This window comes from Talpa occidentalis, unplaced genomic scaffold (assembly GCF_014898055.3).
Source record: "Talpa occidentalis isolate TD23 unplaced genomic scaffold, MPIMG_talOcc4v2.1 talOcc4.2, whole genome shotgun sequence".
In the NCBI taxonomy this organism is placed as follows: domain Eukaryota; kingdom Metazoa; phylum Chordata; class Mammalia; order Eulipotyphla; family Talpidae; genus Talpa; species Talpa occidentalis.
The window spans coordinates 58,206,697-58,350,875 of NW_023602073.1; the positions used below are offsets into that span (position 1 = coordinate 58,206,697).

The 144,179-nt window shown below is 38.0% G+C and overlaps 2 protein-coding genes across 7 annotated transcripts in view; one reads left to right on the forward strand and one right to left on the reverse strand.

Annotated features, from left to right (window-relative positions):
• Positions 1-8,947: 8,947 nt before the first annotated feature.
• Positions 8,948-90,379, reverse strand: SLC26A8 (solute carrier family 26 member 8). Of its 5 annotated transcripts, none has more exons than XM_037519583.2 (20): positions 90,170-90,203; positions 81,650-81,836; positions 76,352-76,491; positions 65,441-65,557; positions 63,783-63,964; positions 54,471-54,635; positions 53,711-53,860; positions 48,692-48,774; positions 36,574-36,721; positions 34,766-34,879; positions 27,988-28,065; positions 25,957-26,052; positions 24,459-24,565; positions 24,311-24,380; positions 23,792-23,884; positions 23,553-23,681; positions 19,585-19,956; positions 15,711-15,765; positions 15,428-15,612; positions 8,949-10,367 (listed from the first exon to the last, which is right to left on the reverse strand). In XM_037519583.2, exons 2-20 carry the CDS (start codon positions 81,832-81,834, stop codon positions 9,975-9,977), a joined length of 2,862 nt encoding a protein of 953 aa, XP_037375480.1. In that variant the 5' UTR covers positions 81,835-81,836; positions 90,170-90,203; the 3' UTR covers positions 8,949-9,974. The 5 variants fall into 5 exon arrangements, with proteins under 5 accessions (XP_037375481.1, XP_037375482.1, XP_037375480.1 ...); XM_037519581.2 differs by lacking the exon at positions 90,170-90,203 and adding an exon at positions 90,233-90,378 and having other exon boundaries at positions 8,950-10,367; XM_037519582.2 differs by lacking the exon at positions 90,170-90,203 and adding an exon at positions 83,996-84,050 and having other exon boundaries at positions 8,950-10,367.
• A 3,929-nt stretch (positions 90,380-94,308) lies between these two features.
• MAPK14 (mitogen-activated protein kinase 14) overlaps positions 94,309-144,179 on the forward strand; it is a 76,748-nt gene continuing 26,877 nt past the window's right edge. Inside the window, exons 1-3 of one of the 2 annotated variants that reach the window (XM_037519590.2) lie at positions 94,309-94,798; positions 129,231-129,360; positions 135,563-135,621. In XM_037519590.2, coding sequence (XP_037375487.1) covers positions 94,683-94,798; positions 129,231-129,360; positions 135,563-135,621 — 305 coding nt within the window. In that variant the 5' untranslated portion in view covers positions 94,309-94,682. The remainder of the gene's footprint in view (positions 94,799-129,230; positions 129,361-135,562; positions 135,622-144,179) is intronic. The other variant, XM_037519591.2, reaches the window with a different exon arrangement.

Sequence of the window (144,179 nt, forward strand, 5' to 3'; positions counted from 1 at the left end):
CCTAGTATTTGTCTTTCTCCTGCTGACTTGCTTCACTTAGCATAATCTACTCAGTTCCATCCATGTTGTTGCAAATGACAGGAGCTCATCTTTTTTTTATATAGCTGAGTAGTATTCTGATGTGTTTCTATACACATCTCCTTGGTCACTGCTCTGTCAATGTGCGTTTAGGATGTTTTCATAATTTGGCTATTGTATATAGTGTTGCAATGGACACAGGAGTGCATATGTTCCTTTGAATTAGTGATTTGGTATTCTTCAAGTAGATGCCTAAAAGTGGAATTGCTGGATCATTTGGTATATCACTTTTAACATTTTGAGGAACCTCCATGCTGTTTTCCATAAGGATTGGATCAATCTACATTCCCACCAACAGTGTATGAGGGTTCCTTTCTCTCAATACCCTCATAATTTGTTGTTTCTGTTTTTTTGACATGGTCCATGCTCACAGGTGTGAAGTAGTATCTCATTGTAGTTTTGATTTGCATTCCTTTGACAATGAGTAATGTTATACATTTTTCATGTGCCTGTTGACTATCTGTATGTCTTCTTTGAAGAAGTGTCTATTTAATTCTTTTGCCCATTTTTTGATTGGGTTCTTTGTTTCATTTTTGTTGAGTGGTGTAAGTTCTTTATAGAGCTTGGATATTAGTTCCTTGTTAGATCTATGATGTACAGATATGTTCTCCCATGCATTAGGGTGTCTTTTTCATTTTAATTATAGTTTCATTCACTGTACAGAAACATTTTAGCTCAATGTAGTCCCATTCATTTATTTTGCTTTTGTTTTCTTTGCCACTGAAGTTGAGGCCCCAAAGATATCCTGAAGTCAGTGTTGTGGAGGGTTTTGCCTGTTTTCTTCTATGTGTTTTACGATTTCCAGTCTTTAATTCATCTTGAGTTAATTTTTGTGTATGGTTGAGAGTGTTCTAGTTTCTTTCTTTCTTTTTTTTTTGCACAGTACTGTCCAGTTTTTCCAGCACCATTTGCTGAAAAAACTTTCCTTTCTCCATGCATACTCTTGGCTCCTTTGTCATAGATTAATTGTTCATATAAAAGTGGATTTATTTTTGGGTACTCAATTCTATTCCATTGATCTGTCTATTTTTATTCCAATACTATACTCTCTTTATTTTTATAGCCTTGTAGTATATTTAAAGTCTGGGAGTATGATGCCTTCATTCCTTTCATTTTTGCCAAGATTGCTTTGGCTATATGGGGGTCTTCTGTGGTTGCATATAAGTTTCAATAGTGTTTGATCGATTTCTTTGAGGAATCTGCTGAAGCTTTTTTAGGGATTCCATCAAATCTATATATTGCTTTGGGTAAGATGGATATTTTACAATGTTAATTCTTTCAAGTCATGATCATGGAATATCTTTCCATTTCCTTATATCTTCTTCTATTTCTTTTAACAATGTCTTATAATTTTCATTGCATAGGTCTTTCACTTCCTCTGGTTTATTTCTAGGAATTTAATTCTTTTGCATCCTACTGTAAATTGGATTATTGTCTTGATTTCTTTCTGTTCTATTTTGTTATTGGCATATAAGAATGCAGCAAAATTTTGTACGTGCCCTGCCACTTTACTGCACTGATTGGATGATTCTAAGATTTTTAGTGAAGTCTTTAGGGTTTTCTATGTATATTATCATGTCATCTGCAAACAGTGATAGATTTATTTTCCAGTTGGATTTTTTTTATATCTTTCTCTTGCCTTATTACTTTAGCTAAGTCTTCCAATACTGTGTTGAACAGTAATGGTGAGCGTGGATATCCTTGTCATATACCTGATCTTAGAAGAAAAATTTTCTGTTTCTCACCATTGAGTATGATGGTAGCTGTGGGTTTGTCATATATGACCTTTATTATGTTAAAGTATATTCCTTCTATCCCTAGTTTACTAAGAGTTTTTCTCATAAGTGAATGTTGAATCTTGTTAAATGCCTTCTTGCCATCTAATGATCTGATCACGTGATTCTCATCTTTCTTTTTGTTTATATGTGAATTACATTAATTTGCCTATGTTAGATCATCCATTGCATTCCTGGAATAAAATCTTACCTGGTCATGATATATGATTGCTTTAATGTATTGTTGAATTCAGTTTGCTAAGGTTTTGTTGAGGATTTTGCATCTGATATTGGTCTGTGGGGTTTTTTTGTGAGTTTTGTTTGTGTGTGTGTGTGTGTGTGACGTCCTTGTCTGCTGTCAGTATCAGAGTAATGTTGGCCTTATAAAATGTGTCTGGCAGCATTCCCTCTTCTTCAACTTTTTGGGTAGAGTTTGAGAAACATAGGTATTAGTTCCTCTTTGAAGATTTGGTAGAACTCACTAATAAAATCATCTGATCCTAGGATTTTGATTTTTTGGGGAGACTTTTCATTACTGCTCCAATTTCTTTATTGTAATCTTGCCACTGAAACTTTCTATTTCTTCCTGACTCAGGCTTGGAGGGTTGTATGCATCTAAGAATTTTTCCATTTCTTCCAGATTTTCCAATTTGCTGGTAAAGTAGTATCTTGTGATCCTCTGTATTTTTTAGATATCTGTAGTACCTTCTCCTCTTTCATTTCTGATTCTATTTATTAGAGTTTTCTCCTCTTTATCTTAGTGAGTCTAGTTAGAGATTTGTTTATTGTGTTTGTTTTTTCTTTTTTTTTTTTTAAAGATTTATTTATTGATGCATACTAGAGCTGGGGTACAGGCCAGAGGTGTGTGCACGTGTGTGTGAGAGGATTCACCAGAGACAGAGTGAGGAACAGAACAGACAGATTGACTGAAGTTCACTGCTGAGGGGAGCAGCAGGCAAGGCGAGAGAGGCCTGCTGTGCCATGTGGGTTGCTCCCTGGCTGGCCGGGGATCGAACTTGTACTGCAGAGGCTGCAGATTGCTTCATAGTGTGGTGCTTAACCCCTTGTGTCACCAAGGTGGCCCTATTGTGTTTATTTTTTCAAAGAACCAGCTTTTGGTTTCATCGATCTGTTGAATTGTCTCTGTCTTCCATTTCATTTATTTCTGCTCTAGTTTTTATTATTTTCTTCCTTCTATTGGTTTTGGTCTCATTTCTTTTTCTAGTTCCTTAAAATATTTATTTGAGCTCTTTCTTGTGTCTTGAAGACCTGTATTGTTATGTATTTCCCTCTTAATACTGTTTTTGCTGCATCCCATAGGTTCTTGTAGGTCATGTCTTCATTTTCATTTGTCTCTGGATATTTTTAAATTTCTTGTTTGATGACCCAATAGTCATACAGTAGTGTGTTATTCGTATATCAGAGGTTTTACCTGCTTTCTTTTTGTGGTAGATTTCTAGTTTAATGACATTGTGACCAAAGAAGATACTTGCTATTTCAATCTTTATGAAAATTTATTGATACATGTTTTGTGACCCAACATGTGCTCTAATCTGGAAAATGCTCCATGTGCACTTGAGAAGAATGTGTACTCAGTTTTTGGTTTTTTTGAGTGTGCTATAAATGTCTAACAGGCCCATCTGTTCATCAGGCCCATTGTTTCTTTATTTCCTGTCTGATTGATCTGTCCATTGACCTAAGTAGATCATTGAAGTCTCCTACAACTATTGTGTTGTAGCCAATGACTGATTTTAGGTTTGTCAATACTTGTTTTATGATTTTGGTGTTCCTTCACTTGGTGCATATATATTCATGAGTGGTATATCTTCTTGATGCTTTGATCCTTTAATCATTATGTATTATCCATCCCATGTAAAGGAACCATGCCTCAGTACCTTTTTTTAACTGGAAATTTATCTGCTATCAATATGATTTTACCTGCCTCCCTGTTTTTTTTACGTCCTATTTGCTCATAGGATTGTTTCCCAGGCATTTACTTTAAACCTATGTATTGGAGACAACAGAAAGTTGAGTTTTGTTTTCTAACCCAACCACACATTCTCTCCCTTTTGATTGGTGAGTTCATTCCACGTACATTTAGAGTGATTATTGATATATGTGTATTTGCTACTGCCATTTTGTCTTGAGTTTTTTGGTTTTATCTATTTCCTCATTTAATTTTTTGTGAATTTTCTTTGGTTTGGTTTAGATATGAGTGCTTCTTTCTGCATTTCTTGTAAGGGAGTCCAAGTGTTTGCAAACTCCTTCAAGTTTTATCTGTGAAGGTTTTTGTTTCTCCCTTGCATCTTAAGAAGAGTCTTGCAGGATATGGTATTCTTAGCTGGCAGGTTTTATCTTTGAGTATTTTGAATACATCATTCCATTCTTTCTTTGCCTGTAAGGTTTCTGCTGAGAAGTCTGAAGTAAGCCTAATGAGAATACCTTTATACATTACCTGCTTTTTCCTACAGCTACCTTCAATATTCTTTATCTTTAGTGCTTGCTAGTTTCAATATTATGTGTCTTAATGTAAGTTTTGCTATATTTAGGTAACCAGGTGTTCTTTTAGTTTCATTGACTGGTGTATTTAATTCTTTCCCCAGGTGTGGGTAGTTTTCCTCTATTATTTCCTTGAATAGACTCTCTATTCCGTCATTCTCTCTTCCCTTGCTGGGATACATATTATTCTTTCCCCCCTTGTTTATTTATTTATTAATTTTTAACTGAGGGAATATTGGTGTTGGGCGCCCACCACCAACTCACCCACATTTCACCACCATAGATGATTGTGCTTTCTTCCCTCTTTGATCTTTGCCCTTACCCACTCCTTCCCCCCTTGGTGTTTCACTTCTGTAGTCAGTTCTCAAGGCTTAGTTTTTCAGCTTGTCTTTATCTGAATCTTAGTTCAGTTACTTTATATTTCACTTTATATTAGTGACACCATCTGGTATCTATTTTTCTTCTTCTCACTTATTTCACATAGCATTATATTTTTAAGCTCCATCCATGTTGCTTCAAATGGCATGAGTTTATCTTTTTTGATTGTAGAGTAGTATTTCGTTGTGTATATGTACCACATCTTCTTGATCCACTTATCTGTTTTGGGCCACTAAAATTGTTTCCACAGTTTAGTTATAATAAATAACATTTGAATAAACATGGTAGTGCAAGCTTTCTTTAAAATTAGTGTTTTTGATTTTTTTTTTGGGGGGGATAGATACGTAGGACTGAAATTACTGGGTCAAATGTCAGATATGTGTTTAATGTTTTGAGACACCTCTGTACTGCTTTCCATAAGGGCTGGGCCAGTTTGCATTCCCACTGGCAGTGTAGCAGGGTTGCCTTTATTCTACTTGTTTCTGTTTTATTTTCAATATGGGCCATTTTCACATGTGTGAGATAGTATCTCATTGTGGTCTTAACTTACATTTCTCTAATAATAAGTGATTGTGAACATTTTTTAATGTGCTTGCTGGCTGTTTGGAGATGTGTTCTTTGGAGACATGTCTGTTTAAATCTTTTGCCCATATTTTGATTGGGTTAGTTTTATTTTTGTAGTTTTATGAGTTGGTTTTTTTTTTGGTATATCTTTGATATCAGTCTTTTGTCAGATGTATGGTGTGCAAATATTTTCTTCCATTCAGTAGGGTGACATTTCATTTTAGTTATGGTTTCTTTCACTATACATCAGCTTTTTAGTTTGCTATAGTCCCAGCTGTTTATGTTCTCTTTTATTATCCTGGCTGTTGGGGACAAATTCCTAAAGGCATCGCTAGAGTTTGTGTCATGAAAAGTTCTGCCTATTTTTTTTCTATGTGTCTTATGATTTCAGGTTACATCCAAGTCTTTGACCAATTTTTAGTTGACTTTGTTGTATAGTGTGAGATCATGGTCATTCTTTTGCATGCAGCTGTCCAGTCCCACCACCACTTATTGAAGAGGCTCTCCTTGTTTCAGTGTTTTTGACTTCTTTGTCATAGATTAGCTGTCCGTATATATATGGATACCCATTAACATTATGTTGGCTTTCTTAATGGTGTTAGATATTTCTCAAATTGCCTTTTCGTTTTTTAAAATATATAGTTTCTCTCTCTACTTCCATTGGACACTTATTGTATTACTATCTTTGAGAGCACTGATTTGATCCTCCATTTGATCTATTCAACGTTCACAGCTTTCTCTAGAGTTCTTGGTTGATTGAGCTCTTGACTTCCTGAATTTCTCATTTTCTTAAAGTTTCAATTTCTACTTTCTGTTCATTTTGTTTGAGTTGATTAATTTTTCTCAATTTGTTGTATCTCTGATTAGTTTTTCTTATTCCTCTTGTATTTTTTTTGACTTGCTTTCCTAGGTTCTTTTGTACTAATTTGACTTACTTTTCTGAGTTTCTTCTATGTCTTTGATTTTATTATAGCTGCTCTGAACTCTTTATTTGAATAGGGAGATTGCGCTTCCATCTTTCTGTGTTATTATTCTAGAGAGTCGTTCTCCCCTTGTGATGTCATACTCTCTTGAGGTCCCATATTTCCAGGTGTTTTTTTTGTCTGCTCATTTTGCTACTTGAGGTCTTCCTATTTTATTTTTTTAAAATATCATTAGAATTTTATTTATGCATTGGCTGGTTTCTGTATATACTAAAATCTGTTTTGTAGTGGTTGAGTATGCAGGATGGGTAGGAAATTGGAGGGATCCAGATGTTAGTGTGGATGAATTAGGTTGGGACTGGCTTGTGTTTGTGGCACCCCAATAACTTTCCTCTCTGGGGTTTGATATGAGAGACTCAGCAGTCCCTGTGCTCTCGGTATGCCTCACAAAGTATCAGTCCCAGGATGTGGGAAGGGGGAGTATAGAACAGAACACCTACTCTTAATATTATCTCCACCATGGACCAGCCTGTATAGAACACTCCTGATCCTCCATAAAGTTTTCCTCTCTTTCAAGTGAGTGTGCCTCCACATAATAAGAGGAGTGTTTCTCCTCTCCAGAACCCCTGGTTGAGCTGACAATCCTTCCACAAGTATCCCCCATTCCAGACCACGACTCCCAGTTTCCTCTTCACTTTCTTCCTCTTTGATGTGGTGTGAATCTCCTCAGTGTCAAGCCTGAAGACTGTCTTCATCTCTACTGACCAAGAGATAATCAATCCCACTCTTATCCAGGAGACTGTCAAACAAGTCCCTCTGATTCACTGCTCCAAGAGTAGCAGCCCGTGGGGACCAGGCCTTCCTCTTGGGCCTGTCATATTTTCTTCCCTCGGCAGAGGCCTTACCTTTTAATTCCATCACCTTGTGGGGTAGGATTTCAACATCTGAATTTTGGGAGTGACCAAACATACAGCTCCTGGCACCCCAACATTCATGTCTATCTCACATGTCATCAATTCAGATGATATAAGACTATCAAAATATAATCTAAATCAGATTGTGAGACTCAAGCATGGTTCATTGCATTTTGTGATACTGAACATATTAGAAACAGCTACCTTGGGTCATCTATGTTGACCAATTTCTCTTCCAAACCTTTTTCTGCAGTTCTATTGATTCAACTTAGTTCATCACATATAAAAATCATGCCTTAACCCCCAAGGATTAAAAAAAATCAGTAATGAAAAAATTGTGTTAAGACATACTTTCAGGTCCAGTCTATACTAGTTTTTCAGTGTTTAGAATTTTTCTTCCATTTCTCATTAGGGTGATAAAACCTGCAATTATAACCATGCTATGAAAAGTAAGCTAACTTGCAGAATTTTGTAGTTTTCACATCTTAGAATTTTAGGTGATCTGAATTTTGGAAAATGACCCAGTCTTTGAATTATTACTTACTAATTTTTTCTTTTTCTTTTTCTTAAAAGATATATTTGTTTTTATTCATACAGGAGCTGGGGTACAGGCTAGAGGTGTAGGGGTTGAGAGGATTCACCAGAGACAGAGTGGGGAGCAGAACAGGCAGATTGACTGAAATACACTGCTGAGGGGAGCAGTGGGCAAGTCAGGAGAGGTCTGCTGCACCATGTGGGTTGCTCCCTGGCCGGCCTGGGGATTGACCTTGTGCTGCAGACAGGTGTGGACAGCTTCATAGTTTGCGTCTTAACCCTTTGCGCCACCAGGGAGGCTCTGTTACTTACTTATTTTTTCTTTAATGTTGTGCTACTTACAGTTGAGACTATTTTTCTTTATGGAAGTTTATAGCATATTTCTTTGAAGATAGACAATAAATCAAACATCTTTCTGAGATCATATATCAAAGGCAATATTTAGTTATGTTGTAGTTGAAGCAGGGAAGGACCCAAGTCTAATCTTTAGCACTTGCTGCTTTAAGTGTCAAACACTATTCTGTGTTTAAAGACATTCTTATGATGGAAATGTGGACTAGAATAGAGTTAGAGCAAGAGGAGGTAGCTCACAAAAATGGAACTTTCCATGCACTTCCTAGTTTCCTGTTTTAAATGTGAAATATTTCCTTGGCTTTGACACATGTCTGTTCCTGTCCCTACCAACCTGAAAATTCATTCCTGGTTTTACCCAGTTTCTGGTTGAACCCTTGTAACATGGTACTTGCCCTTAGACTTCATGTGGCTGTGTCCCTGAGTTCCCAGAGTCTACACTCACCCATGGTCACCACTTTTGTTCCTACATTTGGTTCTGCCCTCCCTGTAGTCATTGGAACTTTCTTTAGGCCTAATGCCTACTCATCCTTCAGATGCCAGATATTATGTCATAGCTGAAGAATTTTGTTGATGCCCAAGATAAGTTCAGGTCATCCTGATATATGCCCTCAGAGTTTCCTGAATTTATCTTCAAGCTACTTGTCAAATTTTCAAATTATTTTTTTCTGTTCTTATATCTTTGGCACCTGTGACAGTGCCTGGCACATGGCAGGAGTTCAATAAATGTGTTGAGTGAATAAATGGTGACTTGGTGACTTTGTGACTGGGCCCCCACCTCTTTTAGGGTATAATTATTATATATGACCACTTGAGTTAATTGTAAAACTCTTACCTGAGTCTCAGCTTATGCATGTGTAAAGTAGGAATAATATTGCTTTAACTACCCCACAGTTTGAGGTACCATGTATGTGGTAGATACTTAGTAAATTTGTAGAATGAGTGAATGCCCATTCTATCTCTGTGATGAAAAACCTATATTTTAACAAGACTTTCTTCTAACAGGCAAGAGATATTGAGTACCCAAGCAAGAGGAGTACTGTTTATTGAGTGGGAAATATACCTTTGCCTGGGTATATACATTTCCCTTTTGTTGCAGTTTAATACAAGATTTTTAAAAATGGGGGTAAGTGAAATTTTTTGAATGGATTTGGACCAAGCTAGTTATGATTGACTTCCAACTCCTAAGGGATATGTGTCTGTCACAGATTTTAGCTAGGTTTGGTCCATCAAGAATACAAATTCTAGGCTGTCTGTATTTTAGAAACCTGTAAGAAAAAGTCATGGTGAATGTGAATCTGAAGACCAAGGCTAGATCCTGACCTTGGCGTGATGGTAAAAGTACTTTCAGCTTAACAATTCCTTGTTCTACAGGTCTCACAGGCTGGCCAATTTTCCCCAGTTTGCACCATCATTGAATGAAGATAACTTGCATGTAAAATACAAATGTTCTCCGTCTTTTTTCTTCTTCTTCCTCATCTTTTTCCCACCATGTCCATCCATTTTGGAATTTCTTCCACCTGACATTTCCTTGGACATATGGAATACATAGAAGGGAGAAGGTGCAGGAAGGGTCCAAATATAAGAGAGCTATATATTTTATTTGAGCCTAGAGCTATATATTTTATTTGAGCCTCATCTCTTTGTAAGACGGGGAACAGAGATGAGAGGAGTAAGTTAGAGGTGGCCTGGTAAAACCCCCAGAGGTGTAGGATTTGTGAAGAAGGAAATACCTCATTAGAAAATCTGCTAAATGAGGTGAGCCTGCAAAGGAAATTCAGAGACAATTCTTGGTATTTAGTATTTTCATGTGGGAGTGAGATTGCAGGGCTGAGCAAGGAAAAAGTTGGCAGGTGGAGCCTAAAGCAAGTACTGCTAGTTTGTCATTAGTCTAAGTCTCCTGACCAAGTGACCCCAGTGGGGTGGGGAGGATTTGCCAAGGGAATCTAACCTCTCATTCATATTACATCCAAGAAATCTTCAGAGTCATTGCGCATGGGTGGATATGAATTCACCTTTTGACGCCTCTTGTCCACTGACCATGTCCTAGGATAAGTTGGGGATCTGGAAGGCATTGATTGAAACTGAGATCTGTGTTGTTTCTGAGGATAAGTATAAGACCTGGGCCTGATCTCAGATTCAGGCTCATGCTCAGGCTTGGATTCAGATTCAGGGTCCATCTCATTAAACTGGTCTATTTCAGAATCTTGTTCTGACTCCAACCTGGTATCCAGCTCCATGTCTAGGTCTGACTTCTGCTGTGTTACTGAGTCCATGAGTGTGAAGTCTGGATTTATATTTGAGGACATTTCTAGAGGACTGTTGTCCATGTGATGTCTTAAGTCTTCTACCTGAAATACATACAATTAAATTGGTTAAAAATTCCAATTAAATTTAACTTTTTGAACAGTCAAGTAATATCAGAATATAGTAGGACTTAAGGTACCAGAAATCATAGATTCCTAGAATACGAGAAAACATTTCTGGCCTAAAGTTGCTTTTCATCTTTGTACCCTTTGGTTCCTCAGTTACCTGCTATTCTTCATGCTCAATCAATGCAAAACTTCTAATTTCTCTGGATTTTCTATGTAGACTGTATTTCATGGACAACCATTTAAACTGCAATAGTCTTGGCAGCATTCTGAAACATCTCGTCCTCTTGATCTAATCTTTCCACCCCCAGTGCAACCCTTGGCAGGGCATGTAAGGACCTTAATGACCTGAACTCTTTCAATCTTTATCTTTTTCTGTTGATCCCACCTTTTACTCTAGCCATACAGTTCACCAAAGATGCTTGATTATTGACCTCTGCTTATACTGCTCCCTGTGCCTACTTGGCTTTCTACTGTTCCAACCATATCTCACTCATACCTCTATCATGCTACCAGCAATGCATTGCTTTATTTATTTGTAAATACATATCCCTTATTAGATTCTCAGCTGCTTAAGGTAAGGCAGTGCCTAGTATCATGATATCCTCAGAACCACGCAGTAAGCCTGAGATACAGCAGATGTCCAGCAGATTTCATCAATCAGCCTTGCTGCAGTATTTTATAAAATTAACAACTGGCACCTTTACTGAATATTTTCTTCTCTTTGGTCTTCCCTGGTGGTGCAAGGGGTTAGAATTCAGCCTATGAAGTTATCCGCAGCCACTGCAACACAAGTTCGACCCCTGGCCAGGGAGCTACCCACATGGCACAGCAGACCTCTCCTGACTCGCCTGCTGCTCCCCTCAGCAGTGTATTTCAGTCAATCTACCTGTTCTATTTCCCGCTCTGTCTCTGGTGAATCCTCTCACCCACCACACCTCTGGCCTGTATCCCAGTTCTGTATGCATAAATAAATAAATCTTTTTAAAAAAAGTATTTTCTTCTCTTTCACCATTAATGAACTTTCTTGCTTTTCCTCCTCCTTCCTGGTTGCTTCTTTCTGGTCTCTGCTGTCTCTTCTACTTCTTCTTCTGGACTTCTGAATGCTGGTATACCACAGGGATTGATGCCAGGACACTTCTTTTCTCCATCTATACTCTCCTCATAGGCAATTTAGTCCCATAATTTTCACTACCATTTATGTGTCAATGACTCTTTGGTTATGATCCATCCTCTAATCTGCTGGTTCATATATCCACTTCCATTCTTGACTTCTTCACTTGGATCTTTACTAGGCATCTTTAATTTAATACATCTAAAATAGAACTTGCTTCTCTTCTAGTTTTCCCTATCTTAAATACCAGGGCAAAAAAATTGAGATGTTTTTGATACCAATTCCTAATGTAAGTCCTGGTAAGAAAATTAGTAAACTGGAAAACATAGTAACTATAATGCCTACTTTAAGTCAACTGTTACTAAAACAGCCTTAATAAAGATACATAAGAAAAATTTCTTATTAAATTCAGGAGTAAGATAAGGCTTGTCACTATAACTTAAATTGTTTAGTTAATGCCATAAAATATAGTATATGGAAATAAGAATTCTAACAATTGAAAATTTGGTTTTTGTTATTTGTAGAAAATATTTGTTTTTCTACAAAACTCAAGAGAATTAACAGTGAAACTTCCTATAATTAGTAAGAGAATTTACAAACGTTATTGAATAATTTTATAAAAATCAATGACTTTCTTAGATGCTAGCAATTGTCAGAAATATATAATAAAGGGCCTCCCTGGTGGCGCAAGGGGTTAAAATGCAACCTCTAAAGCTGTCTGTAGCCACTGCAGCATGAGTTCGATCCATGGCCAGGGAGCAACCCACATGGTACAGCAGACCTCTCTTGACTCACCTGCTACTCCCCTCAGCAGTGTGTTTCAGTGAGTCTGCCTGTTCTGATCCCCACTCTGTCTCTGCTGAATCCTCTCACCCCCCACACCTCTGGCCTGTACCCCAGATCTTGTATACATAAATAAATAAATATTAAAAAAATAAAAATAAATTTATAATAACAAAGGAAATTCATTTTAAGACAAAAATGTAAAGCATAAAGTGTAAAATACCTAAGATTTGTCTATATGAAAAGTCACAGAACCTTACTATGAATGCAACAGTTAAAAAAAGACTGAATATACTGGATGGTGTCACTAATATGTGGAATATAAAGTAACTAAAGAGTCAGATAAAGGTAAACTAAGAGTCAGATAAAGACAAGCTGAAAAACCAAGCCTTGAGAGCTGACTACAGAAATGAAGCCCCCAAAGAGGTTAGGGGGTGGGGGAGGGGTAAAAACAAAGAGGGAAAGAAGCACAATTGTCTATGGTGGTAGAATATGGGTGAGTGGGTGGTGGGAATACTATGATGGTAATACCTCATTGGAGTAATCCCATTATTACCTCAATTAAAAGAAAAAAAAAAAAGACTGAATAAGTGTAGAAATAGCCCATGTCCCTGGAGAGGAAGAATGAATACTATAAATATCAATTCTCAAATTATTTATATTTTAAATGCAATTCCAATGAAAATTCCAAAAGGGTTTGTTTTTGTAAGGAGTCCTGACAAGAGATTCAAAGAGCTGGATAAATTGGTGAGGATGTCTTAGCAAATTTTGAAATAGAGCACTGATGACACAGGACCTCTGCACCAAATGTTAAAATGTATTATACAAGAGTAGTAATTAAAACAGTGTGATAATGAAGCTAAACAGAACAGTGAAATGAATAAGTAAGCTAGAAATAGATTTTAGTTTTCATAATAATATAATATTTTATGAAAATAACATCTCAAATCAGTGGGGAAAGAAGGTTTACTTAATAGAGGGGATAGCTCAAAATGGTCAACTATTTTAATTAAAAAAATAAAGATTACTCATCAACATCATACACTGAAATACATTTTAACTAGATTGAAGAGCATACTATGTAAAAATTAAAATATATAAACCTAGAAGAAAATATAGTTTTATTTACTCCCTAAATGAGATGAACCTTCTAAACAAAAAGCACATGAAAAATAACAAAAGGAAAGATTAATATAGGAGTGACTATATAATATGAAAAAACAAATGTGTCAAATATATCATAATAAACAAAATATATATACTTCCACTATAAGCAGACTACATAATTTACACCAATCCATCCATTGAGGACTAGATGAACTGTGCAAATATTTAAAAAACTTATTCTTGAAGGTTCCATAAAGCTAAGAAGATCATGAAGAACTACTAGTTCAAGATTTAGAAAAAGTAGTAATCTAGAGAGATGAATCTGGTATTTGGGGTGGCTTTTATAGAAAATATTTGCTGGTCTTGAGAAGCACATACAAGCAGAGTAGTGCTTTTGACAGTTCTAAGGTTTTAGGGCTGCCACAATTAAATTCCAGGGTTTGCCAAGAAAAAGACTATGGTAAATGCCCCCACTGACTGCAACTGGGCTTTGGATTATCTGGATGGCTTAGAAATCCTCAAGCCCTGAAATCAGATCAAAGTGACCCTGGAATGTTAGTACCTCCAGATATCTGGCAAGACAATCAAGTTCTTTCTGGAAGAAAAAGTTCATCTCAGGCCTCAAATTACTTGTATAAACATTTCCAAATACAATGTCTGGCACATACCCAAAGAATACTAGGCATACTAAACTTTGCTAGTGAAGGATGGGTGTTGAGTATGTGAGGCAGTAGCTTTCAATATGTGCTTGTGCTGGTACCCTCAGCTTAACCCGGTAACTTGTTAGCAATGCAGATTCTCAGATCCCACCTCAGACCTGCTGAATCAGTAATCAAGAGGGGCACAGCAGTTAGTGTTTTAACAGCATATTTTAGTGACTGTGATGTATACTCAAATTTGAGAGTACTGGACATTGCCAAGCATAAGCAGGAGGTCATATGGTTAGAAAAGTTAAGAGAATTCTTGCTCCAGGTGCGGAGGGATTGGATGAACTCTGAAAATTCTTCCAACTGAAAGGTTTTGTGATGCTGTGATTTTGTAAATGGAATAGATTATAGAGCAAAATAGAAAAAATATGTTCAAATCTTGCAATCAGGGAAAAAGTTGTTATGAATAAGCCAAAGCATATAACCTGTGAGTCTTCTCACCAAGGCAAGGGAAATACTTTGTAACACATTACTTCAAAAAAGAAAAAGGCCATGTTTTACAAACTTGGATATTTTTTACTTCTCCAAGTTTGTTTTTTTTTTAAACACTTATTACTCTGTAATACTTGCCTTATCACAAAAAATTAAACATATTGAGTCAAAGAATATTAAGTCAAAGAGTCAGGGGTTTAATTTAAAAAGTTTAGAAAATTGCTTACCACATAGGGCGACTTCGATGATTAAAAAAAAATGTAAAAATAAATTCTAGTCAGTAGACAATGTTTTGGTGCCCATCTGCTTTAATTTTCCCTTAGTTAGGAAGCTTTTAACCTTCGCAGATACTGATTTGAAAACATTGAAATAATGCCCAGGTCTTTACTTGGTATTCAAATGGCTAAAAATTCTGACTTATTCATCATTCTCCTTTGCATTTGGTCAGGTTGAATAAATCTCATATTACTCACAATGTAAATAATGCTAATTCATCATTGTTTTTATTCATCCTTTGGGTGGATTTTATAGGTATATCTAGAGGAGATATTTGAAGTATTTAGTACTCTATATTCAAATATGCAATATTTATATTGAAATATTTCATAATTGGCATTGCAACTGTAACCAAGCTTGCTGGAAAAAAGATCCTTGAGGCGTAGGCTGGTTTGGGTAACCCTCTCTTTAGTTAGGAATGGGTCCTGAATGTCACCCAGATGCGATGACAATGAGGAAACTTGGGATTCAGGTCCACTGCTATTTACTAAGAGGTAAGGGAGTATTTCAATACCTCAAAGTCTAGCATAACCATATTCAAAAACTCATCTCTATCTAGTCAGACGTGTCCCCACTTTACCTCCCGCCTTCCCCTCCCCCAATAGTTCATATCATCCAACCTGGTCTTTTTCTGAGTAGGTTTCCTGTATCACTGTCTCAGATTCATCCAAGCTTAACTCAGAATAGTCTGCAAACTTCCTTGACAAGGCAAACAGCACAGCATCGTGGACGGAGAGGAACATCTGGGCCTTGGTGATGCCAGCATCAAAGAAATCATTCCTCTCAAATGACCTGACCAAAGAAGCTACAAACCAAACCCAGAACACACACAGGGTTAGACACCTGAGGAGGAGAGCGTCCAGGGTGCAAACACAGCCCTCTCATAGGGTGAAGGATACTCACAGTGACACCCTGCAATGAGCACCAAAATGTTGGCGTTTTGGAAAGCATTGCACATCTGTGGGGGAGAGTAAATCAGTGTTAAAGATCTGCACATTCACCAGCAAAGGACTTCTGATTAGCTGAGTTTTAACACCCCTTTGGTCACTTGCTTGTTCTGGGGTATATATACCTTTGCATTCCAGTTCGACTTTACAAACATTTGATGGGTGACCTTCTATATGCCAGGAAATGTCTTAAGTGCTAGAAATATAAAGAGAATCAGATGGTCTCTGTGGGTGGGAAGTGAGAGGGAGGATTGCCTCTGCTCTCAAAGGGGGACGCAGTTTCCATAAAGAGATAATGTTCATGTACAGATGGCACTAAGATACACGCATTGGTGTGATGGGAACACACTGGAGAGTCTAAGGAATAATTGTGTCTTGGTATTATTGTTTAGTATTTGCATGTGACCCCCTTATATCTGGAATTCACTGAGCAGAGGAGGCAAAATGTGGCCTAGAGATAGCCAAGTGCTTAAGTAGGGAATGGAAGTCAGGAACCCTGATGTTCATATTCAGAGTTTTTCTGCAAATTTGCATTAGACTGCCGTAAAATATCAGCTATTTGGTATCTGGGTGTTAAACATCAGACACTGACTTTATGTTTATTTCAGTGAATATATATGCAATATAATTACACAGGGAAAGAAATCTTGAAGTTCATCTCAAAGCAAATCGATGCTAACTTTAATATTCTAGGATTGAGTGGATGCTAATCCTGGGCACTAAGTTAAAATGTCAGAAGAAACAAATAAAAGAGACAAGTCTGTACTTATTCCACTACCAAAAGGAAACAAGAAAGTGATTGATCATATGCTAAGTCATAAAGTCATATGGTAAGGAGCCACGATGGACAGACTCTACATGACAAGCAATGGGAGTGTGAAGTCCCATAAATCAAGAAGCTTAAACTGAGTGCTTGTTTCTAATAAGAACAATTGCTGAGATTTTTTTAAAGTAGGTTTAAATTTTCAATTTTAAAGTCAATGAAACAGACCAATTTCCCCCCAATAAGGCTGAATAGAACAATCACAAAAGGAATGAAAAGACCTGTATTTTTTTGATAATTTACATTTGTTTTATTTTATATATTTTTTACATCATTTTTCATTTTTGCACAATGTATGCATTTTCATCTTGGTTGTAGTCCCCATACAATTTCCACCCCCCTTATTTTGACCCTAATCCCTCCTCCCCTCCCCCTCAGCTGGATCAAGAAGATGTGGTACATATACACAATGGAATATTACTCAGCAATCAAAAAAGATAAACTCATGTCATTCGCAGCAACATGGATGGAGCTGAAAGGGATCATGTTCAGTGAAATAAGCCAGAAAGAAAAAGAAAAATATTGGATGGTCTCACTCATAGCAAGATCTGTATTTTTAAGGTGTAAAAGTGCTGTATGAACTCTGAAAGCTGTAAACTGAAAGTGTCTGGTACTGCTTCCACGTTGGAATAGGAGGGAAAGTGATCAAAATAGGTCAAGTATGGATGGGTTGTGCTAAGGATGGGAAGACAAGGTGCTGCCACAGAAAAAGGAAGGCAAGAGAGCAGACCGAGAAGGAGGGCGGCACAATGGTCCTATAGAACAGGGAGAAGAGTAACATAAAATCAGATACTTTAAGTTCCAATGATAGACTGGCCACATTCTAGCTATGAGCCTAGAACCCTTATTTTTTTTAAAGATTTATTTTATGCATACAAGAACTGGGGTAAAGGCCAGAGGTGTGGGGGTGGGGGGGTGAGAGGACTCACCAGAGACAGAGTGGGGAGCAGAACAGGCAGACTGACTGAAATACACTGCTGAGGGAAGCAGCAGGCGAGACAGGAGAGGTCTGCTGTGCCTTGTGGGAATCTCCCTGGCTGGCCGGGAATTGAACCGGCACTGCAGAGGCTGCGGACAGCTTCATAGTGCTGTGCTCAACCCGCTGCACCATGGGGGAGGCCCAAGTCTAGAACTCTTAGAGCAATATATGGAGGTCTCTCAGAGCTGTTGTGAAAATTAAATGAGATAGTGAATATAAATGTGCCCAACTCAGTCTGGCATATCGTAGGCATTCAACTATATAGGATTGGCCAGAGGATTCTTCTATGCAAAAATAAATAAATAAAATCTTAAAGAGGGAGAGAGAGAGAGAAAGAGAGAGAGAGAGAAAGTGAACACAGTCCAGGGAATGACTGAAGATAAAAATGCCCAAGAGAGGGCCTCCCCTGCTGGCACAGCGGTTGAGCACTGGGCTGTGAAGCTGCCTGCAGCCTCTGCAGTGCCGGTTCGATTCCCGGCCACTAGCGAGGGTCCCACATGGCGCGACAGACCTCTCCTGCCGCCTGCTGCTCCCCTCAGCAGTGTATTTCATCAGTCTGCCTGTTCTGTTTCCCACTCCAGCTCTGGTGAATTCTCTCATCCTCCCACGCTTCTGACTGAACCCAGTGCTTATATAAATAAATAAATAAATCTAAAAAAAAAAAAAAATCACTAAAAAAAAAAATTCCCAAAAGACATGATCAAGTATATTTAAGTCTGAAAATGGGGTGAGAGGAAAAGAGCTCATTGATCTCACATTAATCACATTGATCTCTTCTAAGGCTCTTATTTTAGTCAAGGAAGCCAAGACCCTTGTAATTTAGTAAGTTGCCTTTGGTTCAAGGCAGCGAGAGCAGTAAAGCCAGGACAGAGCCCAGATCCTGGACCACCATTCTCAATTCTTTGTGCTAAAAGAAATTCAGAATGAAGGGGAGTTGGACTCACTTAAGAGGAACTCCTATTCCTTCAGAATCCTTTAGGATCTGAAGAGGGAAGAGGGAAAGTTAGCTGAATGACATATCTCAAGAAAAAGGAGGATGCAGTCAGAATTTGGAAGTGAGTGTTCCAGATGTTTCAACAGGAGTAAGCAGGAGATAGAGAGCTATGAACTGAACTAAATTGGCTGAACAAAGATATAATACTTATGAAACATTAAACAATCAAACCAATATGGTTATTTGTGTATCTGAAGTATTTCTTTTGTATAAGAAGGAAAAAAATGAAAACTGTCAAAGAAACCTGAAAGTAGGAAGGAAATCAGGATTCAAGGATGCAATTTTTGAAGGGAAACCCTTCCTTGCTCTTTTTACCCAAAGATGCAAGAAATGAAAAGGGAATGGGGAAGTTTCCCCAGGTACTAGAAGAGGCAGCCTCAGGCATGGGGTGCTAATTCATCACAACCTCTTCAAACCTAAGTGCCTTTTACAATGTGTAGCTCAACTAGCTAAACGGGAGAATTTTTGGTGATTTTTTTTTTTTTTTTGTAGCATTCGATCCTATCCTTGAAAATATTTGTAGTCAGGGCCTCCGTGGTGGCACCACACTATGAAGTAATCCGCAGCCTCTGCTTGAGTTATGCTTGAGTAAGGGGCGATCCCTTGAGTTCGATCCCTGGCCGAGGCAGGGAGCAACCCACATGTCGAGGCAGACCTCTCCTGTCTCACCCACTGTTCCCCTCAGCAGTGTATTTCAGTCAGTCTGCCTGTTCTGTCCTTCGTCTGTCTCTGGTGAATCCTCTCCCCCCCGCCCCGCATCTCTGGCCTGAACCCCAGTTCTTGTATGCATAAATAAATAAATCTTAAAAAAAAGATTTGCTATGTTTAGGGAACCAACTCCAGTTCATAAATTAAAGTTGGTTCATTTTGTTTTTATTTTGCTTGACCTTAAACTGTCTTTCGTTTCCAATTTCTAGTCATCTAGGAATCACATAGAAGCTGATTCATAACTAACAGGATTCAATCGGTATGGGGTTGGGCTGGTGGGGGTGAGAGGGGATCAGAGCTATTGTTAAAGCCTTCCCAGTACTCACCTGTCTTAATATGACTGAAGCCCGTGAATCCACATAATGCACCATGGTAAAATCCAAGATGATGGTGTGGGTGGCAGATTGAACAGTTATGCTTGAGTAAGGGGCGAGTGCTGTGTCCCTGATCAAACTTTCATTTGGAGCAGAAAGTGGAATCGAGCTCTTTCCAGAGACATTATTAGGAAACCAAAGGTCCTCCACATCCTCATAGTTTTGCTCTGGAATTCTCCGGGACATGGAAGATACCGTGAATGGTATTTGTCTTTCAGACGAAGATTCGCTCATGTTTATGCTTTCCAAACGTGAGCAGCGGATCAGGTTAATGGAGGATGTATCATGGCCCAGTTTACTTTCAAATCGTTCTGTATAGACAATCTGGAACAACAGTGTTAGGGGAGGACTGTGATAAAACTCAAGCAAGGTCTGGAAATACTTGCAACTGTGCTGTTTCTATCTATTCATTCACTTTCTCTCCCTCTTAGGGATGTCCCCCCACTCTAGGTACTGTACACTGTTGACTTGGACCTCTGTCTCTTCAAGCTCTTGTCTAAGAACTACATTCATCTTTCCTTATCCTCGCCACTCAATATCCCCCCTTCCAGCTTCCCGGTGTGCATCAATGACATCATTATCCTAGTGAGCCACGCTGAAGATCACCTTTGATGGATTCCTTTCCCTCATTCCTGGGTTCTGTGTAGTCTCCAGTGCCTACCGATACTTTGAAATACTGCATCCATCAGTTTCTTTTCTCAATACCTCCATCTTTTATTGGTGCAATAGTCTTTGGTCAGACTTTCTTAAGAAAATTATTTGAACAGGGCTTTAACTCCTGTCATGTTCCTAATGGGCCTGGGGTGCCTGCCACAATTTAAGGACAGTATTAAGCATTCTGAATGCAATGGCATGCAAGAGGTGAATGCCAACTTGTCCTGCGACCCGGGAGTCTACCTGGGGCGAGGGCATGCATCCATTCAAGGGATAAACAACATATCTGAACAAGAATTGTTAGGCAAATGTAAAAAGGATAAGGATTCATCCAAATTTCTCTTTACTGCCCAGTTCAAGTCCATTGCTACACTGAACTGTCCCTGACTTTTTGAGGTCATGTCAAGCTTGCTTTACCTGAAGTGTAAGAGTTGTTACAATCTAAGCACACAATTTAGGACACAAAGATATGGTACCGGTTACTATCCTATTTGTCAATTATAAGATGCATGACTTTTTTTTGCACCATCAAGAAAAAAATTCTGTAAGTTAAAGTATAATAATGCCTTCAATTGCACAATGCATCCAAATATCATAGATGTGGAAAAATGTATGTTTTTAGGACTGATAAAATACAACCATAGCTTTATGTGTCACATTATTAGAGCGCTCGCTCCTTGGTTTGATTTAAAACTTCATGAATCTGAGATACCATCTCACACCAGTGAGAATGGCACATATTAAAAAAAATAGCAACAACAAATGTTGGCGAGGGTGTGGAGAAAAAGGAACTCTCCTGCACTGTTGGTGGGAGTGCAAACTGGTCCAACCACTATGGAGAGCTGTGTGGAGATTTCTGGACCTACTAAACATAGAGCTTCCATATGATCCAGCAATTCCACTCCTAGGTATTTACCCAAAGGACACAGAAACATCAATTCCAAAGAACACCTGCACCCCTATGTTTATAGCAGCACTGTTTACAATAGCTAAGCTTTGGAAACAACCCAAATGCCCAAAAATAGATGACTGGATCAAGAAGATGTGGTACATATATACCATGGAATATTACTCAGCATTCAAAAAAGATAAACACATGCAATTTGCAGCAACATGGATGGCGCTGGAAGGGATCATGCTCAGTGAAATAAGCCAAAAAGAAAAAGAAAAATACCGGATGGTCTCACTCATAGCAGGAATCTAGAAAACTTAAATAAGGGACCAGGAAAATGAATATAAGAAAGTGAAAATCAAAATCAACAAAAAACTATGAACCAGAGACACTTTTTGGGGGGTGGGGGGCGGGAAGGGAAGGATTGGGGTCAGAATGGGGCTTTTGCAATTGTATGGGGGAATATAAAAATAAAATTTATTATTTAAAAAAAATCTTTAAAAAAAATTAAAAAAGAAGACATAAAAAAAAAAAAAAAAACAAAACTTCATGAATCGCTTAAAAATATTCCTGTGATTTCAAGGGGTTACCGGTGGGTGGAAATGTAATGAAACAAGAGTGAATATGGAATGATAAGCCTTAAGGCAGTGGTGGGCATATATACTCATTATACTTGTCTCTATATGTGTATGTTTTTTTCCAGGGAAAAAAGCATTCTCTTAAAAGAACAACCTGGATGAATGTTATGCTAAGTAAAGTAAGCCAGTCACAAAAAAGACAAATACTGTTATGATTTTGCTTCTGTGAGATATATGGAATAGTCAAATTCATAGAACAGAAAGTAGAATAGTAGTTGCCAGGGGCTGGGAAGAGGGGGAGATGCGGAGTTGTTAATGGGTACAGAGTTCTAGTTTTGTTAGATGAAAAAGTTCTGGAGATAGGTGGTGGTGATGATTGCACAACATTGTGAACGTACTTAACACTACTGAAACGTTTACTCAAAAATGGTGAAGCTAAAAAAATAATATTTGTAGCAGGAAATAATGTGTATATTGGCAATTTTTTTTAATTACAATAAAAAAAAGGAAAATGAAGAAGGTAATAACCTAAAGCTAGAGGCCCTTTAAAGTTCTTTTCCCTTTCTTGTAGCTCTGGACATACAGAAGGTGCTGAATAAATACTAGATGATCCTATTTGACTTCAATGTGCGGCTGTCCTGTAATCATCCTCCACAGTATACAGTGCATGTGGATACAAAGCAAAAATGAGGTATGTTGTTAATTCTGTCCTCTTGGCAGGAAAGCTAACATTTTGAGGAGCTCTGCAGAACCTACTCTCTACTAGGGCATATAGGAACCAGAGTGTTTGTTGCTGCCTGTGTGAGGAAGAGGAGGAGAGGCATCTGACTGTGTGAGTAAATCTCTGTTTTGCTCTCTCTCTGCAGTCTCTCCAGGTTGTAGGTGTAGATTGGATGAAAGGTCCAAAACCAGAAATGAGCAACCTTGTTCTAAGGAAAGGGACTATTTAGACCAAGTTCAAGTTAGTTATCAGCTAAAATAACCTTGGGATGCTACAAAATCCTTATTTATGTTTACCCTTTTTCTGCCCCTCGCTCCCTCATCATTTCCTTGATCACAGGCAGACATCAGGAGACCCTGGCAGACCCTTATGAATCCCAGCCCCCTTGACTCTGCATTAGATGGACTTAGAATACAACCCTATAATGCTAAGAGAAATAAGTCAGAAGGAGAAAGAAAAATACTGGATGGTGTCACTCATATGTGGAATATAAAGTAACTAATGCTTAAAACTAACCCTTGAGAGCTGACTATAGAACTGAAGCACCAAGGGAAGGAAGGGTAAGCACAAAGAGAGAAGGAAGCACAATGGTCTGTGGTGGCTGCACTATGGTGGTAATACCTAATGTCACCCCGTGTGACATTAGGTCCTCATGTCACTTCAGTTAAAGATAAGTAAATTAGTACAAAAAAATAGAATCCAATCCCAAAGTCACTTGATTTCAGAAATCTAAAGCCTAGCAGCTAAAGGTTAGGAAAATAGGTACCACGAGGAATTACTGACAACCTCAAAAGGCAGAACATATGCTTTGCAGTCAGAAATCACAGTCATCATAGGGACTCAAAGGAATTTCCTCCCACCTACTTTCAGGTCAAGATGTCAGCCTCAAAGGGGAACCTATGTTTTCATTTCTGAGTAGAAATCTTTCATTTCTGAGTATCTCCAGTCCATCTAAATGTCAACATTCCTGAGGTGGGGGGATTGATGTTCTTTCTGTTTACTTTTTAAAAAAGCTACTAGTGCACTTCTTCATAAAATGTGGGGAGAAGTACAGAAAAGAAGAGGGATCACTAACCCTGGGCAGTGGCTCCAGTTCATCACAGTTGCAGTAACACCTCCAAATGTGGTCCCTCTGGAAGTGATGGCCTGGATTGAACAGTCTGAAAATTTCTTCTTCTTTAAGAGGCACCCTTTTCATTTCAATCTGGAAAAGTATCAGAGGAGTCTCCTTCAAATGGGGAGTGGTACAGGAGAGGCATGCTTGAGGAGAGGGAAGGAGGCAGGTGGAAGCAAGGCAGGTGAGGAAAGCGTCACCTCTTTCAGCAGCTTGTGCTTTAGGTAGTGAACATTTACAAAGGTAATGGCGTTGCAGCACTGGAAGATCTTTACCCCAGAAATGCTCGTAATCTGCAACACAAATGCAAAGTTGAGGGAAAACTTCTCAACTCTTTTATGCAGTGAGAAAAAAAAATCTTTTGAATTTGAGGAGTCTATATTCTTCTTTGTAACAAGCAAGAACCAGCAAACTCCTTCCTCCTATTTTACCCCCTGCCTTTCCTGCATTCTTATTTTTCCCTCCGTCTTCAGTTGTCTCTTTTTTGTGTGTGTTCTTCATACACAACACAATTAAATATTACACTTGACTGGCTGCAATCTATGAGGGTTTACCTAACTAAGTTACTCACTTCTACCATCATACATCACTTTCCACATCTTTGTAAATGTCCATCTGTAGTGCAGCAAGCAACAGAGGGACTTTTGTAGAAAAACTAAGTAGCAGGCTTGGTCCACCCCATCCCTGGGCAAAAGAATGGGACTTATTTAGGTTCTTACCTCCCGATAGTCCGAGATGTTTCTATAAATGTTGGTGTTAGGGATCTGACCCAGGAGGAAAATCTTAGTTCTGAAAGGAAATGCACTTGTCTTTAGGTCACAGTTACCTTACTTTGACATGGCTAATCTATTACCTGAGACAAATTACTTGTGTGACTGAACGGTAACAATGAAGAAGGCAAACATTATTGAAATGAGTAGTCCAAGATCGAGTCCCAGGAGAAGTGAAGCTAAGAATGTCACCGCCCAAATAACCTATGGAAAAGGGGGAAAAGGAAAACCATAAACACAAGCAGAATTGAAGACCTATCCCTCCATTCACCTTCACCGCCTCCCTCCAGACACCTGGGGTTTAGGGAACAAATTCCACACCCTGTGGAGTGATTTCATCACCAATGATTGGGCCCAAAGCCGTCTAGCAATTCTTTGATGCGTACCTGGTCATCTCTCTTCAATTCTCTCTTGACTATCCTCACTATGTGCAAAATAGTGCTATTTAATTTATATCTTCTTTATAGGCTTTGTTGAGGGAAGAAATACTACTTGCAAAGCAACCCAGAACACTCACCAACTGGTAATGGCTGTTTTAAGATCTACACTGATTATTGGGGATTTTTAACATCCTTTTCAAACCCCCACCCCAGTGGGTGACTTAACTTTCATTCTCATAGAGAAGATAGGTCAAAACTCCCTTAAATATTTACTTCCGGGCCTGGTGGTACAAGGGGTTAAGATGCAACCTATGAAGCAATCTGTAGCCACTGCAGCATGACTTCGATCCCCGGGCAGGGAGATACCCACTTGGTACAGCAGACCTCTCCTGACTCGCCCGCTGCTCCCCTCAGCAGTGTATTTCAGTCAGTCTGCCTGTTCTGTTCCCCCGTGAATCCTTTCATCTGGTGAATCCTTTCATCCCCCGCACCTCTGGCCTGTACCCCCGTTCTTGAATGCATAAATAAATAAATCTTTAAAAAATATTTACTTCTACCTACCACTTGTTAGACACTACACTCACTCAACTTTCCCTCATTTTCTTCAGTCCTCTTGGAAGAGCTCACTCTCCCTTCAGGACCAGAAGGTCAACCTGTGCACTAGCTTCCATCCCTTTTAGCTCCTCAGAGACCAGCTCCCAAATTCTTCTCTTTCATATTTTTCTGCCTCCACTGGGTCCTTGTCCTCTCATCACCTTATATCTCCTATCTTTTATTTCTAGCTCTTTCCTATTTATGTTCTCTAGCCTTGTGCTCCAGGCAAAAAGAGGATGCTCCGTCAGTTATTCTGCCTGGCAAGGCACCCCTTCTTTTTTTAGGACTTGTCTCTCCTATGCTGGGAAGTATTCATATTAACTGGATTAAAAGTTTTTCAAATATGCAATGTGTAACAAACTTTTTTTTCTTTTACCAGATTTGTATGTAACCACAACCACTTCATTCCCCTTCTTTGATTTGCATAGTTGGAATGAGGTCACAATATTTTTATGCCCTAACAACCATGACTCCATTTTTTAAGCAGAAATAGTGTCCTAGGCATCAAAGAGTTGCCAGTCCTGCCTGTTCTTTTGTGGCTGATCTCTCATTTGTTATCGTTCCCTCTCTCGATCCCTCCCCTCTGTCCTGCCCTACTTCAGCCGGTGCCTCTGTACTCACACAGTCATATTGACTCTGCTTCCACAGACTGGGTAGATAATAAATGGTTTCAAAGTAGGGTAGGAGGTTGCTCAGAATAATACCAGCCAGCACAGCCTGTGAAGAGAAGGGAAACCTTGCTTTGCTTTCCCTCTGGGGGTAAAATGCCCAAATTTTCACAAAGAACCACAAAAACCTAGTCAACCTCAATGGATATTTTGTATTGATAGCCCGTAACAACATCATGTCTATGCTTCCACTGACTGTCTAATCAAATACATACACTTGCCTTCATAGGAATTTTGCCAGATTTCTAGCTTAAGGCCAGGAATGTGAGGAGGGAACATATCTTTTCACAAAACATTTTGCAGAAAAAAATCTTTACTTTTCAGAATATTAAGGTAAAACATAATAGCTATGTAAAGAACAGTTAAACTTATGCCTGATTTCCATGATCCAGCAGATAACCATTGTTAACATTGGGACAGGACATGTTTTATATTTTCTTCCACAAAATTGGAACAATATTGAGTATGTTATTTTGTATCCTCTTTTTCAAAATTTGTGTTGACTCTCCCCTGCTAAGAAGCTGAGATGCTTGTGTGGATGCCCAGCCAAGTACTCCTTGCAGCAAGTCATCTACAGCCTCTCAAGGAAGGAAGGACTCATTCATAGTTTGAGACTCACAGTCCACTGTTATACTAAGTCAACTATTCCACTGATCAGGCTGTGTTTGTATCTTACCCAGAAATGTCCTAAACTAGATGCTGTAAAAATAATGTGATCTATCATGTTTAGCCAAAAGCGAGGGCTGTTCTGTTCTCACCATATTTATAACAAGGAAATGCTACCAACTTTTGCCACTTCCCTTCAGTGAATTCAGACCAATTTTTCTTTGTTTGGCATTGACAAAATTCTAATTATTTTAGCTATAAAGAGAAAATATGAGTGTTCAAATTAAGTTAGAAAGTTACCCTCCAAAAATAGACTCCACGAGTTATAGCTCCAACACACTGTAGAAACTAAATTGCCCACGTGATTTCTGCTGGAATCAGAGGATTGTTTGTGTGATAAACACATGCTTAATCCCACCCTCAACACACAGATTCCATGATTGGGTTCCAAGGCCCCTGAGTCACAAGAGCAGAGGGCAGCATCAGCCTTGAGGTGGTTCTGCTTGACTGATACCTGATATTCACCAGGTGGAATGGATGTGTTCAGAGGAGAGGATGTGGATAACTTTTGCCACTTCTCCAGCTTTAGCATATGGCTCTGTTGCTACCCCAGAAGTGACGCCTCTTCCCATCTCCCACTGCACTCTCTCAGAATGGCTAACAGGAACATGGAGGAAATTTAAGAGGAAATTATGGTCTCTGAGCAATGATCTATATCCCAACTTAGAACAAATTGATTATAGCCAAGAAATCATGCCTCTGACATCTCTAAGTGCAAGGTGATGGGTCTCATCCAAATGGAAGAAGTGGCACCCAAGTACATAGGGCATCCTAGCTGAGCACAGTTAGTTAAAACTCAACTTCCAGACCATGCCTTTCAGTATTGTGAGCTAACCAAGAGGCAGTGTGGCTGCAAGAGAGGGATTGAGTTCACGTGGATGCAAAACAAGGCCTTCTGGAAACAGTGTAGGAAACAGATGGCATGAATGTGCAATGAGCTTCCAAGCCTGGGTTGGTAATGGGCGTTCTGGCATCTGAAGTCTATTTTGGTCGTTTTAAACTGAATTCTTACTTATAAACCTTGCTGTATAGCTTTAGCAACAAAAGAAAGATTATTGAGAAAGAGAATAATAACAATAATAACCAGTGTTTCTTGAACACTTACTAGAAGCTCAACAGTATTCTCAATATTCTATACACATTATCTCCCCATCCTGTGAGGCAGATACTGTTATCTTAAAGGAAAGGGGCTAGAGGTCAGCTGAGGCAACCCCCGATTGATAAGCTGAGTTTGCAGTTCTCCTTGGAAAATGCCCCACCATGATGCAATGTGGAAAGCCAGTCTTTCTCTCTCAGTAAATTGATCAGTTCTACTTACGTTTGGCATTTCGTAGAAGAAGTGTTTCACCTTCACCATCAGGAGCAGCATCACACCTGCGCCTACCAGAGATGCAAACTGAGGAGACAGAGCCGGTTGGAGAGAGACCATCAGGAATGCACTGGTCCCTGTCTCCAGCTGAGGCTGGGGCCTTTTGCTTGGTGAGAAGCATGCCATTTTTTGTTTTTTTCTTAAAAGGAGTTTAGTGTAACCATTCAGCATAAGTGCATTTTTGTTGGGCTAATATTTTCAGCTCTTGTCAAGGTGCACACATAATGAATACTCAATAAATACTTGTTGAGTGAATACACGAATGCTTTCTGAAAAGTTCCAAATCATCTTAGGTATTTGAATCTTTATTGCTATGGCTTTGCACTATGAATCTGCTCTCCCAAAAATCTGACTTGCATTCCCTCCATATCCCTTCTTGCACAGTTCAGAATGGAATCTACTAAGATCCCTCACTGTTGGCCCTAAAATCTCAACCATCTCACTCCCATACCAGTAAATATCTCACCCCTCATGCTCCTGTTAGAGCTTGGATAGCTTTGCATTGAACATTATCACTGAACTTTCATCTTAAAAATACAATGATAATCACTTCTGATTTTCCTACTTCAGTTTTGCTCTGCTTTGTTACCATCACAAAAAGTTACAAAGATGAGTCATGGCTTGTAGCAGCTCTGGATTGTATCCCAATTGCATTGACTACCCAGTGTGACCTGGTAAGGAGTGAATCTGATTTGGCAAATACTGGGAGAAACTATGTAAAGTTCCCTTTACAGTCTCAAAGCTCTTTGGACATAGTCTTGAACTCATTCTTTCTTCTACTGATAATTTTCATTTAAGTTCCTAATAGGTAGATAAAATAATAGAAAGCAGTGTAATCTTCCACTGTGATGGGGAAAGGGATAGAGAATAAAGCTATAATAACTATATATCAAAACAATGACATATACAAACAAGAACTATAAGAGTCCCTCAAATCAAACCAGTAAATGACCCTTAGCAATGATTGTCTAATTTTCCCCTTCATTTCTTGGGTGCTGGCAGCGTAGGGAGGGGATAACTTCTTAGTGGATTTCTTCTCACCACTCACTGCTGGTATTGCCTCATAATTGCATCACTGAAAATACAGCAATGAAATCAATGTCCTGCTTCCTTCTTTCCTCATCCCAGCTGATTCACAGCTAACAGAAGCATCCTGATTTGGGAAAGGTGAGTGACGTAAAAGTAGTGTGGGAGGAACAATTCAGGAAAATGGATCACTGTAACTGAAACTTAGGAGTTCTAATGGCTAACATTTTATACACTGTACAACTGAGACAGGCAACTGAGACCATAAACTTCTCCTGCCAGTATACACACCAGCCTGCTGCTGGATCTAATTTAAGGATTGGAACTCTAGGAAAAATTAAAAACAAAACACCACTTTGATTAGCGCAAGAAAATATATCCGGATTTTCCCTTTCAACTACTACTTTCCTCCAAAATTCTTCTGATAATTTTTAAGGAAACAAAGACATACAAATGTTAAAATAAGTTATATAAAACCTAGAATAAAAGGAGTGCAAACCAGACACTGAATTCCATAAAATTTGCTGCCGTTCAGAGGGAGTTGAGAGATCTCCCAATAAATTGTGCCCCTGTGTTTTGACTGTACCCAAAGTAGTGGGGTTTAGGGTCAGAGGACCATCCTTGGTGGCACTGTGTCTTAGAAGGAGGCTTGATGAGTCTTAAGAGTCTCAGACTCAGTGCCAGGGTCTAAAAACAGCAAGCATGTAGAACTTTATATCTTATGCATATTGTGCTTTCCTGTTTTAATTTTCTATCACTTTTCCAGGCTTTTTTTAAACAAACACACATTTTTCCTTCTCTCTGGGGATTCAAGGCAATGCGAGTTCCCACAACCAGCCACTATGGACAGGCAGGCCCTCACACCCCAATCACTCCATAAATAGTGGGCTCCATCAGTAGAAATGTCAAGTACCAGTGAGGCCACTAAGGACCCGGAATAGGAATATCCAAGTGAAAGATACTGTGATGTTACATTCCAGTTTAATTCTCACAACTGAACAGCTAGTCTTCTCCCATCTAACAGATGAGAATGAGAGCCTCAGAAAGCAAAAGGAACTTGACAAAGGTCATACAGCTAGAAGGCATGGCTTTAACCCACCTATCTGACCCCAAAATCTTGGTTTTCTATTCCCTATTTCCTCTAAAAAGAAAACAACATATTTCCTTTTTTAATGATTCTTTCTTTTATAGCAGCTAATTTTTAAGCACTCCTGGGATCCTAAGGACAAGGCAAAGAGGCAGTCCCTGGAAAACAGAGAACAAAGAAGGGAACTCAATCACAGAGAACCAGAAGCACAGTGATCAAAACTGGATGTGCTGGAAGGTGGAGTGGGGGAAAGTCTGACAACAAGTTTGGGGCTCTTCACATCTCTCTGTGTCATGGGCCTGCCAATACCTTAAGCTCAGGCCAGGGCTGAAATAGCTGAGAGATTTTGCTGCAACCAGTGAAAGCAACTGGTTTTTATGCCAGATAAAAGAAAATAAAATGGCCCTTGATGACAAGAGGCTCAGCACCTAGTTTCTCTTTCCTGTACTTCTGAGGAACGTTGAAGAAGCGGGGTGTTCTCAGGCAGAGTAAATCAAAACCACAAGAAGGTAGGGGTGGAGAGAACACCCCACTGCTGTGGGAAGAAGACAGTTGACTGCAACTCAGAGGTCCTTGACAGTCCACATCAGAAACTCAGGGTGGAGGCTGGGTAGATTCAATATAGAGGGCCAGGGGTCAACAACATTCTCCGCTTGACCCAGCAATTCGCACTGGGCACATCAAGGTGTCAGGGACAGGCTTACTAGCATCACTAGGGAAATGGCTCCCTGTGAAGCATCATTCACCAGAGCAAGATGCCTATGTAGGGGAGTGAGCTGCTCGAGAAAACAGTGCAGCAGCATAAAACAGGAGAGCCAGAGGCTGCCTTGGAGGCAGGCTCTTAGTTCTATAGGAGAAAAGCAACACTGAGCTGAACTGAAGCTTATCTTCCTTCCTCCATGTATGCACTTCCTAGCCCTCCTGCAAAACTCCATGAAAGTAGAAAACCCAGAAATAAAGCCACACAAGTATCTTTGACAAACTAATCTTTGACAAAGGAGCAAAGAATATGCAATGGAATGGGGACAGTCTGTTCAATAAATGGTACTGGGAAAACTAGACTACCACAATACAAAAGAATGAAACTGGACCACTACCTCACACTATACACAAAAACCAACTCAAAATGGATAAAAGACCTGAATGTAAGACCTCCATAAAAGATATAGAAGAAAATATAGGTAAAACACTACATGACACAGGGCCTCTCTCGTGGCGCAGGGGTTGAGTGCTGGGCTGTGAAGCTGCCCGCAGCCTCTGCAGCGCTGGTTCGATCCCCAGCCACCGGTGAGGGTGCCACATGGTGCGTAGACCTCTCCTGCCACCCGCTGCTCCCCTCAGCAGTGTACTTCATCAGTCTGTCTGTTCTGTTCCCTGCTCTGTCTCTGGTGAATTCTCTCACCCTCCCACGCTTCTGACTGTACCCAGTGCTTGTGTAAATAAATAAATCAATCTTAAAAAAAAACCCAACTACATGACACACATCTCAGTAACATCTTTAAACACTTATCCCCCAAAGCAAATGAAGGAAAAGAAAAACCACTGGGATTACAACAAATTAAAAAGCTTCAGTACACCAAGGGACATTAACCAAAACAAAGAGACACCCTCAGATTGGGAGAAAAATTTTGCACTTCATACAACTGATAAGAAGCGGATCACAAAGACCTACAAAGAGATCACAGGATTCAATAAAAACAAAGTAAACAATCCAGTCAAAAAACAAATGGGCAGAAGAGCTAAATAGACACTTTTCCAAAGAGGAAATGCAAATGGCCAACAAGTATATGAAACAACAAATGTTGGCGAGGATGTGGAGAAAAAAGAATTCTCCTACACTGCTAGTGAGAATGCAAACTTGGTCCAACCACAATGGAACACTGTGTGGAGGTTCCTCAAACTACTAAAAATGGAGCTACCATATGACCCAGCAATTCCACTCTTAGGAATCTACCCAAAGAACACAAAAACATTCATTCAAAAGAATACCTGCACCCCCATGTTTGCTGCAGCACTATTTACAATAAGTAAGATATGGAAACAACACAAATGCCCAACAATAGATGGCTGGATCAAGAAAATGTGGTATATATACACACAATGGAATACTACTCAGAAATCAAAAAAGAAACTCATGCAGCAACATGGATAGAGCTGGAAGGGATTATTCTCAGTGAAATAAGCCAGAAGGAAAAAGAAAAATATCTGATGGTTTCACTTACAGGAGGACTATAGGGGAACCAAATAAGGGATCAGAAAAAAATAATAGTAAATAAACAAAATTAACAGGCAGCTTAAATCAGAGATATTCTGCAGGAGAGGGGGAGGAAGAGGGATCAAAACAGGGGTGGGAAGAGCACAAGGGACTATGGGATGGTGCACGGGTGAATTGGTGGTGGGAATTCTACAGGGACTACACCTGAGAGGAGAAAGCAAACATTGTACAAAAATGAACAATGATATAAAATATATATAAATTAATTAATTTTTTAAAATCCACAAAAGTCCCAGTTCCTCCATCATTCCTTTCCTTGCAATATTCATGGCACTGTTAATTTATATTACTTATTCTGCCCTTAATTTTCCTCACATTGTAATTTTGTTTTTTCTGTGTGCATCTTTTCTCCCTGAATTTATATTATGCTTATCTTCTGAATTAAAAGATGTTGCAAAAAGCTAAAAAAAAAAAAGTCTGAATTCACCAAAGAAGATATCCAGAAGGCCAAAAGACATATGAAAAAATGTTCATCTTAATAAAAGAGATGCAGATTAAAACCACAATGAGATATCATCTCATACTTGTGAGAATGGCACATATTAAAAAGACCCCAACAATGCTGGAGAGGATGAGGAGAAAAAGGAACCCTATTATGCCACTAGAATGTGAACTAGTGACACTCACATGGAAAACAATCTGGATTGACCTTGAGATAACTAAAAATCCCATTCTTGGGCATATATCCACAGAATATGAAACCATCAACAAAAATACCCACATATTCCATGACATCCACAGTAGCATTACTTACAATAGCTAGGAAAGGACATGGAAGCAGCCTAAATCCTCAACATACGAATGGATCAAGATGATGTGGTACATACACACCATGGAGTATTACATGGCCAGAAGAAAGGGTGAGATGCAGCCATTTTTAACAAAATGGAGGGAATTTGTGAAAATTATATGCAGCAAAATAAGTCAAAATGATAAGAGCAAATATTAGACATTCACAGAACTGACAATTTGACATTAAACACTTTCAAAAAGTAGTGGACATTAACAAACATCCTGAGGGTGGTTCCCTCCATGGTTAGGAGAGAAGAGAGAGAAAAGGGACAAGGAGTCACAAGGGATGGTGGTGGGGAAAAAAATCCCACCAATGAATGTGTATCATTTATTTTAATAAAAATAAATTTAAAGAAATGAATGTCTAGAATTACCATTTACATTTCTTAAAAATCTTTCATTTTGATTTCAAAGTTTTTGCACACTTGCATAGAACATCCTTCTTTTTTTAATATAACCCAACTTCCTTCTTTCTGCCAAATAGTAGTGGGATAGAGCTATACCTTAAAGGATAATGTGTCTGGAAGGAGCTCTATTACAACAAAATTCACTCCACATAAAACAATATGGCATGATCTTACTCTAGACTCATGCTCTTGCCCCTGCGTACTCTATTAGCTTTTATCTTATGTTTCAACTGTATCGTTCCCTATTAAAATTTAATGTCATTGTTCTGACACGTCGGCCTCTGACCATAGACTCCAACCATAATTCTGTGGCTAAAGCTTTTCTTCGACTCATTCCCTGGGCTTACGCCAGTTTCAGTTTGATAGTTCTTTGACATTTCATCATGCTACATAGCTGTGATGAGACACCTCTCATGTTGTAAAGCTATCTTTTATCTAGTCAACTCAAAACTGGAAACATTGAATTTACAAAATCTCATGCCTGCAATTAGAGTTTGCTTTTAGAGTCTTTTCTACCATCATTCTCTATTTTCCCTTTCCTTTCCACTTACAAATATATTTAGTTTACTAACTCAGAATACCTGAAGAGAGTCTGGTCTAGATATTTTTCTCTTATACAAAGGTAGACTAATCATAAATTCCTAGGCTCATCTACACAAAGATCTACTACTCTATCGTGAAAGCCTCCTGCCATACCGTTTGTGGAAACTAGAAAAATTTCTAATCCTGTTGCTAGGATGGAGAGATTTGTTTATTTCTTTCCAATCTAGGTCAAAAATACAACTGCCCATAGGAAAAAAAAGTTAGTAGGCGATGATTAGTTTACCTGAAATATTATCTTTTAGGTATGTATGTTACATGGAAAAATAGGTTTTTGTGGGCTACATTGAAGCCTCTTGCATAGAATACTTCTATAGAAAATGACTTTCCTATTCCAAAGGACAAATAGCTTTTAAGACAAAATTTAAACAAAATTAAAGCAAGCATGGAATCTAAATTCCTCCAAGAGGTCTTTTCCAAAAAAACATTAACATTAAAACAGCAACACGATTTAGCTAATATAATTCCTTTCTATGAATAGATCTATGAATAGACATAAATACCTTTATATATTAGAGATCAAATTCTACTTCAACATACCTGTTGTCTTCCTCCAGACTTATCCTGGATAATAGTCCTGATCATAGCACCAGTAAACACACAAGAATTGAAAAATGAACTGACAACATTGCAAAGGCCCATGGCTATTAAATCCTACAAAGAAACAGAAAATGGAGTAAGACCTACTATTTGTCGAAAAATGCTAATTTGAGTTTGAAACTAAGGTGCATATATTGATATTTCTTGTGTATGAAGAGAAGGCTGTTTACATCACCTCAAATAAAAATATTTTTAGAGCAAAAGGATGATAACCTGATTTTAGATTAAGTTGAATATTTTAGCTAGTGATCATAAGGAAAGCACTATTTCAAAGTGAGAAAGTGAGACTTTTGCTTATTTTTCTCTTTCACACAATCACTGGGACTTAGAGTGACAGAGAAACATGACATCATTTTTCTTCCTTCCTTCAATATTATCCTAAAAGTCAAAGTGGGATCCACTTGTTTCCATATTTCCCTTCTGAGTTCCAAGGAACTGGGCCAAACTCAGAGATTAAAGAAAAGAAAAGAGGGCCTCCCCTGGTGGCGCAGCGGTTGAGAGCTGGGCTGTGAAGCTGCCTGAAGCCTCTGTAGCACCGGTTCAATCCCCGGCCACCAGCGAGGGTCCCACATGGCGCGCAGACCTCTCCTGCCGCCTGCTGCTCCCCACAGCAGTGTACTTCGTCAGTCTGCCTGTTCTGCTCCCTGCTCTGGCTCTGGTGAATCCTCTCACCCTCCTGCGCTTCTGACTGTACCCAGTGCTTGTATAAATAAATAAATAAATCTTTAAAAAAAAAAAAATAAAGACAGGGCCTCCCCAGTGGCGCAGCGGTTGAGCGCTGGGTTGCAAAGCTGCCCGCAGCCTCTGCAGCACCGGTTCAATCCCCGGCTGCTCCCCGGCCACCAGAGGAGGGACCCACATGACGCGCAGACCTCTCCTGCCGCCCGCTGCTCCCCTCAGCAGTGTACTTTGGTCCTTCTGCCTGCTCTGCTCCCTGCTCTGGCTCTGGTGAATTCTCTCACCCTCCCGTGCTTCTGACTGTGCCCAGTGCTTGTATAAATAAATAAATAAATCTTTAAAAAAAAAGACAAAAACTATTTTTTGGAGACTAGCTTAATTATATTAGTAGTATGGTTTTGATAATCCATAGCTTTTCTTATTGTGCCTCAGTATATGTTTGGCTTCTGAGGACTTGGTGAAAGGAAGATAAAATACAGAGGAAAGGGACATTCTGCTAGCTTAATTAAAATATGATGCCATCTTTTATCCTCTTCTCTCCCTACAACATATCCTCTCTAGGGGAACAGCACTCACATTAACTAGAGTGGCTTCAACCTTCAGTTTGACACATTTCTCACAAATCCTTTGGTAGGTCCTCCTCTGGTGGCGCAGGCAGTTGAGCGCAGCGCTGTGAAGCTGTCCACAGCCTCTGCAGCGCCAGTTCAATCCCAGCTGGCCAGTCAGGGTCCCACATGGCGCGGCAGACCTCTCCTGTCTTGCCAGCTGCTCCCCTCAGCAGTGTATTTCGTCAGTCTGCCTGTTCTGTTCCCCACTCTGTCTCTGGGGAATCCTCTCACCCTCCCGCGCAACTGGCCTGTACTCCGATTCTTGTATAAATAAACAAATAAATAAATAAGTAAATAAGTAAGTAAGTAAATAAATAAATAGATCTTAAAAAAAAAAAATCCTTTGGGAACTATAGCCCAAAGTGTGGTTCAAGACTGGATCACAGAAGAATCATGTCTTCATGTTGGCGAGGCTCAGACTAGAGAACAAAGATTGAAGTAGCAGAAGATCTGTCCTCTCACCTGATTGGAATTGACATTGTAGTTATGGAAAGAGGCAATCTTCTTGCCCACAAAGATGAGCAGAGAGGAGCTCACTAGTGCCAAGGAGATGGCTTCTAAAATAATTTGACGAAAAATGCTGAAATCTGGCTTTATAGGAAACAGGAAGCTGAAATAAAATGGCAGAATTATTCCTGGATAACAGAAATCATTTACTGGCACCTTCCCTACGCCATCCTTTTCATACAGAACAGGTCTGGCTTTTTATAAAAGTAACAATAAGAGGTAAGTCACACAACTGAGGCAGCAGCCTGTCAATGTTACAAAAACAGGTTTCTGCCATATAACAATGGAACAGGACAGGCAAAACCACCGAGATTGATGAAAATTGGTTTATTTACATTGCTTGATATCACACCAAGCAACAGGCTTAAAACAAATGTTTTAAAGGTAAAAAGCTAAATGAACTACCTTCTATTCATACTCAGATCTTTCAAGACATAATTTTAGTCATCATACTTTATACACATTACTTCTAATCCCATACCTTCCCTCCTCTAGTTTTCTTTCCCAAGTTTTTAAAGTTGTGGTAAAACATATATATCATGAAACTTACCATCTTATCCACTTTAATGTACAGCTCAGTGGTATCAAATACATTCCTAATGTGCCCCCATCACCACCATCCACTGTATAACTTTTTTCATCTTGTAAAAATGACACTATAACCATTAAACATAACTCTCCATTTTCCCTCTCCCCAAACCTGGCAATCACTATTCTACTTTGTTTCTATGAATCTGACTATTACAGATATCTCATATAAGTGGAATCATATGGTATTTTTCTTTTTGTGACTGGTTTATATCACTTAGCATAATGTCCTCAAGTTTCATCCATGTTGAAGCATATATCAGATTTTTCTTCCTTTTTAAAGGCTGAATAATATTCTATTTTTTATACATTGGGTTGTTGGAGAAGTCATGACACATTTTTGCAGCAGATGGCACTAGAAGATATTCTGACAACCCATATATGTTTTCTGAACACATATATGTGTGTGTATATATATATATATATATATATATATACACCATTTATATAAATACACATCACATTTTGCTTATCCATTCACCACCAGTTGACACTTATGATCTCTTCCATGCCTCAGCTATTGTGAATAATGTTGTTATGAACAGGGGTACACAAATATGTCTTTGAGATCTTGCTCTAATAATTTCGGTATATATCTAGAAGTAGAATTGCTAGGTCACATGGTAAATACTACTGTTCATTTTCAAAGGAACTGTCATAGTGCTGGCTACAGTGGCCATGCCATTTTACATTCCCACCAAAAGTGTACAAAAGTACAGATTTCTTCATATTCTTGCCAATATTTGCTGTTTTCTCTTTTTAAAACAGCAGCCATACTAATAGGTGTGAAGAAATATCTTGTTGCAATTTTGTCTTACATTTTCCAAATTTTTTTTTTTTTTTTTACTAACACGCAAAGTTCATTAGCAACTTTCAAATATATAATGCAATATTGTTAATTATAGTTACCGTGTTGTCCATTACATCCCAGGACTAATTTGTTTTGTAATTGGAAGTTTGGGCCTTTTGATTACCTTTATTTTTTTTTTTAATTAATAAATTTTATTTTTATATTCCCCATACAATTGCAATCCCCCCATTCTGACCCCAATCCCTCCCCTCCCGCCCCCCGCCCCCAAAAAGTGTCTCTGGTTCATAGTTTTTGTTGATTTTGATTTTCACTTTCTTATAGTTATTCATTTTCCTGGTCCCTTATTTAAGTTTTCTAGATCCCTGCTATGAGTGAGACCATCCGGTATTTTTCTTTTTCTTTTTGGCTTATTTCGCTGAGCATGATCCCTTCCAGCGCCATCCATGTTGCTGCAAATTGCATGTGTTTATCTTTTTTGAATGCTGAGTAATATTCCATGGTATATATGTACCACATCTTCTTGATCCAGTCATCTATTTTTGGGCATTTGGGCTGTTTCCAAAGCTTAGCTATTGTAAACAGTGCTGCTATAAACATAGGGGTGCAGGTGTTCTTTGGAATTGATGTTTCTGTGTTCTTTGGGTAAATACCTAGGAGTGGAATTGCTGGATCCTGTGGAAACTCTATGTTTAGTAGGTCCAGAAATCTCCACACAGCTCTCCATAGTGGTTGGACCAGTTTGCACTCCCACCAACAGTGCAGAAGAGTTCCTTTTTCTCCACAACCTCGCCAACATTTGTTGTTGCTAGTTTTTTTAATATGTGCCATTCTCACTGGTGTAAGATGGTATCTCATGGTAGTTTTGATTTGCATTTCCCTGATTGCAAGTGATGTTGAACATTTTTTCATATGCCTGTTGGCCATTCGCATTTCCTCTTCAGAGAAGTTTCTTTTTAGTTCCTCTGTCCATTTTTTGACTGGATTATTTTCTTTGTTGTTGTTGAGTCTCATCAGCTCTTTGCAGATTTTTGTGATCAGTCCTTTATCATTAGTGTTGTGTGCAAAAATTTTCTCCCAGTTGGTGGGGTTTCTCTTTGTTTTTGTTATTGTCTCTTTTGCTGTGCAGAAGCTCTTTAATTTGATGTAGTCCCAGTGTTGATCTTTGCCTTCACTATCACTGCTTTGGGTGATGTGTCTGTAAAGATGTCTTTGATATGCAAATCCCGTAGTGTTTCGCCTATATTTCCTTCTATGTATTTTATGGTTTCAGGTCTTATGTCTAGTTCTTTAATCCATTTTGAGTTGATTTTTGTATATGGTGTGAGGTAGTGGTCAAGCTTCATTCTTTTGCATGTAGCGACCCAGTTTTTCCAGCACCATTTATTGAACAAACTTTCTTTGCTCCAATGCATAGTCTTTGCTCCTTTGTCAAAGATTAGTTGACCATAAATCTGTGGGTTTATTTCTGGATTTTCTATTCGATTCCATTGGTCTGTATGTCTGTTCTTGTTCCAATACCATGCAGTTTTGATGATTGTGGCTTTGTAGTAGAGTTTGAAGTCTGGGAGTGTGATGCCTCCATTCCCTTCTTTTTTTTTCAGGAGAGCTTTGGCTATTCGGGGTTTTTTGTGATTCCATATGAATTTCATCAATAATTGTTCTATTTCTTTGAAGAATGACATTGAAATTTTGATTGGAATAGCATTGAATCTGTATATTGCTTTTGGTAGGATGGCCATTTTAATAATGTTTATTCTCCCAATCCATGAGCAGGGGATGTCTTTCCATTTCTTTGTGTCTTCTTCTATTTCTTTTAACAGTGTTTTATAGTTTTCTTTGTATAGGTCCTTTACCTCTTTTGTTAGATTTATTCCCAAATATTTGATTTTTTTGTTTCAATAAGAAAAGGGTTGGTTTTTTTGATTTCTTCTTCTTCAGATTTATTGTTTGTATATAGGAAGGCTACTGACTTTTGCGTGTTGATTTTGTATCCTGCCACTTTACTGAACTGATTGATGAGTTGAATTAGTTTTTCTGTGGAGTTTTTGGGGTTCTCTATGTATATTATCATATCATCTGCAAAGAGTGATAGTTTGACTTCTTCTTTTCCTATTTGGATTCCTTGGATGTCTTTCTCCTATCTTATTGCTCTGGCTAGGACTTCCAGTATTATATTGAAAAGCAGTGGTGAAAGTGGACATCCTTGTCTTGTTCCAGATCTTAATGGAATTGCTTTCAGCTTTTCACCATTGAGAATGATACTGGCTGTTGGCTTGTCATATATGGCCTTTATGATGTTGAGGTACGTTCCTTGTATCCCAAGAATTTCAAGGGCTTTTATCATGAATGGGTGTTGCACTTTGTCGAAAGCTTTCTCAGCATCTATTGATTATCATATGGTTTTTATATTTCTTTTTGTTGATGTGTTGGATAACGTTGATTGATTTTCAGATGTTAAACCATCCTTGTGTCCCTGGAATGAATCCTACTTGGTTGTGGTGAATTACCTTATGGATACACTGTTGGATTCTGATAGCTAAAATTTTATTGAGGATTTTTGCATCAGTGTTCATTAGGGAGATTGGCCTATAGTTTTCTTTTTTTGTGTTGTCCTTGTTCGGTTTTGGTATTAGTGTAATGTTGGCTTCGTAGAACGTGTTAGGTATTATACCTTCCTTCTCAATTTTTTGGAAGAGTTTGTGAAGGATAGGTACCAATTCGTCTCTGAATGTTTGGTAGAATTCATTTGTAAATCCATCAGGTCCTGGGCTTTTGTTTTTGGGGAGGTTTTTGATTACCATTTCAATTTCGCTAATTGTAATTGGTCTGTTTAGGTGTTCTATTTCTTCTTTATCTAGCTTTGGGTGATTGTAGAGTTGTAGGAATTTGTCCATCTCCTCTAGATTGTTAAACTTGTTTCCATATAACTGTTCATAGTAGTTATTAATAATTCTTTTGATTTCTGCTGTGTCCTTTGTGATTTCTCCTCTTTCATTTATTATCCTATTTATTTGTGCTTTCTCCCTTTTTGCCCTTGTGAGCCTGGCAAGGGGTTTATCTATTTTATTTATTTTTTCGAAGAACCAGCTCTTGGTTTCATTGATCTTTTGGATTGTTTTTTTAGTTTCGATTTCATTTATTTCTGCTTTGGTTTTCATTATTTCTTTTCTTCTACTGGTTTTGGGGCTTTTTTGTTGTTCTTTTTCTAGATCTTTGAGTTTCGAGATTAGGTTGTTTCTTTGAGTTCTTTCTTGTTTCTTGATGTGAGCATCTATTGCTATATATTTTCCTCTTATTACTGCTTTTGCTGCATCCCATACATTTAGGAAATTGGTGTCCTCCTTGTCATTCAATTCAAAGAATTTTTTAATTTCTTCTTTTATCTCCTCGTTAGTCCAGTGGACTTCCAGTAGTGTGGGTTTCAATCTCCACGAGGTAGGAGAATACCTTGCCTTCTCTTTATGGTTTATTTCTAGTTTGATGCCTTCATGGTCAGAAAAGATGGTTGGTATGATTTCAATCTTGGTGTATCTGTTGATGTTTGTCTTGTGCCCCAGTATATGATCGATCCTAGAGAATGATCCGTGTGCACTTGAGAAAAATGTATACTCAGATTTTTTTGGGTTTAGTGTTCTATATATGTCTGTTAAGCCTAAGCACTCTAGATCCTTATTTAGAGCTTTAGTGTCTTTACTTATTTTTTGTCTTGTTGATCTATCCATTGTTGATAGTGGTGTGTTGAAGTCTCCCACTACGTATGTGTTTTCTCTGATGTCTGTTTTCAGAGATGCCAATAGTTGTCTGATATATTTTGGTGCTCCTTCGTTTGGTGAATATATGTTAATGAGTGTTATTTCTTCTTGAAGTATTATCCCCTTGATCATAATGTAATGACCACTGGGGTCTCTTTTTATCTTTTTAAGTTTGAAATCTGTTTTATCTGATATGAGTATAGCTGTTCCTGCCTTCTTTTTTGGTCCATTTGCTTGTAGAATTGTTTTCCATCCTTTAACTTTGAGTCTATTTTTATCTTTTGCAGCTAAATGTGTTTCCTGGAGACAGCAAAAGGTTGGGTTTTGTTTCTTAATCCAGCCTGCAACTCTGTGTCTTTTTATTGGAGAGTTTAGTCCATTTACATTTAGAGTTAGTATTGATATGTTAGCATCTGTATTTGCCATTGTGTTTGTCTTTCCTTTGATTTTATTTATTTATTCTTTTAATAACTTTCTTTGGCCTTCTTTTGTTGTTATTCGTCCCTCTGAGGTTCTGGCTTTAGGACTCCTTGTAGTATTTTTTGGAGTGGGGGTTTAGTCGCAATGAAATTCCGGAGTTTCTGTTTGTCTGGGAAGGTCCATATTCTTTCTTCAAAGAGGAAGGAGAGCTTTGCAGGATAGAGTATTCTTGGTTGGCATCTGTTTTCTTGGAGTCTGTTGACTATGTCCCTCCACTCTCTCCTTGCCCGTAGTGTTTCTTCAGAGAAGTCTGATGTCAGTCTGATTGGTTTCCCTTTGAATGTTATCTGTTTCTTCCCTCTTGTTAGTTTCATTATTTTTTCCTTGTCTTGGATTCTTGGGAGCTTTACTATTATGTGTCTTGCTGTATTTTTCCTTTCGTCATGGAAGTTTGGTGTTCTTCTTGCTTCTTGTATATCAATTTTCAGATCCTTCTTAGCGTTTGGGAAGTTCTCTTCAATTATATCCATGAATATTTTCTCTGTTCCTACATCTCTCTCCTCTCCTTCTGGGATTTCTATAACTCTTATATTTCCTTTCCTCATGGAGTCAGATAGTTCCCGAAGTCTTTCTTCGGTCTTTTTCCTTCGTACTTCTCCTTCCTTTTCTGTTTTAGTTCTTTTTATTTCTGTGTCTTCAAGAGTACTTATTCGTTCTTCCATTTCATCTATTCTGCTTTCACTGCTTTTCCCAGAGTTCTTTAGCGTCTCCATTAATTCTTTGATCTCCTGCATTTCTTTTACTTCCCTCTTTAGGGACTCAATTTCATTCTTCTGGTCATTAATTATTTTCCCCTTATCATTGTTTTCCTTTATGACTTCTGTCAGTTTGTGAATCACAGCAATTTTAAATTCTCTATCTGGAAGGCTCAGAAGTTCTTCCAAGTTACTGTCGTTGCAATCTGGTAGATGGTTTTCTTTTTGTGGTGTGCTATTTTGCTGAGGAGTTGCTGGGTTGCATGTTGTTTTTCTACTCCCTACTGCCTGTTTTCTAATTTGCCGTATTCCTTGTGACACTGTGTTGCTGGTACTGGCCGGCATCTTGGGCGACCTTCCCAGCTCACCACTGGCTCCTCTGGGGAACTTCTGCTGGGTTCACAAGTCTCCAGCAAAGACAGGTCCCTGCTCTGTCTCCTCGGTGAGCCTTCTGCTGGGTTCACACAGTCTCCAGCAAGAAGGGTCCCTGCTGCAAAATGCCGGTGCCGGCGACGCGCTCCCCTGCGCGCCCGGTCTGCCCATTTTCCAAATTATTAAGTGATGTTGAATATCTTATTATGTGCTTATTGGCTATTTATTTATTTATTTATCTTTTTTGGCCTTTTTTTTTAAAAATGAGAAATGTCTAGTCAAGTTCTTTACCCCCTTTTTGAGTGAAGTTATCTTTTGTTGTTGAGTTGTTGGAGTACTCTATATATTTTGCTTATTATAATGCCTTGTCGGATATATGTTCTGCAAATATTTTTCCTTTTTGTGAAGAAAAATAGAAGTTGCTTTTTTACTTTGTTAGTAGTGTCTTTTGATGCACAAATGTTTTCATTTTCATGAAGTCCAATTTATCTATTTTTTCCCTCTTGTTACTTGTACTTTTGGTGACATATCCAAGAAATCATTGCCAATTCCAAAACTGTAAAACTTTTGCTCTATGTTTGGTTCTAAGCATTTTATAGTTTCAGGTCTTAGATTTAGGTCTTTCATTCATTTTGAATAAATTTTTGTCTGTACTATTAGATAAGAATCCAACTTCATTTTTTTGCACGAGAATATCCAGTTTTCCTTGTTGAATAGTTTTGGCACTTTTGTCATATCACCATAAATGCAAAAGTTTATTTTGAAGATTTCCATTTACTCCATTGTCTTTAAGCAAGTACCACAGTGCTTTAGCTACCATAGGTTTATAATAAGTTTTAAAGTTAAGAAGCAAGAATCCCCCACTTTTGTTCTTTTCAGTATTGCTTTGGCTATTTGGGATTCCTTGAGATTCCATATGAATTTCAGGGTGGATTTTTAAAATTTCTGCAAAATACATCATTGAAATTTTTATAGGGGTTACATTGAATCTGTAGGCTGCTTTAGGTAGTATTGACATCTTAACTATATTAATTTTCCAATCCATGAACATGGGATGTATTTCCATTTATTTAGATCTTTAATTTCATTTATCAATGTTTTGTAGTATTTATTGTACAATATTTTTACCCCCTTGGTTAACTCCAAAACATTATATATTTTTTGATAGTATTGAAAATGGAACTATTTTCATAATTTCCTTTTCAGATTGTTCACAGTAACAGTAGAACAACTGATTTTTGTGTATGATTTTGTAGTCTATAATTTGCTGCTTAGTTTATTAGTTTTAACTAATAAACCATCATTTGGTATGGAATCTATAGGGTTTAATACATACATAAATATATATACATGTGCAAATAGAGATAATTTTATTTCTTTTGTATTAATAATTTATTTATTTTTAAAAAGATTTATTTTATTTATTTATGCATACAAGATCTAGGGTATAGGCCAGAGGTGTGTGTGGAGGGGGTGAAAGGATTCACTGGAGACAGAGTGGGGAGCAGAACAGGCAGATCTACTGAAATATACTGCTGAGGGAAGCAACGGACAAGACAGGAGAGGTTTGCTGCACCATGTGGGTTAATTCCCTGGCCAGGGATCAAACTCAGGCCACAATGGCTGGCGATAGCTTGATGGCAGTGAGATTTTAAGCCCTGTGCCACCAGGGAGGCCACTTCTATTAATAATTAATGACTTTTATTTCTTTTTTTTGTCTAATTGCTTTGACTAGAACTTCTAGTATGATGTTGAAAAGAAGTGGAGAAACTAGGCATCCTTGTCTTACTCCTGATTGTAGAGAAAAAGCTTTTATTCTTTCATCATTGAATAAGACGTTTGCTATCAGTTTTTCATATGTGGCTATATTCTGTTGAGATTGTTTCCTTCTATTCCAGCATGTTGAATGGGTTTTTTTTCCCAATCATGAAAGGGTTTTGAATTTTGTCAAATGCTTTTTCTATATCAAATGAGATAATCATGTATTTTTTCCTTCATTCTGTTTATGTGGCACATAACATTGATTTATTTTTGTTTGTTGAGCCACCCTTGAATTCTAGGAATGGCTTACTTTTTCATAATATATAATTCTTTTAATATGTTGCTGAATTTTATTTGCTAGGATATTTTGAGGTTTTATATCAATTTTCATAAATATTTTCTTTTCAGGTAATGTCTTTGTTTGACTTTGATATCAGGATAATGCTAGCTTCAAGGTGTTTTTTCTTCTTTGATTTTTTTTTGAAAGTTTGAGAAGGATTTTTACCTGCGAAACCATTAGATCCAGAGTGTTTTTTTTTTTTTTTTGGTTAAGAGATTTAAAATTAATTATTCAACCTCCTTACTGTAATAGGACCATTAAGATTTTCTGTTTCTTTTTTGGTGAATATTCATCTTCATAATGTGTTCTGGATGATTTAGTCTTGGTCTTATATTCCTAGCAAATTTTCCATTTCATCTAGGTTACCAAATTTATTGATTATAGTTGTACATAGTATTGTCTTATAACCCTTTTTATATGTGTAGAATCAGTAGTGCTGTCCCTACTTCGATTTCTGCAGTCAAATGTTCTGCTACTGAGAGATTACTCCCTATTCCCACCTCTCCCCACTTTCATTTCTGGTTTGAGTCTTTTCTCCTTTGTCTTAATCCATTTAGATAAAAATAAAGGTTCGTCAATCATGTTGATCTTTTCAGCAAACCAACTTTTGGCATCATTGATTTTCTCTATTTTTTTTTTTTATAATTTCACAATTTTATTTGACAGTTTGTCATTAGTTCTCATCCCCATTGACTGTATATTATTTTAAGTGGTTATAGGTATACAGGTAACATATACGTAGAACTTTTTTGGTGAATATTCATCCTCACAATGTGTTCTGGACAACTGCACATGAATATGATCTGAGGCATTCATCATTCCTTGGCCCATAGAAATGAACTGAGCTTGGTGTCAATACAAACATGCTGAGTTCCTTCTTCTTCATGGCAAATTTCTGGATCTCTTTGAGTGCCCAAGGGGAATGGTTCTTGAATCCCATTTTATGTAAAACGTTGATGGTCACTTGCAATCAGGAAATGCAAATCAAAACTACCATGAGATACCATCTTACACCAGTGAGAATGGCACATATTAAAAAAACTAGCAACAACAAATGTTGGTGAGGAGGTGGAGAAAAAGAAACTCTCCTGCACTGCTGGTGGGAGTGCAAACTGGTCCAACCACTATGGAAACCTGTGTGGAGATTCCTCAGCCTACTAAAGATAGAGCTTGCATATGATCCAGCAATTCCACTCCTAGGGATTTACCCAAAGGACACAGAAACACTAATTCCAAAGAGCACCTGCACCCCTATGTTTATAGCAGCACTATTTGCAATAGCTAAGCTTTGGAAACAACCCAAATGCCCAAAAACAAATGACTGGATCAAGAAGATGTGGTACATATACACAATGGAATACTACTCAGCAATCAAAAAAGATAAACACATGCAATTTGCAGCAACATGGATGGAGCTGGAAGGGATCATGCTCAGTGAAATAAGCCAGAAAGAAAAAGAAAAATGCCGGATGGTCTCACTCATAGCAGGAATCTAGAAAACCTAAATAAGGGACCAGGAGAAAAAATAACCATAAGAAAGAAAAAAATCAAAATCAACAAACAACTATGAACCAGAGACACATAATGGGGGGGGGTGGAGGAAGGAATGGGGTCAAAATAAGGGGGGTGCAATTGTATGGGGAATATAAAAATAAAATAAAAAAAATAAAATGTTGATGGTATATTCTCTGGTCACTATTTTGTTAATTGCAGTATAGCCTTTACTCTTTCCACACTTCTTTGTAGGAGCCATTCTGCCAGGAGCAGACAGGAAGGTCTCATTTTTGTTTTTTAATGTGTTTATGACTATAAATTTCTTCCTTAGCACTACTTTTATTGTGTTGCATGAGTTTTAAATACTGTTTGTTTTATTCATTTCTGTGTGTTTTCTAGTTTTCCTTTGATTTCTTCTGTGATCTATTGAATTTTTAAAAGTATGTTAATTTCTACAAATCCGTGAATTTAAAATTTTCTACTGCTACTGATTGCTAACTTTATCCCATTGTGGACAGAGAAGATACTTGATCTGATATTTATCATTTATAACCTATTGAGACTTAATTTGTGACCAAACATGTGATCTATCATCCCAAATGTCCAATGTGCACTTGAAAAGAATGTCTATGCTGCTGGTGAGTGTATTTATCTGTATATGATGGTCTATCGTCTTGGTTCAGCCTTCTATTTCTTTACTTATTTTCTGCCTCACTGTTCTATCCATCATTAAGAGTGAGGTATTGAAGTTGTCAACTATTATTGTATAACTGTCTATTTCTTCCTTCATCTTATTTGTCTTATCAAGGTAGAAGAAATTATAATTTCCTTATAAAAGCAAGAGTGATGTCCCATAGTCACTAGTATGAATTATGAAGTGAATTGCAAGCCCTTAGGAACTCCATATGCTAGCCTATTTGAAGATAGCTTTCTTTTTTTTTTTTAAATCCTCTAGTTTTTTTTTTTTTGTCACTTTGAAGATAGCTTTCTACTAGAGTAATAAATCCATGTTGCTTAAGGACACCAATTCAATATAAGTAGATGAAGACAAAGGGAAAATTCACCTCCTGAGCACTGAGCTTCAGGAGAGAGGCTAGGAAACAGAGAAATTTGTTGTCCCATCATTAAGAGTAAATAGGATAGGTGTGGAGGTTGAGAAGACCATAATGTGTTCTGGAAAAAATGCATGAGAATCTCTGGTCATCAGTCCAAACAACAGTTCACTTGGGTAAGGGGATTGGCCCCAGCATGGGAAGAGAGTCAGATGCTGACCAGAGAAGAAACAAGGGGTTGTCTTATCTTTACGTTTCATGAACCTCTGTGTTCTGAAATGAACTTGAGCTTAAGTTGTGCATTTGGGGCCTCCCTGGTGGCGCAGCGGTTGAGCGCTGGGTTGCGAAGCTGCCCACGGCCTCTGTGCCGCCGGTTCGATCCCCGGCTGCTCCCCGGCCACCGGAGGAGGGTCCCACATGGCGCGCAGACCTCTCCTGCCGCCCGCTGCTGCTCCCCTCAGCAGTGTGCCTCGGTCCTTCTGCCTGCTCTGCTCCCCGCTCTGGCTCTGGTGAATTCTCTCACCCTCCCGTGCTTCTGACTGTACCAGTGCATGTATAACAAAAACAAACAAAATAAATAAATGAATAAATACGTGCCTCTTTAAAAAAAAAAAAAAAAAAAAAAAGTTGTGCATTTGGGCTGTAGTCATAAACTGCTTGTAAGAGAACATCAATCAAATGATATGGTCAGAAAGAGAAAAGTAGACTTGAAAAGTGGAATTACCTACCTGTAAGGAATCATATCCATGACTAGCTCTGTGTTCTCTGTGGCCATGCCTACCTTGTTTGCAAGTGCAGTGAAGCCAAGAATCTGTAGGGAGTTAAAAAAAAAAGGGCATGTGATAATCTGAATATTGTGTATTGCCTCCAGGAATAGATGCACCCATAATTCATAACTCTCGCAACACAGGGAATGGCAGTCTCTATGCATGAAGGTTGGAGAGAAAGGCAGAGCTCTCAGTTCCGTGGGGCAAGAAAAGCAGAAGTCCTCCTTAATGCTTTCTGTTCCCTTAGCTTTTTAATTTTTATTCTTTAGCCTTGTAGCCAGAATGAAAGTAACTTCAGCCTTGGTCTCTCTTGGTCTCTGACATAATAATGGGAACAAATGGACGCCCTATGCTTCTCTTTCCTTGCCAACTTCAAACATCTAGACCAAATATAAATGTGTTTTGTGTTTTTAGGTAATGGCTGAATCGCAATCTCAGTTTTAAAAGTTGTTTTATTTATTTATTTATTTATTTATTTATTTATTTATACAAGCACTGGGTACAGTCAGAAGGCAGACTGACAAAGCACACTGCTGAGGGAAGCACACTGCTGAGTGGGCAGCAGGAGAGGTCTGCGCACCATATGTGGGACCCTCGCCCATGGCCCAGGATCAAACCGGTGCTGCAGAGGCTGCAGGCAGCTTCGCAACCATACCAATATAAATAAAACTGGGGAGCTGTTGAGGTATATGGAGAATCATACCACTACCTAACCCTTAATAATATGGGAAAACATTTGATAGCATAAAGGAAAATGTCATAAGCAAAGCAATTACTTGCTGTTTTTTTTTTTTATTTCTAAAACAGTAAGTCTTCCTTCCTTTTCAACTAGAGGAAAAATAAAACAACCTAGTAGCTGTTATCCATCTAAAAGACCTCACAACAAAACAAATAAACTGGACAGGAGAACTCAATACCTAGCTTTAAAAATAATTATTATACAGTTACTTTACACCAGTCTCCTTATTGACACAAAAAAATCTTTTCCCAACATCTACTCTAAGAGTTCAGTGAGACACTTAGTGGGATAGTAGCTGGTTTATCTGTGATGCTGTAATTAGACGAAGACACCTAGGAAGCCTGTAGATCAAAATGGAAGGAAGAATTTGGATCATAGCTTGAGTTAGAGATGAGTTTTGGTTTTTAGTTGTTAACGGACAAGAAGTGTAATAAATATCCAATTTTATTCCCAGTATAAACTTAATTCTTGCTCATAGAGGAAATAGAGAAAATGTGAAAATTATATGCAAACAAATTCAATAACCTAGATGAAATGAATAGATTCTTAGAATTATACAATCATGCAAGATTGAATAGGGAAGATACACAAAACCTGAACAAACAAGTCACAAGCAAGGAATTGAAAGTAATCAATACTTTCCCAAAAAACAAAAGTTTAAGCCAAGAGGGCTTCAGAAATGGGTTCGGCCAAACCTTAAAAGATGAACTAATACCTATTCTGTTCAGACTTTTCAAAAATTCAAAAAAGGAATTCTTCTAAACACATTTTATGAGCCCAATAGTACACTAATACTAAAGCCAAAGAAAACACAAAGAAAGAAAACTACAGACCAATCTTCTTAATGAACACAGATGCAAAAATCCTCAATAAAATCTTAGCAAACTGAATGCAACAATACATAAAAAGATTATACACCATGACAAGATGGGATTTATAGCAGGGACACAAGGACAGTTCAACATCTGAAAATCAATGTAATGCACCACACATCAACAAGAGGAAAGATAAAAACCATATGATCATATCAACAGATGCTGAGAAAGTATTTGTAAGATTCAGCATCCATTTATGATAAAAACCCTTGAAAAACTGGTGAGCAACGGAACTTATCTTAACATAATAAAAACCATATATGATAAACCTATAGCTAGTAAAATTCTCAATGAAGAAAAATTGAAATTCTTTCCATTAAGATCTGGTACAAGAAAAGGATGTCCACCCTCATAATTACTATTCAACATTTTGTGGTATTTGAAGTCCCAGCTAGAGGAATAAAAGGAATCTAAATTGGGGAAGAAGTAAAGTTATCATTATTTGCAGATGATATGATAACGTACAGAGAATCCCAAAGACTCCACCGAAAAACTAATCGAAACAAGAAACCAGTTCAGCAAAGTGGCAGGATACAAAACCAACACACACAATGGCATACTACTCAGCAATGAAAAGATAAACTCATGCCTTTTGTGGTAACATGGATGGAGCCAGAAGGGATTATTCTAAGCAAAGTGAGCCAGAAGGAGAAAGATAAATAGTGAATAGTTTCACTTTTATGTGGAATCTAGAGAAACCAAACAAAGGATCAAGGACAAACTATAAGACTGACACTTGAAAGTAGATTTTATATTTGAGATATTCAGGAGGGAGGGCAGGCAGGAGTGCGCAGTGAAGTGTGGTGAAGGACTGTGGGTATTTTGGTGGTGGGAAAACTACGGTACCCGCATCTGAGGGGAGAAATGTTATATTGTGAAAAAATAAATAAGGATGTTCAAAAAACAATAAAATATATATTTTTAAAAAACAAATTAAAAAACTGGTCACATTCATAGAAACAGACTATAAAAGTGGTTGCCAGGGACTCAGGGGGTGCATAAGGTGCATAAGGAAAGGCTGGCAAAACTTTTAGCTGTAAGATAAATAAGGTCTGAGGATCTAATGTAAAACATGGTGAGTAGTTGATAACGTACTGTATAATTGAAACCTGTTAAGAGAATAGAACTTAAATGTTCTCACTAATGGATGGATGGATGGATGGATAAAATGAGGTGATGGATATGTTAATCAATTAGAATCCTTTCATAATGCATATAATTGTAATATGTAATGTATACTGTAATGTATACAAATATCAAATCACCATGATGTATACTTTAAATATCTTATAATTTTATATGTCAATTATTGCTCAGTAAAACTGAAATTAGAGGAAGAGAGGGCAAACTGATGTCTATGTCACAGATGCCATCTGCTGGTGACTCCGAAGCCTTAGCTTCCTAAATGCCAGAGCAGGGTTGGTATCTAAGAAAAGGAGAAGTTGCACTCATAGCAGGAATTTAGAAAACCTAAATAAGGGACCAGGAAGAAGACTAATTTCAATAAAGTAAAAATCAAAATCAACAAGCAACTATAGACCAGAGACACACTACAGTGGGGGGCAGGGGAGGAGAAGAGGGATTAGGGTCAGAAAAAGGGGGTGGGAATTGTATGGGGAATATAACCAAAATAAAAAATGCATACATTATGCAAAAATGAAAAATGATGTAAGAATTATATAAAATAATTCATTAAAGATAAAGAAAAAGGGGCCTCCCTGGTGGCGCAGGCGGTAGGGCACCGTACTACGAAGCTGTCCATAGCCTCTGCAGCGCAGGTTCGATCCCAGTCGGCGGCAAGAATCCCGCATGGTGAAGCAGACCTTTCCTGTCTCACCCGCTGCTCCCCTCAGCAATGTTTTTCGTCAGTCTGCCTGTTCTGTTCCCCGCTCTGTCTCTGGTGAAACTTCTCACTCTCCCCCACATCTGGCCTATACCCTGGTTCTTGTATAAAAATAAATAAATCTTAAAAAAGAAAAAAAGAAAAGGAGAGGTTGCCCCTGATTCCACCCCCCAAACCCCATAAGCACTTTGTCCTGTGGGCTCTAGGGCACCGCTTTGTACACAGTTTTGGAAAGCCTTTTTAAAAAGCAGCCATTTAGGGCTGGCCTTTATGAATTAATAACTTTTCAACTTCTCAAAGGAAGCAAGAACATGCACCTCCATAAGAAGTAGACAGTGGTTATGGGACAGAGGTTGCTCTCAATTTCTGAAGTGATTCCCTTATTCTTTCACTCATGAAGAGTATAGACCTGAATTAGTTAGTAGAAGATTGGTTATGCTGTGGAAACATACAAACCATGAGATCTTAGGGTCTTAACACACACACACACATATTTTTTTTTTGTCCCATAAACCTCAATATGGGTCAGTGTCTCCCCAGGTCAGCTTCTTTGCCAACAGTGCCTCAGGGATCCAGACTTATTTCAGCTGGGACTCTCTTATCTCAGCATACAGTCACCATGAGTCCCACACCAGGGGAAGAAAGAACTTGGGGACTCACACCTAGTCTTCTATGCTTTGGCCCAAAAATCACATAGTCCTGCCTAAACTACAAGGGAGGCTGGGAAACACATGGGACACATGGATATTCGGTGAACTTTAATGTCTCTGCCACAGAACAGTTCTTAAGGGGAAAGTTAATTTTTGTGGGCACACAAGGAGTTAGTGATGCTAATATGAGGAATGCTGACTTACAAATCTGAGCTTTATTTATCAAAGTGTCTTTATTATTGTAAAAATGTTAATTATAACTTCAAAGATGAATTTTGTCACATTTTAAAAAAAGAAGCAAGAAATATTATCATTAGAAAGAGGTGAGCCCCAGCTCTGTCACTTACTAGTGACAGGGATTAGGAGATTTATTTAATATCTCATCTCTCTCAATTTCTTTACAGTAACATGAGAATGAAAGAAAATTGAACATGTGTTAATAAAACAGAAACAAAATCTCTACATAGAAGAAAATGGAAATTGAACAACACATAGATATTTCTTTGAAAGAAGTAACTAATCAATTGAAGTTCACTTTGGGGGGTATATAGTTACAGGAGTATTTTTCTTTTCTCTTTTTCAAAATTACTAAAATAAGCCTGTATTTCTTTCATAAGGAAAAAAAAACTTATTTCTGAAATAACTTAAATAGTATAAAAAAGAGGTAATAGATAAAAGTACTTTGAAACAAATGTGTTAACTTTATTAAAACTAAATGTATTCCGCCTTGCTACAATTCAATATACATAGTTTCAAATGCTTATTTTTTATAATCTCTTATGAATCTTTTCCTTTCTGGGTTATTTCTTTTTAGTTTTTAACAGATATTTAAAATTATTTGAACCAAGAATCTGGGACATCAAAAACACCTACCAGAACAATTTCCATGGGAAACTCCAAAGGATACTGATTGAAGGAAATTCTGATACATTTGTTGATTCTCAGAGCCACAACAGTAGTTAGAAATAGTAGGATGCTGGTGGAATTAGCTTTTGGGAGAGTCATACAGTAGTTAACCAGGCTCTGAAAGAAAACAAAATTACAGAGGCTAAGAAAGATGTACAACAGTTGTCTAAATCTATACAAAAAATCTTTATGAGCATTACTAAGTAGAACATTGAGAGACATGGATGGATACATTTTTTTAAAGTTGAAAATGAGATATTAAAAATGCCCAGGAAGGAGGGAGAGAATACACCTATATGTCTTAGTACACAGAAAGAACCCTGAAATTTTGTTTAGTAACTTAATCTTTGTTAATTTTCCTGGACCATATATGCCCTTGAGCTTGGCTCCTACACCCTTTTTGCATTCAGGGACTACTTAGCATTTTATATCCTGAGATGTTTTAGGATCCATGTATGTTACCAGGCATGTCACGGATACACTGTCTTAAAGAACAAATTTTAACATAAATCATGTTAGTTTGAAAGTCTGGGTGAAATGGTTAATGCAACTGAGAACATAGTCCAGCACTATATGCAAAGAATCAAGACATAAGTCAGGAAGAGATAACTCCAAAGGACCCTCTTAACTCAGTTCCCTCTGCAGGAGTCTCTCCACTTGGGTCTACTTCCTTTTGGAGACCAGGAAAGAGGCAGTTATAACTTTGGTGAGGGTGGAAAATACTCACATAGAAAAAGGAGGCAGGACCAGCGTGGAAACTAATCGTAATCCCGAAGATGAAAGCCAACTGAGACAGGATAACGTGCAATGCTGCGGCAGCCAGGTAAGCGCTGATTACAGCCTCAGGAAGGTAAGTGGCAACGAAGCCGAAACCTAATGCACTCATGCATAACTGTGGCGGGGTCAGATGGAAAGGAAAACCAGAGTGAAGCGGAACGTCATCAAAATAGCAATTGCAACAACTAGGCGCACATCAGAGTTTTGATGTTAGGTCAGGCCCCTTTGATAACGCTTTTGTCTCTCTCCCTAATCAACTAAAGTTGATATGGTAAGATAAGTTCTCAGTGTTGATTCTGACGTTCCCTACTGGCCACTAGACCACACTAGAATTTGAGCATTTTTAAGTCTAAATGCTTAAATTCTACTGTGGGGTTAGCAGTGACAAAATGATAAGAGCAAGCCCTTTCAAGGACTCTTTCATCAGAAGCTTTGATAACCCCTTACAGGAGATGTTAATATCCCCGGAGGAATGCAGTTTTTCACAAAGAAAAATTTTACAAATTGGGTTGCAGGTTCAAAATTTACTTAGCCTTTGACTCTTTACTAAGAATGATTCCATTCAATTTATGTTTCAGGATTATATATCCTAAAGACATGAAAAAGTATTTTAGATATACATATGCATGCATAGTATAGATATACATTTTAAAATGTTCTCTAATATGTAATAAATTCTACATATATACATACCAAAGATCTAGAAGGTAGACACTATTGACAAAAGTCACTTGTGGGGAATGGTATTAAAAGTTGAGGGAAACATTTGATAATTTATATACTTTTGAATTTTGCTACGATATTATGGTCCATTTCAAAATTGATGTTGTTATGATCAGGTGGTCTGTAATTTATTGTATTTCTAAAATGTCTTATTAGAATCTAATATTCAGTTTTGTGAAAATTTCATATATATTTTAAAAGAAAGTAGTTTCTATTTTTTGTATGCAATGTTAGACTTATTTCAAGTTTAAGATGTTTTCCACAATTTCTATTCTTTACTTATTTTAAATTCCATCTATCTGTTTTGATATAGGTCTGTTAACATATTCTATTAGCATTATAGATTGCTCAATTACTCCTTGTATTGTAGGCTTTTGATGCTTAGTTTTTATGTTTTGATTTTTTTCTAAGCACATGTGGTTTATGATTGTTATATCTTCATAGATTTTAAAAAAAGATTATTTATTTATTTATACAAGAACTGGGGTACAGGCCACATGCATGGTAGGGTGAGGGAATTTACCAGAGACAGAGTGGGGAACAGAACAGGCAGACTGATGAAATACACTGCTGAGGGAGCAGCAGGCGCTACAGGAGAGGTCTGCCACACCTTGTGGGATCCTTGCTGCCTGGCTGGTATCGAACCAGTGCTGAGAGGCTGCAGACAGCCTCACACTGCTGCACTCTACCGCCTGCACCACCATGGGATGCCCCATTGATTTTTTTTTTTTATTTTAACTGCCAAGTAGTTTTCCTCTTTATCCCAAAGTTTACTTTTTCCTTGTATGACATTAGTATCTCTAATCTAACTTTGTTTCTATTTTGGCTTACGGTTGCAAGAAAAGTATTTTCCATGTGTTTATTTCAATGCATTTTTTATTTTCAACTTGGCTAGTTCTTACTAAATATAGTCACATTTGTCTTTAATAGATAACTTATACTTTCATTAGTTATTTATTGATATATTAATATTAGTACTTAAATGAGCCATCTTTTATGTATTGTGTTTGCTTTTTTTCCCCATTGCTGCTTCCTTTTCCTTCCCTGGCTTCTACTGGATTGACAAAACTTTCTTTAGTCTCCCTATTATGTTCTCTTCTAACTTGGAAGCTATTGTTGTGTTTTAGTTCATTTAATGGCTATCCTTAAATGGAAATTTTATTAGTTTTCTTAAGAATTCTTTGAAATTACATAGGCCTCCCTGGTGGTGCAGCAGGTTGAGTGCAGCGCTGTGAAGCTGTCCACAGCCTCTGCGGCACGGGTTTGATTCCCGGCTGGCCAGGGAGATTCCCACATGACACAGGAGGCCTCTCCTGTCGCACCTGCTGTTCCTCTCAGCAGTGTATTTCAGTCAGTCTGCCTGTTCTGCTCCCCACTCTGTCTCTGGTGAATCCTCTCACCCTCCCGCACCTCTAGCCTGTACCCCAGCCATTGTATAAATTAAAAAAAAAAGAATTCTTTGAAATTACAGTTACTTGAAATTTCAGTACTTCTCAATAAGGGTTTCAGCATGTTACATTAACTACATAAAAACACTTTTCCCTTCCCCCACTTTTATTGATTTTTAGAATTCAATTTTAAAATTTTAAAAAATTAATTCTTTGAAAGAAAAAAGATAGGATAAGAAAACTGGTAGAGCCCAATGAAGAAAAACAAAATCCTATTATTGTCATCACTTCATTGCCCACTGCAGTAGGAGCTCTCAGAAAACAAGCAAACAGAAAAGTAAATTCTTATTAGAATAATAAATCTTTTAGCTTTCAAAGTTTTTCAAAGTTTTCAAAGTTTTAGGTCATTTTGGCACTGTTACTGCTTAGTCTCCTGTCATCACTGCCCAATGGCTTCTGAGGTTAGTTTGCCTCCTGACTTTTGTGTGATTGGCTGAGTCCTCCTGTGCTAATGCCTAAACCCCTCTTTTTTGCCATCTCTGCTGATCCATGTCCACGATCTCTTTTAAGAGCTCAGTAAAACTCTTTCTCCAGGTTTGGTGAAAAGAGCGAGATACCTAGGGATGGTGAACTTGGTTTCAATCCTGGCTCTGCCACTTGCTGACTGAGTTTAGACCCATTAACTAAACTCTCTGAGCCTTAGTTTCCTCATTTATAAAATGTGGGTAATAGTCAACATGCCGTGTTATGTCTGAATTGTACACATGAACATTATATACACATGTAAAACACTTAAGTCTGGATAAGTGACAAATTGACAGATGCAAATGCTTATCACTCATCTTTCATGTCATCCCTTTTTTCTACATCATAAATGGCAAATATCTCTAGTTAATCATAGAATTCTTCCATGTCCTGCTGTGAGGTGGCATCAGAATCTGTGTTAACATAATTTTCTAGGTAGCCATTATCATCCAGTCAGAGTTGGCCTGTGTAGTGCCAGGAAGGCCACAGAGCAGGTTTTCTGATCTGGCAGATGGGGTAAAGGAAGAGTCCTGGAGCCCTCGGTGGCTTTCTCAGGCTTTTATTGAGCTTTTATATGTAGTGCAGCAACCAGGTATACAGCAGGCAAGGGTGGCAGGGCGGGCAGGAGACCCTGAGGCCTCCAAGCCCCCAGCAAGTCTTCACTCTGTGTTCCCTGGCTTCTTTCTGCCCTTCTCTCTCCTGCCTCTTCTCCTGCTTCTCTTGGGGACTATCTCAATACCCCTCCCATGGCCCACAGAAGTAAACAACACAGCTTACAACAATGTAACAACTTCAGGTGCCCCATCAGGCAGGGCAATCCTAAAGGTGGGAGGGCAGAAAAGCCTGAAAACCATTTACTCTACAGCCTATGACATCGAATTTCTCTGCCATTCTTATGGAAAGCAATACTCAATGTTCAACGAATGAAAGAAAAACTCAATAAATGCTAATTTCCCTCCCAGACAGCTCCAACCCTATAAAGGTTATTTCTTTACTTCATGTTCTTTTGACAGTGCTCTTCACTTTTGCTAATATTTCCTTTTTAATATTATCTAGAGCACACATTCCAGAGGCTGACAACCCTGAATCACAGTTTGGGATCTTCCTGGCTATGTACTTTAACCAGTTCACTTATCCTTTCTACATCTTTTGTTTCCTTAAAATAAAGGCCATGATAACACTTACCTTCATACAGGGGGATATTGTGAGAATCAAATGAAATAACACAAGTGTTGTGAACAGTGACTAACCTATCACAATAGATATTATTTAGATATTATTTAATATCTAAATAGATATTAGATATTATTTTATATTATATTATATATATTTTATATTATATTATATTTTATATTATATTTTTATATTATGTTTCATATTATATTATTATTAGATATTATTTAATATCACAATAGATATTAGATATTATTTAATTTAGACTTTTGAAAAGTTTAACTTTAATTATACATAATTGTAGATTGAGATGCAGTTATAAGAGACAATACAGAGAGATCCTAAGTACTCCTTATCCAGTTTCTCCCAATGGCAACATCTGGCAAATAGTGCAATAACACTGATAGGATATTGACATTGATGCAACCAAGATACAAAATAATTTCATCACCACATGGATCCTTCTTGTCCTTTTTATAGCCACACCCACTTGCCTCTTACCTCCCATCCCAAACTCCTATCTCCCGCCTCCTTCTTCCACCTCCACCCTTAATCTCTGGCAACAATTAATCTGTTCTCCATTTCTATAATTTTGTCACTTCAAGAATTTTATGTAATGAACAATGATGTAAAAAAATTAAGAAATTGATTTCAAAAAGAGAATTTTATGTAAATGGAGTTATCAGTATGTAAACTTTTTTATGTCCAATTTCATTCATGTTTGCTCCTTTTTTACTCCTATTTTCTTCCTTCTGCTTATTTTGTCTTTGGTCTGCAAATTTTCTCTCACACTGCTTTAGCTGCATCTTACAAATTTTGGTATGGTTTATTTTCTTTTACTTCCATGTATTTTTTTAACATTTCCTTTTTGAGTTCCTTTTTGTTCTATGGGTTATTTAGAAGTATGTTGTCTATGTATCCAAATATTTGGAGATTTTCCAGTTAACTTTGTTATCAAGCTCTAATTTGATTCTGCTCTGGTCAGAAAACACTGTTGGTTTCAGTTTTTTAAATTTGTTTTAGGTTCAGTATATGGTCTACTTGATAAACATTTCATGGGTCATTGAAAAGAATGTGTATTCTGCTGCTATTGGAAGGACTGTTCTGTAAATGTCTATGAAATCCTATTGGTTGATGGTGGTGTTGAATTTTTTTTTTCCTATCCCTGACAATTTTCTATGTACTTCTATTAAATGTTAAGAGAGAGAGAGCTGTTGAAGTCTCCAACTGTAACTGTCAATGTCATCAGATTTGTTTTACACATTTTGTAGTTTTATTTGGTGCATACATACATAGGATTGCTGTCTTTTTGGTAGATTGATTTTTTTTTTTTTAGAATAATGCAATGTTCCTCTATACCAATTGGCAATTTTCTCAATTCTAAAGTCTATAGTATCTGGTTGATACAGTCAATTCTGCTTTCTTTTTATTAACATTTGCATAGTATATCTGTTGTTTTACTTTTAGGCTGTCTTTATCATTATATTTGACATTTCTTGTATGTAGCATATGTGTAAATATGTCAATCTCTATTTTTAATGTAAAAGTTGACAGGTTAAGGCATAAATATGCAATTTTTCTGTTTTTCTCTGTCTTTGTCACTTTCCTTTTTCCTGACTTGTGTGTTACTTGAACATTTCTTAGAATCTCATTTAATTTATCCATTGCATATCTCTTTGTACAACAGGTCCTCAAATAACATTGTTTTGTTCAACATCATTTTATTACAGCATTGATGAAGGAAAAAAATACCCCGCTGGTGTTGAACAGAACATGTAGATCTTGCATTGTATCTTAAAGTCACAATTTTTTAATACTCTATTGATGGGATTAAGTGAGAATTTTTACATGATAAAAAGTGAGAGCTTTTTCAATGGTTTTCCTAGGTTTTTCATTGTACATATATGACTAACTTATCACAGTCCATTGGTATCAACACTTTACCAGTTCAAAGTATAAGAAACTTATCTCCCTTTATGTTTGTCTATAAAAGTTATCTTCAATATTTCTTCTATATATATTTTTTTAGGCAAACGTCACTTTTTATTTATTTATTTTTGCATAGAAGTGGGTTATAGGCCAGAGGTGTGTGAGGGGGGTGTGTGTGAGAGAGAGGATTCACCAGAGATGGAGCAGGAAGCAGAACAGGCAGATCTACTGAAATACACTGCTAAGGGGAGCAGCTGGCAAGTCAGGAGAGGTCTGCTGTACCATATGTGGCTTAACTTCCTGCCTGGGATCAAACTTAGGCCATCGTGATGATAGTGCTGACACTTAACTCCTAGGCCACTAGGGAGGCCCTTCTATATGCATTTTGAGCTACATCAGACATTATTATAATTTGCTTCAATCATCAGACAAAATTTAGAAAACACAAGAGGACAAGGAAAATATATTCAGCCATAGTTTCCATTGTTCTTTCTTCCTTTCTGATATTCCAAAATTCTGAGAATTTCCTGAAGTCATTCTTTTAGGTTAGGTCTATTGGTGACAAATTTTCTTAGTTTTCTATCATCTGAGAAGGTCTTGAATTTGTCTTCATTCTTTTTTTTTTTTGGTGGGACCCTCGCTGGGGGCCCGGGAACAAACTGGCGCTGCAGAGGCTGCAGCAGCCTCGCAGCCCAGCGCTCAACCGCTGAGTCACCAGGGGAGGCCCTGTCTTCATTCTTAAAGAATATTGTCACTGAGTATATGATTTTGGATTGACAGTTCTTTTAGCAAGTTAAAAAAATTGTACAACTTCTTTCTGGTCTCCATGGTTTCTGGTAAGAAATCTGCTGTCATTTGAGTTATCTGCCCCCATTGCTAGCCCTATCTCCCCCGCCCCCCCATTTAAAATGTTTCTTTCACTTCTTTCAAGATATTTTTCCCATTGTCTTTTAAGTTTTCGAAAGTTTGACTTTGGTTTGTCCTGGTGTGGATTTTCATGGATTTATCTTGCTTGGAATTTTTTCAGCTTCTTGAATCTGTAAGATTATATCTTTTGTTAAATTTGGGTTAGTTTTCAGTTATTATTTCCTCAAGAAATTCAGACCCATCTTTTTTCTCTTCTTTTTCTGTGACTCTTATGAAACAAATGTTAGGTCTTTTGTTATAGTTGTACTTGTCCCTGAGGCTGTTAATATTTTTTGGTCTTTTTTCTCTCTCGTTAAGATTGAGTGATTTCTGTTATTTCTTCAAGTTCATTGGGTCTTTCCTCTGTCTTCTCCATTTAGTGTTGAGCCCATCCTTTGAATTTTTAATTTTGGTTACTCAATTTTTCAATTCTAAAATTTCCATTTGGTCCCTCTTTATATTGTCTATTTATTCCTAAGGCTTTCTATTTGTCTTCAGAGATTTTCTATTTTTTCACTTGTTTCAAGCATGTTCATAATTACTCAGTGAAGCATTTTTAAGATGACTACTTTAAAATCTTTGCTAGATAATTCTGACATCTCTGTCTTCTCAGTATTGACAACTTTTTCAATTTTATCACAGACATTTGGGGTACCATGCCATGAAATGTTGCATCTTATTTAAAACTTCTACTTAGCTTGCTTGTTTTGACAAAGTGCTGGGGGACAGGGATGCAAGGGGAAGGTGCCACTTGTTACTGCTTGGTAGAGGTAAAAGTTCAGGTATTAGCCTCCACTAATACCTGAAACAATAGAGATTCTTCATTACTTCTGGGCAGGAATGGGAGTTGTGGCTCCCCATTCAGTCTCCTCTAGTACCATCCTGCTTAGGAGATACAGGAATGACTTTACTTCTTCCCACATCACCTCCACTGATACTGCAATAGAGAGGCGCTGTCCTCATGAATAATGAATGGTGATGCAAGACTTGAATCTTCTTAGGTTTTCTGTGAGACCACCCCCTCCAGTGGGGGTGAGAGTTTTGACTCCCTATTTGATCTTCTCTGACAACAGCCCAATAGGGGTGTGTAGGAATCTCATTGCAGTTGGTTGAGGGGACTCTAGGCCCCCTACTTGGCCTTTGCTGATAGGAGTGGGTATAACCCCACAGTTTTTTTCCTTTGTGTTTGTCCAAAGCAAAAAAGTTTTTATGTAAAAATTCTCAGTTTTGCTAGTCTTTCCTGGTCTTATGACAACAAAGGACAGACTTTTTTATTTTGTTTGTACCTGTTGGCATTTTTGTTTTTTGTTTTTTTTTTAACCTCCAAGTTTCAGATAAATAAGGCAAAAAGAAACCTCAGCAACTCACCACAGTGTTGTTCCTTGGATCCTAAAGTTCCAAGCTAGTTTGCCTTCTTTCCATCTTTCAGAGTTATCTGCTGTTTATTTTATATATAATGATCCAAGGTTTTAGTTGTTTTTTAGTTTTGCTGAGCAGGAGGAATTGGGAAAAATTAATTTATTCCATCTTCCATATTACATTTATTTCGTCTTCCTGGAAACAGAATATTTCCTCCTTTGTTAGATGGAAAATGTTCAAAGGAGGGAAGAAAAGCTGCACAAAGTCACTTAGCTAATAGGTTGCTATTGCCTGTTATTTAGTCTTCTATTATAAGATTGATTTTTTTTAACTAGTGGAACTGTATCTTATTTTTTATTTCTGATCTCTATTAAAGTACCAAATTAACTTCTTAGTACCTGGTGATTATAAATTATTAATGCTTACTACATGACAGACTCTGGGTTAAGTAATTTTACATGCATTTTCTCACTGAATCTTCAGAATCTACAAAATGAACATTATCATTCCCATTTTACACATGAAGAAACTGAGGCCCACAAAGATAAGATAATTTAAGTAAGTTCATATATCTTGTAAGTGTCAGGGCTAGGGTCAGTCCCTTATGATAGCTGCCTTTGCAGGCGCTCAACAAATCCTTGCCTCATGAGAGATGATACTGGGGAGATAAGTGAAAAATAGCTAGAGAGTGGGTTAGTTAAGAAGAAAGAAAAATAAATCTGAAATATGTGACTTTAATCCAGTGGGTGATTATTTGATGGTAGAATCTCAGGGGAAATTAAAGACACTGAAAAAATTAAATTTTGATCTGTTACTGAGTCACTGATATTATTGTCTTTTAGCGGTGGTCCTGTCATTGCAGCTGAAGGGTTCCAGGTCTGATTCTTACGCTTATTAACTTAAAATATAGCATCTTAGCCTATAAGTGTTATTCTATGAAGAACTTTTTAAAAATATAGATTCACGAGTTGAACTCTATAGTTTCCTAGGTACTTTTTTTTTTTTTTTTTACATCTTAGAGGAGAAGGGATTGATGAGAGTGTTCAGAATCCCAAATCAATGGTAGATGATTTCTGAGGAGGGCATTTTGTCACTGAGGAGACAGCTTAACTATATATCCCACACATTTTCCAAACATAAAATCCTTCAAGTTCCAGATATATCACAATCAATAATAGGGACAGCTAAAAGAAAGGACACACTTGTAGCCTGCTCATTCATTCTTTCATTCTTCAGGGGTTCAGAGACCCAGGTCCTACCTGAATGATCCCAGTCAGAAAAGTTGTGGATGCCACCACACTCAATGATTTGTTATAGGCCATAATGTAGGCAGGGTTAGAAAAATCACCCTTGATGAAAGTTCCCAGTAGCAGGTGGCCATTGTTGAATGGGTAGACGTTCAGGACATTGATCATGAGTGCACTTACAAGGAAGAAGTTACCTATGAAAGATGATGTTTAAGCAGAAGGTAAGGTTTTAAGTCCAGGTAAATGGACAGATACTGACTAAAGCAAGATATGATTTGATGTATTGTCCTAGACCTGAGGACTTTTCTTATTGAGAAGTGACCATTGAGGAGTACAAAAGAACAGAGAAAAGAAATCTGGCTCCACATACTCTGATCAACTTGAAAAATTTAGATCTTGGTGGTCCAGGTATCAACATCTGCATTATGGGCATATGGTGTAGGCTTCATAAAGACTGGAAATGTGTATCAGGCTCAGTCACTGTACCTGCTCTTAGAGATGGTGAAAGTTGAGAAGGCAGTGACAGGATCAGAAGACAAAGCTAATCAATAGTAAGAAAAATAACTTTGAAAGAAAGCAAACACTTATGAAAGATTTACTGTGTGCAAAATTACAATGAGCTAAACCTATTTCAAACATAACTTCATTTAATCCTCATATTGATATACATGCATATGGGAGCATAAACAAGTCTTACTTTTAGATTAATGGAAACAAAATTCTAATAACTCTTACTATCAGTATTTTATGTGCTCTGGGAACTTAGAAATATGGGAACGAAATTATTCTCTTGGTTTAAATGTAAAATCAGTAAATAATGGATTTTAAAATTAAGATATGTTGTACTGTCCTTTAAAAAGGTAGAGTAATACTCTTAGCACCATCCACATCTAGAAGAGGATGGTAACTCACCAAATATACAAACATATCTTGAGAAAAGGTGTATAGTCAGAATGATCAGTGTTGCTTGCTTGGACAATTATTCTGTGGGAAAGTCCAGGAAAAGGCACTTATTGAGTGAATGTTGGCAATGCCCTTCTGAGACAATTGGGGGGGTTTGTGATTTGATTTCTGTACAGGTTCACCTAGGTGAAATAATGTGCTGACTGTATGACCTCTAAGTAGTTGGTCCCTCTAACAGTCATTTCTAATTGTAAATTAGTAGATAGACTTTTGATTCAGGGAAGGAAAGTGTTTATCCTCTGGATTTGACTGCTTTGATTAGTATATCAGCATTTTCTCATTGCAAGTGAAATTGACATAATTTTTGTAAATCAGGTCCATGGGGTTTGGCTATTATGAGTCTACCTAAAGATGGATCCACTTTGGAAGTATTGTCAAAATTGTTTCCATGCCTTCCAGGTTGAGGGCAGTCAGAGTCCTCTGTGTGGTGATTTCACCAAGGAAAATACCTCTGTCCTTTAATTCCTTTGGAAATCAGCTTGCTGGACTTTTTAGTGATGACATTAATAATGACACACTACAAGTGTTCAGTTACTAAAATCTGAACATTCATCTTATGGATAATTCTATCCACAGGATAGCCATTCTTTTGCCTCCTTTCTTTCTATCTTATATATAATATAGTTTTAACTTGGGTTCTGTAGCAATAAGTAAATTATTCAGGTGGAGACTTCATCTGTCTCCTGTGGTTCCAGTGCTGAACTCACCAATAGACATTTGATGACATGATCCAAAAATTACATAAATTATTGAAGAGCTGAAAGCTGCATAAGAGACACTTAGAGGAGGAATCAGTTGCCTTGCCAGCAAACCAAACGTCAGTACTGAAAAGCAAGATAATTTAAGTAAGAAAAAGTAACATAGCATTAAAAAGTCACCTTAAATAAAAATTGCAAATAATATTTAAAATAAAATAAAACGATCATGTGTACAGCTGACTGTGGTAATAGTATTCCTTGGTATGCAGCTCTTAATTAGCACCTTTTATAACTAGCTTCTCCTATTTTACCACACGCTTTTTATACCTCAATTCTAAATCATAGGTTTAAATATGCTAATTGTGGAAAGCAAACATCAGAACAATAAGGCCTTTAATTCCAACAGCTCAGAAGCAGCCCCACACCCACCCCCAGTCTGGAAAGTTCAAGAAGGCCCTGGAAATCCTTCAGGTCTGAAGATAAACCTGCAGACCAAGGGAGGAATCACACTTAACTGACTTGACTCGAAGTTGGAATGTGTTGTCTCTCTTCCATATACCAATCACTGAAGTCTTTTCTTTCAGCTCCTTCTTCAATACTTTCTTTTCTCAGAAGCACCATGAAAATTTGGAAATTTTAAAGCAAATGGATTAACATGCATGGTGTCATCCTTTGATGTCTCAAGCCTATATTCTTGCCCTGAGAGACTCTCTTCAACTTACAACACTAGCGCGCTCATGTGAATTCAGTTGAGTCCAGTGAGTTGATTCATTATCTTTGACAAGCAAGGCTCTTTTTTTTCTTATAGGAAAGTTCAAACTTATAAAAATAGAGTATAATGAATTCCCAGGTACTATTATCCTCTTCAAGAATGGTCAATTCATGGCCAATCTTATTTCATTTATGCCCCCACTCCTCTACCACTTCATATTATTTTTAAGCAAATCCAATCCATTAAATCATTTTGTCTGTTGTATTTCAGTACATAAGAAGACCCTTTGTTAATTTAACTACAGTATCATCATCATACCTAAGAAATTATCATTCTTTAACACTATCAAACATCCAGCCAATGTTCTAATTTCCCTGCTTGTCTCACAAGTGATTTTTGTGGAAAAAGCCTGTAAGTTTAGCTACAATGGCTAATTGGTATTCAAGACCTTGTGAGATCCTCACCTGTTAGTTACTTGCTTCTCATAAACAGACTACAACAAAAATGATAGGGTGTCACTTCTAAGATTAGGTTGCAAGAACACTGGTTTCTGTCTTGACTCTTCCGTGGTGCTCTATCTCCTTCATTCAGGTCACTGTCAGAGTGTGTGGCCTATATGATCACACACGCTGGTCTCAGAAGGCCCCACCCTTTGGCTTAATATTTTACTCAACCACCTTGAAATTCTGGTTAATTTTTTGACTAGGGGCCCTGCATTTCATTTTGCATGGGGTCCTACATGTCATTGGTCCTGCCAGCTGCCATGTTGTAAGGATCCTCAAGCAACCCAAGGAGAGGCCCTTATGGCAACAAACCCAGGCCTTCCAGCAGAAAGATGAATGAGCCTAGACGCTGATACTTCAGCCTCAGTAGAACCTTGAGATAACTGACAATTTGACTACAACTTCATGAAAGGCATTGAGCCAGAGGTATGGTGGGTTTTGGGGTGATTTAAAAAAAAACTTTGCTGTTATATGTTGTAGTTCTTTTACATTCTGTGTGTTTATATCAGGACTCAAATAAAGTCTTCACATTAGTTGATAAGTCTCTTAAATCTTTTGTAATTTATAGGTTCCTTTTCTACATTTTTTTTTTCCTAAGCAGTTTTCTGTTGATTGTAGGAACTGAAAATCTGCTCAAATTAATTTAAGCAAAATAGGAAGTGCATTAAAAGACTATAAAGGGCAATTGGGCCTCACCAGAGACTAGAAACAGAATTAAAAAGGCATCAGGATCCAAGGTAGGTACTTCCTCCACCTCCCCTTTTTTTCCCCCACACATTTGCATGGTCTCCTCTCTGTTTCCAGTGTGGGGCTATTAGGAAAAGTATTGTTAAGAATATTCTTGTACATTCTGGCGCATAGATATGGAAAAACCTGGAGATTATACCTTGGGATATTTACCAGAAAATGCCAGACTGTTTTCCACTTGGTCATACAATTTATATTGCCCTCAGGATTGTGTGACAATTCCTATCACCCACATCTTCATTAGCATGATACTGTCAGATTTTTAATTTTAGTGTGTTTGAGTTAGTGTGTAGCTCATTTTAATTTCAACTTTAACTTCACTGAATACCAATAATGTTGCTCAACCTTGCCAAGTCATTTCCTTACAGACTTGTAGGGATCTATATGTGTGTATATATATGTATGTATGTATGTATGTGTGTATGCATGTGTATGTGTGTGTGTGTGTGTGTGTGTATAGAAAGTAGATTAAGTCTGGTTAAGTTGATGTGTTGCGAATGTTTCTCCCACCTTGTTTTATTTTCTCCCATCTTGGTTTATTTTTCAATCTGATGTCTTTGAATGAACAGAAGCTCTTAATTTTTACTTATTTTATCAGTCTTTTCCTTTTAGGCTAGTGTTTTTTGTGTCTTGCTTAAGAAATCATTTTTTACTTCAAGATCATGAAGTTATTCTATATGTTTCCCAAAAATGTTTGTTGCTTTACTTTTCACATTTAGGTCTTTAATCTATCAGAATAGCTTTTTGTAAGAGGTAGGGTTCTAAAATTTTCTTCATGATGTTTCACATGAATTATTAAAAAGCCTGTTTCCATAGGGACACATGTGATATATAAACCACATAACTTTTACATGTGTATATCTAGTCTGTTCCATTGGCCTAATGGTCTGTCTTTGAGATACACTGTTAATTACTTTTTTCATAATTAGTTTAGTGACTGTTTTAATTAATTTAGTAATCCCCATTATATTGTGAAATATAACATACAACTATAAAGTGCATTAAAATAAATGTTGAGATTAATACATATTTATGAAACAAACAACCATGTTACCATGCTTGATTGCAGCTCCATATCTCCCCACTGAGGTATTTGTTATTTTGACTTTTGTGATAATTTTTGCTTTGCTTTTTAAATATATATATATATATATATATATATACACACACACTGGTGTGTATATATCCTTAAACAATAAAGTTTAGTTTGGCTCACTTTTAGATTTTATAATAATGGAATTATACTGTACACAATTTTTGTTTTTGCTTCTTTCACTTAATGTTATGTATATAAGTCTTCATGTTGCAGTGAGTTGCTTAAGATTGTTTGTTTTCCCTCTGTGAATTCCAATATGTGAATATATGAATATTTATCCTTTCTACTGTCACTGGACATTATCTTAAATGTTACAATGTTATAGTAAGCCTTGATAGCTGGAGAAGCAAGTCCACCCATTTTGTTGTTCTTCAAAAGGACTAATTTTTAGCTACTCTTGACTTTTTGCACTTACACATTACATTTTAAAATCTGTTTATAACATTCCATTAAAAAAATCTGTTGGGATTTACATTAAGATTGTAATGAATCTATAAATCTATTTTGAGATAACTGAGATCTTTAAATACTGAGTCTTCTAGTCCATGAATATGTTATCTTTCAGTGAATTTAGATCCTTACTAATACTAGCGTGATTTCAATATATGGGTCTTACACATCTTTTCTGAGTTTTGTTATAATTTATTTCATACTTATCATGCTTTAGTAAATGATATCTTTAAATCAATTTTCACTTTATGTTTCCACAGGTATATAGGATTATCATTGAATTTTCTGTTTTGATTTTGTGTCCAGAAACCTTGACAAAATCTTTTTAATTTTATTAGTTTTTTTGTAGGTTATTTTGAATTCTCTACATAAAAAAATCATCCATGAATAAGTTTTATTTCTACCTTTACAATCTTTGTGGCTTATATTTCTTTTTCTTGCTTTAATACACTTGCCTTTGAGTTCCAGTATAATATTTAAGAGCCCTTATTTACTCTTGTCAAGCACCATGTAGCTTGAATAGAAAGTCTTTTGAAAAGCAGAGTTTCAAATAACCTATCAAAATACAGGGAAGGTAAGAGAATTACATGGTAACAGCCTGAGACTGTTGTCTAGTGTCAGTTAAGTTTGGACTGTGGAGAAATAGAGGGAAACCAAGTTTCCAAACTTTCAATGCCTTAAAAAATTTTTAAATTTTGAACTAATTTTAAACTTACAGAAAAGTTACAAAAATAATGGATTCTGTATATCCTTGACCTAGGCTCCACTAATGTTAATATTTACATCATTATAATTTTCAAAATCAGGAAATTAGCCTTGGAAATTAACTAAAGACTATTTATATCCCATTAGTTCTCTCACTAACTTACTTTCTCTATTCTGTACTCCATCCAAAGTCCCACATTCTATTTAGTTCTTAGTCCTGCAATCTGCAATAGTTTCTGTCTTTGTCTTTCTTGACTATGACACTTTTTAAAAAATTGTTTAGGTAACATTGATTTACATAGCTATATATGATTCATAGACATAAGATCACATTTCCTCACTGTATGTTATCATACCACACCCACTACCAATGCACTTCTGTCAAATACCCTTTCTCTTAGATTTCCTTGTGATTGTGCTAATGCTATACAGTTTTGGTGAGAATACCAGAAAAGATAGTGTGTTCTTGTTAAGACATCATATCATAGGATTTGTGATATCCCACATGTGTTCTTGCTGATGATGATATATTGGATTTAACACTTGCTAAAATTGGTTTCTCCCAGGTTCTTTACTGTAAAATGGTAGAGCAGTTAATCACTATCATGAGGAAGACACTTTGAAACTATGCAAATCCCATTACATGGTTTGCAAATGTTCAACTAATTTAAACATCTGTTAGTGGAGTTAATTATTATGGTGGTATTTCCCTAGCAGTGATTTTCTGTTTTCTTTTACATTGATAAGTCAAGACTCCACTGTAAGGAAAATATAGTACCTTTTAAGAAAAATTAAGTTGGGGAGAAGAAGGATTAAGGTCAAAATAAGGAGGGTGCAATTGTATGGGGAATAGAACCAAAATGAAAATGCATACATTGTGCAAAAATAAAAAATGATGAAAGAATTATATAAAATATTTTTTTAAAAAGTTGTTAGGTGCTATTAATTCAAATGTAAGTATTATTTATACTACAAATTATTTCATTATTCACACTCCTTAAAATAATACATAATCCCTTAGTCAGTTTGTAAGAGTTGCTTGGGTTCATTCATATAGTTACATAATCATTGTTATTCAGCAAATATTTTGTGTACCTATTATGTGTTAGGTACTGTGTTGTATGCTAGGTACATTTACACATCTGGATGCCATTCTTGTTTTGGTACTAAATTATGCTGATTACTTGATAATTTAGCATTGAGATATCCCCAAATTTTGACCATAAACAAACACCTTTGATAAAATGGGAGTCAGTAGAGTACTCATAATTAAAGTAAAAGTGCCAAGAGTTCAGGTCTCTCACTACAGTACCATAGGAATGCCCTAGAGACATTCTGATACTACTCTGGAAGTGAATGTACTCACACATTGAATCGTTTCGTTTTGCAGTTGCCATGTGGAAATTTTCAAAGGTACTCCTATATTCTGAGAATGCAAGAATATGTCTACAATGTCTACAAAAATCCTACAGTTAATAGTGAAAGATTTAATGCTTTCCTCCTAAGATCAGGGACTCTACAGGATTCTTAAAACTGATAAATGAGTTGCAGGTTACTAGGTGAACACACAACAGTCAATTGCATTTCTATATTCAAACAATGAGCAATTTAGAAGCCAAATGTATTTTTAATTATCATATACACTGTTTCCTCCAGAATGAAATACCTAGTTTAAATCTAACACAATATGTATAACATCTGTATGCTGAAAACCATAAAAGCTAATGAAAGAAATAAAAGACCTAAATAAATGTAAAGATATAATGTGCTCATGGATTAGAAACTCAAAATCAGTCCTCCTCAAAGTGGACTGTGGAATTAATGCAACAATTATCAAAAATCTCAGTAGGATTTTCTTGTAGGTATAGATATGCTTTTTCTAAAATTTATATGAGAATATAACAAACAATTCTGAAAAAGAGAAAAGTTTGAGAAACCCAACTATGCAATTTTAAGACTCATTATAAAGTCTTAGGCAAGACATGATATTGGCAAAAGGATAGAGACATAGATCAATGGAACAAAACAGAGAGTTTAGAAATAGACCCACAGAATTGTTATTTCATCTTTGACAAAAGTACAAAGATACTCTTCTTTAAAAATTATGTTTAAAATACAACCAAAAAATAAACCTTAACCTAAACCTCACAATTTATATAAAGATTAACTCAAAACGGATTGCAAATCTAAATGTAAAACATAAAACTGTAAGATTTTTAGAGGGAAACATAGGGCAAAATCTTTGTGACCAAGGGGTTAGGTGAAGAGTTCTTATATATGATAGAAAAGCATAATCCATAAAAGCAAAATGATATGTAAATTGAACTTTATCAAAATTAAAACCTTTTGCTTTGGCAAAGACACTATCAAGAGAATGAAAAGGTAAGTTAAAGATTGAAAGAAAATATTTGCAAATCACTTTTATGACATAGGACCTAAATCCTCAGTATGTAAAGAATTCCTTTTAAAAATGTACTTATCTTTATTTTTAATTACTTTATTTTCTTACATCATTGTTAATATTTGGACAGTACTTGATTTCTACCATCTGTGTTCCTGAACAAGTAATGAATTTTAAAAAATTAACAATAAGAAAATAAAATTACAATTAAAATATAGGCAAAGGCAATGATGGGTGATTGAATAAAAAAGATATGGTATATACACAGTGGAATAATGCTCAGAGATTTTATAAAAAGATGAAATTTTGCAATTTGTGGTACCATTGATGGAAGTAGAGGGAATTATGCCAAGTGAAATAAGTCAGAAGGAAAAAGACAATAGTGAATGATTTCACTCATATGTGGAATATGAAAAAAACAAAGCAAAGGAAAAGACAGAATCAAAACCAAAACAGGGCCTCCCTGGTGGCACGAGGGGTTCAGCACCTCACTATGAAGCAATCCGCAGCCTCTGCAGCACAAGTTTGATCCCTGGCCAGCCAGGAAGCAACCCACATGGTGCAGCAGACTCTCCTGACATACCCACTGCTCCCCTCAGCAGTGTACTTTGGTCAATCTGCTTGTTCTGTTCCCCACTGTCTCTGGTGGATCCTCTCATCCCCCGCATCTCTGGCCTCTACCCCAGCTCTTGTATGCATAAATAAATAAATCTTTAAAAAAAACAAAACAAACCCAACCCTTGAATCTGACTGTAGAACTGCAGTTACCACATAAAGAGGGACATATGGGGCCTCCCTCATGGCCTATGGGTTAAGCCTCCGTGCTATCACTGCTATGGCCTGAGTTCAATCCCCCGCCAGGTAGCTAACCCCCATATGGCACTGCAGACCTCTCCTGTTTTGCCTACTTCTCCCCTTAGCTATGTATTTTGGTAAATCCACCTGTTCTTCACCCCACTCAGTCTCTATTGAATCCTCTCATCCCCTGAACCTCTGGCCTACACCCCACTTCTTCTATGCAAAAAATAAACATGCAAAAAATAAACAAAAATGCAAAAAGTAAACATTAAAAAAAAGAGGGACATAGGAGCAAAGAGTGGAAGGGGTTCAGTAGCCTGTGGGGAGGGCTATTGGTACTTTGGTGGTGGGCATGGTGTGGCAACATGCATTTGAAGGGACGTGAACCTGCACTATCAAAACATACACAATATTGTAAACCAGCGTTACCTTAGTAGAAAACTAGACAAAGCACTTGAGTGGGCACTTCACCAAAGAAGACAGTAAATAAAATACAAAAAAATTTAACCTTATTTGCCATTAGGGAAATATAAATTAAAACCATGATGATAAACCACTACATATGATATACAAGTACATACCTCTTAGAATGGCTAAAATAAAAGATACTAAAAAACAGACTTCATTGAAATTAAAGATCTTGCTCTATCAATACTCTGTTAAGAGGAGGAAAAGACAAGCTATAGACTAGGAGAAAATATTTGCAAAATGCAAAAGACTAGTATATAGGCTATATAAAGAGCTCTCAAAAGTAAAAACACAAACAGTCCAATTAGAACATGGGCAAAAAGCAGGAAGAACATTTCATGAAAATACACAGATGGGAACTTAGCACATGAAAAGATGTTAAGCATCATTAGTCATTAGAGAAATGCAAACATTTAACCACAATGAGATAGCACTGTATACCTATCAGAATGGTTAAAATAAAAAAAAATAGTGCCAACACCATATGCTAGTTGTGATACCGAGCAAACTAGATCACTTGAAGATTGTTGTTAAGGATGTAAAATGTCACAGCCTCTCTGGATAACAACTTGGCAGTTTCTTTAAAAAGTAAGCATGCAACTACTTATGTAAACCAACAATTATACTCTTAGACAGTTATCCTAGAAAAATGAGGACATGTTCATTAATCCACGCATGAACATACATAGTAGCTATATTTTTGACAGCCCTAGACTGCAAATAATCCAGATGTTCTTCAGGGGTGAATGTTTAAACAACTGTGGTATATCCAGACCATAGAGTACTATTCAGCAATAAAAGGGAGTGAACTCCTCATGTTGGTCAATGACCAACAGCATGTATGATCATGGTCCTCACACATAGTCTATGTGCATAGTTGGTTATTCCATCTAAGTTTATGTAAGTACATGATAACATTTGTTCAGTGATGAAATGACCTAATGATGCATTTCTCAGAACATAACACCATCATTAAGCAACCCATATATATATATGGGTTGCTTAATGATATATATATATATATATATATACACCAGGTAAAATTCCAGAGATTTAGATGAGTAAAAAAAAAAAATTAGCCCCAAAGGTTTACTTACTTATGATTCCATTTATATAACCTCCTTGAAGGGACAAAATTATAGAAATGAAGAATAGATTGTGGTTGCCAGGAATTAGGGAGGGGGTAGGAGGTGAATGGGGATGGCTATTACAAGGCAACATGAGGGATCCTTGTGGTGGAAATGTTCTGTATCAACATTAATATCCTGGCTATGAAATTGAACTACAGTTTTGTGAATGGTTTCCATTGGGGAAACTAGTTAAAGTGTATAAGGGATCTCTTTGTAGTTTCTTACAAATGCATATGAATCTATAATTATCTCAAAATTTAAAAATACTGACAATATTAAGTTTTGACAAAGGTGTGGAGGAACATGTGTTCTTATACACTTGTATTATTTCCACTCTGGAAAACAGTTTGGCAGTTTCTTAAAAAGTGAAATATACACTTACCATGACAAACAAAACCACTCCTGGTTTACCTTGTAGAAATGAAAACTATGTATATGACACAAAAACCTGTACACACACAAAAACCTGTACATGAATGTTCATAGCAATTTTATTTATGACAGCCAGAAACTGGAAACAAAGTGCCCATTAAATAAGTGTTGGATAAACATACTGTGCCATACAGTGGAATATGACTCAGCAATAAAAAAGAACAAACTATACATATAATAATGTATGTATAGTTACATATAACAATTTGCATTAATTTCAAAGACATAATACTGAATTTAAGAAAAACCAACCTTCAAAAGTTACACACTGTATGAGTCCATTTAGATGGTATTCTCAAAAAGACAGACCTATGGTGATGCAGAGCAGATCAGTAGTTGCCAGAGGTTAGATTTGAAAGGAGGATGTGATTAAAAAGGAATGGCTTAAGACAGTTGTGGGGCTCATGAAGCTGTTGTGTATCTTGATTGTAGTGGTGGTTACACAAATCTAAATTTGTGTTTAAATTCATAGAACAGTATACCAATAGAAAAAAAAAATGTCAGTTTTACTATATGATGATTATCTGTAAAAAGAGATCTCTTTCCCCCTAGCTAACAGCTCTGTGTCAATGTTGAGTTTCAACTACCACCTGCTCCTTTGATTGGTCTCTTTTGTGTTTTGTACAACCTGTATAATCATAAGTTTCAATCTTGCCAGGCATAGTGGCACCTTAGAATAATGAAATGGAGGTGTTTAAAGACTATGTAGGGGATTGCAAACTACTGTTAGTGAAGGATTAAAAATCTCTCCACTTGTTCTGTAGATAAATTTAATCTTGGGGTATCTTTCTAGCTTTATTTCTTTAGAAACCTGGTAATGATGAAATGTCAGTTGTGTTACAAGTCAACACTGGTTATGATAAAAGTGAGCACAATTACTATACCCTGTCTGGACCAAGAGGATTGTGAATGAAAGAAAAATATCCTGTAGGAAATTCTAGCTTTGGCCTCCTCCGAGCTCAACAATTCTGTAGTTGGACATATTGCTTATGGAAGCAACACTTTGGGGATTTCCAAGAGATGTTGGTTCCTATTTGGGAACGCAGACTTCCAAAGCCCAGAATGCTCTGTGTGATCTTATTGTCTTATATCTGAAGTGCCACCTGGAAGTCCAAAGAGGAACCCTTTGACTGCAGTGCGTGTGACTTGTAGACGTGATGACTGTGCTGTTTCCTTTCCTTCACTTTTCTAAGAAAAACCAATGCCAAGTGAGGTCTATTGTGTTCTTGTGAGTATGAAATGACTAATTAAACAAATGATGGCCTTAAGTGGGAATTGCAAATACTGTTAAAATTATTCAGGGGATTAAACTGAGTCTCTTGGAGCTAGCTTAGAAGAGTTAGGAATCTGGCAGGTAAGGGAACAAATGGAATTCCCTTTTTTTCTATTCATCTAGCACAACATAACTGTGTGTTCTGGGCGAGTGGTTAAGGTCTTATACACTGTCTGTGGGTGAAAAGACTTTATATCTTCCTTACCTTGGGGAACTTGCACAAGGCCAACATTTAAACCAGCAAGTAAATCTCCAAGAAGCCAGTCCTTGAATCGGTAGAAACATACCCACTCTAGGAAGGGAAAGAGTGTAAGCATGCATCTTAGGAACTTGGGCGATGAGCAGCTGTGAGAAAGAACAGAGATTTGATTAGGTTCTTCAAGAAAATGCCCACCTAGACAAGAAAAGGCACAGTTCATAATTCTCCTCCCCATACAGCAGTGTTTCTTGTCCATACTATTAACACTTTGACACATTAGACTAGAAATTTCTTTGTTGGTGAGTTGTCCTGTACATTACAGGATGTTTAGCAGCATCCCTGGTTTCTATCCACTAGATGCCAATTGCACTCCCTCCCCCAGTTGTGAAAACCAAAAGTGTTTCCAGATATTGCCAAATATTTCTTGGAAACAAAATTGCCTTCAGTCTGAGAACCAGCACTGTGTGTATGACAAGAACTAAGCCTTGTAAGTCCAGCATAAGAATAAGGTAAAAATGAGGCACAGTGGGGTTAGATAGGTTAAATATAGATCTGTGTTTTTACAGGATGTTTGGTAAGAATGAAACCTACTAATTTTCCAATAGAAAAACAGACATTTCTGTTTTCTCCCAGTAAGGTCTGTTTTTTTGAGATGTGGTTGCAGGGGCAGTTAACACATTCACATCTTTCCCATATTCTAGAATTTTTACCAGACATTAACTTTATGTGGCTTTGTCCTGTCATATGTCAAAATTTATAGAAAATATAGAATATGGAGTCATGCTTGAGTTAGTCATGTGAAGAAAAGGCAGTAAAATAAGGTGTATTTTTAAATTTTTTTTAAAGATGTATTTATTTATGCATACAAAAACTGGGGTACAGGCCAGAAGTGTGTGGGGGGCGGGTAAGAGGATTCACCAGAGACAGAGAGGGCAACAGAATAGGCAGATCGACTGAAATACACTGCTGAGGGGAGCAGCGGGCGAATCAGGAGAGGTCTGCTTTGCCATGTGGGTAGCTCCCTGCCCAGGTATTGAACTTGTGCTGCAGTGGCTGCAGATAGCTTCATAGGTTGCATCTTAACCCCTTGCGCTACCAGGGAGGCCCAAAATAAGATTTTATTATCCTTTAACTCAGTGGCTATCAACCAGAAGCAGTTTTGCTCCCCAGGGAACATTTGGTGATGTCTGAAGCCATTTTTTATTATCACGACAGGCATCTAATAGGAAAAGACCAGCGATGCTGATAAATGCACATTAGAGCTTTCTGAAAGCGACAATTTTCTGATTCAAAATGTCATCATACTGAGATTGAGAAAATCTACTATAATCTTTAGATCTCCTGAAACAGCAGAATCATCGTTAATCAATCATCAGTTAATCAATTAGTAAAACTAATTTGGTTTTCAATTGCTTTTTGCTATTTCCAATTTAGTATGAACTGAAAGCAAAGAGTATGAAGATTTTTCATACATGTGTTGGCTAGATACTTGGGATTCAACTACAGCAACTATTATAATTTTAGTGTATGCACGGCCAAAATGTGTGCTCCGGATATAAGTATTTCACATATGTTTGACTCTCACCACTATGAGCATTATAAACCCTAAGTTAATAAGGGTCAAATAAGTGTGACTTTGCCAAAGTCACAGCAGTTAAGTGTGGGCAGAATTGGTTTGCTATCCACCCTATTTCCTCACTCTTTGTATTGATAGTTGTTAAATTCTGCTCAGGTGCCAGAAGCAAGACCATTGGTTTGGAAGGAATATCACACCGCTATTTTATGAGAGTCCTTCAGTATAAGGCAGGTGCACAAAGTTGTTTTCTCCAGTTATGGCCCTCTATGCAGGAGAGTGGTGCATAGGATTGGGACAACTTATTTCTTCACCTGTTCCAAGTCTCCCCTCCTCTCCATGTGCCACTTGGCAGAAGACCAGTCACCCTAGGGACCCTAGGCAAAGTCATCAAAGCTTTTTAGCATAGAAAAAGATAAAACTGATATAAAAGGATGAAGATCTAATACTGAAAGTAATCAAGTATGTTTGGGGGAAGGGGAAGTTTCAGAGCAATAGCAACTGAAGCTGATGGGGAAACATGGGCATTTCAATGTGAATTTGGATTTACCTAAGGAATCTGCAAGAGGGAATTATAAGAGTTGATGTAAAAGCACAGAGGAGATTTTTACAAGAAAGGAAATATTTGCAATTGCTAAATAAGAGGAAGAAAAGAGATGAGGTTTTCTGCAGAAAAGAAGAGATGCAGTTCAAAGAAATGTATTTTCTCAACTAAAAATACCTCATTTATATAGTGCTTACTATTTGCTAGTTGCTTTAGGAATACTCTAAACCCTCACAATCACTTTATGGGATAGATGCTATTATCACCCCCATTTCACAAGTGATAAAACTGAGGCACAGTAGGTTAGATAGCTTAACTAAGGTCACAGTTGGGATTCAGTCAGCCAATCTGGCTTCTTGTTTTTAACCACTGTGCTGTGCTACCTTTCTGGTTAAAACTCATAAATGGATATAATTTTATGTTTTAAAAATAAGGAATAAGCATTGTTATAAAAACCCACGGGAGGCAGACAGGTCAGGTTTAAGTGGCCACTGCTAGGGCAGGTAGAGGGGAATTAGGCTGAAGTTTCCTTGGTAATATGTTTATATAATAAGGTAAGTCAGGAAAAAGACTTTCCTTTTGTAGAGACAAAACCAATGTAGTCCCCAAATGCCTTCAGGGACATGTGTCCCATGACCCATCCTGGAGCAGAGAAAATGAGAGTAGAGAAGCAGGACCAGGTAGGGATATCCATGACCACAATCTGCAAAAGGCAGGCTAAGGATTGAGAAAGCCTTAAAGAGGGGAAGAGCTGGAATAGGTTGTATAGAGATCGCCCTCTCTTGTTACTCAACACATGCCAATAGTGAGTGATTCAGCAAGAGATGAGTAGGACTAGTAAATTCAGAGGACAACTTAAGTAACTAGGGTTCATATCAAGGTATAGGTCACAAAGCCTTCCTAACCTAAAGTGTATGGGACCCCAAGAAATAGATAGAATAGAACTCATGTGGGTATGTGAACACAGGAAAAATTTTATCTTTATTTTCACTAACCTTCTAATTGAAATTTAGCATTTCCTGCTATTATGATAACAAAGCTCAGTAGTATCAGCAGAATTTTACTTTGTCACCAATAGAAATCCCAAATATTTTCCTATGATATTAAAATTGCTATATATATCTTAAAATTGCTAAAAATACCATTTATTTCACCACTTGAAATTATTATAGTTACTAGATCCACATTATTAAATAACATAATTTTGGAACTTTTCATATTTTGGTAGTTATGTTTCAATGTAACTGTTTTATAAAATTATGTATTTGATGCATTAGAAAATTATTCTGACCAAGATCATTCAGTGGGGAAATAGCAGTCTCTTCAGCAAATGGTGCTTGTAAAAATGGGATGTCCATATGGGAAAAGAATTAAGTTGCACCTTTAATTTACACCATGTGCAAAATGGATCAAAGATCTAAATTTAAGAACTAAAACTCTTAGAAAAACACTTTAGGGGGAGTTCTTTATAATCTTGGATTTCACAATACCTTTTAAATTATGATACCAAGGTCACAGGCAACAAAAGAAAAAAATAGAAAAATCAGATTTCATTAAAATTAAAAATGTTTGTGCACCAAATGATACTATCAACAGAGTGAAAAGACAGCCTACAGAAAGGGAAAAAGTATTTACAAATCATACATGTAATCAGGGTTCAGAATTTATAAAGAACCCCAACAACTCTACAACAAAAAGACAACCTAATTTTTAAACAGACACGGAAAATAGACATTTTTCTAAAGAAGACATGCAAATGACCAATAAGCATATGAAAAGATGCTCATCATCTTTTGTTATTAGGGAAATGGAAAAAAAAACCCACAATGAGATATACCCTCATACCGACTTAGAATGGCGAAAATCAAAGAAATGGAAAATAACAAATTTTGGACTGACTATGGAAAAATGAGAATCCTTGTATATTGCTAGTGTTAATGTATAATGATGCAGACACTGTGAGAAAGATAAACAGAATTCACATATGATCTAACAATTCCACTTCTAGGAATATACCTAAAAGAATTGGAAACAGAGAGGCAAAAAGGTACTCCTATGCAAATATTTATATAACTGCATTATTCACAAAGCCAAAAGGTGGAAACAACTCAAATGTCCATCAACCGGTGGATAAATAAAATCTGATGCATACAATGGAATATCATCAGTCATAAAACAAAATGAAGTACTGTCCATCCATGCTACATCACAGACCAACCTTGAAAACATTATGCTAAATAAAAGAAGCAAGATACAAAAGACAAAAGATAAGTATTGCATTTAAATGAAATCTCTGTAATAGACAATTTCATAGAGACAGAAAGTAGAAGAGAAGTTATCAGGGACTGAGGGGAGGGAGAAATGGGAAATAATTGCTTAATTATTTGCTTAAACAGTTTCTGTTTGAGGTGGTGAAACATTTTGGGAACAGGTGGTGGTGATGGTTGTACAGCCTTCAGAATGACTTCCATGCTATTTTGTATATCCACAGTGGTTAAAATGGCCAATTTACATACTTTACTGCAATAGGAAAGTTTAAAGTATTCTGAAAAGAGCTTCATGAGTTTTACCACACTACAAAAACTTCACAGCACAAAAATAGGTTAAGCAGCCCTGGTCACAGTGAGTATCAGAGCCATGGGGATCTGTGTTCATGTTGATGACTACAAGTAGTGGATTCAAGGTGACAGGGATCTCATTCTGTTACCATTTGTTTCTTTAGTCCGCCATGGTTGCTTTTTTTGTTGTGGTTGTTGGGGGAATGGTCATCGTGGTACCTGAACAATGTATTTTTTTAGATGAGTTGCAGGATACAAGGTGAAAACACAATAGTCAATTGCACTTCTATATTCAAACAATGAGCAATTTAGAAGCCTAATCTATTTTTCATTATCATTTACACTGTCTCCTCCAGAATGAAATACTTAGTTTAAATCTAACTTAATATCTGTATGCTGAAAACCATAAATTGCTTCTAAATTGCCATTGTTGGGTGGGTCGTCCAAGGTCCTTATGCCTAAGAAGTTGACAATTGTGAAGGTGCTACAACACAGACAAAAAAAGCTGCAGAGAAATTACACAGCAAACTAAGAGTTCTGATGACAGGAATTCAGAGGAGGAAGACAAGAGTCAAATAGGGGCTTGGCACCACTGAGCTTGGTGACCATGGAGGACAGTATACACGCACCGGCACTCAACATGGTGTCTGAAGGTGGTGATGTCGATGTCCAAGTTCCTAGAAGAAATGGTCTTTGTTCTGTGTTGCTGTTGAAAGGTCTCCTCATTATACACATCTCGCTTAACATCATACGTGAAAGAATCTGTCCTTAACTTAGAGTCAAAACTCTGGTTGCTCCTTTCTGCGTGCATCATTTCTGGATGAGTAGAAAGGGGAAATGAAAACAATTAAAAAAAACCTTGATTTTTGGCACACATTTATAGAAATGAACTTTCCAGTAATGATGTATTTTATTTGTATAATGCATTGCAGTTTTATAAAATTTTCTCACGCATTGTACAACGTTTATACTCAAAACCACCCTAGAAAGAATGCAAGGTGTCTATTATTCTTACTTTCCAAATGGAGAAACCAATGACCACAACTTTAAACATTCTTGGGTATTTAACAACAGAGTGAGGTCTAGAATGCAAACGTCCTGCTAAAACCCCTAGTTTTATTTTCATTAAATTATGTTGGTGCATTGCAGAGAAATGACAGATGAATGCTAAAAGTGGTCATAATGTGTTGTAACTCCTACTCTAAAATAGAATCCATCATTATCTTTTTTCTCTTTCCTTTGTTTCATAATATTTACCAGCACCTGATTCAATATTTGTCTCCTTGCCTACCTTCTGTTCCCTCCACTAAAATGTAAGTCCAAGAGGTGATACACTGACTGTTCATGGCTGTATCCTGAGGGCTCAGACTAGACCTGACATTCGGTAGGCCCTTAACAGATATTTATTGAATGACTGTCAAGTAGAAAAAGCAGTTATCCTGTGTGATATCAGGAAACTGGGATTCTAGCTTTGGCTGTTTTTCTAGTTAGTATATGATTGGGAGCAAGTTTCTTAGAAACCGAGTTTATTTCCTTGTCCATAAAGTGATGTGGTTGGACCATATGATCTCTAAGGGTCATATTAAGCTTTAAAAAAAAATCTATGTCAGGGCCTCCCCTGGTGGCGCAGCAGTTGAGCGCTGGGCTGCGAAGCTGCCCGCAGCCTCTGCAGTGCCGGTTTGATCCCCGGCCACCAGCAAGTGTCCTACATGGCACGCAGACCTCTCCTGCTGCTCGCTGCTCCCCTCAGCAGTGTGTTTCGTCACTCTGCCTGTTCTGTTCCCTGCTCTGGCTCTGGTGAATTCTCTCACCTTCCCATGCTTCTGACTGTATCCAGGGCTTGTATAAATAAATAAATAAATAAATAAATAAATAAATAAATAAATAAATCTTAAAAAAAAAAAAACAAAACTATGTTACCTACTCTTTACAGAAAAAAGAAGGCATTAATGAGGTTGGATATAGATTCATCTCTGGGAGAAAATATAACCATTTTTGACCATCTGTGTTTTTGAATAAGAAAAAAAGCATCAAACTCTAAAATTCTTCACATAAATTGAAAAATGTATTGCATAGCCGGAAAATATATAAGTAAACACTCGAATTATGCAGATCATGCAAACAGTTCTGCAAACAAGTTTTGCAGGTGAGGCTGCAAACAAGTTTAATGTATCAGCAACTTTGTTTTCCTTCATAATGATCATGTATTATCATCACTGGTATTTCTAGAGCACTTACTGTACAGCAAGCACAGCACGAGATTTCTGAGTTTTTTTAAAGAGTTATTTCATTTAATTCCCATAACAGTCCTAGTAAAGATGGTTCTACTTATGGTTTTTAATTAAATTTATTATTTATATATATTTTACATTACTTTTCATTTTTGTACAATATTTGCTTTTTCCTCTCAGCTGTAGTCCCCGTAATATTCCCACCACCAAAAGTAAACAATCAAGTCAAAAAAATGGGCAGAAGAATTAAAAAGACACTTCTCCAAAGAGGAAATGCAAATGGCCACCAGGCATATGAAAAAAATGTTCAGCATCACCCCTAATTAGGGAAATGCAAATCAAAACCACAATGAGATACCATCTTACACCAGTGAGAATAGCACATATCAAAAAAAACTAGCAACAACAAATATTGGCGGGGATGTGGAGAAAAAGGAACTCTCTTGCACTGCTGGTGGGAGTGCAAACTGGTCCAACCACTATGGAAAGCTGTGTGGAGATTCCTCAACCTACTAAAGATAGAGCTTGCATATGATCCAGCAATTCCACTCCTAGGTATCTATTCAAAGGACAAAAAAACATTAATTCAAAAGGACACCTGCATCCTATGTTTATTGCAACACTATTTACAATAGGTAAGCTATGGAAACAACCCAAATGCCCAACAATAGATGACCGGATCAAGAAGATGTGATATATATACACAATGGAATATTACTCAGCAATCAAAAAAGGCAAACTCACGACATTCACAGCAAAATCGTAAGAGTTGGAAGGGATCATGCTCAGTGAAATAAGCCTGAAAGAAAAAGAAAAATTCCAGATGGGTTCACTTATAGGAGGAATGTAGAGGATCCAAATAAGGGATCGGGGTGGGGGAAGTTATTACAATAAAGTGAAAATCAAAATCAACAAGCAACTATAAACCAGAGACATTCTGCAGGGGGCGAGAAGGGAATAGGATCAAAAAAGGGGTGGGAAGAGCACAGGGGACTATGGTGTTGGTGCACGGGTGATTTGGTGGTGGGAATTTCATGGAGACTATAACTGAAATGAGAAAGCATACATTGTAAAAAAATGAAGACCGATGTAAAAAAAAAATATATATATATATAAAAATTCCCATCACCAGTTCACCCATGCACCACCACCATAGTCCCTTGTGTTCTTTCCTCCCCTGTTTTGATTCCACTCCCTCCCTCTCCCCTGCAGAGTGTCTGGTTTATAGTTACCTGTTAATTTTGGTTTTCTATTTATTTTTTTTTTCCTGACCCCTTGTAGTCCTCCTATAAGTGAGAGCATCGGATATTTTTCCTTCTGACTTATTTCACTGAGCGTTATCCCTTCCAGCTTCATCCAAGTTGTTGTGAATGTCTACTTAACGATTTTTTTACTTCAATTGAAAGCGATATGCGGGAGCAATATGCAAATGGTAGAAAATGCACTTCAGATTTGGCACTGAAACCTTTCCCCAGGCTAGCTCATAAGTGCTGTAGGACTCTCCTGTGATGCTGGGCGGGGGCAGCAAGCTGCAATTCCCAACCAGCCAGCTGGGAGCCAGTTGGCTCCCAAACAGCCACATGATCACAAGGATAAACAATTGATGCTCTGCAGACTGTTTTCCACTTTCAGTCCTATATTCAATATATTACATGAGACATTCAGTATTTGATTATAAACTTTTATTAGATAATTTTGCTCAGTTGTAGGCTAATGTAAGCATTCTGAGCATGTTTAAGGTGGGCTAGGCTAAGCAATGGTGTTCAGTGGGTTATGTGTATTGAATGCATTTTCAACATAAGGTATTTTCAATTTACCATAGCTTTATTGGGACATAACTCCATCATAAGTTGAAGAAGATTTGTACTATTGTCCCCATTTTATGGGTGATAAAACTGAGGTTTTAGAAAACTACCTAAATAATAATTCTCTATGTTGTATTTTTATGCTGAAAGCATTGGGTAGCAGTACTGTGCTATTTAACACCTGTGAACTAAAGATCACAAATTCAAGAAAGAAGTGAAAATGTGGTTAGGGGATATAGAAGAGGACGGAAGAGGGATTCTTAGGGTATTACTGAAGAGAATTAGTACTTCAAATCTTTTACAAACAAAACAAATCAGAATTATACACTATAACGTAAGTGATATTTCTCCTCTTTTCTTCCTCCACCTCTAGGAACACTGACGCAGCTTTCCTTACTTTTTCATGTAATCTAACAATAAGCTTCCAGTCCTAGACTATACCTGTCCCTGGCAACTTAAAAGAGCCCAATTAACCTGCTAATTATATTGAAATTATAAAAAGTATCATCATGGGTTACAGCTGGGATCTAGAATCCAATGTTTTGTTTCTGAAAGTGGCATCTAGGCAGTGTTGGCATGAAATGGGCAACACAGGAGCATCGAGCCCTGGGGAAGCAGGGGAGCTGGTGAAGGCAGCTGCAGCTACTCAGCTCCAGCAATGTTGCCATGGGTCCTGTTGACCAAATCTGGTCTCTTCCAGGAAAAGCATTAATTCCAGATTCCTATGTGAAATCTTCTGACATTAAATGCTGTCAATTGCTTTACATTTTTTTAAAAAACAGTACATATCTAAAAAAAACCTCTGCAGGATTCAGCCAGGGGACAGATAGTATGTGATCTCTGCACAAGAATCTTGTTAAAGACACAAAACATCCCCATCTCCAACCCATCACAATTTATATTTTATCTCCCAAGAATTTCTCTCTCTTTTGAAGTATTTATAGTTTCTGTTGTATCTTTTTTATTTTTTTATTTTATTTTATTTTTTAAAGATTTATTTATTTATTTACACAAGCACTGGGTACAGTCAGAAGCACGGGAAGGTGAGAGAATTCACCAGAGCCAGAGCGGGGAACAGAACAGGCAGACCCACGAAATACACTGCTGAGGGGAGCAGCGGGCGTGGCAGGAGAGGTCTGCACACCATGTGGGACCCTCACCGGCGGCCTGGGATTGAACTGGCGCTGCAGAAGCTGCGGGCAGCTTTGCAGCCCAGTGTCCAACACTGTGCCACCAGGGGAGGCCCATGTTGTATCTTTTTTAAAGATTTATTTTTATTTATTTATGCATACAAGAACTGGGGTGTAGGCCATAAGTATGGGGGTGGTGGTAGTGAGAAGATTCACCAGAGACAGAGTAGGGAGCAGAACAGGCAGATCTACTGAAATACACTGCTGAGGGAAGCAGCAGGTGAGACAGGAGAGGTCCCTACCTACTAGGCTAGAATTTGTTAATCTTTAATTTTCACAACTTTACAAATTTCTACCATATGCATTCTTGGTCTTCATTTCCAACTGAAGAATACTGTTAACCTGTGGCAATTAATTTTAATTAATTAAAAAAAGTTTGTATTCCACAAACATTTGCTGAACATTAGGTGCTCTGGGGATATAACAGAACAAAGATGCTACAATTTAGAAGATTAAAGACACCAAAATGTGGCTTACAAGAGTTTAGGGATGGCAAAGACGGGGAGGAGCATGTTTGCTGCCCTGCCGTTTAGGCGGTTCTTCACGTATATCATTTTAAGAGATAGAGACTATTTTCCTGATAATGACTTTATCTACTCATTTTACAGGTGAGTTGATTGAGTTCTTCAGTCATACAGCAAAGAGCAGAGCCAGAATCTGAACCAAGTCTTTCTGATTCCAAAAGAGCTGCCAGGGGCCTCACTGGTGGTGCAAAGGGTTGATGAAGCTATCCATAACCACTGTAGCACCAGTTCAATCCCCAGCTGGGGAGGGGGGCGGTGACCCACATGGTGCAGGAGACCTCTGCTGACTCTCCTGCTGCTCACCTCAGCAGTGTATTTCAGTCAATCCGCCTGTCAATTCTTTTTTTAAAGATGTATTTGTTTATACATACAAGAACTGGGGTACAGACCAGAGATATGGGGGGTGAGAGGATTTACCACAGACAGAGTGGGGAACAGAACAGGCAAACTGACTGAAATACATTGCTGAGGGGAGCAGTGGGTGAGACAGGAGAGGTCTGCTGCTCCATGTGGGTAGCTCCCTGCCCAGGGATCCAACTAATGCTGCAGTGGCTGTGGATAGCTTCATAGGTTGCGTCTTAACCCCTTGCACCACCAGGTAAGCCTCTCAACCTCCCTGTTCTTTCCCTGCTCTGTCTCTGGTGAATTCTCTCACCCTCCACACCTCTGGCCTGTACCCTAATTCTTGTATGCATAAATAAATCTTAAAAAAAAAAAAGAGCTGCCACATGCTAAAATCATGTGGTCTTCCAGAGTGGTATTAATAATTTAAGCCTACAGGGAGGAGGAAGGCCTCCTGGGGGAGATATGAGTTCCGCTCTGTCTAAACAGGGAGGAAAATATGGTATTTGAGGAAGAGAATAGGATAAAATTAAAGAGCTATATAAAGCCAGCCATTCAATAGTGTTAAATCCATGTTAAGTGCCCCCCCCCCAAAAAAAGTAGATTGCGACCTGTCCTGGAGGGACTTGAGGGTTTGAACAGGAGTAATAACTTGCATGGACATGCTTTGGGAAAACAAATTGTGTCAGTGGTATGCTCTAGAGTCAGTAGCCACTGACTCTTGTGGTTATTTAAATTAAATGTAATTAAAATAAAACCAAATGAAATATACTGCTCCTTAGTCACACTACCTACATTTCAAGTGCTCAGCAGCCACAAGTTGCAGGGGCTACAGTACTAGACAGCACTGATAAAAATATTTCCATCATCACAGAAACTTCTGTTGCATATTGCTGGAGAAAGGAGAGACTGAGGCAAAAAGACCATTTGAAGGCCATTAATATTACAGCAGTCCAGGGGAGAGATAACAAATTGTAACTCATGGGACCACAATCAAGATGGATGGGAGGGACAGTTGGAATGCTGTTTTTAAAGGGCTCTTCAAATGTCAGGCTAAAACAGCAAGGGAAAACATGATTTCCTTAATTTTTTTGAAGATTTATTTATTTATGCATACAAGAACTGGGGAATATGCCAGAGGTGTGGGGGGCAAGAGTATTCACCGGAGATAGAATGGGGAGCAGAACAGGTGAATCTACTGAAATACACTGCTGAGGGGAGCAGCAGGCTAGACAGGAGAGGTCTGCTATGCTATGTGGGTCAGATCCCTGCCCTGGATGGCACTCATGTGCAATGACTGGTGATAGGCTTGGTAGAGCTGAGACTTAACCTCTGCATCACCAGGGAGACCCCAGATTTCCTTATTTTTTAAAAGTAGTTTTCTGGAATTTCTCCAGCTCCATTATGTTTTTCTTGATTTCATAGAAACCCTAGTGGTTCATTTTCACACACTAGCAGTACCCTGCCCAACAAGATACAATGACCAGAAGCTCCTGCTGACAGGTTGCAGGTGTACTGTGGTGTGGATAAGGCAAAGCATTTCAGAACAAAATTATTCAAATTGCACTGATGGGCTAATGACTTTTTTTTTTTTAGCTCAGATAATACAAGAGGGAGTCTTTGTTACTGACTCCTGAAGTCATCAATTCCATGGGGTTTCTGCATTCAGTATGACTGACAACGTCCTATGTTCTACCTGTAAATTTGAAGATAAAAGCATCCACATAGGAAACACTTTCATGATGCTTCCTGCCATCAGACAAAATATTTAGGTGGATGAACCATCGGTGTGAACTACTTGAGATTTCATTTTCTTATTCTACAAATATGACATAATTCTGAGTATCTGAAATCACTACTAACTGAAGAGAAATTAGTTTAATCACTCTAGCCCCCACTTGGTGCCCACACTTGGTTCCACAAACATCAGCATCATTTAAGAACTTGTTAGAAATGCAAGTTCTCAGTCCCCCCCCTAGCAAGACCTAATTAATCAGAAGGTCTGAGAATGAGCCAGCAGTGTTTTAAGAAGCCCTCCAAGTGATGCTGATACACTAAAGTAAGAGGACCCCTGCGAATGTAGCCAATTACCTTTAGTCAGGTTTGCAGTGATAAATTCAGGGGCCACTGTTAAAATATAGGCACTTTTGTCCTATTCCTTCTACCCTCGTACTACTTCTCCCTGTCTATCCAGACATCCATTTATTCACTTATATATGTATTAGAAGTATTTTAATAACCCAAAAATAAGCAATGTAAGTGCAACAAACTTTCTATTTACCCAATAGGCATGAATGCTGAACCTTTTTGTAGTTGCAATAATATCTTTCCATTGATACAAATCATCTTCATATGTTTTCTTTATTCATGGGAAGGTAAAATTCACTTCCAGAATTTCAAAATAGTATTTGTAATTCCACCAGAAACCTCCCTTTGCTCATTACTACCTACATTATTATGGGGAATGTATTTGAATTATAATAAAGGCACAAGCAAAGAGCTTTGGGTCACTGTGTCTACTGGCTGAGCATAAATTAAAAAAGACAGCTTCAGGGAACTAACCATTGGACACTTAAACATAAACTACCTTTAATGCCAAGTGGTGCATATTACCAGTAAAATGTGTTGGACAGAAAGTCATTTTTGGGAGTGTGGGAGAAGGCTTCACAGACGGACACTGACACATAAAAAGGATTTGATAAGAAGTGGGGGCGCGGGAGGAAAAACGCTTAGTGAGAAGGAACTGTGAATAAAGGAAGTGAGATCTGAAAGTACCCGTGTGGCATCAGGCCTCGGGAGGAGAGAGATGGGCCACTTAGGTAAGGTTGGGCGGGCCGCTGACCAGTTCTGGCCCATCTGACAGCTCAGAAGTGCGAGTTAGCAATGCTGTCAGCTCGCAAAACGCACACATTGTTTCTTGTCATTGCCATTCCATTGTTTCAAAAGCAGAGACAATCCCTCTGAGAGATAAGCTCCCAGGGGCAGCCATTATTCATTACACAAATATCCTCCGCTCGTCTCCTGCGACGTGCCTGGCCCTGCGGGCCACGGCCTCACCTCGGGACTTTGAAGTGTAACCGGGGCTGGTCGCTCGCTCACGGACGCTCGCAGGGGACCCACCTTGGCCTCGTCGCTCACAATCTGCAGCCCCCAGTTCCCGGGCGCCTCCCGGCGGCCGCACACCTGGTTCCCTAGCAGGCGCTGGATCCAAGGGGGGATCCCTCCCGGCTGGCGGCGCCGCGGATCCCCACACCGGCGGTTCCCAAGCCGTTGAGGCCGAACCCCCGGAGAGTTCGGGCGGGCGGGGGACTAGAGTGAGGGCTAGGAAGGGGGGCATGGCCTGTGCGGGGAGAGGGTGTCTGGACCGTGGAAGCCTCTACCTACGCCGCCCAGGCCGCCCCTGGCTTGGAGGTTTGACTGCTTTTGATTGAAGGCCTATTTGATGTCAGGTCTGGAGCCCTGCATTTCACAGACAGTGATTGTATCCTGGGTCAGAAGATGTGTCAGGAAATAGGAGGTTAGGACTTGCCTAGGTGTCCAACACTCGCTGCATACCCTTTGCTCTCCCCCACTGAAGAACACTCTTGCCCAGGTCTCCCCTGTTAAATCTTCTGTCTGTCTCTCTCTCTTGCTCTCTCACCACCCAAAACCTCCTCCTGTAGCTCACTCATGTCACTGTCTCATTTCTCTCACTTTGTTTTGTTTTCTTGCTTGACCCACTTACGGTTTTATCCCTGTTGAATTACTGTATTAACACCTAACACATTATTCACTCTACACGTTTCTTTTTATAAATTATCTCACCTCCATAAGGGCAGGGATTTCGATGTCTTGCATTAAGTGCTGTATTATCAATGCCTGAAAATTGTGGTAGTTGTATTAAGAGTTAATAAATTTGCTTTGAATGATTATTCTCTAGTCAATGTAATTGCTCCACGTAGGCAGCAACTGTGTCTGTTTTTTAATTACCTTTCTATAGAAGTGCCTGACACCTAGTAAACATTCACTGTATACCTGTTGTACTGAATGTCAATTAAAAAAAGAGTGAGTGAATGCACTGCTCACTTTATCTTTACCCTTTCAGCAAATCTCACCTTATTATCCTCATTTGTTGGATAAATGTATGATTTTCTTAAGATTTCTACTTCCAGGTTTCCTCTGCTGTATTCATCCACTCATTCCACCCCTCATTTCTTCAAAGTTACATTTTTGCTCTCACTTCTTCCTTCAACCTCTATTACTTCTTAGAAAACTCCCTAACTTGCAGGTTGCAACATTTTCAAGCAGCATGTCTTAGTAGGCAAGAGAATTCAGGCTAAGTCACACTGAATCCAAAATAAAGCATTCCACAAATCACCTATGACCTTAGGTTTGACTTTTTTTTTCCCCCTTGAAGAGAGCTGAGAATCCTACCCCTCCTCCTAAATAAAGATCATAGTAATTATTCATAATCTGTTCGACACTGTAGATGCTGGGACAAGACACACAGTTTGAGCACTCCAATGGATGTACTGCACAAAACAGAATAATCATGGGACGTGATGAGACTTGTCCTGGCTTGGACCTAGTAATTTCTTTTTTAAAAAAAATTATTTATTTATGCATACAAGAGCTGGGATCCAGGCCAGAGATACGTGGGGTGATAGGATTCACCAGAGACAGCGTGGGGAACAGAACAGGCAGACTGACTGAAATGCACTGCTGAGGGGAGCAGTGGGTGAGTCAGGAGAGGTCTGCTGCACCATGGGGGTTGCTCCCTGGCCGGGGATCAAAATTGTGTTGCAGAGGCTGCATATTGCTTCATTAGTGCAATGTTTAATCCCTTGCACCACCAGGGAGGCCCTGGACCTAGTTATTTCTAAGAGAAGTAACTAAGAGTATAAATTGAAAGATGAATTGACTTACCTAGTGAGAATATGCTCTGTTCTTACTCTGAGAGGCAAAAATTAAAAGCTTGAAATCTTCACTGGAAGCTCTTCCCCACAGAAGTCAGTTACAGACCTTCAGAATAATGGTTTTAAAATTGCTTCCCTTTTTGAATTAATGTAACCTTTGGGTAGATTCCTAGGAGTGGAATTGCTGGGTCATATGGAAGCTCCATTTTTACATGTTTGAGGAAACGCCACATAGCTTTCCATAGTGGTTGGACTAGTTTGTATTCCCACCAGCAGTGTAGGAGAGTTCCTTTTTCACCTCATCCTCGCCAACATTTGTTGTTGCCTGCCTTTTTAATGTGTGCCATTCTCACTGGTGTAAGGTGGTATCTCATTGTGGTTTTGATTTGCATTTCCCTGATTATAAGGGATGTTGAACATTTTTTTCATGTGCCTGTTGGTCGTTTGCATTTCCTCTTTGGAGAAGTGCCTTTTCAGCTCTTCTGCCCATTTTTTGACTGGATTGGTTACTTTGTTTTTGTTGAGTCTTGTGAGCTCTTTGTAGATTTTTGCGATCAGTTACTTATCATTCTTTTGCATGTGGTAGTCCAGTTTTCCCAGCACCATTTAATCAACAAACTGTCCTTGTTCTAGTGCATATTCTTTGCTCCTTTGTCAAAGATTAGTTGTCCATATATATGTGGGTTTATTTCTGAAATTTTCTATTTAATTCCATTGGTCTCTGTGTGTGTCTGTTTTTGTTCCAGTAGCATACTATTTTAATTATTATGGCTTTGTAGTATAGGTTGAAATCAGGGATACCTCCATACTCTTTTTTTTTTTTTTTTTTTTTTTTTTAGTCAGGAGAGCTTTGTCTATTCGAGGTTTTCTTGTGATTTCATATGAATTTCATCATTACTTGTCCTATTTCTTTGAAGAATGTCTTTGAAATTTTATCAGTGTAGCATTGAATCTGTAAATTGCTTTCAGTAGGGTGGCAATTTTGATAATGTTAATTCTTCCAATCCATGAGCAAGGGATGTCTTTCCATTTCTTTGTGTCTTCTTCTATTTCTTTTAACAGTGTCTATGTTTATTGCAGCACTATTCACAGTAGGTAAGATATGGAAACAACCCAAATGCTCAAAAATAGATGACTGGATCAAGAAGAGGTGGTACATATACACAATGGAATATTACTTAGCAATCAAAAAAGATAAACTAATGCTGTTGACAGCAACATGGACAGAGCTTGAAGGGATCATGCTCAGTGAAATAAGCCAGAAGGAAAAAGAAAAATATCTAATGGCTTCACTTTTAGGAGGAATATAGGGGAACCAAATAAAGGATCAGGAAAAAAAACAATAACAACAATAATAATAAAACAAAACTAGCAGACAATCATAACTAAGAGACATTCTGTGAGGGATGGGGAGGAAAAGGGAGCAAAACAGGGGAGAGAAGAGCACAAGGGACTATGGTGATGGTTCACAGGTGATCTGGTGGTGGAAACTTTACCGGGAATACCCAATGATGTAAATAAAAGATATAAATAAAAATACATAAAAAACAAAATAATAATAATAATGCTTCCCTAAGGAAGATTCAGTTTCTGCATCTGGATCAAACTATTTGGATGTATTTTTAAAGTGCACTCTGTGTGTGTGTGTGTGAGTGTGTGTGCACGCGTGCGCGCTCATCACGAACCTATCCTATTAGACCTTCCTTGGGTTCTGGGTACTTGCATTTTTAAACTCCCAGGGTGCTGCTCCTGCACAGAAAATTTGAGAACTACGAGGAGAGTCTGAGTGAAAACCTCAGTCTTACTGCAGGGCTAATATTTGCTTTTGGGACAGAATTCCGAAGAATAAGCCATATGTTTTTGAGCAGATGGGAATGCAACGACTTTCTGGCAGGAACCTTCCCCTTTTTTATGCAAGCATTCTTTGGAAATTAGGGGTCCGCTGAGCAGCTGCTCGGCTGCTGGTGACGACCCGCAGTTCAAAGATCTCCTGGCTCTTTTCCTGACACCCTATTTGTCCCTGTCGCTTCTCGCCGTGCAGCCAGGCATTTGCCCCGCCGACCACTGCGAGGCGCACGCGACGTGCGCTGCCCGCTCATCTTCCCCCGCCACCTCCGCTCGGCGCAGATCAGACCCGGGGAGTTCCTGCCTCTGGTCGCCAGCTGTTCTCTCTTCTCGCGAGAACTGCTCTTCTCGTCCCCCTTCCTTCAGGAGCCCCCTCCCGCGGGCATGTTCCATATTGGGTAAAATCTCGACTCACGGAGAGTCCCGGGAGCTGTTCTCGCGAGACTACGCGGGAGGCTCCTGTTCGCTGGCTCTGGAACCGCGACTACTGGAGCCTTAGTGGGCTGCAGTCGGAGTCACGGTCCGGCCCCAGAGCCCGGAGGCGGCCTGGTCGGGGAGGGTGCAGGGGGAGCGCGGTGGGCGCAGCCTCGAGCCCCGGAGCGCGCCCCAGCCCTTAGCTCGGGCTCGCCCCGGTAGCTGAGGCGCGATCAGTCGCTGCACTGACAGGGGCCGCGCGCGCGGGAGTCGGCGGGGTCGCGGCACCCGCACCTGCGCCCGCAGCCAGCGCGGGGTCCCCGCCCGGCTGGGCAGGCGAAGAGGCCGGGGAGCGGGTGCGGGCGCAGGCACAGCCCCGCGGGGCCACCTCCTCGCTCCGCGGCCGCCGCTGGAAGATGTCTCAGGAGAGGCCCACGTTCTACCGGCAGGAACTGAACAAGACCATCTGGGAGGTGCCCGAGCGTTACCAGAACCTGTCCCCGGTGGGCTCCGGCGCCTATGGCTCCGTGTGGTGAGTGTCACCAGGCCTGGGCCGCGGTAGGCTGGGTGGTCGCTCATGCCCGACAGCCAGGCCTGCCCCCTCGACTCAGCAGTACACCAGGCGCCAGGAATTTTTCTCGGGGGAGGGCATTGCTGCCCCTTCGGCCCCTGCCCTGCACTCCTGTACCCCTTGCACCCCTCAACCTGCACACCCAGGTCAGACGTGTGCAGGACGCGCGTCCACGATGGGTGGTAGGTGGTGGTGCTGGAATTCGGCCCTGGCTCGCTCCTTGAACATTCCCTTCTTGAGAGGGCTTGGGGCGGGGGGGGCGGTGTGCTGCTCAGGGACCAGGCACGGAATGGGGGAGCTCTTTAGGGAGCTCTCTGCTGGCTTCGAGCAGAAGGATCCTCTCCGGAGCTGCGCCTACCTGGGGCGCGGGAGCCTGCCCTCGCAGCAGACGAGTCCCGGTTGCCGCTGGGAGCAGCAGAAGGGCACACAGCCCAAATGGGAGACTGCGGTCATCTGAACCAAATTGACCACGGAGGGCGTTCTGTCCGGCCTTTTTTGTGTGTGCAAACCTCCGTCGAAATTCCATTTTGAGAAGCGTTCATTCTGAATTCGCTCTTGAATTAGCAGCAAACCACAGAGCTTAAAATACTGACTTTATCTTGGTGAGGACTGTGCCAACTTGAATGGTGTGTTTCCGACCCTGTTCAAAGCGTATTTCCTTTTCGCAGGGGTGGGGGTGGCAGTGCCTGTGAGAATTCTGCAGCTTGAGAAACTGGCGTCCTCACTGATTAGTCACATACCACACTGCTCATTTAAGTATTGTTTGACAAAACAATTTTCTCACTTGCAGCAAGTGAGATTCAGATTCGTTGGACGCCCTGAAGATCAAAAAGTTATTAACAATGCTGGGAGGTATTGTAACTATTTTTACATTGCGATAATTCTTATGAATACTGTGTTTTTAAGGCCCCGTAGAGAGTTAACAGGGAACTTATCTACATTTATAGCCTGAGGTTTTCATAAGGATGTGGAATAATAACAAAGGATGGAAGAGACACGTTTTAGTTTAAAATCACCCTGTGTGTTAAATTGCTACCAAAAAATTTCAGGACCTGAGATACTTCTCTGACTTCTCAGATTGTGTACACTATGTTTTAGATGTACTGTAAATTGAGAGCGCCTGCTTAGAAACTAGTTCGTGCATATGCATTATTTGAAAAGGGGGCTATGTAATTATTTTTTGTTTTGGAACAAATTCCAGTCTTTTGAACTTGTTAATGGTTAAATATAATTCCTGTATTTCTTAAAGTCGCATCATGAATTTCCTGTTTGGTAGAATCTTCTGGGTAATTGAGATTGTGCAATAGTGTCCAGTAACAGATCATATTGCATTTTCTAGTTCAAGCTCTGTGAGTTATCTTGCTGATGGCACCATATTTGACTTCTTTTCTACATTTTTTTAGTATGGCAATTTACATTTGAAAGAATTTGCAGCATTTGTGTGTGTGTGTGTGAGAGAGAGAGAGAGAGAGAATTTTCAAATATGTACTTGGGTTCCTTTAATAGCTCATTAGTTTGCCTTCATTTTTCGTTATTAAATCAACACATTAACTTTTGTGGTATCAAATTTTTGTTTCCAGCTGATGTTTAAACTTTATTGGAAAGAATAGCCCAACTGCAGGGAGTTGATTGAGCTTGAAAAAAACTGCTTGCAAGGTTTCCCTACTGTTAATTTTTATAGCTCTGCACTGGAACAGGAGATTCAGATTTAAATGAAGTGCTACTAAAACGAACTCCACATTTCTTTAGTGCTATGCTTTTCTGGCTTATGGACTCCAGTAGTATCTATAATTTTATTAAACAAGTTTTTAAAAATATATAATAGTTACATTTTATAAAATTCAAAAGGTGTAAAAGGAGATCAGTGGAAAGTCTTTTCTTTCTTGTTCTGCAGTTACATTATTCCTTTTCTCAGAGACAACCACTGTTAAGTTTTGAAGGCAGAGTATGTTGGTGTTCAGTAGTAGTTCAACTAAAGGGATTTAAGGTATAACCTATAGAGATAAGGTGTTATCTCTTGGTGGATGAACTGAAATTACCTGACATTGTGTGAAATTATATGAAAATTGAACAAATGTAACTGATTTTGGATTGGCAGTATCAGAATTTAGATTTACAGGTACATGTGTTCTCATTCAGAGTAGTTATTTGAAGTTGTTCTTTAATTTAGCAACTTTTCAGTTATGGCAGAAAACATTTTTAGGGAACTTTTAGAATCTGTTTTGAAACCTGTGCTATTTTTCACTGTTTTTAATCCACTGAGGGCAGGTATGATTTTAGGTAATAACAAAATAAAATTGAATCCAAATTTCTTAGGGAATTTGAACTCAAGTCTGGTGAAAGAGGTTAGGTAATCAGGTTGGTGACCTGCTTTAGGTCAACTAGGAGTTGTAAGTATAAAGTAATGACACAGAATTTCTTGTGTGACTTGTAGAACTGGATCACAATGAAATCTGATCCAGAAAAGAATCTCTGAAAGTGTTTGAAGGAATGCAGCATCACTGAAATATGTGCCAGTCTCTAAAGTTGATTGCTCTGAAGTGCAACTTAATTTTTTTTTTACATTAAGCCTTGCATTTTAATTTACAGTAAGTACATAGTAAAAAATGCAAGTAGCAGCCGCTTTTATAACTAACTGTAAGTGAATCAAAGATCAAAGAATCAGACTAGAAATTTGAGAATTGATAGGGTTTTACAAATATGCCTTTTCCTTTTTAAGGGATAAAGGGAACTAAACTAAGTCTTAACAGTTTTAAGGAACTTTATGCAGCCTCCCTGAGGGGAAATGATGCAAAATTGTTCAAGAACACGTTGTTGCAAAGCATTGATTTTTGTAGGTTTGAAACAGATGGGGGAAATCTTTGTGGTAAGTTTAAGGAAATATATAAACAGGAACTTAAATGTCTTTCCTTGGAGCATGGGTTTTCAAGACCTTTGCTGTTAATTAGAGGCGTAGGGTGCTAGTAACCACAAAGTAGGTGAGAATTGAGAATTATCCTTAAACCATATTCAATCACTTATTCAGTAATATTTGTTCAGTACCAATTGTGGACCAGATAGTGGGCTAGGTTTCTTAAGATAGAACAAGACATTCCACTCCTCATAGAGCTTCTAGCCTAATGCAAAAATAATAATAATATTTTATAGATGGTTTGCTATGTTCTAGGTATTGTGCTGTGTAGCCTATATTTAATATCAGTGCATAAAAAATACATAAGGCTTTTAGTGAGAGGATGGCAGGATTTACTAAGAAATCAAATTCAACTTCCTAAACATTTTGTGGAAAAAGATTGTGTATAAATAAATATAATACAAATAAATGAAGTTACTTTTTGTTGGCACTAATGGCCAACAAAAAAGAAAAAAATCACCCCCCAAAAAGAAAAAAATCTCTTTTAGATTGAACCAGGGCAAAAATAAATAAAAATATGTCACTGAGTATGCAAAGATGATTTTTTTTTAGTGAAACTTTTTTATTTTCTTATATCACTGTTCATTTTTGTACAGTATAAGATTTCTCCCCTTAGGTGTAGTGCCCATAAATCTCCTACCACCACATCATCCATGAACCATCCCCATAGTCCCTTGTGCTCTTCCCTCCCCTATTTTGATCCCTCTCCCTCTCACTTCCCAGTTGTATGTCTCAGATCTATATTTTGCCTGCAAGTTTTGTCTTTTTTTCTTTGACGCTTTGTTCGATTTCCCTCTATTCCTCCTGTAAATGAAACTATCTGATATTTTTCTTTTTCCTTCTGACTTCACTGAGTATAATCCCTTTCAACTCCATCCAAGTTGCTGCAAATGGCGTGAGTTTACATTTTTGATTACTGAGTAGTAGTCCATTGTGTATATATACCACATCTTCGTGATCCATTCAAAAGATGACTTTCTTGATTCCTGGTCAATGAGGGACATGTCCCTTACATTTCTAGTGGTAGTAATGGGCCCATGCAGATCCTTCTTCCCATTTCTTTTCTTTGTAACCAAAAGCAAGGTATTTGGTACATGTCATCAATGCCAACCAATAAGAAATATTTAAACACGATGGCAAATACTGTATTCTTGATATATAAAAACTTTTAAGAAAGAATTCAGTCCAATTGGCTACAGAGGCATATCTATTGAATCCTATGTTTCTGTTGGCTCTCATTTTAAAATAAGGGTATCCCTAATCCTTGGCTTTTTAATTCTACCAGTTTAATTTCTTGATACTGAGGAGTACTCTTCTTTTGATTTCTCTTTCTCAGCTTCAGAAAAGATCTGGTGTTAACTTTTCCTTTCATGGGTAACAGTAGAGATGGTGCTGAGCCCCTGGGGCTTAGGATTCAAAGGTGGGAGCATTCCCTGAGTTAGATCATTGTCATTTTAGTATTAACTGACATTTTTATGGGGTTTTACAGTTTGTAAAAGTCTTTCATTCAAAGCATTATCATTCAGTCCTGATTGGCTCTGTGAAGGCAAGTGTTACTAACCCAGTTGTATACATGAGGATTTGGGCTCATTCAATAAACAAACAACATATTTTGGTGCAACTTTGGATTTAGTTCTGGGGGTTCAATACTTTAGAAGTGTCTTTTCCTGTGTATGTGCGCTGCTGAGGTATAGTGGCACCTTTTTTGTGCCCCTGTCTCCCCCTACCCCTCTTTTGTGAAGAAAGGGGTTGCTGCATCACTTGGCAATAGAGCAGTGACTGTGGGAATCCAGTCCCACCAATGTCATTGCCTAACTAATCTGAGGGGCAAGGACAACTTATTAAAGTCTTCCTTGGATTTCATAAACCAAATGTGAACTCATTACCTAGATTTATTTTCCCCCAAAGAATTATTAGGCAGCGCAAATAGTTTACTCCTGAATTTATAAATCTTGTTGGTTTGAAAGTCTTCAATGTGTGTTTTGTAAAGTTGGGACTACACATACATGTTTGATAAAGTATGGGGTATAAATAGAAACAACTGCCTCTCCAGGCCTTTGGAAATAATTGGATTTTTGCTTTTTACTGTGAAATTGGGTAGTGATTTGCTCCTACCAAAGAGATATTACTACTGTAGTGCTCAAAAACCTCATTACTTGAAACCTAGAGATTTCATCTCATGGTTATTGTATACTTGGAGGTCATGCACATATTCCTTTAGGACAAAATGAACAAACAAAGCTCAGTTAAACTGAGATGTAAACAAAGCATTCATCTATTAGAGGTAGTTTGTCTTTGCACAGTTCTTCCATAACTTAAGTTCATTTGTGTTACAGATTTGTAAAATCAATCTGTCTTCCAGCATTTCATCTTTTTAAGAATTTACTCTAGGGAAGAAGACTGTGGCCTTTGAATTTTGTACTTTTGGACCTGGGTTCTGATATACTTGGTTCCCAGGATAAATGTTGGGGGAATGGAGGAAAGAGGTCTGGAAGAGAGAGTAGTCTAGGATGCCCCCTAAGTTTTGACCCCGGAAAAACAGAATTTAGTGTCATTTTTTTGACCTTTGGAGTATTATAGGATATAGGATTATGGTGGCAAAAGGAGGAGGGACATGAGTTCATGCCAAGTTCCTTGAGGACAGGACTTTGTGTAGTATGTTATACTGACACTTTGAGCACCTACTATGTATGGGTCCCTCTGTAGGTATCGGAGATGAAATACAAACAAAACAGACAAAAATTTCTGTCCTTAAACTGTGTTCTGAGGGGAATGGAAATGGAAGTAAATAATAAATAAAATTTATAGTGTGTCACATGGAAAAATGAAGCAAGGAAAGGAGAGCGAATACTGAGTTTGCTATGCAGCACTTTTCAGCAGAGTGGAAAGAGTACACCTCAGTGATAAAGTGGCAAGTGAGTGAAGACTGAGGGAAGTGATAATAGAACACTGGTTGGGTATGGGTGGGGAGAAGAGAACATTCCAGGCTGAGATCAGCTAGTGCAAAGGCCCTGAAGCAGAGACCTGGCTCTCCAGCAATGACTAGGAGACCATTAAGGCTAGAGCTGAATGAATCAGAAGTCAAATAGTAGTTAAGAGAAGAGGGTGGAGGTGCTGCAGATATGCAGGGGTTATGTAGGGCCTAAATTTGCCTTTATAGGAACTGTGCCTTTTACTCTGGGGGGGATGGGGCGGAGCCATGGAGGCTTATAACCACAGGAGAGACACGATCTGTTTTTAGCAGATTACTCTGCTCTAAGGTAGTACCTTTTTTTTCTTTTTTTTTTCATTCCAATACCCATTTGAGATATTAAGTGTAATTTCAGGTAGAATGGGGGAATCACATGAATTGGTACAGAACCCTAACCCAAGCTCACAGCTCTTATTCCAGAAGGGTCAGAGTACTAGCCCCAGTGCTTTGTGGTGGGTCTTAAAAAAATCTGGATTCTCCAGTCCAGGTCTTTAAATAACATGGACTTACTTCACTTTTTCAGGTTTCTGTTGCCAAAAGGAAGGGAGCAAAGAGATTAGCTCTAGACTTCTGTTGACAAAAGAAGATTAGGCTGCTGGCAGGTTTAATGTTTTCTAACTTCTTTGGACTTCTAGGTTTTTTCTTACTATTGGATCATACTTTAAAAGTCACTTTTATCTTTCTTCAAGATTTAAGACCTCATTTATTTTTCTGTTTTATTTGGCCCTGTATCTGCTTTGCATTCCTCTACCTTTCCCTAGTACAATAATTTTAGTGGAGTGGATGTTGGATTATTGTTACCTACTAATGTTTTGGCTCTGAGACCCCTAGGACTTCTGTTAACTTGAATAAATCTTAAAGATTGAAAGATTCTACACGTGACTATACAAGTCCACAGGATTTACTGTTTTCCCTACTCTTCCAGATACAACTTCTCTCTCCTTTCATGAAAGCTATCCCCCTTTTACTGCTCCACCATCTAGTTGCAGAAAGTAAGTGTTCCTAAACACAGATTCCCATGGCAACATAACAAAAAGGTAATAGAACAAATGTTTATTTTGTCTAGACCTGCTGTCTGAGTAACTTGAGACCCTGAACATGTTCACTCGTGTTGACTTTGCATGATGTTGTTACAGATTTCCTCAAAACCTTCTCCTCTTAGACCTTGGTGGTATTGTCACTGTGCCTTTGCCATGAAAGAAGATACGAGTGTGTACCTCACTATCAGGCTGCCCACAAGTATGCATTGACTGCTTTCCCTAGCCTGCAGTCCAGTGTGTAGGCAGCACAAAACACGTAACCATGCCCCCTCCTCCCCAAAAAAGTATATCATTTTTCCTTTGTTTTCTTAAATTCATTAATTCAGTATTGCCAGTGCTGGGCACCATATTAGGCATTATATTTATAAATATTTTTTAAAAAAAGCAAAAAGATTCCTGCTTTTGAAAATATTAGTCCAGAAGGGACATATTTATGTTGTTTCCTCAGAGGGTGCTTGAAGTCCTCTGTAGCTCTTCTTTTCTGCAGTCTTTCAGTCTAAATTGCTATCTCAAATCTACCTTTATGTTTCTAATGCTTCGCTTAAAATCTTCTTGTAGAGTCTTCTGTGTCTCTCTTGAATTTAGTGATACCTGATCACTTTTTACATCTAGGGCAAAACTTCATGCCAAGTTATGTGTTGGAAATCTGTATCAGAGATGCCTTTCCATCTGATGATTCAGATCTCACAAAGTAATGACATCAGTATGTGCCCACAGAGATTAGAACTTCTTCTTTTGATCTGTGAAGGGCTCAGGGAGGCTGTTTTTGTGGAAGAAAGGGACTGTGAGGGTAAGAGTTCTCTGGAACATTAACCATTTCCTATACTTCACCAAGGGATGACAGCCTTCTCGCCTACAGATCTTGTGCTCCTGGTCATACCCTTGGTCTGTCCTGTGACAGCTTGAAGTGTTTGGCTTATGAAAGTGTATATTGAACTTTTCTTTGTATTTTCTCATCCCTGTAGTAGGTATAACTTCATTTCCAGAAATAAATGCTTTATTCTTAATATCCTCGTAATTATTTTTTTCACCTGTCAAATCCTTCATCTAAGGCTTAAGTTAGCGTGAACCTTCTTGAATTTTCAATTTTTGAATAGTTTCTATTTGTATTTCTTCTCCAGGCTACTGAATGTTGGTGAAAATCTTACATTTCTCATTTGGTATAATTATGTCTCCTTCATGATGCTAATGTTAAATTGAAGTGAAATATTGTTGTGTTGGTATTTTATATTGATATGCTTTCAATGATTTCCTCACTTGGCATCATAAGTTCGACTTGCTTTATTATTTGATTCCCAGTTTAGTGTACTAAGTGCCTTATGTTTTGAATGATCTGCATTGAAGTTAGCAGTATCAATGAATTAAACGATGTTGATGCTAACGCGAGTAAAAGGGGGGAAATAGTGAATCCAGAAAACAAGCAATTTTATGAGTGTCAAGCTGTACTTATGTTGTTAGATACAGTATAACCTAGGGTTAGTCAAACTACTGACATTATGGGTGGGATTTTTGTTGTTGTTGTGGGGGGCATGTCTTGTATATTGAAGGATGTTTAGCAGCACTCCTATAGCCTCCCCACTAAGTACTAGTAGTATACCCCAGTTGTGACAATGAAAAATGCCTGCAGACTTGCCACAAATGCAAAACAGGGCAAAATGACCCTTGGTTAAGGACTCCAAATAATCCAAATATATAGGGTTAAATCCTATATATTTGGATTAATTGGCCCAGAATAAAAACTGGATAGGATACCTTGAGCTGTCTACTTACTTACAAGAAGATAGAAACACTGCACTTTCTGTGCATATTCCTTTTGAAGTCATTATCTGTTACATTCTCAACAGTGGCTTCATTCATATATTCTTATGTCCAGATTTGTACTTCTTAGCCTAATCTTAAGTGTGAACCACCTTTTGGATTTCAAGAGTATTGAAATGTAATATTTCATGCTTTCCCTTGATTATATTTCTATATACTTCTTGAGGATGATCGCAGAGATGTAGCTCTACCTACCCTAGCAATGGGTTCATGTTATATACGTTTGTGGTTCAACCTTAGACAATGTGGAGTTGATATTTGAAGGAAGCTTACAGTTGGCACTGATGATTGATAGTAGTCATGAAAATTATAATCAGGGAATGAGTCAATTACCTGAAAATTTCTATAACTCTAAGTATTAAGAGAATAGAATTTTGAAAGATTGAGAGATGTGTGTATATGTGTTTTAGACCTACTGTAGTGAAGGATATGAATGTTAAGAGTCCACCAATATAAAAGAAATAGTTATAAAATAATACATTTTTAAAAAAGGTATTTGATATGTATAGAGATGTGGGGACATTATATGATATATCAGTTAGAATACTTTTATGAAGGAGGAAGGATTTGAAGGTATTTGGAGGAGGGATAGAGGGGACATTTGAAGGTGGAAGGGAATACATTTAGGTGACAGGAGAAAACACAAGAGAATAGATATGCGATAGATTGGCCCGGCAGCAGGAATAACTGAGGTAGAAGAAAACCAACTGTGGTTCTCATTCTGTTTGTACTTCAGAATAGCTTGTGGAGCTTTTAAACATCCAGCTGCTTGGCTTCAACCCCCAGAAATTAAGAATTAGGCAGCTTGCATTTTTCTGGGCAGTCGAGAACTGCTACAGTTTCTTGAGTTATAAAGTACAAGTAAGTGCTTTAAAATTGATCTGAGGGCCTCCCCTGGTGGCACAGCGGTTGAGCGCTGGACTACAAAGCTGCCTGAAGCCTCTGCAGCCACCAGTTTGATCTCTGGCTGCCTGCGAGGGTCCCACATGGTGCGACAGACCTCTCCTGCCGCGCCTGCTGCTCCCCTCAGCAGTGTGCTTCGTCACTCTGCCTGTTCTGTTCCCCGCTCTGGCTCTGGTGAATTCTCTCACCCTCCCGCGCTTCTGACTGTACCCAGTGCTTGTATAAATAAATAAATAAATCTTAAAAAAAATAAAATAAAATTGATCTGACTGGTTGTGCCTACATAATGCATTACAGAAAGCAAATGTGTCTATTTGTGAAAGTCTTTTAGGAACTTGTTTATGTGTGTGTCTGTTCATTCTGACTCCCCAGCAAGATTTCTTAGTTTCTTGAGATTAGAAACTATCTGCTTTGATATGTATTTAATAATTTTGCATTATGTGCCAGGCACTAAAATATGAGGTTAAATGATTAATAAACTCTAGCTTCTGCTCTCCCTCTCAGTCCAAATTGGAAAACAGATAAAGAAATAAATTTTTTTTTAGTTCATTGTCTAAAGTATTGACTACATTATAGTGCTGATTATAGTAGTTCATCAATCCTATTTAATAATTATTGAATCAGTGTGCATTTTACCTTGTAGAAACTATATTTTAATTATTCATAGCATGACAATAAATGATCAAGGATTTAGACCCTAAATTATATTTTAATAATCTGCCCCATTTTGCTATTTCAGAGATAAACTCAACCTTAAATTTGAGAATAAGAAATCTTAAAAAATATATATATTGAGAATTTGCTGTGTGATAAACCCCATCCTGGAAGCTAATCATGAAACTCTTTTATAATAATGACATGTTCATTTCAACTTGGAACATTTTAAACCACCTGCTTTTTATAGTTCATAAAGTACTTTCACATAATTATCTTATTTGAGCTTCAGAACAACATTATAAGATAAGAAGGGCTGTTGATGCCTATTTTATTAATTTAGAAAGACGTGCAATGAAACTTTGGCCAAGATCACCTGCTCGAAGGTGCCAGAACCAAAGCTAGAATTGAACTTTTTTTTCCAAAAGATTTATTTATTTATGCATATAAGAGCTGGGGTGTAGGCCAGAGATGCAGTGGGTGAGAGGAATCACCAGAGACAGTGTGGGGAGCAGAGCAGACAGATGTACTGAAATACACTGCTGAAGGGCAAGACAGAAGAGGTCTGCTGCGCCATGTGGGTCAGCTCCCTGGCTGGATAGCTTCATAGTGGCTATCCAGCTACAGTGGTTGTGGATAGCTTCACAGTGCTGTGCTTAACCCCTTGCGTCACCAGGGAGACCCTAGAACTGAACTTTTGACTGCCAGTTTACTTTTCTCTATGTCAGACTGCATATGTTTATGTTTAATAGAATTTGTGAAGATCAGATCATCAAAACACTACAGAGACTGTTCACTAGGATGCAAAAGTAGCTTTATTAAATGAAATTTCAGTAATTTTTTAGAGCAGTAGGGATTTGTATCCTGTATTCTAAAAAGTAAGTGAGATATCTTAAAAATTCCAGTGTTTTGATGGGAAAAAATCACATTGCTAAGTATAATGATTTAAAAAGTATGGCCATAACTTATTTGATACCCCTCCCTTAATGAGCTTAATTCTCTTTCCCTTGAATGAAGGCTGTACGTAGCAACTCACTTCTCCAGTGTGTGGAATGTGGTGGAGATGATAGAGTGTGACATCTGAAACTGGGTGATAAGACACTGTGGTCCCTACCCTGCTCTTTCTCTGAGATCGCTGCTCTGGAGAAGTTCTCAGCCTGGGTAGTGCAGACATTCTGAACCAGAGAAGGACTGTCCTATACATTGTAGGATGTTTAGCAGTATCCCTGATCTCCACCTTGTTGCATCAGCCCTCCATGTACACCTCTGTTGTGACAGCCAATAATGTCTCAGACATTGTCAAATGTCCCCTGGAAGGTAAAAGTTGCCCTCTGTTGAGAGTCACTGTTTAGGGAAAGTCAGCTGCAATGTTGAGGAGAAACCGAAGAAGCCCAGTGGAAAGGATCATACAAACAGCTGAGGTCTGCCAATAGCCCTATGATTGAGCCATCCTGGAAGTGGATTCTTCAACCTTACACAAGCCTTCAGATGACTGTAGCCAATGTCCTTACTGTAGCCAGTGTCCTTCAGTCTCATGAGTGACTGACCATACAAACTATGAGATAATAAATCTTATTTAAGTCTCCAAATTTGGGAGTGATTTATTTTCTAGCAGTAGATAACTAACCTACATAAGTATTACCACATAAAATATATATACATTGTAAAAGATAGTCACAGACTGAGGAAAACCCAACAGTTGTGAAGACATATGAATGCCTGTTATGTCGCTCTATAGTTATGTTCATAGTACATATCTGTAGATTGCTTTTCTGGATATGAAGCCTATAAACATTTGCACTAGGATGCAAAAGTACTACTTTTGCACTAGGATGCAAAAGTAGCTTTATTAAATGAAATTTCAGTAATTTTTTAGAGCAGTAGGGATTTGTATCCTGTATTCTAAAAAGTAAGTGAGATATCTTAAAAATTCCAGTGTTTTGATGGGAAAAAATCACATTGCTAAGTATAATGATTTAAAAAGTATGGCCATAACTTATTTGATACCCCTCCCTTAATGAGCTTTTACATCATTACTGTAAAAGCCTTTTAATTATAGCAGCAAGGCAAAGTTGATTGGTGAAAATACTAAATACAATATAATGCTTGATTGCAGTGTACATTGTAATGTACAGTGTTGCAACAATTAGTCTTTTAATATTTCTAATTTGCTTGAAAGGAGTTAAAATTATTTAGTAATAAATTCAAAAACAGTTGTAACTGAAAAATCACAAACACAAATGTCAAGAAGATATACCCATGATGACACAATTGTAATAAGACTTTGAAAAATATCCCCTTTTAAAAGCAATAAAATAATCCACGCACAATAATTTTGCAATTATTATGGGATAACCATTGCTTTTGATGCAGATGTATCATGTCACATTTGCAATCAAAGAAATATGTTAACTGACATCACTGTAGCCTTTAAAGCTTCAGTGAAGACATATCTCGAATCATTCTATTTTTAAATGGAACTTGCAGCAAATGAAGATTAATTGCATTTCATATTTTCATCACAAATAGTTTTGGGTTTTTAGAGTGCATGTCTACGTGAATTTCCACACTGCTTGAATATTAATTTTCATCAGCCTCGTAAAAATTGAAGCAGTTGTATGTGGAAAACATTTTTACTCCAATAGTTTAGAAGTTTTTGTAGCAGGAATTGTACCAGATCAGGGATGACAAGTATCTAGCATACATGTTGCCAGTCTCTGTGTCGCAGCCTGGTGGCAAAACATCCTTAATTAATCTTGCCACAAATTTGTTTTCTTACCTAAATGAGATTTTCATGGAGATACTTAAGTTACATTAAAGTTCTTAAACTATATGTTCTATAAGCAAGGGAAGTGATCAGTAAAATGACTTTCATTCTGGACTAATCTGCTGGTAAGGTTTTTCATATGTCACTTATGTTTTAAACTTCTTTAAGAAGAATTTGCAGAAATTGGAAAGCTGGGGATTGGTCACATTGCATGTACTTGATGATGATTGTATTCATAACATCGTATGTTCTTCCCATCAATGTGAAAGGGTTATTGCAAGAAATTAGTCTAATGCAGCAGGGGAAGAAGAGGGAGAGGGGTCAAAACAAGGGAGGGAAGAGTACAGGGATCTATGGTGCTGGTTCACAGGTGATGTGGTGGTGGGAGTTTTATGAGGATTACACCAGGGGAGAAGTCAAATATTGTACAAAAATGAACAATGTAAAAATAAATTAAAAAACAAATAAATAGAAATTACTCTGTTAAAATACTACCTAGTGTAAGTAGTCTGATTGTTTTGTGATTTTTCAAAAATAAAGTCTTATGTACACATTAAACAAGGTATTTGAGAGTTAATGAAAATATTAAAAGCTAACAATTTTTAAGTGTTTTAAGTTTTTAACGTAAATCTTAAATTCCTTGCTACCCTGAGGAATTCTTTTTTTTTTTTTTGAGGATCCTAAATCAAAGCTAGAGTTTTAGTTGCATAAAGTTGCCTTTATTTTCATAGTGCTCTTTCAAAAATAGGGGGGCTGTGCATATGCATCAAAACTACAGCGCTACTTTCACATTTGTTTGAATTTAGAAGGAAAAAAAAGTACACTTCTATAGCAGAGTGAAAAATGTGCTGAAAATATTTCCAGTATGGTATTTAATTTAAATTTGTGTCAAGTTCCACATTGGTAGTCTGAAACTTCATTATTTAGAAGGCTCATTTTTTTTTTTAATGCATACAAGAACCTGGGGTACAGGCCAGAGATATGAGGATGAGAGGATTCAGCAGAGACAGAGTAGGGAACAGAACAGGCAGAATGACCAAAATACACTGCTGAGGGGAGCAGCGGGCGAGTCAGGAGAGGTCTGCTGCGCCATGTGGGTTGCTCCCTGCCAAGGCTGGGATTGAACTTGTGCTGCAGAGGCTGCGGGCTGCTTTACAGGTTGCATCTTAACCCCTTATGCCACCAGGGAGGCCCTAGAAGGCTCATTTTGAGGACTGTCATTAATTAACTTGAATTCAGTTGAAAAGGCTTCAGATTGCATGGTCTGAAGAAGAGATGTTATATTTTTGCAAATTACTTCTTTCCATTTAGATATTTTATTTTATTTATTTATTTTTAAATATTTATTCATGCATACAAGAACTGGGGTATAGGCCAGAGGTGCGGGAGGGTGAGAGGATTCACCAGCGACAGAGTAGGGAACAGAACAGGCAGATTGACTGAAATACACTGCTGAGGGGAGCAGCGAGCAAGACAGGAGAGGTCTGCCATGCCATGTGGGTATCTTGCCAGCCAGCCAGGATCAAACCTGCATCTCAGAGGCTGTGGACAGCTTCACAGTGCTGTGCTCAGTCGCCTGCACTACCAGGGAGGCCCATCATTTAGATATTTTAATGAACTTGGTGTATTAATGAGAATGTGTTAACTGCAGATTCTAATATATTTCCATTTAATTCCCCAAAATAAATAAAATTTCCTTTTTAATCATTAGTGAGGGTTCATTTTTTTCCATATTAACACTATTTAGGGATTAAAAAGTTATCTATGACCTTTGAAAGAAGTTATAAAATCACTTATGAGTCCCACGAACTACTCAGAATTATGCTAATAGTCTGCTTATTCTTGATTCTGTGAGGGAAAACCCAAATAGTTTCTTGAGGAAAATCTTATATCTTCATTTGTCTTCTCATGCTGTGGACGTTGATGCTTTCCCTAGTTAGACTGCACCTCGCCTTTCTTAAAAAGCTGTCTCTCTTCCTCGGCCAACCCAGCTGACTATTGACCTGCCTCGGCAACACAGAAAATCTTCAAGCAAGTTGCCAGTCATGGAGCATAGAGCTATCAAAAGCTTGGTTAATGGAAATCAGCTTTGGAGGATTGTCTGAGGAATATGGAGCTTACTATCTATTTTTGTAAACACTTTAGATTTCTTCTTGGATTAATAAGCCTGTCAGAGAGCAGTACACTGTGTTGTTTTGTATTCTCTTCCCTCCTCTTAATACTGGACTGTATTTTAGTTTATGACAGCATTCTCCAATGATAGATGTGCTAAGAGAAGAACCATCTGAAACCGGCTATTATATTTGTGTAAGTCTGTTAATTAGGACATTTTTACCATATTATGCAGTGTCTCCTTTATAAACATATACAGGAAGAACTTTTTTCTGCTTTTATTACAGAACTAATTATGCCTCTCTTCTGTTCTTCTGAGTATCTAGTTTATTTTTATTATATGGCTCTGTGTCTCATGTCCTAACTGGTTGTATTATCCTCTTTGTGATGGCTTTAAGGAGCTCAGAGCCCAATTTGAGGCCCACCTCTAACGGGTATTTAGAAAGGACCTCATGGTATACATTTGTATGCTATGCTCACCCATATAGAGTTTCTTATTTTTCTTGTTTATTTTCTCTTCAATCACTTCCTGTTTGTCATACACAGGAGTTGTGTATGACACAGTTCAGACTGTATAAATTCACTTTGGTATAACTTAGCAGGTAATATGTTAATAAATATAAATGGTTAAATGAAATTATTTTAGAATTTAGTAAGAATCCAGTAAGCTAGATTTTTGGTGGGGGAGGCAAGTATGAATGTGTAACAAGACATCAGCTTTATTAAGTGAATATTGTTGTAGGCACTTGACTCACAGCAAAAGATCAGTAGTGATGCCATTCAAATACAACTGCTTTTAATGAATTTTATATATTTTTTCCTAAGCTTTTTTAATCAATGATTTTATGAAATGTGAATTCATTTTATAACTTTGAAAGTCTTCTTGCAACTTTGCAAATGGATGTGGGGGGTTAGGATTTATTAAGCAGTGTATCCTGGCTTTTAGTTTGGAGACCCTAATCATCATAAAGATAATTCTATGTTATGATGTTCATGGAAACAAGGTTTTATTTGTAGTTATAGTTTTAAGTATGTGATTAAGAGGATTTCTCAACTGGTAATGCTAGTAAGTGAATCATTAAAGTCAGAGCCAGTAGCTGGTCCTTCGGTTGTTTTTGTCACCAGCAGCTTGGCATGCTAGAAAAAGAGTGAACGTTGAAATTAAACAGATGTGGGTTTGAATTCAGTGCATATTAACTATATAACCTTGAATGAGTTGTTTTTGACCTTCATTATGGTCTTATTTAGGAAAGTAAATATGACTGTCTCACAAAGTTATTATAAGTATTAAATTAAACAGTTCCCAGATAATATGTATACCCAATAATAAGGTACTCAGTAAGTTTAAATTTCTTCTCCTTTAAGTAGTCGATTGCTTTTATCAGGTGATTTATGTTTTTTGAAAATTATTTAGAATTTATACTTTTATTAATGAAAATGTTCAATATAAGATGAAATATACGATTTTTCCTTGTCAAAACAGGTGAACTAGGTCAGAACAGTTAATGCTTATCAAAGAGGGGGCAGGATGGGTAGTGTATATTACTTGCTTCAGTAGCTTTTACTGTAGGGATTTACTAATAATGAACAATTCCTACTTACTTGCCTTTGTAGGTAAACATTTGCCCTTCAAGGTGAAAGTGTATGACTTTTGAAGTAAAAATTATTAGTCTGGAAGAAGCAGTGTGAAATAGGATGTCCACTGTAGTAGTATGTTTATTATTTGTGTACATGGATGAATGGAGTGGCTGGAACGCTCATCAGTAAGAGAAATATTGGTTAGATTGTAGTACAGATATTTCATGAAGTTATGTAAATGATTGTTTAGTAAAATGAAAGATGCTTATGACTTAGGGATAGAAGATACAAGTTTACTTATACGCTATGAGTATAGCCTTGTAAGTATCATTTAAAGGAAATTATAACTGTTAATAATAGTTTTATTAAAGTAAGAAAGTGGGGCCTCTTCGGTGGCCTAGGGGTTAAGTCTCAGTGCTATTACCTCTCTATGACCTGAGTTAGATCTCCTGACAGAGAACTGTCCCACATATGGTGCAGCAGACCTTTCCTGTCTCACCCTCTGTTCCCCTCAGCAGTGTATCTCAGTAGATTCAACTGTTCTGTTCTCCACTCTGTTTCTGGTGAATCCGTTCACCCTCAACGCCATGGCCTACACACCAGTTCTTCTATGCATAAATAAATAAATAAATAAATAAATAAATAAATAAATCTTTAAAAAAATAAAGTGCTTTTTTAAGGGTGATAGCACAGTGACATAATTTTACAAATGACCTTATTATAAGCTCTTTTTTAAAAAAAGAAATCAGGATAGAAAAATATCAAAAGCTGGCCTTCCTGGTGGCCCAAGGGGTTAGCACTGCATTATGAAGCAATCTGCAGCCTCTGTAGCACAAATTCGATCCCCGGCTGGCCAGGGAGCAACCCACATGGCGCAGCAGACCTCTCCTCGCTTGCCTGCTGCTCCCCTCAGCAGTGTATTTCAGTCAGTCTGCCTGTTCTGTTCCCCACTCTGTCTCTGGTGAACCTCTCACCCCCCGCATCTCCAGCCTGGACCCCAGCTCTTGTCTGCATAAATAAATACATCTTAAAAAAAGAAAAAGAAAAAGAAAAATATCAAAAACAAAAATGTTACAAGTCTGGAGCATGTTAGATATTTCTCTGTGTATATGTATATATAGTTAATGTATGTGTATGTGTATAACTTTTTTTACATATCAAATCATTCCTCTGAATTTGTTCTTTTCCCCACTGTTAATATAGCACACACATATTAGCATATGCAGATTCTTGTTAATGTCTGCAATCTGTGGCACACAGAAAATGTACCTTTCCTTAAATGCTCCCCAGTTGGACATTAGTTTCTGTTTTTTTTTCTTTTTTTTTAAGATTGATTTATTTATACAAGAACTGGGATATAGTCAGAGGCACGAGAGGGTGAGAGTATTCACCAGAAACAGAGCAGGGAGCATAACAGGCAGACAGACCGAAGATACTGCTGAGGGGAACAGCGAGCAAGGCAGGAGAAGTCTGCCGCACCATGTGGGTTTCTCTCTGGCCGGATGGGAATCGAACCCATGCTGAAGAGGCTGCGGACAGCTTCACAGCACAGCGCTCAATCCGCTGCACCACCGGGAAGGCCATAAATGCTCCCCAGTTGGGCATTAGTTTCTGGTTTTGTTCTTGTGAATTTATAGGCAGCGGACGTTTACTTGTTTCAAACTTTACTTTTTGAACTCTACATGATAAAATTTTTATGTATATAATTTTAAAACCCAATTTGTGTATTTTGAACTGAACTTTTTGGAAAGTAGTCAATGGTCTGTATGAGGTCACTCTGTATTATTGGGCATTCTTTGCCTTCATATATGTTTCATCATCACAGTGAATTAAGTTCTGTGACATCAGGTACTATTTAATGATTCTTTTGTTATCCACAAAGAATCTCATGAAGGAACTAGTTCCTTCATTCCTAAATACTTAGGAAGGGATATTTTTGTGAGCTCACACATTATTGACTCCTTTAATGTTTTAGATTCACGGGGAAGAAGTAGACCTTCAGGGATTGAAAGTTACCCCTTAATGTACATAGAATGCAAGTTCTTATGAAATACTTTTATTAGCACCATCCTGAGTTCAGTATAAGATAACAGGAAAATCTTTTTCTTTCTGATGTGCAATTAATTACAATAGGAAGCATTTTAGAACAGAAGCAGAGTCGACACAATTGGAATTTATTTAAATGGACTGAACTATTAGCAAAGGTTAACTTGCTTTTCCATTATGTTATGGTGGTTAAGCATTCATGCTTGAAACACACCTCTTAAACTTGAGTCCCAACTCTGACATTTTCTGTCTGCTCACATTACTTAACTTCTTTGTGCCAATTCTCTCATCTATAAAATGGAACTAATAATAACAGTGACTTCTTTGTGCCTCAATTCGCTCATCTATGAAATGGAACTATAATAACGATGTCTTCTCATACAGTTGTGGTCATTAAAGATGTTCTCTCATGTAAAAATGTAAATAAGCTCTCAATAAATGTCAGTTTTTAATGTAAACATCAGTGTATTGCTCTATGCTATTGAATTTATAAATATTGGTGACCAAATGATAGTTGAAGTTTTTCTTTCATATTTTGGATAATTACATTATAAAATTCTCCTTTGTACTTTTGTTTAGCATGTGCTAAGAATGTCCTGAATGCTAGCATTATGCCAAGTCCTATGTAAAACAATGAAAATAAAACGGAAGACGCTTTTTAAGCCTTCAAGGTGCTTGTGATCACTGGAAAAGGCAGATGTTATTAATGCTTAAGATTTGAGCTTATCATGGGCCAGGTCCTTGGCTAAACCCACTACAAAATGATCACATTTAATCTTCATAAACATCTCCCAGAATAGATCTGAACCTTACCTTCATTTTTCACATGAGGCAGAGAAAATTTAATTGACTTCCTCAAGACTGTACAACTATTATGTGACAGAACTTGGAATGAAAACCGAGATAGTCTAATACCAAAATCTTGACTTTTATTTAACCTCTTTGCTGGGTGGTAAATAAATACAGTAGTAAAGTATGTATTAGGATCTGTGGAATACTAATTAATTCTGGTCTGACTTTTACTGAGTAATATACAGGAACAATAGATATAATAGTCAAATGTGAATAAAAATATGTATTTTATTAGTGGTAAAGCTGGCATGGAGAATGGTGTGGACCGGCAATTGGAGTGGGCTTCTTATTTCTTATCCCACTATCACTGTCACAGTCAAATAATCTAGAAACCCAGTGACATTCTTTGCTTCTAGAGACCCCAACAGGCTTACCAGTGGAGGAGCGGAGAAAGTGGGCAGGCGAACTCTGAGTTGGAGAGTTGAGGGTGGTGGCTCAGGAGCTCTGGCCATTTTCCCTGTCTCCCCAGAGCAAGTGATAAATTTACTTGATACTTTCAAGAAGAAAGAAGTTACTATGTTACAGGATTATAGGAACAAGAGAATGAGAGAAAAGAGAACCTACTTCTTTTTATGTGGATATGGAAGTAAACAGTGAGGATGATGTGAAAGGAGGTAACTGCTTGAGACCTCTTAGCTACGTCTCTGAGGTGAAGAATAGGACCAATATTTAATCCAGTGCTTGAAGGATAAAATTCATTTGTTTAGGGGGAATGGAGAAGAGCTTGTCAGAAATGAGGAACAGGAAGAGTTTAAGGAACTGAAAGGAACGAGCATATTCAGAACACGGGAACGTGACGGGAAGGAAGGAGTAATACGGAAGCAGGATGTTAGCAGGTAACCCCTGAAATAAAAAGGGGGTGCCCCAGTTTGTAGTCCTCACCTGCTGGCTTAAGTACTTGGGACAAGACCCAAAAGCAGACACAAAAGAGAATTTTTTTTAAAGATTTATTTATGCATACAAGAATTGGGGTGCAAGCCAGAGGTGTGGGGGGTGAGAGGGTTCACCAGAGACAGAGTGGGGAACAGAACAGGCGGATCTACTGAAATACACTGCTGAGGGGAGCAGCGGGTGAGCCAGGAGAGGTCTGCTGCGCCATGTGGGTAGCTCCCTGCCTGGGGATCGAACTCATGCTGCAGTGGCTGCGGACAGCTTCATAGGTTGTGTCCTAATCCCTTGCACCACCAGGGCAGCCCACAAAAGAGAATTTTTTAATGATCCCCACAAATGTGTATTTTATTGTATTTATAATTATTTTCTTACATTGTTATTCATTTTTGTACATTGTTTGATTTCTCCCCTCAGGTGTAATACCTGTAGTTTTCCCACCACCATAACATCCATGACCCATCACCGTTTAGGGGCAATTTGTTTAGGGGGAATGGAGAAGAGCTTGTCAGAAATGAGGAACAGGAAGAATTAGGCTCTTCCCTCCCCTCTTTGGAGCCCTCTCCCTCCCATCCCCTGCTGTATGCCTCAGATCTATGGCCAGCTTGCAAGTTTTGTGTTTTCCCTGATCCTTTGTTTGGTTTCCACACAGGGAGAAATTTTTGAAAGATTTATTTATAGGGGGAGTTGGGGGTGGGGAGAGAGAGAAATTGGCCAGCATGTGGCTAGATGCTGTCTATCCTTCAGGCACTACAAGGGTATAAGTTGGAGCCAAAAAAGAAAGAGAGCAAGACATAGCTGCCCTCAATGTTTTAAAGGTCTACCTAGCTATTAAGCTCTGCCTCTAGTTCCCAGCAGCAACCCCTTTAGGAAGTAGATTCATGGCAGGCTGGGAGTTGTAGTCCTTGGTGCTTGAGAGCTTGGTGTGGAGCTGGGGAGGTAGAGTCTGTTCAGGACTTAATTCACTGGCTTGAAGTTTGCTATACCTCTGACAACTTCCCCTCTTTCAATTTTGTCACCATTTCTATGGTGATGAAAGAAAAATGTGTGGGTGCTGGGGTGCAGCCTCAGAAGACAGTCTTCTCCCAGGTTACATTGTATTCAGAGGAAATAACAGTCAGGAAACATTGTCTGTAGCTGGCCAGTGTAGCAAAATCCACCATTTTAAGAAATAATCCAAACCAGAAGAAAAAATTACCAGGAATATTAGCAAATAGCAAAAGAAGCAAATCAGAAAAACGCAGGAAGAAAATAATACTTGGAAATTCTTTAAAATAGTTCTGCTATAGAAATATTGAGCCTCTCTACCTTCATCCCAATTCTATCAAATATCACTAGTATGCAAAATGCATTTGTAAGCTAAATCTAATTCCAATCCATTTGATCTATTTTTTGCATAAACTCACAGAGCAGAATAATAAAGCAGAATTTTTGTTAGCTTTGTTGGAACTTTAGAGGGATTTTAGGTTGCGCTCTCAACATTCAGTCTGTACATACTTCGGAATCAAGGCCTTGGTAAGATCTCACCAGGCTGCACCTGCAGCACCTGTGCCTTTGGGTAGATTTCTACTTCTTCAGGTTCCCAAAGCTTTTCTCTGGGATCTCCAGGCCTGTCCATGGAGGCAAGCTTCGCTGTTTCCCTTGGAGGTCTCTGGAACTCTCTGTTCAGTTTCAACTCTCAGAAGACATTCCTATCGTAACTTCCATAGTGAGCCATGTTTCCTACTCTTTAAGGAGAGAAAAATAAAATTCCCTATTGAAATTATACAAAGATAGATACATTACCATGAGTAATAAGAATTATTACCATTTTTCTGTATTACGATGACATCAGGGAAAGATACAATGCAAGCACAATTTAGCTCTGCTCATGAAAATGCAATTTAAGGGTCTTCCTGTTGGTGTAAGGGGTTAAATCACAGTACTATGAAGCTATCTGCAGCCACTGCAGCATGAGTTTGATCCCTAGCCAGGGAGGTGACCCACATATGGTGCAGCAGACCTCTCCTGTCTTGCCCACTGCTCCCCTCAGCAGTGTTTTTTCAGTGGATCCACCTGTTCTGCTCCCCACTCTATCTCTGGTGAATCCTCTCACCCCCCACCCCTCTGGCCTGTACCCCGGTTCTTGTATGCATAAATAAATAAATCTTAATAAAAGAAAATAAATCTTTTTTAAAAAATGCAATTTAACATTGCTGCTAATTGTCATTAATGGAAAAAGAAAAGTTTTTCTTGACTTCAAAACTAATCAAAATCAAAAAGTATCAATTTTAACAAAAACTTATTAAAGTTATGTTCATCTTCAGTATGCATTCAGTCCTATGTAGAACATTGTTATTCTCTAGTTCTATCAGTTAGCATGGACAGAGCCTTTATCTTATTATTTTCTATAGGAACAATTCTTCAGATATCAAAACTCTGAGATAATCAAAATTAAAATAATAATATAATTGACAAGGGAAATTGTTCAACATTGTAACTTTTTTTTTAAAAAAATTTATTTATTTATTCATTACAAGAGCTGGGATACAGGCCAGAGGTTTGGGGGGTGAGAGAATTCACCAAAGACAGAGTGCAGAACAGAACAGGCAGATTGACCCAAGTACACTGCTGAGGGGAGCAGCATGGGAGACAGGAGAGGTCTACCCTGCCATGTCGAACTCGTGCTGCAGGGGCTGCGAATTGCTTCATAGTGCGGTGCTTAACCCTTTGCTCCACCAGGGAGGCCCTCAATATGATAACAATATTCCAGAACAATCAAAATTGACAAACAGTATTAACATATCAGATGCTTAAAAGATTGCATATAAATTTTAGAATACTATTATTAATATTCATGTGTATGCCAAAGTTAAAAATTTTTCCCAAGTGACAATGCTTCCATTAAGTTCCAATTAAATACCAAATAGGTTAAATTCATCTAATGTCCTTCCCATGAGAAAAGGGAGAAACTGTGAAGTGTCTCGCAGAGATTACATAAAATTTCCTCTAATAAAAGACTGCCAATTTTTCCTAACTTATATTTCTGGGAAGTTTTATCATAACTATTAGGGCGGTGAAAAATCATTTTATTATGATCCAAACCTCCAGCTAAAGTCATCTAGTGCAATGCTGATAGCCAATTCTTAATCTTTAATTTTGACTGTATAACTGGAATTTTTAACCTTCAGTAAAACCTGAATTTCCCAACTCTCATTTTACCTGATGTTTAAAGACTTCATATACCCAACACCAATGATCTAGGGAGAAGAGAAAAAAAAAATTCTCTCAGTACCACAACTTGATAGGCATTTATGTTTCAAACCAACCAGTTAAATTCCAGTTTAGTCTCGTTAATTAAAAATTATCCCAGACCATTTTTCCTGGAAGCACTTGTACCTTTTCCCATTTGCCTTGAGCTCAGAATGTCTGTAGGTGCTATTTATACCAATTTTTATCATCAGAAGCCAAAATAATTAGATACGAAGGGGAAAACATACAGACATACAACATAGAAACACAGACAAATCCCTTAGTTTTCATTTAAGCCACATGCAATATATTGCAATGTGCAGTTTTGTTCATATTTTTAAAGACATGGAACGTTCTCTTTGCTTCCTTATAAAAATAGTTTTCGCCACTGCCTGATAGAAAAACAATTCTACTTATATTGAAATACCCAGGCTGTTTGTTCACCTTAATCACACCTATATCTGCAGAAACAGTCTGCAAAGAGACAAAAGGGGAAATATCATAACATAAGCCCATTAAAAAAACAAAACCTTGCAAAAAATCAAAATTGTAAAAATAATTTTAAAAAGGAAAATCAAATCAAATTCTTTCCATGTAGTCAAAATCACATTCCCGAAACTGGGGCATGTTATCAGCAGAGGTGCATGATTCCAGGTGCCATCCTATGTACTGTAGACTTTGGAAAGACAAAAAAAAAAAAAGTTAGAGTAATTACCAAGGAAGGGTCATAGCTTTATTCACCATCTCAGAGTTTTCAGTGTTCCCCTGAAGTCAGTCCTGGGGTATCCTGCAACAGAAACTGGAAGAGGAAAAACTATTCAAATGTTTCCTTTTCTCCTAAATAAATATCTGAGGTTCATAGGACCAACAGGTTTTGGTTTCCATGTCATCACCTTCTGGGACTTTCTTCACTCTGGGAGTGATGCATCCAAAGTTTTCTGCCTACAAGTTTCAATGTGTAAGTGGTTAACAAAATATCATAAGGGACAAACCATTTCTCTGACAGTTGAGCTTGAGCATCTATCTCCACTCTGCCAAATCTTATTAAGACCTGAACACTAACTCTGAAAGGATGAATCGTTCATCTGAAGACATAGAAACCCTAGAGAGAGCCAAGTTGTCAGTTACAGCTACAGTTTCCTAAATATGTTTTATGTATTTACATTTTACATAATATGTTTGATCCTACATTCTTGTCCTATGTCTGGTACAGTGTTCAAAACTGAAACTTGGAATGGTCTTTCAAAGAAAATTTCAAATAACCTTAAAAGTAGACTACTTTCGGGCCTCCCCTGGTGGTGCAGGCGGTTGAGCGCCGCACTGTGAGGCTGTCCACAGCCTGTGCAGCGCTGGCTCGATCCAGGCCGCCAGCGAGGGTCTCACATGGTGCAGCAGACCTCTCCTGTCTCACCCGCTGCTCCCCTCAGCAGTGTGTTTCGTTAGTCTGCCTGTTCTGTTACCCGCTCTGGCTCTGGTAAATCCTCTCACCCTCCCGTGAATCTGGCCTGTACCCTGGTTCTTGTTCGGATAAATAAATAAATCTTTAAAAAAAAAAAAAAGTAGACTACTTCCAGGGGCCATTCTTACCTGAAGGATGATCCCAGTGCAGATGGATTTTTTTGCATAGTTTTGCCAAGGTCTTTAAAGTGTGAGTCTTTTTTGCAGTTTGCCCTGTAAATTGTGGTCTCCAAGCAACATTTAGTTTCCAGTAATCTGTAAGGCATTATTTTCTGAGCAACCTTTGAAACAAACACAAGTCTATTGTCACTCTGTATAGAGGTGGGCAATCCGGAGTGAAGAAAAATTTCCTTCAGTAACCGTTTAGCAACTTCTGCAGCTTTTTTTCTGTCCTAGTGGGAAATGCTTCTATCGATCCCAAGAAGGTGTCCCCAAAGACCAAAAGCTACTTACAATAGTAAGTAGTCTTAGGCATTTGGGTAAAATCCACTTGTCAATCTTTAAAAGTACACTGGGCCCAAAATTAAACCTCAGTAGCTTTAGGGGTATGAGTCAGTCTTTCATTCTTGGCACATAAATGACAGCCTTGGATGATCCTGTAAGTTGTGCAAATAGTGACCCTTTAAATATGGGTGCATGGACTTGCCGGGCATCTCTCCTGTATGGGATCCCTCATGTAGATGTTTCAGCAGTGGGTAGGCTGGGGTCTCAGGGAGGAGATAATAACATGTGAGTTCATTCTCCCAGTAGAACTGAGGTCAAAGTTAGTAAATCCCTATTCACAGGCCTTTCTTCATCCCAGTATCTGGAGACAAAGTGAGGTAAGCCCACGAGAGGGATGAGTGCCTACTGGAGAGCAGAATGAATGTTGGCCTTAGCTGCATAGTTGGCTGTTCTCTTGCCTTTCAGATGCAATTTGGGGATGCAATTTCAGCTCCATCCCTTTGGCATCTATAACAAAGATCACTTTCAGCAGGTCTAAGCTCTCTAGTGGGTGCTCAGTGTTTTTATTGCTGACTATAAGGAGCCTTCCTCCTATCTGTATGGACCCCAGATGCATGTAGGACCATGAATGAACACTTGGAGTTAATGTACATGTTTGCCTTTTTTTTTTTTCCTAAAGATTTATTTATTTATACAAAAACTGAGGTATAGGCCAGATGTGCAGGAGGGCGAGAGGATTCATCAGAGACAGAGCGGGAAACAGAACAGGCAGACTGATGAAATACACTGCTGAGGGGAGCAGCGGGCGAGACAGGAGAGGTCTGCTGCACTGTGTGGGATTCTCCCTGGCCAGCCGGGATCGAACCCGCGCTGCAGAGACTGCGAACAGCTTCACAGTGCAGCGCTCAATCACCTGCGCCACCAGGGAGGCCCATGTTTGCCTTTTTTGAGAGAATTTCGGGGTTTGGGTCAGGTCTGTCAATTTGGCCATCTGTGCTGACGTCTGCTGGGAGGGTCTAATCTTCTATGGTGTCCTGAAGTGTGACCACTGCATATCCTGCACAGCAGCAGTGTTGTTCCATAAAACTCCCACTGTAAACAGCTCCCAGTCTGGATCTGGCAGGAACTGGTCGGACAAATCTGGTCAGCTAGCTTATGCTGTTTTAAACGTTTCTAGACAGATATGGTTAAGATTTCATCCTCAAGATTCTCTACATTGCTTGAAAGCAAGGTAGCTAGATTTAAAGAGCTAGTAACTCACAGCTGCCCATTAGGATTATCCAGTAGAGCTGTTCAGTATTTCCCCACTCGCCCAGCAGTGAATGTCCTTCTTCTGTTCTGACAGTGTGAAAACCTTCAGTGGCCTATGTACAATAATGGACTGACCTAAAGTAAATTTTTCTGCGTCACACAAAAGGTAACAAGGGGCAGCTATAGCCTGCAAACATGGAGGCCGTTCCAGTTGTTTATACAGGGATGCAATGAGTTGCATATCTGGTCCCAATAATTAGATTAGCACGCCCAGGCTGACTTCTTGTCATGCACATAGAATTGGAAAGGCTTCCTGGGGTCTGGCAGCCCTAAAGCTGGTACTGAGGTCAATTTTCCCTTTATTTCTTCAAAGGTTTGTGGAATTCTCTAAGATAAAGTTTTCAAGTCTGGACCTTTGAGGGCTTCATATTGGGGTTTTACTGTTAGCTCAGAGTTGGGGGTCCAAGTCCATTCCCATGTAATTGCCTTTAATTGCCGGGGACTTTGAGAGGTGTAATCACCTCTTTTCTCTTGGTCATGAGGCTTTGTTTGCTTTTCTTAATCTCAAATCCAAAATATGTTACCTTTTATTTGCATATCTGAGCCTTCTAGGTGACACCTTATAGCCACATTCTGCTCTGATTCAAAATCAATATGGTATTTGGGGGCCTCTCTGGTGGCACAAGGGGTTAAGTCACAGCACTGTGAGGCTATTGGCAGCCACTGCAGCACCAGCTGTATACCCAGCCAGGGTATCCTGACCCACATGGTGCAGCAGACCTCTCCTGTCTCGCCCGCTGCTTCCCTCAGCAGTGTATTTCACTGGATCTGTCTCTTCTGCTTTCCACTCTGTCTCTGGTGAATCCTCTCATCCCCTGCACCTCTCGCCTATTCCCCACTTCTTGTATGTATAAATAATTAAATCTTTTTTAAAAAAAAATATATGATATTTGCCAGAGAAGGTGCATAGTCAGGGCTGGCAATTATTAAATCATCCACATATTGTAGGAGGATGCCCTGTTTTATAATAGTTCACCCTTTCTAAGACCCCTAGCCAGTATTTCCCTAGAGAGTATAAGAATTCTGAACCTTTGTGGAAGCAGAGTTTAGCAGTATTGCAGAGTGCTTTTGGACTCAGTGTGCTGCCATTGAAAAGCAAAGAGTAGGGCTTCCCTGGTGGCGCAAGGGGTTAAGATGCAATCTATGAAGCTATCTGCAGCCACTGCAGCACAAATTTGATCCCCAGCCAGGGAGCTACCCATATGGCACAGTAGATCTCTTCTGGCTCCCCTCAGCTGTGTCGTTCAGTCAATCCTCCTCTTCTGTTCCCCAGGGGGTGAATCCTCTCACCTCCTGCACCTCTGGCCTATACCCCAGCTCTTGTATGCATAAATAAATAATTTTTTTTTTTTTTTTTCAAAAAGTAAAGAGTAGCTGATCCTAGTCATCTACTGGGATGCAACAAAAGACATCCTTCAAGTCCATACTGAGAACCAGCCCAAATCCCAAATAATGGCAGTTAACAATAAGGTGGCAAGATCTGTGAAACCTCTGCAGCTGCCCAGGGAGGCTCTTGAAAGGGATTCTCTGCCGGTGGGTTAAAACCTGCAATAAATAGTATGCTGTTCCTCTTCTGTCCCCTTTACAACTATCAGGGTGAGGGAAAGGTTACTTTATCTTTCTTTGTGCCATATGACAGGCCTCTGCCTTACTTATGCAGGGGCATAAAGGCATGTGTATATGGCAGCTCATCTTTTGATCTTTTGCAAAATCCCTCCAATTGCAAAATAATAAATAGTTCAAAGAGCTATCAATAGGCCATTATCCTGACTCTAGTGCATATGCAGCCCAAGCAGTGTTACAGGAAAAGAAAAAAAAAAGCTTCTTCTGCATTGACTTACAACTGAACTTGCTCAAGTCAGCTAGAATTTGACCACATGGACTCTCACCTCTCAAACCCGAAACAAAAGTGTTGCAAGCGTACACACACCCCTGAGAAGCCACCCAGAATAAAAAGTCCTAAGCCAGAGGTTGAAAACAAGCCTCATGTGTGTTTCCACAAGACCTCGTGTAAAACCAAAACCAGCTTCCAAACAACAGATTTTGCCACATCACCCAGACTAAACTTAAGAGAAAAGCAAAACAAAAACTGCCTACACTAAAGGTTGAACCCAGGTCTACATCAAAACATATACACAGAGAGCTTTACTGAAGTAAAACCAAGCTCCTCTAAAATAACAACAGAGAAAAAGTTAAAAAACAAAAATAACAAATTAGCAACAGAGAAATCCCACCACACACTCCTGCAACTGTAACTTGCTCACAGCGTGGCTTACCATGGCCAGTGCAAGAAAGAGTCCTTTGGGCTGGTCAACAACTGTGGTAATCACCCCATGTTGGACACCAACTATTAGTAGTCAACCCCAGAAATTAAAAAGGGGTGCCCTAGTTTGTGAGCCCTTTCCCTCGTGCTTAAGAACTCATGACAAGGCCCAAAAGCAGACATGCAGAAATTTTATAAAGGTTTATTTACAAGGGGAGTTAGAAGAGGGAGAATTACCTAGATACCACCTACCTTACCAGCAGTAACTGGGTGCAAAGTTGGAGCTGAAAAAGCAAGAGGTGAGGCCCACCTGCCTTCGGTGTTTTAAAGATCCACCTGGCCACTTGACTCTGCCTTTGTTCCCAGCAGGGCTCCTCACCCCATTTGGGAAGTCAGGTTCATGGCATCTGGGAGTTGTAGTCTATGGCATCTGAGGTCTCATAGTTGTGGAGATGGTGGGGAATCCTTTCGGGACATCATCCACTGGCTCAGAGTTAGCTCTTCATTGTCCCTCTGATAGATAGATTGGTCATTTGTGGTCAGATCACCTGAACTTTGTAGGCTATGATAGAAAAACTGCTTTTTATTTTACATGCCAAGGAGATTCTTTGAGGGATTTGAAATAGGGGAGTAATGTGATTTAACTTTTATTTTAAAAAGATTCTGTGATTGCTTGTGGGGACTATATTAGAAGGAAACAAGACAGGAAACAGGAGACCAGTATAAGAAGGCAGGCTGGTGGTAAGGATGCCTTGGACCAGTATGGTAGCAGTGAAATGAAGTTGAATTAGAAATGTATTTTGTATATGTAAACTGTAAGGCTCGATGACAGATTTGGATGGGGAGGCAGAAGTCGAAAGGGAGAAGGCCAGTATGATGAGGTAGGACAAATTTGTCATACAGTAATAGTTACTACAAATGTCTGGCTCTAGTAACTGGATGGTCTATTTATTGAGACAAGGAGACAGAAAGTTTTGGCATTTTGAACTTCCTAAGTTTAAAGTGCTTATGTGTTTTTCACATGGAGATGTCAGATAGGCATTGAAAAGAGATTTCAGCAAGAGACATTGATAATGGCATTTAATTTAAAACCATAGATAGAGGTGAGATCATATAGAAGCAGCATGTGGGAGAGAGAAGAAAAGACCCAGTAGCATGCCCTGAAGATCTCCGACATACAGATTTGCAGTAGAGGAACCATATACGATACAGACAGGAAAGGAGCAGCACGTAGATGTCACAGAGAGCCAGCAGAATGTGCTGTATGGACTCCAGGATGGATAGTGTTTTCGAGAAAGGGGAAGTGGTTAATCATGTCAATTGCCAGGCCATAAAAGTGACCTTTGGATTTGGTTACAGAAGTCATTAATGACCCCCAGAAGAGGAGTGAAATGATTGAGGAAAGAACAGGAGTTGAGGAAATGAGTTGTGCTTCTCAGATCTTAAGATGTATATGAATTACTGGGAGATCTTGTCAAAATGTAAGTTCTATTCTAAGGGCCAAGCCTCTGTATTTCTGAAGAATTCCCAGAGAATGCCAGTGCTGCTGGACCATGGGGTAGCAGAGGTATAGACTAGTGGTTCTCAAACTTGAGTGTGGAGTCAGAGTCTCTGATTCAGTAGGACTGAATCATAGGCACTGAGAATTTGCATTTCCTATAGATTCCCAGGTGATAGTGAAGCAACTTGGTCTAGAAACCGTACTTAGAGAATCACTGGAGAATTTTAACTGTGGGGAGCTTTCATTTGTTGAGGATGAGAAATAGCTAGAGCATTTTTTTTTTTTTCATTTGTTGAGGATGAGAAATAGCTAGAGCATATTTATGCTAATGAGAATGAGTCAGTTGATAGGGCGAGACAGAAAGAGAAGAAGGAGTAAAGATTTTGAAAAGATGAAGGAGGATGGTTTCAAACCAAGTATTGGGGTCTTGGATTTTTTGTAAGAAAGGGCATGTGTCCTAACTATAGCAGAGAAAGCAGAGAAGATGGTTTCAACTGCAGATGGGTTTGTAGATTTAGTAGTAGGTAAATGCAGTTCCCCTTTGATGGTTTCTGTTTTCTCAGTGAAGATAAGAAGACCACCTGCTGAGAGGAGGTTGGAGGAGAGAATCAAATGGTGACTTTGAGTAGGGGAATGAACTGACTAGTAAAAAGGTGACAGTATTGAGAGCCTTTTTGTGGGTAAGGTCAGAAATGAAACCAATCGAAGTGACCGTGCATCTTTTTTTCTTCAACCACCATTCTTAGTTTTAGACAAGGAGAATTAAATAGTTGAGATCACCCAAAGTTAGACTTTATGTAGATCAGTACATCAGAGAGAGAACGAGGCTCAAGGGAGCCTGTAGTTGAAGCCAGGCAAGAAAGGAAATGAAGAGGGGAAAGGGCTGAAGAAACAAGCAAGGATGGTGAGCTCCATGAATTGTAGCCAGGGCACAAGTAAAATTAGAAGTAAACTGAAAGGGGTGGGAGGTTTATAATGGGAAACACATGTTGTTATATTCAAAATTTTGTAGGCAGGACAGTTTTGGGGTGGCGATAGAGGTCTAGGGTAAGGCCATGGGGGTGGCTGGATGAGGTGGAGTTTCCTGTAGAGGTCAGGAAACCGAAAGGCCAGGATGTTGGATCTGCCCTCCACCTGGATGTTTAAGTTGCCAAGAGTGATGACAGAAGTTGGGAGTGGAGAAATAGGAGCTAGCGTTTCAGTAAGTGATGGAAAATTCCAGGTCAGTGGATGACAACATCAGAGAAGGAGAGATGATCATGAGCAGGGGCTTATGTAAAACAAAGGTTTATGATCTGCCAGTGGTAATGATTGGCTAGAAGGACACTGACCCCAATTCAAATCTTAAGATACCCGGGATATGAGAGCTTGCCCTACTAATGTCAGGGAGCTAGGAGAAGTAGTGTTGATTAAAGCAGAGTGATAAAGGGAAGTTTAGAAAAGAGATGGAAGATTTACAAGAGTTTATCAAAATTGGGAATTGAAGAGCAATGACATGATGTAAGGATTTGAGAATGAAAGGAAGGGGAAATGTGGACTAAAGAGAATCATGTGCAAGAGAATTTGGTGATAACGGATTATCCGAAAGTCCTGGATTCCCATTAGAGACTGAGATAAATAGGGGAATGAGGCTTGATGGAATCACTCCCAGTCTCTAAATAAAGAATTAAAATACATGTTGTAATGCAAATCAAAACTACCATGAGATACCATCTTACACCAGTGAGAATGGCACATATTAAAAAAACTAGCAACAACAAATGTTGGCGAGGGTGTGGAGAAAAAGGAACTCTTCTGCACTGTTGGTGGGAGTGCAAACTGGTCCAACCACTGTGGAGAGCTGTGTGGAGATTTCTGGACCTACTAAACATAGAGCTTCCATATGATCCAGCAATTCCACTCCTAGGTATTTACCCAAAGGACACAGAAACATCAATTCCAAAGAACACCTGCACCCCTATGTTTATAGCAGCACTGTTTACAATAGCTAAGCTTTGGAAACAACCCAAATGCCCAAAAATAGATGACTGGATCAAGAAGATGTGGTACATATATACCATGGAATATTACTCAGCATTCAAAAAAGATAAACACATGCAATTTGCAGCAACATGGATGGCACTGGAAGGGATCATGCTCAGCGAAATAAGCCAAAAAGAAAAAGAAAAATACCGGATGGTCTCACTCATAGCAGGAATCTAGAAAACTTAAATAAGGGACCAGGAAAACGAATAACTATAAGAAAGTGAAAATCAAAATCAACAAAAAACTACGAACCAGAGACACTTTTAGGGGGGCGGGGGTGGGAGGGGAGGGATTGGGGTCAGAATGGGGGGGCTGCAATTGTATGGGGAATATAAAAATAAAATTTATTATTAAAAAAATAAAATAAAATACATGTTGTTTCTTGCTGTAAATTTCCTACATGATCCAGCCTCCCCTACTCTCTGACATTCTTTTCCATTCTCCCCTAGCTCCCTGTGCTCCAGTATGCCATATATTTTTGTTAACCTTTGCTTCTTTTTTCCTTTATTTGCATTTGCTTTCCTAAGCAGCAGTTTAACAGAGTAGTTACCAACATTGAACTTTGGATCAAGACTCCCTGCTGTGCCACCTTGTAGCTTTATAATGGTGGGCAGGTTATCTAACCCCTCTGTGTTCCATTTACCTTGTTTGTAAGTGGGGGGAGGGTGATAATATTACTTCCTACATGTGTTGGAGGATTAAAAGAGTTAATTAAAAAAATTAATGGACTAGGCATTGAACAGTTCGTGGTAGGCAGTAAAGACTCAACAAATGTTAATATCATTTTTTTCCTCTGTGTGAAGCTTTGTCCCTGTATCTTTACACGATTGCTATTTTCTCAAAATTCAGTTGTCTCAGCTCACATTTACTTCCTCAGTTATCCTAGCAAAAATAGTGTAACTCCATTGGCTCTCTGTCACCCTTCAACCCATTGCTCTGTTTCATTTAGTCATAGCATTTATCACTGTTTGAAATTATTTTATTCTGCTCTTCCCATTATCCCCTGTCCGCTGAGGGTAGGCATTTGTTGACTTTTCCCTACTACATCTCAGTGTCTGAAATGTGCCAAATACTTTGTAGGTGCTTAGGGAATTTTCGTGTCAACTCATTGTCCTGAAAATTTACTGATTTCCAAGGCAGCGCAAAGTGACCGTAAAGCAGAGGCAGAGAAGACAGACAGTATTCAGCTCTTGTATACCAGTCTGTAGGCTTATCTAGATCAGGTGGTCGTCAAAACAGGCACAGAGTCACAGCCATTTAAACAATTTATTATCTGGCTGCTTTATAAGTAGCTAGTCACCAAGATGAGTAATTGCAACAGGGACCCTAAGCGTCACAAATTCTAAGATAATTTACTCTGTGGCCCTTCATGGGAAACGTTTGCTGACACCTGATTTAGATGCATGAAAAGACTAGAAAGAAATACCAAAAATAATAAAAGCTTTCTTTAGATACTGGGATTATAGGTCAATTTATTTATCTTTCTACTTTTTGTGGTGTTTTATTAGAGACCCATTTAATTTGGGAATGAAGTAGCCTTGTAAGTACTAATTTTAAAGTATTTAGAGCACTTTTAATAATAGGCTTTTTATGTTTTTTTTCTTTTTTTCCCCCCTTCAGTGCTGCTTTTGACACAAAAACTGGGTTACGTGTGGCAGTCAAGAAGCTATCCAGACCATTTCAATCCATTATTCATGCCAAAAGGACCTACAGAGAGCTGCGATTGCTGAAACATATGAAACATGAAAATGTAAGTTATTCATTCAATGAAAAATACTATCTGCTCTTGAACAGTCTGAGAAAAATTGTGTTTTAATTACTGTAAGTGGAAATACAGTAAAAGTGCATCATACCTTCACCAGCTTCTTGTGCTGGGGGGTTAGTGGCCTCAGCCTTGGCATGTAATTGTTCCGTCTTTCTGGAGAATCTAGTTTAATTCAAAAATTTTTACCAGGAAAATGTTTTAAAATAGGCTTAAATGAAAAAGAATATATTATGAAGTGGAATACAAAATTCACAAGAGTTTTTAAGAAATCATTAACAAAAGATTTTGTGTTCTTTATCTCACTTGGTTGAGGCTTATCAATACATGGAAGATCGTGGCTATTTTTGTTATTATGGGTTTCTTGGAAAAGTTTGAGGAAGGGTGCCTTCATCTCATTGAAAGTCCTATTGAAGATGGCTGTTTTATGCATAATTTTATTGTTTTTCTTTCTGATCTTCAAAAGATAGCCTTTTTAGATTTAGGTATTTTATTTATTTTTTTTTTAAGATTTATATATTTATACAAGCACTGGGTACAGTCAGAAGCGTGGGAGGGTGAGAGGATTCACCAGAGACAGACGGAATGCAGAACAGGCAGACTGACAAAGTACACTGCTGAGGGGAGCAGCGGGCGTGGCAGGAGAGGTCTGTGCGCCATGTGGGACCCTTGCCTGGTGGCCGGGGATCAAACCGGCGCTGCAGAGGCTGCGGGCAGCTTCAACCCAGCGCTCAACCAATGTGCCACCTGGGAGGCCCAGATTTAGGTATTTTAATATGACAAAAGCATTGTTTAAGTTAGATAAAACTTTTCTATCAATTGGGGTATTTAAGGGCTATGCCATCCTACAAAGGAGTGCTTAAGGATTCTAATATGATAACTAAATGGATGTAATTAGAATATTAACTGGAAGTGAGGAAACAATTGACAGAAGACAGTTATTTTCCTGAATTTCAAAATCAATTAAAAAATTCTGATTGCTGTTTGAAAGGAACTATAAAATTTTAGCATAGTAAAACAATGGGCATAGAGACCTTAGAGTCATTTAGCTCTATTGACTTTTACTGTGATATTACTGTGTAGAAAAAAATTCAAAATCTGTAAGTTTTTTACTTGTCTACTCACACTTTTTCTGTTTTGAAGATTGAACCTTCTCCAGGGTAAGGAAAAAAAAAATCACAGAAACGTCTTTATTAGCATACATTTATTTCAATTTCTTTTAAATTTGAGGGCATTAAGACTAAAATTTAGAATGGATTATGGAATAATAGATGCAGCTTCTATATTTTTGTGCTTTATTTTTAAAAAGCTTAGTGCAAAACTGTAGTCTTCCTAATCAGTGACATGCTTACAAGAAGTTGAGATGTGTGGATAAAGCTGGCAGGAGGAGCTTTATTCCAAGGTCTACAATCAAGGTAACCTGGCAGCTTAATTTATGCATTTACACTTGATTCTTAACACAGTTAAGTTTCATTTCACATTAATAAATGTGACAGAGACATTGTCATAGCTTTTTTAATAAAAAGAATACTTTGAAAATGGAATACAAGCCAAAAATCTATGGAACCCCAAAGCACCTCCAGGAAGCCCTGGGATCCCTCTGGTGTTGCCTATGCTAATGTAAGAACATCTAGTTTAAAACAGTGTCAGTGCTATACTTTATTGTTTTGCTTTTCTTCATAGAAAATTTAAGCCAGTGTTTGGGGCAAAAATTATTTTGGGTTATCTGAATCCATTCAGTGATTTTTATAGCGAATATAAACAGCTAGTTTTTTATGTGTTAATTTTCTGAAATACTTTGAAATGTATCTTTTCTGATGTTAACATTATTATATAGCTGGCTGGTTTCATTTGGGCCATTCTGTATTTGTAGGAATAAAGAGACAACAGTGATGGGATACAATTGTTCTAATTTAGGAAAGGCTACTAGACTCTAAAAAAAAAGAGGACAGACACCATTAAACAGAATTTTAATATATATGTTGTATTATAAGTAGTTTACTTAATGTAGTATCTTTCATTTTACTTTATTTGATATTTTAAAATAATGGGTTTATTAGGAAAGGCAAAAGAGAAAGAGAGGCACCTACATAGTGTGCAGGAGAGCTGCCGGCAGTCTATCTTTTTAATAGTAAGATGTTTGCCATATCAGTATAGACTGTTACCTATAATTACGTATTGGTGATTTATTGTTTGAACAAAAGAAGGCACATGGCTGAATGTTTTATAGTTCTCTATTATGTTGACAAATGTTTGAAAGAGAAATGGGAAGAGGCCAAACGTCTTAGACTCAGTGTAGAGAATTCATGAATTTTAGTCTTTTCTACAACTACTGTCAGGTGATTACATTGTAAAAGTAACTTTTCCCAAAAAGGAATCAAGACTTCCTCTTTATTTTTTTTAAAATCCACTGTTTTAAGCCCTGTCCAATTTTTACCTAACCTTCAAAGATATTACCAAACCTTCTAAGATATTACCAGCGCTACACTATATTGTATATTGTTTATTGTATATACTTTGTATATATTGTATATGCTATATATACATTATTGTGCATCCTTTGTTGTATATATAACAGCTTAAAACTCTTAAAATTTTAAGTATAGTTTACAAATAAAAGTTACAGGTGCCAGAGTGCATGAGTGATCTTTGACACACAGAATTGTTTCTGACCCACAACCCATAATTTATCTTAAATTACTTCTTTTGTTAGTGATAATTAGTGGTAGATACACATTTATCTGATGGGTTCCAGGAGCTAAGGGATATCTTCAGTGACTGTGAAGTTATTCTCTGAACAAGGTTAACTGGGCTATTCCTGATTGAACTTGTCACTTTTGTCTCATGAACACCTACTCTAAGGAAAGATAACAGGAAGCAGCTCACAGGTGGCATTCTTTTGCTGCCTGGGTAGGTGCTGCATATTATCCAGTAATATTTTGAAGTTTAAAATAATGGAAGCAATCTTTCATTAATTTTATTTGGTAGACCAAATGGTTGTTTGATGTGCTAATGGTAAATCAATTAGATGTTGTTCTTTGATTTTGCATACAAGAACTGGGGTGCAGGCCAGAGGAGAGTGGGGAGCAGAACAGGCATATTGACTGAAATACATTGCTGAGGGGAGCAGTGGGTGAGCCAGGAGAGATCTGCTGCGCCATCTCCCTGGCTGGGGATCGTACTTGTGCTGCAGTGGCTGTGGATAGCTTCACAGTGCTGTGCTTAACCCCTTATGCCACCAGGGAGGTCCCTGGTGTACTAATTTAATAAAAATGTATTACTTCTGTTAGTTTTTGGACCATTGTAGGGCAGTCATCAAAGACATTTGCTGAGTATATGTATTTTACTGTCAATGTCTTTTCTAAAGATTTAATTCTTAGGTTACTTTTAGGTGTCTAAAATCATGTAATGGCAGAAGGAGTAAAGATATAGGCTAAAATATGACCTGAATTAAAAGAAAATTTCCATTTAAGAACTGAGAAGTAAATGGATTAAAATATTCCCTAGCTCTATTTTAATGCTGGGAAACTTGTTTTATACTGTTTTCCTGGTGGTTAGTACTACAACATAAATATAATTAATGGAAAAGGGATGTTTTGTAAAATCACACAAAAAATTGAAAATACTTTAATGTAATATGGGTAGTTTTAATTTCATAAAATGTATTTCTTTTAAGAAAATTAAAATTTGGTAGGATATATACTAATATGCTTTGCTCTTTTTTTCTCTCCCCCAAATGTGTTCATTGTGCTTCTTGTAGCCAGGTTTTAATCATTTGAATAATTTAGTTTAACTTTATTTTGTTATTGGAAGTAACTACTTAAAATACTGTTGAAGTATTTGGAAGTAACTACTTCAAATAATATTGTTTCTGTGATATATATTTTATAATTCTTTATAAACCTCTAAGGTTTATAAAGATTATTTTTGTCAGTCCTTTGCATTTGGTACCTTTAGATTCATTGTCTACTTAATATTCCCTACAATCCTATGAAAAGAAACAATATCATCTCTGTGTCTTTCGTATGAAGAAAATGAGGCTCAGAGAAGATATTTCTTTTATTTATAACAAATATTAATTGAACTGCTATATTCCATGTGTTGGTGTTACTGTAATTAAAGAGATATAAAAGCTCAGGGATCCTAGAAATCAAACTGATTGTGATGTTCATATATACAGCAGTTTGATTCCAAAATACCTGTTGTTTTCAACCTTTCTTTTTTTTTAAAATTTATTTATTTATACAAGATCCGGGGTACAGGCCAGATGTGCGGGAGGGTGAGAGGATTCATCAGAGACAGAGCGGGGAGCAGAGCAGGCAGACTGACGAAATACACTGCTGAGGGGAGCAGTGTGCGAGACAGGAGAGGTCTGTTGCACCATGTGGGATTCTCACTGGCAGGCGGGGATCCAACCGGCACTGCAGAGGCTTCGGACAGCCTCACAGTGCGATGCTCAACACCTGCGCCACCAGGGGAGGCCCTGTTTTCAACATTTCTTATTGAATATTTAGGAGTTAGGGGTTCTCAAATAATCAGTGATTAAAAAATATGGTGATGGGTGAATAAAATTAGCATGTAGTTCTCAGCTACCTAAAGTACAAATGGGTGTAGAGGAGAGTAATCAAGCATCAGAGGTGTTAAGCCAGATATATATGAAACTAATGAAAAGTGTTAATCCATGGTTTAGATCAGGAAGTAGAAAGAAAACTATTTGACTTAAATTTAAAGCACTACTCAGAGGTGTGATAAGGTCACGAATATATTACTGGTGAGAGTATAAGTTGAACTCACATTATGGAGGACAATTGGACAGTATTAAAATCCTTAATTATATGGGTGCCCTTTGATTCTATACTTACTTTATTATTAAAATTTATTTCTTGAAATTTATTTTCTGAAAGAAAATACAACACATGCAAAAAAATACTTGCAGTATTCCTTAAATATCCAAATACAGGAAATTGGTTAAATTATGGTATACAAATGATAAATTTTATTATTGAAAAATAAATACTTAAGCACTTGAGAGTAGTCATTATATATTATGTGACAAGGCAAAGCATAACCTCAAATTATATGCATCAGAAAAATGAAAGGAAATATTTCAGTGATTTACTTGTATACATTTGTCTGTGTAAGGATCTGATGAATAAATCTGTACCTTTCCTCTGGAATAAATTGCAAAGACATGAAAAACTATTCTTGAATTCTGAGATGTTTTGTTTATTTGTTTTCCTTTTGGGTTCAGACTGTATAATTGAAATTGCTTTTAAAAGTCGGATGAATAGAGTGATATTCTAAGTATCTTTCACATGATGAGTTTTGAGTATTGTTGTATCTTCCTTTTAGCTGTGTGACCTGATTGGTTAGAGCAGCTGGCTGGCATGGCCACACTTGTACATCTGTTTTTTCCATTTAGCCAGATACTTTTAAATCTGGCTGGGGATTTTACAAATGAATTATAATATTTCGTGTTTGTCTTTTGTTTAATTTTGTAGAAACAAATGGTCTCAGTTAAGAGGGGCTGGGGGATGGGGTGGGGCATGGGTGGGAAATCAGTGTTAATCCATGACCAGAAAACTCTCAAAGAACACGGATTACTATGTAGCTCTTTGCTTTATCCTTATATAAAAATAGATTTTTTCTTTTTCATTTTAAATAGTTTGATCTAAATACTTGGTAATAATTGAGAAAAGCATCTTCACATTCAGAATATTATAAGAATAATGTCAATAATATACTGAATTTTTTAACTTAAAAAATCAGTTCTGAAGACTATAAAAGTAAAAAATTTCATGGAATAATACATCTAAAAAATAAAAATGATACTGTAATATCTGTTGTAGAAGTGTGATTTTTTTCTTTGTATTAACTATCTAGACTATTAGTGCTTTTAGTGCACATGTATAAGAACCCTAAATATTTTTGCCCACTGATTAATTAGTAACTCTATGTGGCCAAATTCTAAAGAGATTAAGATTTTTAATAGTAAAATAGGTTATTATAAGAACTAATGTTAACAAGGGAAAAAAACTGTATTTTCAATAGAAAATAATTTGGGCTTATTAAGCATATGATATTATGCTGTTATTTCACTGAAATTAGTTCCTATTAAGATGATTAAAACCTGATAGGTATTGTAGTAAATTCACCATTTACTGAGTTTGATTTTTATGTTTTCTTATAGGTGATTGGTCTGTTGGATGTTTTTACACCTGCAAGATCTCTGGAGGAATTCAATGATGTGTAAGTGTATCTTTGTGTTTCTCTTTCTCTCAGTTAGAGGATGAAAATTAGCAGCCCATTTCTATTCCTAAACCATTTAGCAATACATGGACTTCAAGGATTCTTTATTTCTATCAACTAACTGTTCCAGAGGATGGGACTAAATAGCAGATGATGTATATTATGGGTGGTATAGATTAGTGCTTTTATCATTTCAGGCACGTTTTGCCTGTTTGGAGAGTCAGTGGTTAGTATTTAGAAGAGTTCAATGGAGATGAATATAGGAAGTTTTGACTATGATTTTTGTTCTCAAATAACCTATCCCAGCTTTTTTTGTTTTTAAAGATTTATTTATTTATGCATACAAGAACTGGGGTACGGGCCAGAGGTGTGGGGGGTGAGAAGATTCACCAGAGACAGACGTGGGAGCAGAACAGGCAGACTGACTGAAATACACTGCTGAGAGGAGCAGTGGGCGAGTCGGGAGAGGTCTGCTGCACCATGTGGGTAGCTCCCTGGCCAGCCAGGGATCGAACTCATGCTGCAGAGGCTGCAGATAGCTTCAGTGTTGTGCTTAACCCCTTGTGCCACCAGGGAGGCCCCTATCCCAGCTTTTAAAGGGACATCTTTACATCATTACATTTACATCAAGAAATGTAACACAGTCCTGGCTTCATATAGGCCATTTGCTCTCTTATCCAACTTGTGTTTAGGAAATGGTACTATAACTGCATGCACATCCTTGAAGTATTGATTTCTGCACTAGCCCAAAGGGCAGGCTTCGCATGTTGAGAAAGTTAATGAATAGTGCTGATTCTCCCAGTGCGTGACCATCTCTATTATTCTAGCTTGTGATCCCCTGGGAAAGTAGAGCCTGCAGTTTTCAGGAACTAGTAGTATGGGTCTAAGGAAAATGGTAAAGGAAGCAGAGAAAGCTACTGTAAAGATATATTAAGTCAGTCACCACTGTGGCCTGTGGGACTGAAATCTGCCAGGGTCTTCTGAAAAGCTATACAGAATGCACCTATACAGAATGCACCTCAGATGGAGAGCCATTTACTCACTGGCTTCTGACCCCATGGGTGAGTGTTGTTCTATGGGACATTAATACCATTGCATCCCTAGGTTGCACATGTGTGGGTGTAAGACAGAATCCAGCACGTGCTCTTGTGCATTGTGTAAACTCTCTACTGAAGTTTTTCCAGTACCTGAATCATCACACCCCTCTCTCAATTCCTGATTCACATATATAATGTATACTGTATACATATATACTGTATGAGAGAGAATGGGAATAAGTACCAGATACATAAATACTGTATGAGAGGGAGGGAAAGCCTTCAATTTAGTTATACATTTTGTCCTGTTGAAATTTTGGCATTCCTCATTGGAAAAAGTGACTATTGTAAAAGTTGGCCAGACTTCTAGAACATAGATGCTTGTCAATAACCTTTACTTTCTGTTGTTCCCGGTGGAGACGGTTTCTCCCCACCCTTAACTTAACCTGAGTTCAGTTTCTCCTACCCTTATCCTAGCTGAGTCTAAATACCTTTTGCTCCATGAGTAGGAATATATGTTTGCGCTTGTATATTCTGTCTAAAGTGAGGGATGGGGCCTCCCTGTGGCGCAAGGGGTTAAGACGCAGCACTATAAAGCTGTCTGCAGCCTCTGCAGCATGAGTTTGATCCCTGGCCAGGGAGCTACCCACATGGTGCGCCTCACCTTCTGCTCCCCTCAGCAGTGTATTTCAGTTGATCTGCCTGTTTTGTTCCCCACTCTGTCTCTGGTGAATCCTCTCACCCCCCACACCTCTGGCCTGTACCCCAGTTCTTGTATGTATAAATAAATGAATCTTTAAAAAAATTTTAAAAATAAAGTGAGGGGTGGGGAAGGAACTGAAAAAGAAATGGAAGAGAAGGAAGAAAAATAGCAAAACATTTTCTCACCATTTAAATTTAATTGGAACATGGTATGACTAAGAACAGAAGATGAAAGAGGAGAATCTGGTCCAAGCACAAGATTCCCACCCACATTAACTTTGATTCTGCTGATGAAATTTTAAGAAACAAGCAAAGGATAAAATAGGCAATAATAAAGAACAGCAGTGCTTTTTGTGGCCCTACTTGACCCTATAATGTGAAAGATCCCAAAGCTTACTGGATGCTACCCAGGCAGCATGTGTGTTACACATTGTTGAGCCCTGCTGTAGTCTCTGCTTGGAAAAGAGAATATTGCAGAATGATATTTTTTTTAATAAAATAATCAACCTTTATTTTTAAAAGATTTTAATTTTTAGAGAGGTTTTAGGTTGACAGCAAAATTGAGAGGGAGGTATTTCCCATATAGCCCTTCTTCTTACACATGCATAGCTTCCTGCATTGTCAATATCACTCAACGGAAAGGTACATTTTTTACCAAGGATGAACCTATATTGACACATCATAATGACTCAGAGTCCATAGTTGACCTCAGGCTTCACTCTTGATATTGTACATTAAATGTATTTGGGGAAATGAATAAAGAAAAATCATTTTCCTCTGTTATGTTACAATGTACTTTTATTACCCCAAGAATAATGGTTTTTGATATTTTGCTTAAATGTGGAAGAAATGTTGAAGTAGTATGTTTGTTAATTACTTTGTAAAGCATTCGTATCAGGTCTGAATTAGATCCCAAATATTAAGGTATAGTTAAATTGAATTTATTTAACAAAGGAATTGATGATTTGCTAACCTGATCAAACACTATGTTTTGGTGTAATCAAGCATTGTGGAACTAGATTATGAATCTTTTTTAACCTATGTAAAAAAGACCTTAGTTAAGGCTAGCATCTGTTGGAAAGTTAAGTTTCATTCATTGTAATATCTTTAACTTCTTTATCTGTTTGAAGATCCACTAATTACAAATATACCCACTGAATTAAAGTTGCATTTATGTCTTCATTCACTCAACAAATACCATGAACAGGAATCTGTTCTTTCTAACTGGGTTCTGACTATTTTATTTCCAGTTTTGTTGAGATATAATTGACATGTAATATTATATAAGTTGGGTTCTGGTTAAAATAAGAATTGAGTTCATCTCTTCAGAGCAAATCTTTGTACTACTTGGTGAATATTTGCTCAGGAGAGTATTGGAATAGGGTCAGAATAATTAGAAACAATAGTCTTTCTCAATTAAGTCACAATATTGTTAGGAGAAATAAGTTTGAAAACACTTTGGTAGCCAGTTACCAATTAACCGTTTGACCCTATACTAGTCACTTTGCTCCTCAAGGCCCCAGTTAGCTTCCCTTTAAATGATGAAAATTGGGGTGGTTGAGTTCTGAAATGTTTTCAATCCCAGAGAATCTGAAAATGGAATAATAAATCTAAAGTTGCATTTAGGGAAATGTTTCATTGTTTAATTTTAACTCTTAGGGTTTTTCCTGTCACTGAAAAAAATCAGTACTTATCCAGACTATGGTTAATAGTGTTTTCCAAAGTCATTTTAGAATTTGCATAAGAAACAAAACATTCACCTATAATTTGGGTTTTGCAATTTTAAATTCCTTCCAGACAAATAAAATGAATGATACTCAGTGTTACACAGCTGGGATTGGTGGGGTCTGTGGTAAAACAGATTATTTGTATTTCCTAAAACCATTCAAGCAAACAAAAGCCCAGTGTTCTAGACAAATTATACTCTGAAGGTGAGAGTGGTGCTATATGCTGCCAGGTTTAGAACAGGCAGTAATTTTGAACATGAAGTTTCTGTGCCAATTAACAAAACAAAACTTCTATTTGATTTTCACATTTCCCAGTGATTTTTAATCATGTGTTATATATATATTTGTCTGAGTTATTAGTACTTTTCATTTATCATACAATTCAGATTTTTACTAAAATTTTAATTTCTCAGTTAGCAGGCATCCTGCATACATCATTTGTGAGACTGTACCTTTAAGAAAGGAATGCTAGTGAGCTGGAACATTAGGAGCCATGGAGATGGTGTTTGGAAAATGTGGAGTTAAAAGATGAATATACCAAGTTGTTCTTTTTTTTTTTTTTTAAGATTTATTTATTTATGCATACAAGAACTGGGGTACAGACCAGAGGTGTGGGGTGTGAGAGGATTCACCAGAGACAGAGTGAGGAACACAGCAGGCAGATTGACTGAAATACACTGCTGAGGGGAGCAAAGGGCAAGGCAGGAGAGGTCTCCTGCACCACATGGGTAGCTCCCTGGCAGGGGATTGAACTTATGCTGCAGTGGCTGTGGGACAGCTTCATAGGTTGTGTCTTAACCCCTTGCGCCACCAGGGAGGCCCCTACCAAGTTGTTCTTAACTGCTGTATAATGTGTTCAGATGGCACAATTTTGTAAAGGTATATCTAGATATTCTAAATGATTCGAAATCATATGTACATTTCCATTGACTTCTTGATGGTGCTGTTTGGTAGGAGGTGGCATATGTATGCATGCTATAAATATTTAGTTAACAATAGAAATCCAGAAGGAAAAAGAAAAATATCGGATGGTCTCACTTATAGCAGGAATATAGGGGAACCAAATAAGACATCACTGTAAAAAAATAATCACAGTAGAAAACACAACAAAGCAAAAATAGACAATTATAAATCAGAGACATACTGCAGGGGAGGAGGAGGGAGAGGGATCAGAGGGAGGGAGGGAGGAACACAGGGGACTGAGGTGATGGTGCATGAGTGCCTTGGGGAAGGAAATTCCATGGGGACAACACCTGAGTGGATGGGGGAAGCAAATATTGTTTAAAAATGAACAACGATGTTAAAAAAAAAAATAAATAAAAGATAACAAAATAAAATAAAGCTAGATATAAAAAAAATTTAATTTCTTCACACACACACACACACACACACACACACACACAAAATAGAAATCCAAAAACTTTAAATACTCAGTGTCAGAACCTAACTCCTTGAGTAAGCTGCAACTTTGTGCTATTGCATTATTGCCATTTTTAAACTCTGGTGGTTTTCTGATCAAGCTTAGTGGGCAAGAGTTCTAGACTTTTAGTAGGAACTCTTCCTCAAATCTCAGGAAGACTGAATTGTCATGGGGCTAATGAAAATAATCTCTCCCTACTATTTTCTGCCATTGTTTCCTCTATTTTGCAACTTCCCATCCCTGGTTTTTTACACTTGAGTTCCTATGTCTGCTTAGTTCTTTAAGAGGGAAACGAAGTGGGATTTTCAATTCTACTGTGTTTCAGCAGATTATCTACAACAGGGTCAGTCAGCAGCCATTATTTTAGTGAAAGCCAGTGGGCAGATAATCACCTAGCCTCCCACTTACTAAAAATTATTGTTAAACTAGTAAGGGTAGCATTTTATATCAATATAAGAGGAGCCAAATGTACTGAATAGGTAAAGGAAGTTTCTAGCTTGCCATTTTAACCTTGGTTTCATTCAGTAAATATTTGAATACCCATCCTATGCTAGGCACAATACTAATCTCTGGGAACTATAACAATGAATAAAATAAACATGCCTGAAATTGAGTTGAGACATTTAATGGGAGAGAACAATTTAAATGATAAAATAAGTTCTGAAAGGTCCTACCTGTTTTGGTACTGTGCACTCTGACCTCATGTAATACTCTTTCCCTTTCTCCTTCCAGCCACTCTGGCCTCTTTGTTCTTTCTAGAATACAGACAGCCACATTCTCAGTAGGACCTTGGCACTGGTTTCTGATGTTGGCCTGGAACATTCTCCCCACATATACACATGACTGGGTCCTTCAAATCCTTGAGGACTCTACTCAAAGTTCTCTTTATCAGAATCTCAATTTCCCTATCACCACAACTAAAATACTACCCCCACTGTCAGTGTTTACTTCTTACCCTGTAATTTATTCTTAGCAAATTTTATACCATGTATTTGTTATTGTCTGTCTTCTCCTTTTTGCTTATAAGCTCTGTTAGAGTAGGGAGCTTGTTTTCTGCCTTGTTGAATCTTGAAAACTTAGAAATTTTCTGATGAGGAAATTAAAGATAAGAAAAATAAATGAAATGAATTGTACAATACACATACAAATTATATATATCCTAGATCTATTAGCTCTAAATCTAGGGCTATGATTATTATCTGATCCAGGGCTATGATTATTATCTGAAAACCTATCAGCCCTTCTTAGTTAATACAGTCGTGCATCACCTAAAGGGGTACATTCTGAGAACTGCGTCTTTAGGTGATTTTGTCATGTGAACATCATAGAGTATATTACATAAACCTAGCAGATGGTATAGCCTACTACACACCTAGGATAGCATAGCCTTTCAGAACCACCATCATATATGCTGCCCATCATTAACCACAATGCCTTAAGTGACGTAGGAATGTACTATGCTAGATTCTATGTAAGATGTCAAAACTGGAGGCCTTTCAGCTGCATATGCTCTCCTTAATGAGATGAACATAAATGCTTACCTAATACAACCAAAGAATCAAGTCAAATTTGTAATATCTAAACAACATATAAGATGTTGAGTGACCTGAGAATATGAGAGACTAGTGAAGGAAATACTCTAAAGAAAGTTATAACTGTGTCCAAAGAAACAGAGATATGGAGTGTAGAGGTTGAAATTTATTCCAGACAGTGAAAGCAAAGAAAGAAATGTGTGAAGTGTATAGAAAAAGAGAATCGTATAGATAGAATGGAGAATATGAAGGTAGATTACCAGTGACTCTTGTTCATCGATACGAATTGTATTGGTAAATTCTAATTTTGTGTGCACACGTGCATGTGGCAGGGGAGAGTTGTTTACTAATTTAGTTAATGAGCATTATCTGCTTGAAAATCATGCTTTCCTCCATTACTGAAAGAAGTATCCAATCCATTTGTTTGAACTAAGAGTAATAGTTTTATTCCTTGAAAACAGACTGAGAGCTCAAGATCTGTAATGCAGGAAAAGCAGCAGTCTGGGAGGAAGATGAACAAGCTAACTGAATTAGTAGTTATATTTGCAATTCATCTCCTTATCAGAGAGACTGCTGAATAAGAGGGTAGAGAGTTGTAAAAGCTTTTCTTAGATATCTTCACAGACTCACATACAAAATCTAGATAGATTATACATCCTTTAGGAAAATACCATTCAGTAGTATCTGACATGATCAATAAGATGCCCCCATTTTCTGAGACTAGCTGATTAATAAAGGGAAAGAAGCTTCAAGTTCTGTCTTAGAGTTGGAATCCCTCAAGATATCTTTCCCTGGCTATGGGCCTCCCTGGTGGCCTAGAGGTTAAGTCTCAGCACTGTCACTTCTATGACCTGAGTTCTATCCCCTGCCATATGTGCCACATATGGCACAGCAGACTTCTCCTGTCTTGCCTACTGCTCCCCTTAGTAGTGTATTTCAGTGGATCCACTTGTTCTGCTCCCCACTTTGTCTCTGGTGAACCCTCTCACCCCCCACACCTCTGGACTATACTCCAGTTCTTCTACACTAAAAAATAAATAAGTATAAGAAAAAGAAAAAGAAATCTTTCCCTAGTTAGCTCCTTCCTAAGGCTGAGTTGAGGCCTGTCCTCTGTGTCCCTAGCACCTCACTGTGTTTCCTTTTCTAGTTTGTATATTTATACATGCCTTCCTCTAATCTAAATCCTTTATTGTCAATAATCCTTGCAATAATTTATGCTATAAGTGAGGAGAATAGTTTGTCGTGAAATAAACCGGCAAAGGTAGTATTCCATATATTAGAATAATTTGGCCTGCTTATCATGTAAGATCAGTAGGATATACCCTTGCTTGGTCTTATTAGGAGTGCAAGGGCGGGGGGAAATTTTAAATGAGGTGGCAAGGATCGGCCTCATTGAGAAGGTAAATTTTGAGGAGTGGAAGCACTGGACAGGTGCATATCAGGGGAAGAGCATTCCAGGCAGAAGGAACAGGCAATGCAAAGGTCCAGAGGCAGAAGAATCCATGCTGTATTGGAAATTGCAACAACAAAGTCTTTGTGGCTAGTATAAAGTACCAGTGTAGAGCTGATTGGGAGCAGGGAAGAGTAGACAATGAAGTTAGAGATAATTGTGTATAGGGCACTGCATTACATAGGGCTTTATTGGCCTTTGAAGGGGTACTTGTCTTTATTATTAATTAAAATGGAAAACCTTTTGATCAGAGGAGTGACATGATCTGAATTTTATTTTCAAAGAATCACGGTCTGCTGTGTTGGGAATAGACTGTAGTGAATCCCAAGGATCACCGGTGTATTTCAGAGGCTTGTGGTTACAAATTATCAATCCTATCATTCTTTTAAATGCTTTGTTTAAATATGGATATGGTTTTTGCCTTTGGTAATTGGCTTTATCAAATAGGGCTGAAGTAGTAGAGATACCACACTGTAGACATGGAAGAGATACTTTTCCCACACAGCTATCTGATTCTATTATGCTTAAAAGGGGAAAGTGGAGGGGGGGATTAGGGAAGGAGTCTTGACTGTTGGGTCGTGAAGTGCCTCATAAATAAGATCTAGAGAAGGATACTTGTCTAGAGTACCGAAAACACTTATTGCAGAGTTCTCCTTTTTTGCTAGTATAGTACCTTTCACCTACAAGAAT

Excerpts from the sequence above, each read along its gene's own strand:
- SLC26A8 (XM_037519583.2), bottom strand. The coding sequence starts at position 81,834 with ATGATGCACGCAGAAAGGAGCAACCAGAGTTTTGACTCTAAGTTAAGG. Across the intron at positions 23,885-24,310 it reads ACATCTCGGACTATCGGGAG|ATTACGAGCATTTCTGGGGT; the intron begins GTAAGAACCTAA and ends TTTGTGTTGCAG. Across the intron at positions 15,613-15,710 it reads GCTCATTGCAGGGTGTCACT|CTTCTTTGGTCAGGTCATTT; the intron begins GTGAGTATCCTT and ends TTTGGTTTGTAG.